General features: G+C 39.7%; 2 protein-coding genes across 4 annotated transcripts; one reads left to right on the top strand and one right to left on the bottom strand.

The window, feature by feature from the left end:
* The first annotated feature begins 11,967 nt into the window (after window positions 1-11,967).
* On the top strand, window positions 11,968-67,940 carry WASHC4 (WASH complex subunit 4). 2 transcript variants are annotated; one of them, XM_053585754.1, is made up of 33 exons: window positions 11,968-12,109; window positions 15,152-15,291; window positions 18,470-18,523; window positions 18,613-18,678; window positions 19,448-19,493; window positions 20,222-20,289; window positions 23,174-23,256; window positions 25,173-25,215; window positions 25,908-26,011; window positions 27,200-27,320; window positions 32,575-32,698; window positions 32,807-32,934; window positions 33,720-33,880; window positions 35,125-35,251; window positions 40,137-40,262; window positions 43,033-43,140; window positions 43,635-43,781; window positions 43,908-43,987; window positions 45,503-45,608; window positions 46,370-46,486; window positions 48,140-48,308; window positions 48,694-48,848; window positions 50,351-50,425; window positions 51,324-51,428; window positions 52,278-52,412; window positions 53,740-53,848; window positions 57,585-57,651; window positions 58,104-58,190; window positions 59,912-60,059; window positions 62,460-62,556; window positions 63,129-63,343; window positions 63,656-63,752; window positions 65,599-67,940. In XM_053585754.1, the coding sequence occupies exons 1-33, from the start codon at window positions 12,049-12,051 to the stop codon at window positions 65,670-65,672; spliced, it is 3,543 nt and encodes a 1,180-aa protein (XP_053441729.1). In that variant the 5' UTR covers window positions 11,968-12,048; the 3' UTR covers window positions 65,673-67,940. The 2 variants fall into 2 exon arrangements, with proteins under 2 accessions (XP_053441729.1, XP_053441730.1); XM_053585755.1 differs by having other exon boundaries at window positions 11,982-12,109; window positions 63,147-63,343.
* A 3,727-nt stretch (window positions 67,941-71,667) lies between these two features.
* Window positions 71,668-119,818, bottom strand: APPL2 (adaptor protein, phosphotyrosine interacting with PH domain and leucine zipper 2). Of its 2 annotated transcripts, XM_053585760.1 has the most exons (21): window positions 119,532-119,818; window positions 112,744-112,842; window positions 104,498-104,557; window positions 103,878-103,949; window positions 98,615-98,702; window positions 94,499-94,540; window positions 94,321-94,379; window positions 93,461-93,607; window positions 91,078-91,160; window positions 87,362-87,520; window positions 86,087-86,275; window positions 84,541-84,583; window positions 84,401-84,457; window positions 84,224-84,312; window positions 79,902-80,060; window positions 79,690-79,742; window positions 77,821-77,995; window positions 75,283-75,319; window positions 74,950-75,090; window positions 74,002-74,049; window positions 71,668-72,765 (listed from the first exon to the last, which is right to left on the bottom strand). In XM_053585760.1, exons 1-21 carry the CDS (start codon window positions 119,583-119,585, stop codon window positions 72,631-72,633), a joined length of 1,989 nt encoding a protein of 662 aa, XP_053441735.1. In that variant the 5' UTR covers window positions 119,586-119,818; the 3' UTR covers window positions 71,668-72,630. The 2 variants fall into 2 exon arrangements, with proteins under 2 accessions (XP_053441735.1, XP_053441736.1); XM_053585761.1 differs by lacking the exons at window positions 71,668-72,765; window positions 74,002-74,049; window positions 74,950-75,090; window positions 75,283-75,319; window positions 77,821-77,995 and adding an exon at window positions 78,002-78,833 and having other exon boundaries at window positions 119,532-119,799.
* Between the last annotated feature and the right edge of the window lie 5,815 nt (window positions 119,819-125,633).

Here is a 125,633-nt window from a genome sequence, read left to right as displayed (position 1 = left end):
AAATCTGAAGATCAAATAACTTCTGCAGCCTCAGAGGAGACAGAGGTGACTAGTGATCACATTCCTGCTGAAGCAACAACAGGACCTTCTGAATGGAGAACGTTCCTGGGGCTAGCAAACTGGTTGGCTAAGAGTGAATGTGAACCTTCTCATTTTTATTATTTCTCTTTACATCTCAGCTCTTTGTTTCCTTCCATGTATTAAGAATTAAGTCATTGAGACTGATAGCTTTGAGGATGGGCAGTGGTATCTGCTGCTTATTGAAGGGTTATGTTCTTAGAGTGTGAACATGTATAATTTTTGGATTAGTCGATTGGATAGCACACTGATAAAAAGGATGTATTAGAGCAACATAAATTAATTTAGTGGAAATAAATATATGTATTTCTATTTTCTAGTGTAGGACTAGAAAAGAATAAGTTTTTTTTTTTTTTTTTTTGCAGTTTTTGTGGGGGGCCGGGTTTGAACCCACCACCTCCTGTATATGGGGCCAGCGCCCTACTCCTTTGAGCCACAGGCGCTGCCCAAGAATAAGTTTTATTACGTTTATGTTTTGGCTTTCTTCAATTATACACTTCTAATATTTTGCTTATCTCACATAACCTCCATTGTGTTACTTTCTTCTTTTTCTTATTGGATTTTATAAAACAGAAGTTTAAGATCACAAATAAGTAGGCAGATCACATATTTCAAACAGATAAGAAAGAAGTAGGGCTGGTGCCCGTAGCTCAGTGGGTAGGGTGCTGAGGCTGGTGGGTTTGAGCCCAGCCTGGGTCTGCTAAACAACGACAACTGCAATCAAAAAATAGCCAGGCGTTATGGTGGGTGCCAGTAGTCCCAGCTACTTGGGAGGCAGAGGTTGCTGTGAGTTGTGACACCGTGGCACACACCCAGGGCAATGTACCAAGTCTCAAAAAAAAAAAAAAGGAAAAAGAAAGAAGCGGAGCTCTAAAAGATTTTTCTCTCTGCACTGGATCCTAGCCAAAAGGCCAAGAAGCACTGAGATTTTTTTTCTCTGTTGTTGAACTTTATTTGACCTAGACTTGTTTCATTTTATTTTTCTTGTCTTTCTTTTTTTTTGAGACAGAGCCTCAAGCCGTCGCCCTGGGTAGAGTGCCACGGCATCACAGCTCACAGCAACCTCCAACTCCTGGGCTTAAGCAATTCTCTTGCCTCTGCCTCCCAAGTAGCTGGGACTACAGGCGCCCACCACACGCCCAGCTATTTTTTTTTTTTTTTTTTTTTTGGTTGTAGTTGTCATTGTTGTTTGGCAGGCCCAGGCTGGATTCGAACCTGCCAGCTCTGATGTATGTGACTGGCACCTTAGCCACTTGAGCTACAGACGCCGAGCCTCTTGTCTTTTTCTTTTAAGGGATAAGTTCTCAAGTTCTTGCTCTGTCACCCAGGCTGGGCTGCAGTGGTCCAATCACGGCTCACTGCAATCTCGAATTCCTGGGCTCAAGTGATCCTCCTGCCTTAGTGTCCCGAGTAGCTGGGACTATAGGCATACCCGAAAATACTGGACTAATGTTTTTAAAAAAATTTTCTCAGGAAGGTCTTGAATTCCTAGGCTCAAGGGATCCTTCCCTTTTGGGTTCCCAAAGCACTGCAATTAAAGCCTTCAGCCACCGCGCCTGGTGTCATTTTTAACAATAGAATTTTTCTTGGGCTATTTGCCCAGTCCACCATATCCTCGCATGACCCTAGTGCTTACAGTGTTTTTCAGTTCTATTGTGTGAGAATATCCTTTTGTTGTTTTTGTTGACGATATAAATGAAGTGTGCATGAGCATAGACTATTGAATCCACTTCTGTGACATGTCTGTAAATACAATCATCTGTACAACTTTCTGCAAATGTCTGAATAATTTTGCACATTAAAAACCACAAAGGTGATGTGCCAAGTTGAAGCCCAAGAATTCCCACACAGAATGCTGTGTGGATGTTAGAGTACTGTGAAGAGCTTTGCACTGTGAGAATGCTTTATAGTCTGGGTTTACAGAATACTAAATTGGGATCTTTATTCAGTCTGCCATAGGCAAGGGCTTTCTTTTGTGACTAAAGTACTTGACATTCAGGGGCCTTGTGCAATGATGATGTGTAGCTTGAGGACCTGTTTTGTCCTAGACATAACATTCGTTCAGAATCTTATGAAATTGCAAGTTATATAATTTATAAACTTTTTTAAATATAGAAAATTTTTACTTGCACAGTCAGCTGCAGGGATTTTAGAATACAATTCTATACGTTTTCATTACCTCCTCTTGTCTGCTTGCTTATTTCACTCAAATGTGGCCATCTTAACTATTTGGAAATATTGCAATTTTAAAATTTTAAATGAATACTCCATTTTATAGTATAGAAGAGGGGTGTTTTCTGCATAAAAATTTTTTATGAACCACTTTTGAACCTCTGTTACTATTAATGCTTAAGCAAAAATAATTTTATGATGACCAGGAAACCGAGACAGGAATAATTGAATTCTGGTAGTTAATTTTAATGATGAGTTAAGTGAATTAAGTTTGATACAACTAGATTGCCTAATATAAATACTATATGGAATCTGTCCCTGGTAAATAATTAGGTCACCTACTTCTATAGATGCCAGTATAAGATTCATGTTCATTTCATTTTTTTCCTGTGGTTGATCTCCTTAAGTATAATATGAATTTTAATAAAGCATTAGAAGCCAAAAGTATATTTTTTCCAGTTTTTCCTCTACATTTTTCACTTGCAGAGAGCCATCCAGTTTTTGAACTGGGCATTGCTTTTGGCTCTTGTCTCCATTGGTAAAACCATATCCTGTGACCCAGAATTATAGCTGATGGCAATCTTGAGCATCTCTACTGATACATCTTCAACTGCAGGGTGCACAAGTGGCTGCTGGCTTCAGCAGCTGTGCTCTGACATTCACCTCTGCATCTACACTGAGTCTAAACTTCTCATGGTGCTCCCAGACAAGGACTGGGACTGATAGGGATGTTAAGGCAGATCATTCCTGGGAGATGCATATGACTTATGGCAGGATGACTCCCATTTGCCTGCTAACTTTATTTGACTTTCATAGCAGTCCAAGACTCTTCCCTGGCCTACTTTCCTTCACAAAAGAGATCTGCATCATGGCCTGACAGTGCCCCAGCCTTTCCTGTTTCATGCATGCCTAATCTCATCTTGGCATCTGCTTCTTAGAGAACCTATGATTACATGTGTAATACGAAGGATTAACAAGGCTCTGCACCCATAGCACAGTGGTTACGGTGCCAGCCACATGCACCGAACATGGCAGGTTCAAGCCTGGCCCAGGCCAGCTAAACAACAATGACAACTGCCACAAGAAAATAGCCAGGTCTTGTGGCAGGTGCCTGTGATCCCAGCTACTTGTGAGGCTGAGGCAAGAGAATCACTTAAGCCCAAGAGTTTGAGGTTGCTGTGAGCTGTGATTATTGTGCATATTACTGGTGGGAATATGAAAGTGGGAGTGGTTATTTCTACCCAACTTAACACTTCCCATATGACATTATTTGTTTTGGTTATTTTTCTTGGTGTCTCTGATCAATTTTGATTGAATGCAGGAGAGTGAATGAAGAATCACAGAAATTCTGGATAATGTTCTTTTTCTCCAGAGACAATTGGTCCTATTTTTTGGCAGGCAACTAGGGTAGGGCAGATCAGCTCATTCCAATCAGGCTGCGCTTGTGGTGAGGCTGGGCTACTAAGAGCCTGTGGGGTTCACTAGACTTCCTCCTTCTTCAGCTGATGCTGAGCTCTAACTTCTTAGTACTGTAAACTCTGCTTTACTTTCAGCCATTGTCTGCCTGGTTTATTGCCTCTAATCCCACACACCTTGAGAATCAGCAAGTACTTCAGACTGAAAATAGGAGTCACGAACTGAGTACATGTCTGCATCTCCCTTATTTTCAAGATCTTGGCTTCTCAATTTCTCAAACTCCAGATGTTTTCCTCTCCACTTCATTAGATTGCTGAAAACTATTGGTCTCTAGCATCTTCTCCATACCTGACTTCTCAGCTTCTCCCCTGCAAACAGGCCAAGCATTTGTAAACAGCTAAGAGGGAAGCAGAATGAAAAATACCAGATTCAATTAAATGAGCTTTTTCCTCCAGGACTTTCATACATGACGTCTTGACACCATGTCAGTTTTCTGATGCCTTCAGACACATACACTCAAATTTTATCTAGACATACTAGCTGTTCTTATTATAAATGTTAGTCTGCCACAAAGGACTCTATCATAGCTGAAAAGGAAATCTCTTTTTATGTTTTTCATGCCTGTATGATCTACACTATTGTCCACTTCTCTGTTCTTAATATTTGTTCTCTCTGCTTTCTCTATTTTGTCTTTAATTTTTTTTTTTTTTGAAACAGAGTTTCACTATGTAGCCCTCGGTAGAGTACCATGGCATCACAGCTCACAGCAACCTCAACTCTCGGGCTTAAAGCAATTCTTGCCTCAGCCTCCCAAGTAGCTGGCTATTTTTTGGTTGCAGTTGCCATTGTTGTTTAGCAGGCCTGGGCTGGGCTTGAACCGCCTGCTTTGGTGTATGTGGCTGGTGCCCTTACTCAATGAGCTACAGATGCCGAGCCATTAATCTTCATAAATAAATCAATTTTATAAGCCTTTGTGAAGAACCCACTTTTGGATTTGTTAATCCTTCTTTTTTTTTTGAGACAGAGTTTCACTATGTCACCCTCGGTAGAGTGCTACATGAGTTGTATCTCTGTTGTGAAATAAATGCAGTCAAAAGAGCAGTAAACTCACACATCTCCCCACGTGCAGTTCTATTTTTCAGAGACTCCTGTTACTCTTAAAGTGGTCAATCAGGGATTTGGACAGAGTTTCTACTCAAGTTTTGGATTTCACCATTTTGTAGGTCCATTGCTTCAGGATCCCTGCCTCCCCCCAAATTTATGGCTTCTCTTCCCTGAACTTAGATTGTTGACAGCTTGAGCCAATAAGCCTGCAGTGTTTTGTGGCTGGGCCTGAAAAGGTGAGCGACATCTTTAAGCAAAAAGCCACAAACTCACGATCCTTATCAGGTGCTGAATAAATCCTCCTGTGATTTCTGCCTGCCTTTATTCTCTTTCAGATCTTTAAAAAGTTTTATTAGCCGTATGTAAATAGATTCATTTGAACTACTTCATGCTGCCTCCATTATTAGAAGTGTCCTTGTCCATTATTTTGATACAAAGATTTTTCTAAGATACTCAATGCTTTTCAAATTAGGTTATCTTGACACACTTTTAAAAATTAGATCATTTCAACCTATTTTATGGAACTTAAGTAGAAAATCATTTTCCCCTCATTTTTTCTCTTTTGGAGTTAAAACCAGGGTCAGCAACCTTTTTCTTAAAGGACCAGATAATAAATATTTTAGGCTTATGGGCCATATGGTCACTGTTGTAACTACTCAACTCGGCCATTGTAGGGTGAAGCAGCCTTAGATAATATGCAAATGTAGGCAATATGTAAATAACAATATCTGAGCATGCACGTATCCCAATAAAATTTTATTTACAAAAGTAATAAAATTTACTTTTACTGACCTACTGACTATACTTTGCTGACCCTAAAATATTTACAATGTCTCTTACCAGACACTGAAGGGCTTTAGTCACCATGGTATATCCAACAGAGGAAGTCCTGATTAAACACTAGTTGAAGACGGTGGCACCTGTGGGCTAGGTGGCACCTGTGGCTCAAAGGAGTAGGGCGCCGGCCCCATATACCAGAGATGGTGGGTTCAAACCTGACCCCAGCCAAAAACTGCAAAACAAAATAAAACACTAGTTGAAGAAAGGAACAACTTGAAAAGTCATTTTATTAAATAATTTTTTAAAGCTTACAGATTTTTTAGCAAACAGTGCCACCTACTGGAAAACTAAGAGAAAATACCTTCTTGGGAACTGAGTATTTATTATAAAGCAATTGAAAAAAAATCACTGGTTTACTCATTCAGCAAGTGTGTTTGTCATTTGCATACCGCCACTCTGCTTGGCACTGAGGACTGATCTTGGACCTTTTTCTTCTGCCCCCAAATTCCTTTCTAAGGGGGCTTATAAGTCACACCTAAAAATGATAAAATCTCACTGAACAGGGGGTATTAACTCAATATAGCGTGGCTTACTCCCCATCCTGATTCTGGCATAGCATCACACGAGAGATAGAAGACCCTTATCTTTTTTTTTTTTTTTTTTGAGACAGAGTCTCACTTTGTCGCCCTCGGTGGAGTGCCGTGGCGTCACAGCTCATAGCAACCCCCAGCTCTTGGGCTTAGGCGATTCTCTTGCCTCAGTCTCCCAACTGAGCTATTTTTTGTTGTTGCAGTTTGGCTGGGGCCGAGTTCAAACTTGCCACCCTTGGTATATGGGGCCGGCGCCCTACTCACTGAACCACAGGCACCACCCAGAAGATCCTTATTTTGAATCAGATATTCCTCTCTCCTGACCCACAAGCTTTTAAACAAAGCCTAACTCTTCCAGCCAATTGTCATCTAAAGAATCCCCAAACCCACCTATGACTTATAAGCCCCCACTTTGGGAATGTCTTTTCAGGCTGAATCAACGTATGACCTCCATGTATTGATTTATGACTCCTTATAATTCCTGTCTCCCCAAAACGTATAAAACCAAACTGTAACCCCACCACCACAAATCCACTTGCTCAAGGCTTCTTGGGTGTAGTTCTGGGTCATGGTCCTCAAATTTAGCTCAGAATAAATTATTTCAGATTTATTCAGAATAAATTATTTCATCTACAGCACTGAACTGTATCAAAGAGATTTAGCTTGGATGTGTATAAAAGGTATAGTCTCGTGAGAAATTTTTTTTATTGCAAACACAACTGGAAGCCCCTGGGTAGCATTTCCTGCACCCTATCATATATGTCTATATCCTTTACCCATTCATTCCTTGATGGACACGTGAGATTCTCTGCCTCTTGGCAATTGTGATTAATGCTACATTGAACATGGGGGTACACATGTCTCTTTGACATACTGCTTTCAATTCTTTGGGATATGTACCCAGAAAAAGGATTACTGGATCATACTGTAATTCTATTTTTACTTTCTTGAGGAAACTCCATACTGTTTTTCATAGCAAATGCATCATCTTACATTCCTACCAGCAGTGCACAGTAATTCCAATTTTTCCACATCTTTGCCAATACTTATTACTTTTTTTTCTTTCTTTCTTTTTTTTTTTTTGTAGAGACAGAGTCTTACTGTACCGCCCTCAGGTAGAGTGCCATGATGTCACACGGCTCACAGCAACCTCTAACTTTTGGGCTTACGCGATTCTCTTGCTTCAGCCTCCCAAGCAGCTGGGACTACAAGCGCCTGCCACAACGCCCGGCTATTTTTTTGTTGCAGTTTGGAGGGGGATGGGTTTGAACCTGCCACCCTCAGCATATGGGGTTGGCGCCCTACTCACTGAGCCACAGGAGATAATGGCCAGCCTAATGGGTATGAGCTGGTATCTCATTATGGTTTTGATTTGCATTTCTCTAACGATTAGTGACACTGAACATCTTTTCATTTGCCTCTTGGCCATTTACATATATTATTTCGAGAAATATCTATTAAGGTCCTTTGCCCTTTTTAAAAATAATGTTACTTGTTTTGTTGTTGAGTTGTAGGGGTTGTTTATATATTCTGGGTATTAACCTCTTATCAGACATATGATTTACAATTACTTTCTCCCATTCCGTAAGTTGCCTTTTCACTGTGTTATTTCTTTTAATATGCAGAAGTTTTTAAGTTTTTTTTTTGTTTGTTTTTTGTGGTTTTTGGCCGGGGCTGGGCTTGAACCAACTATCCACGGCATATGGGGCCAGCGCCCTACTCCCTGAGCCACAGGCGCCACCCAGAAGTTTTAAAGTTTTATATTATACCATCTTTAGCTGGTAGCTCCAATGCCCTTATCTTTTAAAATCTTTTTCAAGGCATTGGAGATGCAGGACAGCGAGGAATTAACGAACTAAAATTCAGGAGAGAAAGTCCAAAAAGTTGAGCCTCACATTTGGCACCATCTTTCACCTCAAGGCATTTGCTGATGTTAGTGGCAGCTGAGAATCTAAGAGGCTGAGTAGCAGAAAGCACTAGCTGAGAGGTTGCAAAGCTGAGCAGAGGTTTGGCAGGCCCTGCCAAGCACCCTGCAAAGCTATGCCCTAGGATTAAAGTGATACAGAAATAGCTCAGGCCCCACAAAGACGAACCCAGCTTCAAATCAGAACAGTCCTAGATTGGGTTAAAGTAATCTGCCCCTGCTCTAGTGGCCTTTCAGAAGAAACAGTAATCCCCTCTGAAGGAAGATGTTATCATTATCTCTCCATTTTTTCATAATAAAGGCCAGGATGTACTAACAGTATTATTAGACATACCAGGAAATAAGACCAAATGATGGAAAACCAAGCGAAAAAGAAACGAAACACAACTAGACAATAGAAAACAGACCCACAGGGAATTCAGATGTTAGAATTATGTGTCTCAGAAAAGGTTCTGGATTTCCTGTATTTACCTTAAATATTTTCTGAGTGCTTAATATGTATCAGGGACTGTGCTATGTGGAAATAAATCACGGTCTCTGATATCAAAATGTTTATGGCCTGTTCTAGCCTGAACAACAGGTGCCTAAAGATGTTTCTGTCCTAATCCCTAGAATTTGTTACTTCAAGTGTTTAAAGAGCCTTTGAAGATGTGATTAAGGTAAGGATTTTGAGATAGGGAGATTATCCTGGATTATCTGGGTGAGCTTAATGTAATCACAAGGGTCCTTATAAGGGGGGGGCAGGAAAATCAGTCAATAGTGGGTGATGAAATAACAGAAGGAAGAGGTTCAAGTAATGCATGGAATCTAAAAAAGGCAAGGAAATAGATTCTCCCTTGTGTGTCCAAGAGGAACCAGCCCTGACACCTTGACTTTAGCCCAGCGAGTCTGATTTTGGAATTTTCACCTCCAGAACTACTAAAAGATAACAAATATGTGCAATATTTAGCTGCTAAATTTATGGCAGTTTCTTAGAGCAGCAATAGGAAACTAATATATAGCCTAACAGGAGAGACATATCAATAGGTAATTTCAATGTGGTAAACACACCAGAAGTATAGGATTGAAGCATTCATTCCAATCTGGGAATGAGATTCAGGGAATGAGATATGATGGTAATCTGTATGATACCACAATCACTGATTACCCAACAGTACAGTGATTAGGATCCACATTTACATGTGACAGGTCTTCTCTCTCCATTGTCTGTTTTCGTGGTGAAGTTTCTCAAAACCTATCTGATCGAGTCATTCCCCACTTTACATCTTTCCTATTGCCTTTGGCATGAAGTTTACGCTTCCCAGGATGGAACACAAAGCTTCTTCCAATCTGTCCTTTGACTTCTTGCTTGACTAATTCCCGAGAAACGGACCAGAAAGTACCAACTGTCCCTGCACTGATCTTTGGGAAATACCAGGTGGGAAAAGAAACAAAGATATATGGCCAACTAACTGCAAAGTTCTGCTTCTGTACATTGCTTGCAAACCAACCCAGATGCATCTGGGCAGCCTGCGTGCCAACCAGAATGCAGACCAAGCCTTAAAAATCTGACCCTTAAGCAGTCGGGGCTGGCCTCAGGAACCCCACATTGAGACAATGAGGCAGTCACTGGCCCGCTCTTCGATAAAGGGAATCTTTCATGAATTTGACTTGTTTGGCAGTGTAGTCTTTGGGGAACTCCTGGGCATAATAATCTACCCGGTTTCCCCGAAAATAAGACCTACTTACAGGAAAGATAAGATGTCCCCTAAAAATAAGACCTAGCGCATCTTTGGGAGCACACGGGGAAACAGGGTATTATCACAAATTTCAGATGGTACTTTTCATGTAGTGAATGTACTTTTATATTTAGTATCAGATTTGTAATTTTCTAAGAAAATTTGAAATTCCAGGCCATGGGATTGAGTTAAGGATATCAAAGTTCAAAACAGAAAATCCCTGAGATCTTTTTTAAAAGTAAGGCACGGCCAGATACACTGGTTCATGCCTGTAATCTCAGCACTTTAGGGTGCTGAGGAGCCAACCCGCATTGAGGCTGCAGTGAGCTATGATGACACCAGTGCACTTTAGCCTTGGTGACAGAGTGAGATCTTGTTTCTAAAAACTTAATTAAAAAATAAAAATTAGGCTACCTTGATTCATAATAGCAAACACTTCTAGAGTATGTGGTTGGTATTTTTCCATATATAATACCTTATACACTAATTTAACCCTCATTCAATCTTATGAGGTGCTTACTACTTTTATTCCTGTTTTATAGATGAAGAAAATGAGCCAGAGGTTAAATCATATGGTGGAAGATCATATGGCTAGTAAGTGACAGAGCCAGGATTTGGACCTAAGCAATTTAGTAGTCAAAGCTGTACTTTTGACTTTTGATTATTACATGACACCACCTCTTGCTAGTAACCTATTAACAATAGATTAGTGTATCTGCAGATTCAAATTATTCTGATGTGCATGTAACTTAAGTTTATCACAAATTAGCTGTTGGGAAATTAATTACAGTGATTATTGTAGATGGGAAGAATACAGCAAAGTCAAACTTATGATCACAAAGAAAGTAAAGGAAAAAAAGTTTGCCAGCCATTTGGTCATGACTGATAATGCCTATTATTTTCTAAACTGCCCACTATGACCCCAAGCACCATTGGGGCAGGGATCCAACTTTCTTGTCTGTTTTATAGTCTCTCCATTTAGTATAGTTCCTGGTACCCAACGGACACTCAAAAAATATTTGACATAATACAGATCCAACAGCCTCAGAAGAATCCTCTTCCAGAGACATTCTACCTGCACTGATTAGCTATTTTTTGGTACTTTCTAAGAGTACGCAAGTAAAACCTTAATGCATTCTCATTGTTAAAGATTCAAAGCACATAACTGGACACACCAAAACTGGAAAATTCAATTTCTACTCACCAAGACTCTTTCCTAGGTAACCACTGTCGTTTGAGTTCTCTTTGTATGTATATTATTACATACATATATTACATACAGTTCTTTGTATATATATTACATATATTCACATATACATGTTTATATAACTTAAAAATTTAAGTGCAACCAAAAATACACCTTATTCTGCAACTGCTTCCTGTCAGTTTTCCTCTATTATAAATCTATTTAATTTCTTTTGGCACCTCTCTAGTAACTAATAGGTATGAATGTATTGAGCCTCGTGTAATTACTCCCTTTTGATGGACATTTAGATAAGTACTGTTAGCGCTTATTAAAAGCCGCATTGCAATGGACATTCTTGTGCAAAAATCTGTATACATGGAGAATACACCAATCCCTTCTCTCCGAAAAGCCAGGCGTAGCAGGTAGGAGATTTTGCAACGCTTTCAAGCAGAGCTGTTTCGTCCCGCCCCCGCTTTTTAAAAGGCGGAGAGCCGGTGAGCGCAGGGTAAACAGTGGTAGGATCTCTGTTAGGGTGTTCGTAAAGTAACTCCTCCTCTCGCATATTCGTTTTTTCACGAAAACGATCCGCACGAGAGCCGCAGGAACTCCGACGGCGGCGACACGGTGCGAACTGGAAATGCTGGCTCCTTGGAGAAGCGCTTGGACAGCGTCGTCGGCGAGGACCGTGCCTTGCTTTTAAACCCCCACCCCGTCAACTCTACCCTTTTTAGGTTAGACTGAGGGAGCAACTCCTTCAGGTATTAAAAATCGCCTCCAGGCAGCAGGGCGAAACTGAAGGCGCCTAAATGGCATGAGAAGAGCAGTGAACCGTGGCGAAGCCAAGCCCAGTGAGGCGAGGTCAACCGGGGACGGTCACCGGCGCCATGTTGGCCGCGTTCAGCCACCGCAAAGGACTCGCTTTCCCAGCGGCCCCCGCGGCGTCAGGAGCCCGGAGCCCGGCCGCCCTCGCGGTGGAGGCGGGGCCAGGGCCGGAAGTCACGTGCCGCGGCAGCCGCTGGGGTGAGGCCACCGTCGCGGCACTGGCTGGTTGAGACTGTGGCTGTGGGAGGTGCCGGGGTGATGGCGGTGGAGACGCTGTCCCCGGACTGGGAGTTTGACCGCGTTGACGACGGCTCTCAGAGTAAGGGAGGGTTAGGGTGAGGGCTGCGGGTGGATGCTCCTGGCCCCGCTCAGCCCTGGCCGCGCTCCAGCGGGAGGGATGGCCGCGCAGCGGTCTTGTTCGGGACACTTCGTACCCCTTGGGGGGTGCGAGGGACGCGCTCTCCGGCGTTACTTTCGGGGTTGGGGTCCTATAAATGGCGGGTCAGGCTAGCTCCGTTGGGACTCGGCGTACGAGGAGGATACTCTCCCGGGAGACCTAGATTCCCCGAGGGGAGTGGCGTCCGCTTCTACTGCCCCGGGGCGCGGGCGGGGCGCGCCTGGGAACCCGGGCTGCTCCGCTCTGGGGCCTCTAGTGGGTTTTCGCCAGATCCTCCGAGCGTTCAGTTGTAGCAGAGACTGATGTCTGGGTTCCTGTTTCGGTTTCCTGTTTTTTTTCTTTTCCTCCCAAACCAACTTTTGGAAGTTTGGTTGCTTTGTTTCATCACATTCTTATAACCTTAGTAGGTAGCGAGAAAACTCTTTGAACACGGTGAAAAGGAACACGTGAATGTCATTTTCTCCCTTTCCGTGCATTTTATTTATGTGAAGTGTGTTTTTCAGTGATGTCCTGTAGTTTCCACTGCAGCTGCAAAGGTTTCAGAAATTACAGCCAATCTGCTTCATAAAATCGAATTGTCTGATTTTAACTTAGAAGTCAGCCAAAGAAAGTAACCAGTTCAGTTTCCTTCAGCAAAATATAGAGGCTCAGCAAGTTATTTTAGTGAAATTCTTCTCGGAATTAATACGAGTAGACAATCTGTTTTTTATCTTTGGTGATATCTGTGTAAGTGATTTCAGAGATTTAGGGGTATCTTATTTGTGAATTTTTTTTCTGCGACATTTTCCTAAAAACTGGAATGTCATTTAAAAACAAATTCTGGATGAATTTTGTTTGGTTTTTACAAAGAGACTAAAGTCTACAAATGTAGATGCAATTAGGTTTTATTAGCCTCTCAAAGGAGAGTAAGCTACGTCCAGGATGATGTGCAGTTTTTCACAAAACATTCCATGAGATAGTAGCTCTTATGCAGCATTAAAATTAATGTCGGAAGTAATGACAAAACCTTTACAATTTTTGTAGAGAGGATTCTGTATTTACTATTATAAAGTGAACTGTACCTTGTTACATATGAAGTTTTATGGACAAAAGTCCTCTATTCTAGTTTTTAAAAAATTGAAGGTGCGTTAATTGTTCACTTTAGAATGCTCTGATTCACTCAACAAATTCTAGACACCAAGTATTAGGGAAACAAAACAGGAATGCAGTCTGTTGGCAAGTAGAAGCATGTTAAATAGGTTTTTGGAATTTTACTTTTGAAGAATCATCATGTACTTCCATCTCAAAGTTTTGTATTTTAACTTTTGTCAGGGAACTTTGAATTTTTTTATTTTATTGAGACAGTCTCTCTTTGTTGCCCAGGATGGTCTCAAACCCCTGGGCTCAAGCAGTCCTTTTACCTCAGCCTAATAAGTAGCTGGGATTATATAGGTATGAACCACCGTTGCTGGCTTTTTCAGTAAGGAACTTTTAATGTTACTACAGGTTTTCGGTTGCCTCCTTCCTCATGAGTCCTAAACAGACTAAACGAGTAGATTTATTGGCATGTTTTTTCTAGCATTGTCTTTAAGACATCTTCTGGTCAAATGCAGCTTTAACTGCTCATTTCTCATGTAACCGAGAATAAGGCATCTACTTGAGGTTCTGAGAATCTACTCAGTTTTTAATATCTGTAAGTCTTAGGAGAAGAGAACATTTATCTCTTCTCTGTGCCTTGTTTTCATTAATTTTTTTTAAACAAAGGTACTGTTCTTGTATTCATTAATTTTTGGACTACGAATCCTATCTAGACTAATTGTTTTCCAAAATTGCCTGGATTAATGCTGTAATGAGATGGGAACCTTAATGAACTAAGACGATCCACCTGATTCAGAGCATTATGTAGTTGCAGAATGAAGTACAGGCAGCTAGGTTTTTGTACTTTAATACAACTTGAATCAGAACATACTTTATCTTAGTCACTTTGCGTTGCTAATTTGAGGAGAGAAAATTTTTACCTTGTAAAACAAAGATTGAATAAAGTTATTCGCATCAATAAAAGAAACTGAGTTTTAGTTGAGCGTCCTTACTTTGGGAATAAATAATGAATTTTTGTGTACAAGGTGAAATATTTACTTTGATCAATTTTGATGAATAGGTGTTTTTTAAGATCTAGTTTATTCCAGTGACTCCTTAAAGTCATCTCTTAATGTGTAAATTCTGTAAATATCAGTACATTATGTATTTGACCAGTGTTTTTACTGATGTTTACTGCTCATTTATGACAGTTAAATAATTTAACAAAATACCTTTGTTAAATTTTAGATATTACAGGAATAATATTTATGAAACTGAAGCAGGTCTAAAACTTCCATTTTAAAGATTTTATGTGTATTTAAACATTAGTTTACTGTATATAGAATTACAAATCACACTTTTTTTTTTTTTAATTTTAGAGACAGGTCCTTGTTCTGTCACCCAGGCTGGAAGTGCAGTGGTATTATCACAGTTCACTGCAACCTTGAACTCCTGCGTTTAAGAAGTCGTCCTGCCTCAGCCTTACATTACCACACCTGGCTAATTTTTTTTTTTTTTTTTTAATTTATATTTTTGTGGAGAGAGGAGTCTTAACTGTGTTGCCATGGCTGGCCTTGAACTCCTGGCCTCAAGCAGTTCTCCCACCTTGGCCTCCCAGAGTGCTGGGATTATAGGTGTGAGCCACCTTGCCCAGTTAAAATTATACTTTTAAATATTGCTCCTGTGATACAGACTTTTGCACCTACTTCAGGTTGTGAGTATTTCTTTTTGTTGGAGTTGTTTATCACTAAAACATAGATTTAGGACGTTGAGTTGTCTAAGATATCGTTCACGCATTCCAAAGTAATGATTAACAATGCTTTGCTGTGCCTTTGAGGTTATTTGAAGTAAAAGCCCTGTAATTCATTACTTATACTTACCACATATTCTTTTAAAATTTAAACTTAGAAATTCATGCTGAAGTTCAACTTAAGAATTATGGGAAATTTCTTGAGGAGTATACATCTCAGTTGAGAAGAATTGAGGATGCGCTGGACGACTCTATTGGAGATGTTTGGGATTTCAATCTTGATCCTATAGCATTGAAGGTTTGATTTTATTTTATTTTTAAATTTATGTATTTATTTTCAGAATATACTGTATCTTTAAAACATAATTTTTTAAAGTGGAAAATATATTTTTATTTAAAATCTAAGAATGAAATGTGGATAAAATTGTTGAATTCTTTCTCTAAGCTATGCAGGTGTTTCTTAAATATTAAATGTTTATTTATTTATTGTTTGTAGAGACAGGATATTCTTTTGCCTAGGCTGGTCTCTTTTTCTTTCTTTCTTTTTTTTTTTTTTTTGAGACAGAGTCTCACTATGTCGCCCCTGAGTAGAGTGCTGTGGTGTCACAGCTCACAGCAACCTCAAACTCTTGGGCCTAAGAGATTCTCTTGCCTCAGCCTCCCAAGTAGCTGGGACTACAGGTGCCCACCACAACGCTCAGCTATTTTTTGGTTGTAGTTGTCATTGTTGTTTGGCAGGCCCAGGCTGGATTTGAACCTGCCAGCTCCACCGCTGAGCTATAGGTGCTAAGCCTTAAATGTTACAAACACAAAACCTTTAGTGTCAAGGAGTAGTACAAACCTCAACTCTTTGAGCTAGCCTTTGTTTTTCATCATCAAGAAAATGAAGAGGGCTGGGTAGAATATTTAAGCTTTATTTGTTTCTTCTTGTTGAGGTTATTTTATATATGGTGACATGTACAGGTTTTAAGAAGATAGTCAAGGCTCAGGGCCTGTAGCTCAAGTGGCTCGAGAGCCAGCCACATACAACAGAGCTGGTGGGTTCGACTACCAGCTCTGGCCTGCCAAACAACAGTGACAACTACAACCAAAAAATAGCTGGGCATTGTGGTGAGCGCCTGTAGTCCCAGCTACTTTGTGAGGCGGAGGCAAGAGAATCGCTTAAGCCCCAAGACTTGGAAGTTACTGTGAACTGTGACGCCATGGCACTCTACCCAAGATGACAGCTTGAAATATTGTCTCAAAAAAAAAAAGAGAATGAATTTTGCCAAATGTTTAACTCCCATCCTAATGAAGATATATTTTCATCATTTCCAAAAACTTGGCTCATGTTATATAGGATCTTAATGTGGGAATGATTTTTAATGTATAAAATAGACTCACACCGTGTTCCATTTTGAAATAGTTCTATCTTGTTTTATCTTTATAACTAGTTTTACCACTTAACTAATATTTATTGAGTGCTTACTACTATATACTAGATACTGTCCTTGGTTACAGAGACTTTTTTATTATAACTTTCTTGAGATAATAGTCATAGATTATACAATTCACCCACTTAAATCGTATAATTCAGTGGTTTTTAAAAATATGTTCATACAATTGTGTAATCATTACCTGAGTCAAAATAATTTTAGAACATTTTCACCATCACAAAAAATCCCGTACCCATTAATAGTCAATACCCCTCCCCCGATGCCATGCCACACCATCACGTACCAGCCCTAGGTAACCACCAATCAATATGTTTTCTTTGCCTCTTTTGTGCATTTCATATAAATGGAACCAAGCAATATGTTGTTCTTTGTGGTTGGCTTCTTTCACTTAGCATGATGTTTTCAAGGCTTATCTATGTTTTTCCCAAATGTCAGTACTTTATTTATTTTTATCACTGAATAATATGTTGTATGGAATAGATACACATAGTACCACATTTTATTTATACATGCATCAATTGATCACTTTTTGGCTGTTATGAACACTGCTATCAGCATTTGTGTATAAGTTTTTATTTCTATGTTAGTGTATACAGAAGATGCCAAAAAATGTATACACATTTTAAGAAAGGAAAAACCTGTATTGTAATACTCAATGTATACCAGTAATGTTTGTTATCTGGTATCTTGTATCTCTTGCAATTGCAGAAATCAAACTTGGCTGAAGTATTACAATTTTAATACAGTTTTTTTTTTCTTTTTCAAATGTATATACTTTTTGGCACCTTGTGTGTGTGCATACACACACAAAAAACATATGTACACATAGACACACACTCCCTAGGAATGGAATTGCAGTGTCATAATGGTAACTATGTTTAACTTCTTAAGGAACTGCCAGATTGTTTTCCCGTGTGGCTGGGCCATTCTGTATTCCCACCAGCACTGTATGAGGGTTCCAGTTTCATTGCATTTTTGCCAACACTTATCTTTTTGATTATATCCTTCTTAGTGGATGTGATCCTTTGTGGTCTTGATTTGCTTTTCTCTGATGGCTAATGATGTTGAGCATCTGTTCATTTGCTTACTACCCATCTGTAGGTCTGAAGAAGCAGTACTTTATTTTTTTCAAACTTGCACTTGGGCTTTTAAGTCCTCTTCTAGCTATCATAACAATATGCTTGTCTCAACTCTCAGATTTTATAAAAGATGAAATCATCTCTTAGCTATATCTTCCGCTACAAAAGACTTCTAATCTTTAAAATTTTATCATCTTGTGGAACCTCCCCCCTTCCCAGTAGCTTTCTTTGGAACCTTGTTTGAGTTCCGTTATTAGGCCATTTACTATACTAGGTTCTTTGCTTAGTATTTTGGGAAAATCATAAACTCAGACAAAATCTCTAAAACAGAAATTACAACCTAATGAGAAAGGGTATATATAACTTCTCCTACATAAATATTTGTTAGTATATAACCAAAGGGAGGCCTAAGATTTTACTTAATAATGAGATCACTTGTAGATAGATGGCCAGAAAAAGGTGGCTCCCTTACAAGATAAGTGAACTGCGTACGGTATGTTAAGTGTTTCTGAGCCATGGGTTTAAGAAAAGATTCTCTCTTCTATCTTGTTTTATTCTTTATGTCAACTTATTTGACCCTTTTAAAAGTATCTTATTAAATTTGAGCCTCCATAGCAAATTCCGAAATGATAAGAGGTCTTTGCACATGGTCTTAACTAATGGAGTTTAATAATGCTGGTATTATCTTACTGTCTTGTATTTTCTTGCATTGCACTCATATTCAGAGGGCAGCCAGAGTCATTGCAGCAGGATTATGTCATGTTGGGCCGTTTCTTCTTGAGCTTGTTTACTTTCTTTATGTGTTGTCTGATGAGATTGTTTCGAATAAAATTGTTGGTACTTTTGCTGCACACACATTTCTTAAGACAAAGTAGAATAGAATTAGTCTCATTTTGTTGTATTTAAAATTTCAGTGAATTTTCTAATTAAAAAGAAATGTTCTTTTCCTTCGTTTCTATAGCTTTTGCCTTATGAGCAGTCTTCCCTTTTGGAACTCATAAAGACTGAAAACAAGGTACAGAATTCTAAACTTAGAACTTATTTTTAATAATGCTTAAGTCATCTATTATAATTTACTTTTCATGTTTTTACTCATGAAACTAGGTCTTGAACAAAGTCATCACTGTTTATGCTGCACTTTGTTGTGAAATCAAGAAATTAAAATATGAGGTAAGTATTTGTATTCTTGGCTTAAAACTTTAAAAATAGGTTATTTCAAAGCAAATATGTGCTTAATATGTATAGTGTGCAATAAATATTGTGTGTTGCATTAATCATTTACTTAAAGTAATAGTGATACTTAAGGCTATGATTCGTTGAGAACTTACTGTGTATAAACTACTGAATCCTTATAACAACCTAGGGAGGTGGGTAAGGAATAGATAAGGAAACCGAAGTTTATAAAGGATGTTACTTACCTGACATCTTGGTTTTAACAGTTTGAATCTAGGTTTGGAAACTTTTGAAATCCATGGTATCTGCCATATATATATATATATATACTGATTATCTAGGTAAAACTGATTTTTTAAAAAAGCTTTGAATTTTTAATTTTCACTTGATTTTGTGTTTCCTTACCCAAGAAAAAAACTTCTATAAAACTTTGGTAGAGGTTGGTAAACTCCCCCACCCCCCTTCTGATGCTATGTTGTTGCTCTTTTATCTCTCATAATTGGAGGATACAGAACAATGAGAGGGTTCACGTAAGATAAAGTAAAGCCTAAAGGAACAAGATACTGCTTTGAGTGTTGGCACTATTTTATTTTTTTGTTACTCTAAAAATGAATTTAATTGTATTGTAAGCAGTTTTTTAATTTAAATGGGTTTATATATAAGTGATATAGTTCTCTGTTCATTATAAAATACAGAGAACTAAAAGAGCCTAAGAATTTGAAAACAAAATAACCTTTAACACTTTAATTTTCGTTTTTTATAATAGGCTGAAACCAAATTTTACAATGGTCTCTTGTTTTATGGAGAAGGAGGTAAGTTTTAAAATTCAAAACTGGTGATATCTTTTTTAAGATTGAAATGAACAAAAAATCAATAATTTTTGGAATACCGTGATTCTGTAGTGTATTAGCATGGGAAAATAAACATGAAAATGTTTTGTTGATTTATTTTATAAACAGGTAAAAAAAAAACCTAAGTAATTAAGCAATAGCAATTCTCCAAAATCAATTTGTGATATTTATATAAGTTACAAAGTACTGAAAGTAGATGAAAATTTTCCTTGGAACTCACTTAATAGCGAAGCAGATGATTACTTTAATTATGGGGTTAATGGTTGTTTCATTTTTATCTTCAGTGTAAAAATTCTGTGTTTTCAACACTATGCAGATTAAAAGATGTTCTTTTTTTTTTTTTGGAGACAGAGTCTCACTGTGTTGCCCTCGGTAGAGTGCTACGGCATCACAGCTCACAGCAACCTCAAACTCTTGGGCTTAAGTGATTCTCTTGCCTCAGCCTCCTAAGTAACTGGGACTACAGGCACCCGCCACAGTGCCTGACTATTTTTTGTTGCAGTTGTCATTGTTGTTCAGCTGGCCTGGGCTGGGTTCAAACCCGCCACCCTCAGTGTGTGTGGCTGGTGCCGTAACCACTGTGCTACGGGCACCGAGCCTAAAAGATGTTCTAATAAAAAAATCACTTCTCTTTTCTTTTTGGGTGTTGATTGAGTTTAAAATATGGTTCTTCACATTGCCTTTTAAAGCTACAGATTCCAGCATGGTGGAAGGCGATTGCCAAATTCAAATGGGGAGATTTATTTCATTCTTACAGGTAAACTGATTTTTACTTTCTACTGAGCTTTTTTGGGGAGAAAGTTTGAATCAATTTAAAATTTAAAAAGTTCTGAATCCTTCAAATACCAAAGATGTATAATCTGAGAGTAAGATAATTAATGTTGGACAGGGGTATCCAACTTTTTTTCTGCTGCACTTTGGAAGAATAAGGGTTGTTTCGGGTCACACAAACACAAAAGTTGATGAGCAAAAGAAGAGGTCTGTGTACACTTTTCATGACACTGCAGATAAGCAAAACCGTCCTCAAATAATCTGCATGTGGCCTGTGGTCCTCAGATTGGGTACTCCCTGGTAGGTGATCATAACTCCCGAAAGATTTCCAAGCATTTTTAGGGAAATAAGGTACCAAAATAAGTTTCTTTGTATATTTTCATTTCTGGACAGTTTGTCACCAAGATGTTTAAAAGAATTTAAACTTTGTACCCAGTGGGAAAATATAAATTATTTTAGGAAAAGTTGTTAATGGAAAGGATTAAGCTGTTACATAAGCAATGATGAAAATATTAAAAGCAGCAGCAACTGATGCTTCTAACAGCATCTTTCAATTTAGATAAAGCTTTCATTCACTGCAAAGTTTCAGCAATTCTTGATCTCTTAGTTTACATTTATCAACAGAGTGGAATAACTTCTCTTTCTTCCCCTCTCCTTTACAGTATAATAAAAATATAATAAAAGCATACATTAGAGATAAGGAAAAAATACCCATAGGCCTACCTCCTTTCTGATTGTTGGTATAAGATTTGATATATTTCATCAAATTATGCATGCTAACATATTGTTCAAATCTTCGATTCTTTACTACTTTTTTTTTTTTTCATTTGACCTCATTGGGAGGATTTTATTGATAATATGGTATTTGTTATTCAGGGTCCTGGCTAGAAAACAAATGTGCTGTTTCAAAAGATGTAGCAGATTTTTAGGGTGAATTAACCTAGAAATCTAATGTACAACATGAGAACTACGAAAAATACAATGGTACTGTCTATGGGAATTCATGGTAAATGAGTAGATTTTAGCTGCTTTTCCCACATAGATGAAAAAAGGTATAACTATGTTAATTTGCTTTACTTTAGTAACCTTTTTTATTATCTATAATTTTCCTATAACATGTTGTATGCCTTAACTATACACTGTAAGATTTATTTAAATTAAGAAAAAGGGGGGGTTTAGTATAGAAAATTGGTTGTACAGGAATTGAAAGGCTGAAAGGACAAAGAAAACAGTGAGGGAGTCTAGAGCAAGCAGATAGCACCTCTGCATCCAAGGAGTAAAAGAGAAAAGATTGGGTTTGCCAGAATCCAATCTTGAGAAGCTTGACAAGAAGCCTCAAGAAATTGGTACTTAAACTCCTGAGGAGGTGGCTCTGCCTGGCTGCTGCTGGCTTCCTGTCCAGCAAGGTGTCTGAGAAAGGTAGTTTGGATTGGGTGTGGCAATTATGCCTGCAATCTTAGCACTATGGAATGCTGAGGCAAGAGATGGCTCGAGCTCAGGAGTTCAAGATCAGCCTGAGTAAGAGCAAGACCCCATCTCTACTAAAAATACAAAAATTAGGTAGGGGTCTTGGCAGGTGCCTGTAGTCCCAGCTACTTGGGAGGCTGAAGCAGGATGATTGCTTGAACCCAAGAGTTTGAAGTTGCTGTGAGTTAGGGTGACACCATAGCACTCTAGCCTGGGCATCAGAGTGAGACTCGTCTCATAACAAACAAAAGAAATATAGTTTGGAGGGTCCCAGTAAATGTGCAATTTTGCCTTTTTTATTTTGAAGATATTTTACTCAGTTCATTAGAGTTTAGAATTGTTCATCATTTCTGATAAATTGACTCTTTTAACATTATGTAGTGACTCCTTAAAGCTATGATCATAATTTATGTATATAATTACGTAAATATACAGAGGGTGCCAAAAAATGTATACATGTTTTAAGAAAGAAAAAAATGTTAAAATTGTAATACTCAAGTCACATTTGACTGCAATTACAAAGAGGTACTCAAATATGACTTGTATTCATTTTCTGTTGTCACTATATATTGTTACAATTTTAATACAATTTTTTCTTTTCTTAAAATACGTATCTTTTTTTTTTGGCACCCTCTGTAAATGTTAGAAACTGTTCTTGGTCTTAGGAATATGGCATTGCACTAAAACAACAGAAATGCCTGCTGTCATAGAGGTTAAAATTAGAACATTAGTAGGTTTTATTAGGTTTTAAATACAGTAGATTTCAACTTTCTATAGGTTTAAATGTTGAAAGCTTCTGAATAAAAATTTTCAGAAGGTCTGGGACATACATGGAAGATGTGAGTTAATTATTATTTAATGCAGGAATATCCCTAATATAGTTGATATTTCATTTGCTGTATGCCAAGCCTGCTTATAATTATGATTATAGGTGATAAATGGTTATTTTGAAGTAACTTTTGGAAGTCTCTTCCTCACGTTATTATACTTTCTAAACTAGCTGCTTTTGAGCTTTATTCATTCAGATGTTTATTCATTTAATAGGGCAGAAATTTATTAAGGTACTGTTGAGTGTTAGCCACCATGCTGGGCAGTTGGTATTCAAAGAAAGAATGAGATGGCCCTGCCATTTAGGAGTTATGTGAAATAACTAAAATGTTGGACTTGAAATAGAAGGGTGAATGAAACGTAGTGAGAACAAAGAGATAGCTGTGACCCTGGAGTGTAGGAGGTGAGTTAAGTATTGATTGCTTGAGGGATGCTTGAAGTTGTTTGGTTGCTGGTTAACTGGACGTTTTATCCAAAAACTATTATGTTTTCGTTAAAGTTGTTACTGTGAAATTTAGTCAAAAGTGACAATTAAAAGCAACTTTGTAACATATATACTCAACTTGTCATTTCAGGAACTGTCTTGTTTTGTTACCAGGTGCTATGAAGTGGTCATGAATGTGGTCCATCAGTTGGCTGCCCTCTATATCAGTAACAAGTAATGATTTTAGAAACATTTTTTCTTTTATAATAGAGATGTAGGAAATGTTTTTCTAAAATTAACTAATTACCTGAACTAGTTTTTTGTTCACTTATTCATTTATTCATTATTCATTCAGAATTCTTTAAGCACTCAATGTTTGAAATACTAGTTGATAATATAGAAGTTAATAAAATACAATATCTGCCATGGTGAATGAACTCATCGTCTGTCTGAAGGGGATTGTTGACAGAAAAATCTAAAAGAAATTTGACGATACAGAAAAAGGCTAATATGGAATTTGTATACATACCATGTTCTCTCTCATTTTTCCTTTCCTCTCTAATGGTTCTCTGACTCACCACATGAGACTTTTCTTAAAATACAGAATCTCGAGGGATAAGCTAGAGAATCCACATTGAAAAATTTTATAATTCTAATGACCTTAAATATATACAGTGAAATATACCTGAATATACACAATAAAATTTGTTTACATTTTTAAGAATACACTTAGTACAGTGAATTGATTATACAGGAGTTGGAGAGCTGAAAGGACAAAGAGAAGAGTAGGGTGCTCCAGAGGAAGCAGATTCCACCTCTGCATCAAGGGAACAAAAGTGAACAGATTAGGGTTGCCAGAATCTGGGAACTTGGAAAGGGAGCCCCATCGCATCTGTGCTCATACCTTTGAGGAGGTGGTACTGCCTGGCTGCTGTTGGACCACTACCCTAAGTCAAGAAAATTAATCAACTTTTCATAGTGCCCTTGTTCTTACCATAAAATAGTATCGTGCGTTTGATTAAATTTTTATACTTGAGATTTTTTTTCCACATTTACTATTATATGCTCATAAAAACTGTTTAGGTATCTAAGTAGGGATTATTATTGATGAGAAATAACTGAGGCTTAGATGAATTATTTGCCAAGATTCCCTAGCAGTTTCAGTGCTATTCTTTTGACACCAGTCCATTTATTATTGTTCTTATTAAACCATGCTGCATCTTAACTCTCTTGATAAACTGAGAGACTGCTGTTTCTCATGTTTTTCCCCTCAGCCAGGTATTTGTTTATATTCTGTTTTTTCATAGAAGCTCTTTTCATGCATGGCAGGAGAGAATCAAAGCATAGTTCCCCTTCCCTCTGAAGTACCTAGTATGTAAGACTACCTGTTATCCCATTCCTGCCTTAGAGGGCATTTATTTGAATTTTGTGTTTAACTTAAAAATACATATTCTGTCTGTTTTTTTTTTTTTTTGCAGTTTTTGGCTGAGGCTGGGTTTGAACCTGCCACCTCTAGCATATGGGGCCGGCGCCCTACCCCTTTGGGCCACAGGCACCGCCCCATATTCTGTCTTATGGTATATCTGTATATACTGTGATATACAAGAGCTATTTTCAATTAATTGCTAAGTAAATTCATTATCTAGGAGGTAGAATTGAATTTTTATGTGGCTTTTGACGTTGATATAATCTTAGTAGTATGTATTGTTTTTCAGTAGGGATGAGAACTTAGAAATAAGCCTGACTAAAGAGAGGAGTAATTCCCAAAGGCCCAATTGGAATGGGATAACTAAGATTCTAGTTCATAATCAAGAAATTGTAATAGTTTAGAAAGGTACGAATATCAGTCTTATTATTTCTCTACTTCCATGGTAGATGCTTTATGTTTAATGTCTAAAGTTATTTGTAGGCTGCTTAGCATCTTACTTCTACTCATGAGTGGGATATAGGCAAGGGTAGCTCAGATTCTGTATGTATGAGATAGTTCCCTTCCTGTGAGAATGGAATACGATAGTAATTTTTTCGACTTCTGAAATTTTAGATAAATACATACTAAAATTCTAGGAGCTTCCCATGTATATTCTTCGAAATAAGAATGAAGTGTGACAGAAAAGAAAAATGTTTTTGACTGGGGTATTATTTTATTCCAGAATTGCCCCCAAAATTATAGAGACAACTGGAGTTCATTTTCAGGTAAATGTAATTTAACTTGATCCGTAAAACTCATTTTTACTGTATTTTACTTTGGAGTTTATATGATTGGGTAGTACAACAATTATAGCTAGACTCTTCTTTTTGTTTTGTTTTTTTTTTTTGCATTTGTTTTCTTTTATCTGTGCAATTGATGAGGAGTTACCGCCCCACCGTTAGTGTAACTTAGTTTTTTCCAGTAGTGGCCTAATGCCAGTTCTCTAAGTGGTCCCTTTGGGCAGTGAAACAAATTTGCAATTTCATAATTAATGATGAAACATTGGGCAAAGTATTCTTTAAGACTAGTAGGGTAATTGGTGGGACCACACCTATGGTGCATCTTACAAGGGTACATGTGAAATTTACTAAATGTAGAATATAAATGTCTTAACACAATAACTAAGAAAATGCCGTGAAGGCTATGTTAACCAGTTTGATGAAAATATTTCAAATTGTATATAAAACCAGCACATTTGTACCCCATGATTGCATTAATGTACACAGCTATGATTTAATAATATAAAAAAAAGACAAGTAGTCCCATCTAAGGATCAAACTTACAGTTTAATAAACAGATATACCCACTGCTTTCACTTATTTAGCAATTAGCACTAATGTATTTTACTTTAAAAACCCACATGAGGCTTAACTTCTAACTAGTGACTAAATGATAATCATTAAAGGTTTTTTGACAGACTATGTATGAGCACTTGGGAGAACTGCTTACAGTTTTACTCACCCTGGATGAAATTATTGATAATCATATCACACTGAAAGACCACTGGACTATGTATAAAAGGTATATCATTTAAACTATTTTTAAACATTCTATTACTTTGTATGGTTTTAATAAGAAAGCAAACAAATTAAAAAATGCAAATATTTTCACAGATCTGAGGGTCAGTATTTAGAAGACTCTCGTGTCAAATGGTTTTTTGTTTTTTTGTTTGTTTGTTTGTTTGTTTCCAGTTTTGGCCGGGGCCGGGCTTAAACCCGCTGGGGCCTACTCCTTGAGCCACAGGCGCCACCTCTCAGGTCAAATGTTTTTATGAAGACAGTGACCATCCTTTAATTTCAGATGGGTTTGTTGGAGGTTCTGATATACCCATATACAGCATCCTGATTGTTGGGGTTTGTTTGTTTGTTTGTTTGTTTGAGACTGAGTCTCACTCTGTCACCCAGTTTTGGCCGGGGCCGGGCTTGAACCCGCTGGGCCCTACTCCTTGAGCCACAGGCGCCACTTCTCAGGTCAAATGTTTTTATGACGACAGTGACCATCCTTTAATTTCAGATGGGTTTGTTGGAGGTTATGATATACCCATATACAGCATCCTGATTGTTGGGTTTTTTTGTTAATTTGTTTGAGACTGAGTCTCACTCTGTCACCCTGGGTAGAGTGCCCTGGTGTCATAGCTCACAGCACCTCAAATTCCTGAGCTCAAATTACCATCCTGCCTCTGCCTGCTCAGTAACTGGGACTACAGGTGCCTGCCATAATGCCTGGCTAATTTTTCTTTTTTTAGTGGAGACAGGACCTCACTCTTGTTCAGGCTGTTCTTGAACTCCTAAACTCCAGCCATCCACCAGCCTCAGCCTCCCAAAGTGCTGGGATTACAGGTGTGAACCACTATACCAGGCCAGCATCCTGATTCTTATAGTATAGTAGAATGTTAATTTACCTACCTTTGAACTCATATTTTTCCCCCCTTGGGTTCTATTCAAATGACAGTTGTTTTCCTGAGTTTGGTTTTATTTTATTACATACTCCATTTATTCAATTTGTAAGTATTCACCAAATGTCTGATAAGTACAAAGCACTTGGCATCTGAATTAAGATGACATAAAAAAGCATAAGAAAATTATGTATATTACAGGATTGTTCTCAAATTTTCAAATATGTAGAGCCAATTATAAAATTTTGATTTCCAGGAAAATTTTTAAGAATTCATTAAGTAGATTTAATATCTGTCTCTCAATCATTTGTAAGGTTACTGAAATCTGTCCATCATAATCCTTCAAAATTTGGAATTCAGGAAGAAAAACTAAAACCATTTGAAAAGTTCTTACTGAAGCTAGAAGGGCAGTTACTTGATGGAATGATATTCCAGGTAAGTAGGGTTTTGTATCAGGCTGTGATGATCAGTCTTTGCTTTAGGTGACACAGCTCAAAATGATGGTAGGACATTGTTACAGAATACTGTTTTTTTAAAAAAAGTACCTTGCCTTAAAATGATTGTTAATGTACTAAAATAGAATTGTTTCAGTATAGAAGCAATAAAATTAGTAGTGTATTAGTTGTATTTGGAGGGTGAGAATTTTTTTTAATTATGTAGGAGTATAAAACTAAGGATTAAGGTCTAAGGTAGTATTTTTCACACTTTTTTCTCTCATGGTATACTTGAACCTATAGTTAAACTTCCACAGCACAATTAAATTATGTTGGTCAAAAAATATATACTTACTGTGCTTTGAACTTCTTTTGAAAATAATTTAATGATTTGAAAAATTTTTGTGGCACGCCAGTTGCAAATCACTGGTCTAAAATCTAAATAATTGTGTTAAATACAGGCATACCTCATTTTATTATGCTTCGCAGATAATTCTATTTTTTATTAATTGAAAGTTTACGGCAACCCTGCTGTGAGCATGTCTAGTGCCATTTTTCCAGCAACATGTTAATTTTATGTCTCTGTTACATTTTGGTAATTCTCACAATATTTCCAACTTTTTTTTAAATCATCATTATGTCTGTTATGGTGATCAGTGATTTTTTTTTTTTTTTTTTTGAGACAGAGTCTCACTCTGTTGCCCAGCCTAGAGTGTCATGGCATTACTCTAGCTCACAGCATCCTCAAACTCCTAGGTTTGATCCTCCTGCCTCAGCTTCCTGAGTAGCTGGGACTACAGGTACCTGCCACAATGCCCGGCTAATTTTTCTTTTTCTTTTTCTTTCTTTTCTTTTTTTTTTTTTTTTTTAATTTTTCTGTTTTTGGAGAGACGGGGTCTCACTCTTGCTCAGGCCAGTCTCAAACTCCTGAGCTCAAGGCATCCTTCTGCCTCTGCCTCCCAGAAGGCTAAGATTACAGGCCTAAGTCATTGCGCCCAGCAAGTTATCTTTGATGATAATTATACTTATAATTATTTTGAGGTATGAATTGCGTACATCTAAGATGGCAACTTAATGCTTAAATGCTTAAAACTTAATGCTTGTTGTAGGTATTCTGACTGCTCTGCTAACAGGCCATTGACCTACCTCTGTGGCTTCCTTATTCCCTGAGACACAACAATATTGAAATTAGGCCAATTAATAACCCTACAATGGCCCCTAAGTGTTCAAGTAAAAGGAAGAGTTGCATGTTTTTCACTTTAAACCAGAAGTTGCTGTAGTTGATTAAACCTAGTGCAGAAGGTACGTCAAAGGCTGAGATAGGCTGAAAGGTAGGACTTTTGTACCATACAGCCAAGGTGCTATTGCAAAAGCAAAATTTTGGAGGCAATTAAAAGTGGTACTGTGGTGAACATAGAAATGATAAGAAACAATATTCTGGAGGTAATTAAAAGTGCTACTGCAGTGAACATAGAAATGATAAGAAACAAAATAGCCTTATTGCTGATAGAGGAAAAGTTTTAGAGGCCTGGGTAGGAGATGAAACTACAACATTTGCTTAGGCTAAAGCCTAATCCAGGGCAAAGCCCTAACTCTTTAATTCTAAAGACTGAAAGATGTTTAAGGAATGAAGCTGTCCCCGTAACATAAAAGTGTAAGGTAAAGTAGCAAGTGCTGATGTAGAACCTGTGGCAAGTTATTCAGGACCATCTAGTAAGACCACTGATAAAGATGACTACACTAAACAACAGTTTTCTTTTTGGCCAGGGCCAGGTTCAAACCTGCCACGTCCAGTATTTGGGGCCTGCACCCTACTCCTTGAGCCACAGGTGCCGCCCCTGAACAAATTTCTAATGTAGATAAAATAGGCTTTTAATGGAAAAAAAATGCCATCTAGGACTTTTCGTAGCTGGAGAAGAGAAGCCAATGCCTGGCTACAGCTTCAAAGGACAGGTTGACTATCTTGTTAGGGGCTAATGCAAGTGGTGAATTTTAAGTTGAAACCAGTGCCTATTTATCATTCTGAAAATGTTAGGGCCCTTAAGGATTATGTAAGTCTCCTTTGCCTGTGCTCTATACATGGAGCAACAAAGCCTGTATTGAAAGCACATCAGTTCATAGCATGGTTTACTCAATATTTTAAACTCACTCTTGAGACCTTCTGCTCAGAAGAAAAGATTCCTTTCAAAATATTACTGCTATGACAGTGCACCTGGTCCTATAAGAGCTCTTACTGAGATGTACAAAGATATTTTGTTGGGCGGCGCCTGTGGCTCAGTCGGTAAGGCGCCGGCCCCATATACCGAGGGTGGCGGGTTCAAACCCGGCCCCGGCCAAACTGCAACCAAAAAATAGCTGGGCGTTGTGGCGGGCGCCTGTAGTCCCAGCTACTTGGGAGGCTGAGGCAAGAGAATCGCTTAAGCCCAGGAGTTGGAGGTTGCTGTGAGCTGTGTGAGGCCACGGCACTCTACTGAGGGCGATAAAGTGAGACTCTGTCTCTACAAAAAAAAAAAAAAAAAAAAAAAAAAAAGATATTTTGTTTTTCATGCCTGCTGACAGAGTATCAGCTCTGTAGCCCGTGGATTGCCTCAATTCATTGAGTCATTTCACCTTTCAAGTCTTATTATTTAAGAAATGCATTTCATCTGTCCAGTTCTCCTCCTGTGCTGTCTTCTCTTCTATCCAAGCAGAATGGATGCCCAGAGACCCTTGCCTCAAGCAGTTTCTCCTCTATCCAAGTAGACTGTTTCTTTTCACAACTAAATTATTTTATTTATTAATTTGATAGAATCTAGTAAATCATTTCTTTCGCTCTGGTTATACTATCAATAAAAAGATAAAAGCAAAAAAAAAAAAAAGAAATGCATTTCATGAGGCGCAGCTCATCAAGAGCAATAGCTCCCATACACAGTGATTCCTCTTAACAGGTCTGGGCAAAGTGAATGAAAACCTTCTGGAAAGGATTCATCACTCTAGACACCATCAAAAAGATTGTGATTCATGGAGTAAGTCAGAATGTCTACATTAGTAAGAGTTAGGAAGAAGTTGATGCCAGTCCTTATCCCTGACTTTGACAGATTCGCAGTGGAGGAAGTTATTGCAGATGTGGTGGAAATAGCAAGAGATCTAGAATTAGAAGGGAAGCTTGAAGTTGTGATTGAATTTCCGTAATCTCATGATAAAACTTGACCAAATGAAGAGTTGCTGCTTAAGGATGAGCAGAGAAAGTGGTTTCTTGAGATGCATTACACTTCTGGTGAAGATGCTGTGAACATTGTTGAAATGACAAAGAAACTTAGTTGATAAAGTAGTGATAGGGTTTGAGAGGATTAATTCCAATTTTGAAAGAAATTATACTGTAGTAAAATGCTATCAAAGAGCATTGTATACTAACAGAGAAATCTTTTGTGACAAGAAGAGTCGATTGATGTGACAAAACTTTTTTAGTTTTATTTTAAGAAATTGCCGTATCTATCTTAGCTATCTTAACCACCATCCAGATCAGTCAGGAGCCATCAACATGGAAACAACACCCTCCAGCAGCAAAAAGATAGGACTTGCTGAGGCTCAGCTAGAAATTGTTAGCATTTTTTAGCAAAAAAAGTATTTTTAATTAATGTACATTTTTAAAGACATAATGCTGTTGCATACTTAATAGACTACAATATAGTGTTAACATAACTTTTATATGCCCTGAAAAACTAAAAAATTTGTGTGACTCACTTTATTCTGGTGGTCTAGAACCGAATCTATAATATCTGAGTTATGCCTGTATTGTGTTTGTTGTGAACCTGTAGAGTTATACGACCACCTTTAAAAAGTTTGTTTATTCTTCTTATGCTTGGGAAATACAATTCTGCATAATCCAGTATGGTAGCTTCTAACCACAGTGGCTTTTTAAATTAAAAATGATTAGTCACCCTAGCCATATTTCAAATGCCTAATGGCCACTTACAAGTTCATAGCTAGCCATCATATTAGATTGCATGGATGTGTAAAACATTCCTACCATCACAGAAAAGTTCTGTTGTACCACGTTACTTTGGGTAGTTTGCACCAGAAATTACATTATTATTCCATTTAAAATCTGCTTCTAGATGAACTTTATGTTTTATAGGATCATAGTTTTAACAGATTAATCCCAATTCTTGTTTACAGTTGACCGTTGAACAACGTGGATTTGAACTCTGTAGGTCCACTTAAATGCAGATTTTACTCCAATAATGTATTGGAAAATTGTTTTGAGATTTGCAACAAATTAAAAAAGCTTGCAGATGAACTACCTAGCCTGGGAATATAAAAAAATGTAAGATAAAGGCCAGACAAGGTGGCTCACGCCTGTAATCCCAGCACTTGGGAGGCTGAGGAGGGTGGATTGCCTAAGCTTACATTTTGGAGACCAGCCTGAGCCAGAGCAAGACCTCATCTCTAAAAATAGGCAGGTGTTGTGGCCCACGCCTGGAGTTCCAACTACTTGGGAGGCTGAAGCCAGAGAATCGCTAAAGCCCAGGAGTTTGAGGTTGCTGTGATGCCACAGCACTCTACCAAGGGTGACAACGTGAGACTCTGTCTCAAAAAAAAAAGAAAAGAAAAAGTTGTCATGAGTGCATAATAAAATAAATGTAGATACTAGTCCTTTATGTATTAACTTTGTTATTGGCAAAAGTTCTGGTCAGCACTATGTAGTAGACTATTAGTAGTTAAGTTTTGGGGGCATTGGTAATTATACACAGATTTTCAACTGTGTGGTGGTTGGCATTCCTAACGCCTTCATTGTTCAGGGTCAGTTGTATATCTGTTTAACTGGTAATCTGTTAGGTTTGGAAGAAAATTTTTTTGTTCTTGATTTTTCCAGGAGACATTTCTATACATACTATCATAAATTGCTAGGAAGGCCATTATAAATGGAAAACATAAACTTAAAGGTGCAAAGTAAATAAAAAACATGCTTAACAAAGCTTTATTTTTTATATATATATTTTCTATACATCTCTGAGCATTATTGTCCGTTTTCATACAGGATTATATATTTAGGGTTCACTTTATTACTTTCACATAACTGGCATTCCTTTATAGACATAAGTACATATACATTTTCCGTTCAAAAAGATTTAGATACTGGTTAGACTAAAGTTAAGAGCTTCAGTTTTAGTAAAATTAAAATGTTTAATATAGAAGTTTATCATGCACTATATCTTAAATGTTTAATAGTTTATTATTGAGAGTACATTTCTTTTTAAATGTTTTCTGTCTAGGCTTGTATAGAACAGCAGTTTGATTCTCTCAATGGAGGAGTATCTGTGTCAAAAAATAGCACTTTTGCTGAGGAATTTGCACATAGTATTCGCTCGATTTTTGCAAATGTAGAAGCCAAACTTGGTAATGTAAATTGCATTTTTTGGTTTTTGTTTATAAAGGTTGCATTTCCTTAAAAGCTTAATTGAAGTATATTTGTTTTGCTGTTTTGTCCTGTTGCTATTTTATAAGGAGAACCTTCTGAAATCGACCAGAGAGACAAATATGTTGGAATTTGTGGACTCTTTGTATTGCACTTTCAAATTTTTCGAACTGTTGATAAAAAGTTTTATAAGTCTTTGTTGGATATTTGTAAGAAGGTAAGAACTTGGAACTTTTATTTTTGAAATTGAGTGAAGAGTTTTCATAAAATTATTATTTTAAACTGCATTTTATTCCTGTTTACAAAAATAATAATTCAATAGTGTTCATTTTTTAAATTCAAGCATTCCAGATACAAGTAACATCATAAATGAAAATGCTTCTTAATTCCATATCATATGAATACACATTGGAATGTGTGTTTTGTCTGTGTACATTACCTTTCTGTTAGTGCTGCTGCTACTACTTTTTTCCCTTTTCGTCCTTTTTGTTTTTTTCTCTTCCTCTTGCCACTCATTTCCATTACTGAAGTAGAAAAAATACAAAATAATTTTTTTTCTACATTTTTGCTATTTCTGTGATGTGGCACCTGATTTCAAAGTTGAAAATTTAGTTTGCGTGTTGCATCAAGTAATAAGTGACCATGAGAACCCGATTATCATTGGCATTCTTTTTTTTTTTTAACACTAATATATACAGTGAAAGTACAGGACATGACAATTCATGTTTCTGTTTGCTTGTTGAATATTTTTATTCGTCTAAAAATTCACAAGAGTGTATGTTTGGTGTGTGCATGTTTTTCATATTTGGGCAGAATAAAATTTTCATGCTCAACAACAAGTGTAGAAAGGCAGTAAGGTATTTGTTTTCTCACACATTAATGAGTATTTTTCGTGTGGATATTTTTTCTTGAAATGAATTGTTTTTCTGTGTATTTTATTACTATTAAACAGCTTATTATTTGGCCAGCATTTTATGATTTTTCCCCTCCTGCCTTTTTCAGGTACCAGCCATCACTCTAACTGCTAATATTATTTGGTTTCCTGATAATTTTCTGATCCAGAAAATACCAGCAGCTGCCAAACTTCTAGACAGAAAAAGTCTTCAAGCCATTAAGATACACAGGGATACTTTCCTACAACAGAAAGCTCAATCACTTACCAAGTAGGTTTTACAAACAGCCATAATGAAATATTTAGATAGTTCATATTTTCATTTCTTATACTGACTCTGAATATATGGAAAGCATTTGACTTTTAAGATTGAATATACTTAGTCATGAGTAAAGAAGGTTCAGGCATTCTCCAGGAGATTTATTTTTTAGACACTGTTTTTGTTTTTGTAAAAAAATATTTTGGGCTTAAAGTCAATTTAAGATACAGTCCAATTATACTTTATGAGTATATACATGGACATACATTTTATAATCCGTGTTAAATATTTTTGTCTTTAAGTGAAGTGAAGGCAGTGATTCAGTTGCAGGAGGCGTTATTTGATGTCATTAAAAGCAGCATGTCTGTGATGATTTTTGGTAAAGTTGACTTTAATTTGATGTGCTTCTTTCCCCCCACCCCCTTTTATTTTCATGACAATACTATATGCATTATTACAATCGCTTCCTGGGTGGTTTTCCATTGTCCCCTCAGTAGTTTATTTTTAATTCATCAGATCCTTGCTCTGCCCACACACTCTAGTGTCTTTGCATCTCCCTACAAGGCCTTCCATAGATGCTTTCCTCTCTCCCTATCTTTTCTTCTCTCCTTTTTTTGTTCTCATCCCTGCTCACTGTGCTCCAGTCATACTGACTTTTTTGTTATTACCCGAACATGCCCAATACATTTCCACATTCTTAGGGTATTTGCATTTGTCATTCACTTTCCTACAATTCTCTTATACGTTTGCATGGATTACTCATTCATCTCCTTCAAATCCTCGCTCAAAATCACCTACTCAATGAGCCTCCTCAATTACTCTAAAATTGTACCCACACCCCAGTCCTTAACCCTTTTAGCTGCTTTATTTTCTGCCATGGCATGTATCATCTGACATCTTTTAATGATTTTAGCATTTTAATTATTGATTTCTTTTTTGTACAGCTTTCTAGACTATAAGCTTCATGGAGACAAGGATTTGTGTCTGCTTTGTTACTGCTGATTTTACTGTTTTTTTCTCAGAGAACAGAAACAGTGAAATCTGTTTTGCATGTGAGAAACAAGTGTGTGGCCTGTATAGGTACTCAGTAAATATTTGTTGAATGGGTAAATTACATACATATCTACGATGGCTATCCTCGCAAACCAGAAAGATGAAGTGATACCGTAAGGAAATATTTTATTCCAGTCAGTATGAAGAAATAGAAGTTTAGTTTCTTTCTTGTACTGAGTAACCCCAATATTTTCCATTGTTAGAGATGTACAGTCTTACTACGTCTTTGTGAGCTCATGGATGATGAAAATGGAATCTATTTTATCTAAGGAACAGAGAATGGATAAATTTGCTGAAGACCTAACCAATAGATGTAATGTTTTTATACAGGTAGCTACATTCTTCTTATAATATTTGGGGAATTACTTTCTTGTTCACCCACTGTAGAGACGTTACACTTAGGAAACAGGGAAAAGATAGGATATGTTTTTGTTTCTAAAACAAATTGATTTGGTTGCGTTTGTATCTGTTGACATTTAGATTTTCTAAAACACCCATTCAGAGCACTGCATTTCCTTCAAAACATGACTACCATATCCCATAAATTTTGCTGTTGTATATTATCATTTAGTTCAAAATATTTAAAATTTTTATTGTAACTTACTTGATCTGTGGGTGTTTTTGAAAGATGTTTCTTAATTTCCAAATATATGAGGACTTCTAGTTAACTTTTTATTATTGATTTGTAGCAGTAATCTTAGTATTTTGAAATTTGCTTTCTAGTTTGTCTGTAATAGCTTTCATAAACATTTCATAAGCGTTTGAACAGAAGTGTGTAATTTGCGTTTGTCAGTTGTACTGTTTTGTGTCTGACAAATGGGTCACATTTGTAAAGTCTGCATCCATCAGTTACTGAGAAAGTTGTGTTAGGGTCTACTACTGTGGGTTTGTCTCTCCTTTTAGTTCCATCAGTTTATGTCTTGTATATTAGGAGGCTATGTGTGTAACATTGAGAATTGTTAGATCTTCCTAGTGAATTGAACCTTTTATCATTAAGAAATGTTCGTTATCTCTAGTAATGCTTTTTCTCGTAGGTCCCTTTTTTCTAATATTAACTATGAACAGTTCTCTTTTAGTTATTGTCTGCATGATAATATCTTTTTTGATATACTTGTAGTCTTTCTGGGTTTAATGTGTTTTTTACTTATGTTTAATGTGTCTCCTAAATAGTTAATGTGGGTGCATATATGTGTGCACCTAATAGTTAATGTGGGTGCATATTCCCCAATATGACAATCTGTATTTTTCCATTTAATGTGTCTCCTAAATAGTTAATGTGGGTGCATATTCCCCAATATGATAATCTGTATTTTTCCATTGTACAGTTTTTTGTTTATGTCGTTACTGGTATATTCGATGTAAAAGTACCACCTAACTAGTTGTTTTCTATTTGTTTCACTTGTTCTGTGTCCCCTTTTGGATTATTTTTTATGCTTTTCTCCCCCCCTTCTGTTAGTTTATTAGTTCTGTATTACTTTGCTGTTCTTTCAATGGTTAGTCTAGCTATTTTAAGAGGCATCATTTACTCATTCAACTCTAACATAAATTAGTAATTTCACCACTTTCCAGACAGTATAAAGATCTTAAATCACTTTAATTATATTTATTCCTTCTCACTTTTTGCATGGATAATGTGTACTTTTGAGTCTGTATATTTGAAACCTCACAAGGCATTATTGGTGTCATTTTTACAGTCAGCGTTTATTTAAATTTATTTACATGTTTACCCATCTGTTGATTGTTATCCTTCCTGTATCTCTCAACTTTCATTCTTCTATTTGTGGATTACTTACTAGTATTTCATTTAATATGAGTTTCTATTGGTGAATTATGAGAGGTTTTGGTCTGGATATGTCTTTTAAATGATTTTGCTGTGTAAGAATTCTAGATGAGGGTGGCGCCTGTGGCTCAAGGAGTAAGGGCGCCGGTCCCATATGCCAGAGGTGGCGGGTTCAAACCCAGCCCCGGCCAAAAAAAAAAAAAAAGAATTCTAGATGAGCATTAGCAGGGCTTTTTCCCCCTTCTAGCTCTGAAAGGATTTATTTATCTATCTGTCATGTAGCTATTTATTTATTTATTGAGACACAGTCTCACTCTGATGCCCTGGGTAGTGTGCTGTGGCGTCGTATCTCACAGCAGTCTCAAGTTCTTGGGCTCAAACAGTCCTCTTGCCTCAGCCTCCCGAGTAGCTGAGACAACAGGTGCTCCCCATAATGCTTGGCTAGTTTTTCTATTTTTAGTAGAGATGGGTCTTGCTCTGAACTCCCAAGCTCAAGCAGTCCTTCTACCTCAGCCTCCCAGAGTACTGGGAAAGGTGTCATTTTACTGTCTCTGGTTTCCTTTGTTTTCATTAAGACGTTAGCTTTAGGTCTTCCCTTTAATGATAAAATTTGCTTTTTGGTTTGTAGGAGTATTAGTACTGTTCTTCTAGGTGTGGTTTTCCTTGTGCTATTTAGATTTGTAGAGCTTCTTGAATTTGTGAAAAAATCCTAGCCATTAGGTCTTTAAGCATTGCTTCTATTCTCTTTTTGTTCTAATTCTCTATCTAGTCTGCCATTAAACCCAATTGAGTTCATAACTTGTTTTATTTTTGAGGGTTTTATTATGCTTAATGAAATACTTAATTTTGTGTTTTATTTTCTTCAACATATTTGGCATAATTATTTTGAAGCACATGTCCAGTAATTTCATTATCTGGATATTTCTCTTATCTATTGGCTTCTCTTATTTTTGGATATGTCTTATCTTTTTGTATGCCTGATTATTTTTTAATAGATTTTTTTTGTGTGTGTATATATATATATATATATATATTTTTTTTTTAAGAGACAGAGTCTCACTGTGTCACCCTGGATAGAGTGCTATGGTGTCACAGCTTACAGCAACCTCTGGCTCCAGGACTTAGGCGATTCTCTTGCCTCAGCCTCCCGTGTAGCTGGGACTACAGGCACCCCCCACAACGCCTGGCTACTTTTTTGTTGCAGTTTGGCTGGGGTGGGTTTGAACCTGCCACCTTAGGTATATGGGGCCAGCGCCCTACTCACTGAGCTACAGGCGCTGCCTGAGCTACAGGCGCTGCCTGATCTATAGCTTTCTAGATGTTATTTATCTTTTCATATATAGGATCTGGATATTGTTTTTCTTCTTACAGAGACTATTATACTTGCTTTTGGTATACAGACAGTTAGCAACCCACATCGCATGAGCCTAGTCATAGGGATGATTTGAAGCAGGACTTCAGTCCTGTGATGGCTGCCTTTTTGGGGAGTAAATCTTTCTGACAATCTCAACCCAGAGCCAAGATGTTTACTGGAACTACCTCCTTGATGGGGCATGAACTCCTGTTTCAATCCCACTTCTCTGTGAGATATTTTTGAAAGGATTGTTTGGCTTCTCTCTTTAACAGAAGACCCTAATGCGGATGTTCTAAGAGAACACAACCCCAAATGACAGGCTCGCTTATCTGGGTTTCTGTTTTCTCTCTGTCCTTGGCTTTGTATTTCCTTATTTTCTCAATTGCTCTTTGATGCATTCCAAGTATTTTAAAACTGCCCAGATTTTCTAGTTCTTAGTGAGAAGGTTGGTTCAAAAATTATATATTCTCACATTAACAGATAACAGACCCTGGCTCTCCTTTCCTTCTATTTTGAATTTTAAAATACATCCTTCATGTACATTTTTCCCAAATTAATGATCATCTGGGAATAGGGTGAAAGTCCAGGAGTTCTGTACTTTCTCACCCCCCTTCCTGAAAAAAAAAAAGCATCCCACCTTTTACATGCCTTAGAGTTAGATTTTTGCTGTTCCTCATTTTTTGCTTTTTAACTTTTCTTAGGGCTACACTAGGGCAGAATGTGATGTAACAATTCGCAGCTGTGGAGGTGAGACTTGTGGCTCTTTCTGCATGTATGCCCCAGCCGTTAGTCTTACTGTCACTTTTCTTAGAATGTTACTATCTGTTTCACTTTCTTAGGGTGCTACTGTTTCATTTCTTCTCTTAATTTAGCATGTCTCTTAACCACAGAGAAACTGTGTATGGTTCAGAGAAACTCCCATCTCCTACCTCCCACCTCATGTTGGGTATCTTCTTTGGTGAGCTACTGTTACTGACAGTAATTTCTCTCTTATCTCCTACCTCCCACCTCATGTTGGGTATCTTTGGTGAGCTACTATTACTGACAGTAATTTCTCTCTTACTTAGGATGCAGCAGGAGAAAAAGGTTGAGGGAAACTGGCATACAGCTTCTGCTCTACCTTGCTCTCCACAGCAGCATAGTTAGGTTCCTTGCTGAACTGTACATGGATCTTTTGAGGGATGTTTGTAAACCAGAGAATCTCCATTGTTAATGCCATCATTTGTGTTTCTGGGTGTCCGTTTGGGGTTTAAATGAAAAACTACTTAAGACGTAATATCCTTTCCTCCTCTTTTCTTATTTCACCCTGTATTTAATAGCATTTAGAAAATTTTAAAGCCTCTCAAACCTGTTCCCTTCATAAATTAAAGTGAAAAGAGGGTCCATTGTCATTGGGCTACAAGGAGAGAAAGCCTGATTTGTACCAAAGTAGGCAAGAGCAAGATAGCAGGTGGACTGCAGAGATTGGTCTAGATCAGTGGTTCTTAACTTGTTGGTCACAACCCTTTTGGACGGTATTAAAGGTTGGTGGCATTAGGAAGGTTGAGAACCACTGGTCTAGACGAAGAGGAAAGGGAAAATCAGTTGGGAACTCAGCAATTCCTTTGTGTGTCTTTATTGGGCAGAAAGTGGATCTCCCTGTTTCTCATTTTTCAGTACTTGCTCCTTAGAGTCCCTAACCCTTACCCTAAGTGCCAGCAGTCTTTCTTCTCTTCTCTGGTGGTTAAGATAAGGATGAATAGTTACTTTTCTGACATTCACATAGTTTCTCCAGTGTTTTTTTTTTTCTTTTTATGGATATGGAAAGATTACTGTGATTATACACTATAATTTCAACATAAATTTCTGGTGTAGGATTATAGGGTAGATTAACTTTTAAGGGCTGTTTTGAAACTTAATCACTGTGTATACCATTGTCTTTGTGGGGAAGAGTATTTCAGAATCTTAAAAGCCAACTTTAAAATGAACTTTAGAAACAGTTATTGGCAAATTAAGGAATGACTTATGTTACATAGAGAGTGAAATCTTGAAGAAATGAAATCTTTTCTTGTGATTATAATCAATATTTTTTTCTTTTAAAGGGCTTCTTATACGCATATGGTATTAGTACCATTATTAAAACAACAATGAATCTCTATATGTCCATGCAAAAGCCAATGACCAAGACCTCAGTTAAGGCATTGTGCAGGCTCGTTGAACTTCTCAAGGTATGTTTTAGATTATTTTACCTTGCCATCATAAGTGAGAAATGACCCAGGCTTAAATTTAGGATGGTCTTGTAAGTTTTGATCTCTTGTTTATACTGGAACAGATTATTACAAGAAAGTACTTGCCTCTCAATTGACTATAAGAACTAGCCATCGAAAGAAATTTCTGAGTAAGTGCTTATGAAAAAACCAAAACTTCTTGTGGGAGAGCTCAGTTAACCTATTATAAAAATGGAAGTTTAGATTTGTAATTTTTGCTTAATAAAGGACTTTAGAGTTGCTCAGAAAATTAAGATTTTAGGTGGATTGTAATTTAGGATTTCCAGCCTTCCTTTCTTTGAGGTACATTATTTGTTGCCAGTACATTTTTTAATGAAATATAAATACATAAGTGTGTAAGTGTGTTTATATATGTATAGATATAAGGATATTTAAAACTTAATAAAAGTTAATGAGGTAAGAAACAAGAAGCAAAATGGAAAAGTTAGCTTCAGTATTAATAAAGTTTTGTTCATGGAAGTTTTAAAAGTGTATTAGGAGTTTGAAAAACTAGTCATGAACTTACCCATTATTTTGTGAAATTCACGTGCATGTAAGGTTAGTTAACATGAGGCTATTTATTTTGTAATTTTGAGAAAATGCTGTAATCTTGTGATTTGAACAGTAGGCTACTTGTAGAGGTAGTCAAATGAATTAAGAATTAGAGTGCAAATTTTTAATGGAAACAGGATGACATGTTTCGTAGTATATTCTGTATAAACTTAAAAACAACCCCAAGCTCCTTGTTGGAAAGAGAGCTCAGTTAACCTTTTGTAAAAATGGAAGTATAGATTTGTAATTTTTGCCTAATAATGGACTTTATGTTTGTTCAGGAAATGAAGATTTTGGGGGGTGGGGTTAGGTGGGATTGTGCTTTTCGTTTTCCACCTTTCGTTCTTTAAGATAGATTATTTGTTATCACTTATATTTTTTAATGAACTATAAATACAGAATGTATGTACATATGTGTAGATATATATATATAAAACATATAAGCATAGTTTTAAAAATATACCCTTAGGTTCGGCACTCGTAGCCTAGTGGTTAGGGCCCTGGCCACATACACTGGGGCTGGTGGGTTCAATCCTGGCCCTGGTCTGCTAAACAACAATGACAACTGCAACAAAAAATAGTCAGGCATTGTGGCAGGGCACCTATAGTCCTAGCTGTTTGGGAGGCTGAGGCAAGAGGCTTGCTTAAGCCCAAGAGTTGGAGGTGGCTGAGAACTGTGACGCAATGCCACTCTACCAAGGGTGACATAATGAGACTCTGTCTCATATATATTTATCCTTAAGTATCCTCATTTCCACTTAAGAAATAGAATGTTACCAGTATTTTTAAATCCCCTCTCTGTGTCCCTCCTTGATTATATCTCAGCCTATCCCCAACAGAGGAAACTACTGTCCTCAATTTTATGCTTATCATTTCCTTGTTTTTCCTTTTAGCTTATCATATATGGGTGAATTTATAAATTATTCATTGTTATTCATGTGTTTGAAATTTATATTCATGGAGCAATACTTTATATAGTTTTTGACTTGCTTTTTTTACTAAACAATCTTGCATTTTCCCCAACATATTGTATTTGAACATATCCATGTTGGGATGAGTATCTGTAACACATTTCTTTTCAGTGTGCTATAGCTTTCCTGTAGATGGACTTTGGGCTGGTTTCCAGTTCTACTGTTATAAAGAATTCCACCATTCTCATAAATGTTTCATGGTGTACTTGAACAAGATTTTCTAAAATGTTATATACCTGCAAGTGCATTGGCTGGGTTGTATGTTATGCATGTGTTTACCTTTTTAAGATGATGCAAAATTGTTTTCAAAAAGAGTTACATACTTCCCACAACATAATAGATTTTCTATTATTCTCCAACTAACCAACACTGGTACTATGAAGATTCAGTTGCTTTTTAGTAAATTAGTGGGAATAACTGGCTTTGATTATGATTTTAATGTTCAACCCTCTAATTATTAGTGATATTAAATATACGGAGTACCCATAAAGTTTGTGTGCAATTTTACGCAAACGTTATGAACACCCTGCATTTTCAACTGTTTATTAACTGTATCTTCTTTTGTGAAAATTTGTTCATTTCTTTTATTAAAAAAAAAATTTTTTTTTTGAGACCGAGTCTCACTCCATTGCCCAAGGAGAGAATGCTGGGGTATCATAGCCCACAGCAACCCCAAACTCTGGGATTCAACAGTCTTCTTGATGCAGCCTCCTGAGGAGCTGGGACCACAGGCACCCAACACAACACCTGGCTAATTTTTCTGTTTTCAGTAGAGACAGTCTCTTGTTCTTGCTCAGGCTGGTCTCAAACTCCTGAGCTCAAGGAATACTCAATGCCTCAGCCTCCCAAAGTGCTAGGATTGCAGGTGTGAGCCACTGCACCCAGCCTTCTTTCAGTTTTCTTTTGGATTGTGTGGTTTTTAAAAAAGTCTTTCATTTTTTGGGATCTTTTTATATCCTGAACACTAATCTCTTATGTGTGTCAGATATCTTTTCTTATGTTGGCTTACCTTTTCATTTTCTTTATGTGACTTTTGATGAATATAATTAATTTTAATATAGTTGTATTAATCTTAACCTTTTCTGGTGGTGCTTTTATCATTGTATTTACAAATTCCTTCCCTAGCCTGAGGCCATAAAGCTACTCTTTTATAATTTTCCTAAATGTTTCAACTTGATTTTCCTAAAATTGCTTTTGCTTCTTTTTAGGCAATAGAGCATATGTTCTACAGAAGAAGCATGGTTGTGGCTGATTCAGTTTCACATATAACACAGCACCTGCAGCATCAGGCTCTTAATTCTATTTCTGTGGCCAAGGTATGCAAATTATTATGTCTGCAGCACAATGACGTTACTGTTTTCATTCTGTTTTTTATATGTGTTTTCTGTCTTTAGTCTGTTTCTTCCTTGAAACATAATATTCTTGATCATTTATCTCCGTGTTATTTTATGATTTTTACTTAGGATTAATAGGGTTATCTTTACTTCTAAATTATAGCATGTAGTACATTAATACCACTATTAGAAAATGACATTCTGTGCACTTTTGAAATTGATGCATCAGTTTTGGGGAAATTATTTCTATTAAATTAATATGGACATTTTAAAATATGTCTAATACATTTGTTATGATGAGATAATGTTACAGAAGTAAGTATAAATAACATTATCAGAAGTTCAGTAGGGAGAATATTTGTGTCTGCTCACTTAAATTGCATCATGGAAAAAGGTAATTGACAAGTTTTTCTTCTGAGTCTCTTTTTGCCTAATAAAACTAATGATTTCCTGTTGTTTCTTCTTTTGTCTTTAAGAAAAGAGTAATTTCTGACAAAAAATACAGTGAACAGCGTCTTGATGTGCTCTCTGCTCTAGTATTAGCTGAAAACACACTGAATGGACCAAGCACAAAGCAACGACGACTTATTGTTTCTTTGGCATTAAGCGTTGGGACACAAATGGTAGGTATCTCCCTGTTATTTATGGAAGGAGATGAGTTCTGACGTTTCGTAGTTCGTTTTATAATTGACCAAAGAAATCTATTCTTACTTTGATTGCAACTTCTCTTTTTTTCCCTTCCCTGATAGAAAACATTTAAAGATGAAGAACTCTTTCCTCTTCAAGTAGTCATGAAAAAACTGGATCTTATCAGTGAACTTAGAGAACGGTGCGTAGGTCTGGGATGTGTTGATACTGAAAAGATAGGACGAATAGAAACATTAATTTTCTTTTCTCTCTCTCTTTTTTTTTTTGTTTGAGAAAGAGTTTTACTTTGTCACCCTTGGTGTGGTGTCATAGTTCACAGCAACTTCAAACTCTTAAGCTCGAGCAGTCCTGGGTAGCCGGGAGTACAGGCACCTGCCACAATGCCCAGCAATTTTTTAGAGATGCGGTCTCTTGCTCAGGCTGGTCTCGAACTCCTGAGCTTAGCAATCCACCCATCTCAGCCTGTCAGAGTGCTAGGATTACAGGCTTGAGCCACCACACCTGGCCCTGAAACATTAATTTTCTTTTTAGCATAGCAAGAAAAGAAAGAAAATCCAGATAGTGTTAGTTCCTCCCTGTAACTTCTTTAGCATAACCAATTAAGTGAGACTGAAAGAAAAAAAAAAAACCCAGCTTACTTGTTTAAAGTGTGGTTTGCAAAGGAAAACAAAAAAATAATAAAGCGTGGCTGTGACTCAGCATCACATTTAGTTCGATTTACTTCTATAGTAAGCATGTAGCTTCTGGAGCTCACACATGGGAAAAAGCAATGCAACCTCAGAGCATTTGGCAGGCTCTGATACACATGTATTTTGATGATTATGTTGGGGTTTTCTACTGGACTTAAATTGCCTCCCTATAACAAGGCTTTTATCTATTTGTGAGAAATTTAGAGATAGCATTCTTCCTTTGAGATATGAATTTGAAGTTACATTGTCAGTAGCTGGTTACTAAGTTGAAATAGTTCTTGGAAGGCTTATTTTTATCCCAACTTGTGGCTTTTTTTTCTTTTTGATTGACTTAAGCAATACATTTTTTGAAGGGGAAAATGGGTCTCCTGAATTTTATTCTATTCCTAGCAGAATTAAGTTTACAGCACAATTTCCGTTTAATGCTTATATTTACAATTTTATGGTTTTTGTTCTGAGAAGCTGACATTTTTATAGTTAATGGCATTTAACTATCAATCCTTGGGAGAAATACTGAACTCTCTTCCTTATAAGATATTTAATGATCATTTTGTTGCCCCATAAGTAATTAAATAGTCATTTAGCAAAGATTATGGACAAGTAATGTGTCACTGATTTTTACTGGTTAGTTTTTTAAAAAGGTTTTGCTTTCCAACTTGGAGTCCGGTAAAATGGTACATGTGATGCAAGTATGTAAGTCATAGCACATAATACTGAAAATGCATTTATTTCAGATGCCTCTATCTGTATTGTTTTTCAAGTATTTTTTTAAAACTAAAACATAAATGCAGAATTCTGACAGTGTCAGGTACTGGAGTGTTTTGTACCTTTGTTCAATTTCAATAATAATTGTTTCGTGACTTTTCTGTACTGATAATGGTGTTAAGTGATACAGGGAATACAAAATGAGCAAGACAGAATTCTTTCCCTTATATAATAATCATTTCTTTTATACTGTTTTGGGGTTCTTCAGTTTTGGCTTGACTAATTACTACTTTGTGTTATAGAGTCCAAACACAATGTGATTGTTGTTTTTTATACTGGCATCGAGCTGTCTTCCCAATTTACTTAGATGATGTGTATGAAAATGCTGTCGATGCAGCCAGATTACATGTAAGTAAGGAATAATATAAATAATAAACTTACCATTTTTTTAGTCACTGCATAAACCATTTTAGTTTTAAAATAGATCGCTTGATTTAATAAACTTTAAAAATTGACTGCTAATACTGTTTTGTAAAATGCTATGCATATCCAATAAGCATTTACAGTCTGTGTTTTAAATTTTATGTTATTAATGTGGTTAATGTTAATATAACTTCTCTCTTCATATTCATAATTCTCTTTTTGCTTCATTTTAGTTTATGTCATAGTTTGACATTTACTCATCAGGAAAGTATGTTGTTGTAGTCTTTGTGTTTCTTAATAGAAATGGTGTGTTTGAGTGCATAGATAGGAAAGCATTAGTTAATGTGAATGTTTTATGTATTTAAAGTATATGCTTTAGGCTCTTTTATTTAAGAAAGTAGGCTGGGCACGGTGGCTCACGCCTGTAATCCTAGCACTCTGGGACGCCAAGTGGGTGGATTGATTGAGCTCACCAAGTTCGAGACCAGCCTGAGCAAAAGCGAGACCCTTATCTCTACTAAAGAGAAACTGAGGCAAGAGGCTTGCTTGAGCCCAAGAGCTGGAGGTTTCACCATGGCACTCTACCCAGGGTGATAGTTTGAGACTCTGTCTCAAAACAAAAAAGTAAAACAGTCATGGAAAAATCAATTTTCCTTCTGATTGAGGTTTTTTCTTTTAAGATAACCTTTGTAATGTCGTTTAGTGATGTTTTTTCTAAATTCACGTACATTTTAATTTTTTTTTAGTATATGTTCTGTGCTTTACGAGACTGTGTACCTGCTATGATGCATTCAAGGCATTTAGAGTCCTATGAGATACTTCTGGATTGCTATGACAAGGAAATTATGGAAATTTTAAATGAGGTAACTTATTTGAGATTGAAAAGTTTAAAATGTTCTTGGAATGCAGTATTTGGAAAAAATTTTTCACTGAATTAAAATTATATGTAAATCGCTATGTAGAATAAAAACTATTTTTGGTTATATTATCACTGTTATGCTAAATTGGTCTGTAATTCCTAATTTTTATTTAAAAATCAGACTAGGAATTTAGAAATTTTAAATTTCCTTTAGTATATGTTAAATTTAAGTTTCTTTATTAAAAGAATGCAAATGCAAAATGGATTTGAATGTTGAGTGCTGTTAATGGTGCAGTTAAGGTACTTACCTATTAATATTTTACTGCATTTCATTTGGAGAGCTCCTGAGAGGAAGAAGTTATATATTAAAAATACTTCTGTAACAAAGGTTATTTGAGTGCAATATAGTATGCCCCTCTCTAGTTCAGTGAAATATTATAAACAGATGATCTCTTTAAATTTCCGTTTAGTAATATTTTTGCTGGAAGAAGGTATTAAAAAGGAGTAAACTTCACAATATAAACCTACTTAGGTTTGATGAAATTCTGCAACATTTTATATAATCTAAATATTCTTACTTAGAAAACAAAATACAAGGGCAGTAATTTAGAATTCCGTGGTAGGCTCGCCACCTGTACCTCAGGGGTTAGGGCACCCGGGCTGGCGGGTTTGAACCCGCCCCGGGCCTGCTAAACAACAGTGACAACTACAACAAAAAAATAGCCGGGTGTTGTGGCAGGTCCTATCGTTCCAGCTACTTGGGAGGCTGAGGCAAGAGAATCGCTTAATCCCAAGAGTTTGAGGTTTCTGTGAGCTGTGATGCCACAGCACTCTACCGAGGGTGACATAATAAGACTCTGTCTCAAAAAAAAAAAAAAACTCTGGTAGACCAGAAAGGATGATTGATTTGATCAACTTCAACACAATGAATTTTTTGATTTTTTTTTTTAAAGATTATTACAAGAAAGCTTCCCCCTCCTTTCCTTCTCTTGCATGTTCTGTGACCTTTCCTCCTTTGTTGGTTTCCAGAATATATGATTTATGTTGCATATTCATGTTCCTTATAATGAAGCCATTAATCATTAGTTTTTGATTTTTCTTTTTATAAAGGTATTAAAGGCTTAGAATTTATGTAACTGCTCTTTAGCTAACAACAACAAAAGAAATTGGTTTAAAATGGAGAACAAAGTTATTTTCACTTTCCCAAGAAAAATAAGATTTTACCATGGAGTGTTTAGACTCCTAAAGAAATCAGTTTGAGGGCGGCACCTGTGGCTCAGTGAGTAGGGCGCTCGCCCCATATACCGAAGGTGGTGGGTTCAAACCCCACCCCGGCTGAACTGCAACAAAAAAATAGCCGGGCGTTGTGGTGGGTGCCTGTAGTCCCAGCTGCTTGGGAGGCTGAGGCAAGAGAATCGCCTGAGCCCCAGAGCTGGAGGTTGCTGTGAGTCCTGTGACGTCATGGTACTCTACCGAGGGTGGTAAAGTGAAACTCTGTCTCTACAGAAAAAAAAAAAAAAAAAAAGAAATCAGTTTGACAGTTTTTTCATCAATGCACATATTTAAAACTCTAAAGGTAAGAGCATAGACCTGCGGGGAAATATTATAATTGGAGTATCATTTTGAAAATTTAAAGTTTCAAATCTTTTGTGAATAGCATTTGCTGGACAAATTGTGCAAAGAAATAGAGAAGGATCTGCGACTTTCTGTGCATACTCATCTAAAGCTGGATGACCGAAACCCTTTCAAAGTTGGCATGAAAGACCTGGCCCTTTTTTTCTCTCTGAATCCAATTCGATTTTTCAATCGTTTTATTGACATTCGAGGTGAGTGTTCTGTTTTTCTTCTTAGAGTCATAGACTATATATATATATATATACATTTTTTTTTTTTTTTTTGGTTTTTGGCCAAGGCTGGGTTTGAACCCTCCACCTCCGGCATATGGGACCGGCGCCTACTCCTTGAGCCACAGGCGCCACCCATAGTCTATATATTTTTAATCCTAGCTATTAAAGAACAAAATAAAACCTTGAAGATCTTTTTTGTGTTTAGTTATTCTTTAATTCCTTTATGTTTATTTCTTCATATTTGTTTCTTAGTACCTTAAAGGAAGAAATTTGATGTTCAAAGACTAATTTTTTCCCTTTTAGATTCATTTCTCTTCCTTTCCTACTTCTCATGAATCAAAAATGTTTTGGATTCTTTTTTTAGCTTATGTAACTCACTATCTAGACAAGACTTTCTACAATCTAACAACAGTAGCTCTTCATGACTGGGCCACTTATAGTGAAATGAGAAATTTGGCTACTCAGCGTTATGGATTAGTTATGACAGAGGCACATCTTCCTAGTCAGACTTTGGAACAGGTATAGTATATTCTGACTGTTGCGTAGTAGTGGTTCTTTAGTCATTTAATATGTATTTATTTTTTAGGAAAAGATTTGCTATATAAAATATCACACTTGATAAGAGTAAAAATATTGATACTACTAATTTGCCTTGTGAAAGAATTTACCACAGGCTTCCTGTTTACATGACCTTCTCTTGAGCGTTTGAAATACATTTAGATTTATGTACAGCTTTTCAGAAACATTTTAGGATAATGAGGTGACTTCTGTAGAATTGTGAGAAGTTCAGTCAAGGTCGCAGTTAAGGATTTTCAAACTAGGCATAGTATATAAACTTTAATATCTTAGGAAAAGTGGTTAAATTTATATGGTTATAAATGTATTTGTACCTACAATGAGGAATGCAAAGAAGCATTTAGCTTTGTTAATTCAGTTAACTAATTTACTGTGTGGCAATGAGACTAAAAGTTTATGTTATCTAGTTAATGTGTGTGGAATTCTTTGTAAGATAATACTTATCAAAAAAAATTTATTCAGTTCTGAAATTTGAGACTCATAATTTTTCCTTAATCCTGCTGCATATAGGGATTATTTCTGGGATTAATTTGTATATTCTTTCATTCATTTATATATCTAATATGTAGAGCATGGTAGGCACTAAACTATGTGAAAGGATACAAAGTTAAATAGAAACAGTCCTGGCTCATGGACTTATGGTCTAGTCAGAGAAAAAAAAGTGTAAACGTATTTTTAGGTTAGAGTAAGATAAAAGTTAAAATACAAACTCACTCAAAGAAGTATTGTGATGCTACTTTGAGCCCTAATTAGAAAAGCTGTGGAATAATTTGTATGATACCATTGGGTGTTAGAATAATATCTGAAGAATGAGAGATTCTTAATAGATAACTTGTACATTAAAAGGGGTCTGGGGTGATCAAAAGAAGCATGAAAATTTGGAATTAGACTTTCTGAAATCCCAGTGCCTTTTCCTGGCTATTTGATCTCAAGTCAGTTAGCTTCATTTTCTTTATCTGTGGAATTTAAAAGAATGATACCTCACTTTTTAGGATTATGTATAAAGAACTATGCAGAATATGTAAAACATAGTGTGTATTTTATAAATATTACAATATATACTTTCTTTTAGAATCTGGCCTTTAGTTTACTTTGTAAAAAAGATGTAGAGAGGATCTGGAAGATAGATACTCTAAAGGATGGTAGGGAAATGCTTGTGAGTCATGCATCTTTGAATATTTAAACTTAGCTGTTACATGTGTACACAAAAGGGATGAAATAGTAAGCAACCAGGTTTACCCCAGGAGACCATCATCACTGTACATGTCAGAGGCTCTTTTTAACTGTTAGCCATACCTTTTATAGAGTTATTTAAAATAACCTAAAAATATGAGGAAAGCTAATATAATCAACAAGTTACTGTATCTATTTAAGTTTAATTGATTATTTGACCTAATAATAGGTCAGTGTGACCTAATAATAGGTCTGTGTGGATTGTGTTGTAGGGCCTTGATGTTTTGGAAATTATGAGAAACATTCATATATTTGTGTCTCGATACCTCTATAATCTCAACAATCAGGTGAGTGGGTTTTTAGAAATTATTTTAATGTGAATAGATATACAGTAGAACTTCCATAGTTGACCACTCCCTACATTGACCACCTCCTTAAGTTGACCTAATTTTCGTAGACCAGAAATGCCCAACATGTACGTATCAGTATAGTAGGCCCGGTTCCGTAGATTGACCAGTTTGTTACAGTCCCTTGGGTGGTCCACTTACAGAAGTTCTACTACTATTTAGTGGGAAGACTGAGGGAAGGAAATGATTTTCAAAGGTGAAAATGAGTAAAATTAATGAATTAATTGTTTAGAGATCCTTGTTTGTTCATTTGTTTTGATAATACAGATTGAATATCCCTTGTCTGAAATCTTTGGAAGTATTTTTGCATTTCAGAATTTTTTGGATTTTGGAATATTTCTATTACTTGCCAGTTAAGCATTCTGAATCTGAAAATCCAAAATCTGTAATACTCCAAAACCCCACAAAGATGTCCAACCTTCTTTTTTCTCTGCTGCATATTGGAAAAATAAGAGTTATACTGGGCCACATGTTAACTATACAAACACAAATGAAACCTGGTTAGCGAAATAAAAAAAAAAAAAGGTTTCCATGTGTATTTGTGATACCTGACACTACAGAGAAGCAAAAAAAGACCTCACAAAATCAGCATGCATCCCATGGGGTTGGACACTGCCAAACTTTGAGCGCCAACTTAATGCTCAAAGGAATGCTCAGAGGACCATTTTGGGTTTCATATTTTCAGAGTAGGGATACTCAACCTGTACTGTCTTCTTGAATGGCTTTTAAAATAAATTGTCTTTAATTAAATAGATTCTAAAGTTTTCTTCAGATGACTCTTTGACCATTATTTGCTATTAGTTGTGTTGTTATTGAGTATAAATTTGTTTTGTCACAGATTTTCATTGAACGAACAAGCAATAACAAACATTTGAATACTATTAACATTCGGCATATTGCTAATTCAATTCGAACACATGGCACAGGAATCATGAATACAACAGTAAGGAGCTTTCTTTGGTGGTTGGGTGGGTAATAGACCCTTGTTTGATTTAGTAGTTTAGAAGATGGTTTTCTCATAGACTACTCTAGTAAACATATAATACTAGTTTAAATTCTACCTAAATTTTCATTTTTTTTGGTTGGTAATAATTAAAAATATCGGGCACTAAAATTGTTTTGGATGTGGTGAGAGCTGTGATACAGAAGTCACTTTGGATATGTTACCCTCTTAGCTATTTATTATAAATAGCATTGGCTATCTGAGGCCATCAGCATACTTCTCTATGTTGACCACCTCTGTAAGTTGACCTAATTTTCATAGACCAGACATGTACCACACATACTCATTGTACAGTAGGCCTGCTTCATTATGTTGACCACCTCTGTCTGTGTGTTGACCAGTTTATTATAGTTGGTTGGGGGGGTCAACTTACAGAGGTTCTACTGTATATGTACATACATGCAGATCCGTGTTGATTTCTCTGATATTCTCTGACAGTTACTTCGAAAGTGAGTCATGATAGTTTATTTAATGTTACCTATGTCCTTTTTGTGGGGAAGGTTATTTTTTGATATCCATATATACAGGAACTAGGATCTTGGGTCTAGTTTTGTGATTCTCACCATAACACTTAGTCTTGTCAAAAGAGTCTTTTCTGTTTCTTTCTTTTAAGAAAAATATGTAAGAAGAACTTACAGGATATTTCATAAGCTTGGGCAATAAAAAAACTTTTGTTTAGGTCCTACATGAATTAGACTTTATAAATAGTACTTTCAGATAAGTTATTCAGTAAGATTTGAATAAATTTTTATATTAATTTTTTCAATTTTTTGAATTTTAATTTTATAGGTTAATTTCACCTACCAGTTTTTGAAAAAGAAGTTTTATATATTTAGTCAGTTTATGTATGATGAACATATCAAATCCAGATTGATAAAAGATATTCGGTTTTTCAGGGAAATCAAGGACCAAAATGATCATAAGGTATGCTGCCTGCTCTTTTTAAGGTAGTCTGATGGATCTGTTGAGTGTGTGTGTGTGTGTGTATATATATGGGGCACATGTCAATGCTTAAATTCATTGTTTAGTTTTCTACTGGGGTTTTAGTTTTCTTTATTGTTTTTTCACATGTCTTCTAGATCTGGACTCCAGTCTCCTCCTATTTTCTCTTTACAATTTTCCTTCACTCTGCATTCTCTGTAGGCTTAAGCATCAGTAAAAATTAAATGAATGTAGCCAGGTATTACTTCTCTCTTTTTTTAAAATTTCAGAATATTACAGGGGTACAGATATTTTGGTTCCATGAATTGGTTTTGTACAGTTTGAGTTACCCTAATAGTGGGCACTGTACCCGTTAGGTGTGAATTTATCCCTCCTTTCTTGCCCCCTCCCACCTGCTTGCTTTCCATCGAGTTTTAATACCAAATGATTCCTTTAAGAGAAATGTCTAGGAAAAAAATGTAAGTATTCTGGAACATATTTCCAGACATTACAAAAACACTACACAATTGACATTCCAATCAATAATTTTTAAAAATGATGTTTGCCATCTTCCCACAGCAAAGTGAAGAGCCTGTTAAATGGTAACAGTACAGATGCTTGTAACCATGCGGGTAGAGAACCAGCAGGCTTAGTTAGATGCATCCTTTATTTGATTGCCCACATATAGAACTATTTTAATTAGCCTTCTTAAGGTTCCCCTAGTTTTAGCACTTTTGTATAATACTAACTAGTTCTCCTCAGTGTCAGAACAGCAAAATACTACTTTCTAAATAATAAAATTAGATAAATTAGTAGTTTTTATTTAGATAAATTAAAAACTAATGATCAATAGAGAAATATCTAATTTTTTTGGAATAGAAACTAGTAGGATAAATAATTATGCTGTTGTGTGATGGTAACTAGAAATTTTAATGCAGCTAGTGTTTGTTCATTGGGAAGGAGTGTATTTATAAGTTCCCCATACCTATTCAACACACAGAAACTAGGTCATACATCTACGAACAAATGTTTCTGGGAGGAATTGGATTCTTTTTTTCTGTCTGATAGGGTAGTTGGGTGTTAGGAGACTAATAATGATAGTGGGGAGCTTATGCTTGTGGCATTAATATTCCCTTTAGCTAATGTCAGAAAGAAAAAGTAATTTATATTGATCTTGAACATTGGTAGTTTTTGTCCTACAATATTTTTTTTTAAAGTACAGTGAAATAACAAAATTAGAAAGTGGTATTGGCATGATTGTTTTGGTTGACATTTTATGCTTTACTACTTTATGTCTTTATTAAAAGTATTCTTAAATTATCTCTTCTAGTATCCTTTTGATAGAGCAGAAAAATTCAATAGAGGCATCAGAAAACTTGGAATAACACCAGAGGGACAGAGCTATCTTGATCAGTTCAGGCAACTCATTAGCCAGATTGGTAAGTTATTATACAGGTATGGGGAAATAAAGTACAAATCCAAAATACCTTGAATATCTTATACTAGCTAATGGCTTATTATGTGAATGCCTGAGCTGGACTTTATTCTACTAGGGTAATTTTCTTTTCTTACCAAAAAATTGATGCAGAAATAATTGATAGACTGGAGGCTATTTTAAGTTAAATAAAAACCTCTTCAATTAAGTTAAATGGTTATTTAGTAACTAACTCATCTCAAAGATCATATTAAAAATTCATAAGTACTTAATCGGTCACCTGCTTTGTTCAAGGCACTGTTTTGGGCCCCAAAAGGTTCTCTCAAGTCATATGTAGCCTAAATGGGAAGGTATAAAATATTTACATGAAAAGTTAATAAGTTACATATAAGTTTATTTAAAGATAAAATATTCAGTGTTATAATTTTTCTGTTACACCATTTCGCTTGTGCATGTAATTTATTGTCCTTCTGCCTTACGAGTAGAACTTTGTCTTTTGAAATATAATACACTGTGCTTTAAAAGTAAGAATTACATTTAAAAATAATTATAGATTAACAAAACTTTATACTTATTTGAGCTTTCACATATATCACCTCTGTAGCATGTTGTGAGATAGGCATGTAATTACTGTTTTAAAAAAGAAAAAATAAAGACAAAGAAATAAATGGTGGCATATAAACCAGGGGTATTTAGTTCTAAGTCCAAAGGTGTTTTATATTCTTCACAGTTAGTAAAGCAGTTATTAAAATCTTAGTGACTATATTTTGGGAAAGTTATGTCTCCTGAGATTGATTCATTCATTTATCAAATATTTACTAAGTACTAGGTGTGTTGGCTCATGCCTGTAATCCTAGCAGTTTGGGAAGCCAAGGCGGGAGAATTGCTCAAAGCCAGGAGTTCGAAACCAGCCTGGCCAACATAGCAAGAACCCGTCTCTACAAAAATTGAAAAGAAATTAGCAGTGTATGGTGGCGGGGGTCTGTACTCTCAGCTACTCAGGAAGCTGAGGCAGGAGGGTCGTTTAAACTCAGAAGTTTGAGGTTGCAGTGGGCTGTGACTGTGCCACAGCACTACAGTCTGGGTAACACAGCAAACAGATTTACTAAGCATCTGTGATTCTATTATGGCAACTTTTCTGCTGGGTGCTGGAATACAAATAGCCTTTGCTATCAAGTGGGACAGATGTTGAAAGCACTAAGTTCTATAGGAAAGTCACTGAAAGTGACTAGCTTAAGGTTTTTATAGATTGGTTTGCATATTAGACATTTCCGTTAGGACAAAACATTAGAGAATTTCATCTGTAAATTTTTTATTTTAAACCATATAATGTGAAGTAATGTCAAATAGATTGCTTTCTTCAAGGAGACATTTGATTTCACGTTAGATTGAGAACTTCTGGAGCAGTGGTTCTTAATCCTTGAGAATCTGATGAAAACTACAGGTTAATTCACTCAGAACTAGTGGTCTTGTGTGTGCACAGCTTGTAATGTTATGTATAACATTGTAGAGTGTCCAGCTGCTTAAAGCTAGTATCTGTGAACCTCAGATTAAGATCAGTCCTTTTAGAGCAGTGTTGCTTAAAACTTCATTCACACATGAGTATCTGTCTGAGTTTCGGCGTTGTGTGAATACTACCTGTACTATTGTTTGTTGCATGTTTGTGTATTTTTTGAAAGTACAATTTTGTCCTAAGAAATAATAATTGTCAAATCATGGACCTTGTATGCAAGTCATTTTCCCCAATACATACCAAAATACATGACTACCAGAATATTCTTTGTGGGCTTGCATCACTTTGATCATCACAGGATGTGTTCCACAATTGAGAAACAGTGTTTTTTTTACTTTGTTCTATCTAGCATTTTACTCTTTATTCTCTTCTCAGTGTAAATTTTGTATCTCTTCTCATAAAACACTGTAGTGTGCTTTTGACTGTTAAGTATCTTAAGAAAAGGAGTAAAGAATCTCAGACCTGAGAGGAGGAAAAAGTCTTTTTGACTAATAAGCTGCTTATTGATATAATAACTGATTTACTGAGCAGTTACCATGTAGCATGACTGTTCTAGTGTTCTACATGTTTTGACTCATGTGAACAACCCTTATGAAATAGATATTATTTCCTTTTCTTTTTTTTTGTGGTTTTTTTGGCCGGGGCTGGGTTTGAACCCGCCACCTCCGGCATATGGGATCGGCACCCTACTCCTTGAGCCACAGGCGCCGCCCAATATATATTATTTCCATTCCTTCATTTCATAGGTGTTTATTTAGGACAAGTATTTCTAGGTGCCAGTGGTATATATGACAGTAAACTAAGTCTCTGTCCTTACTGAGCTTAATTTAACAGATAAGATTGAGATACAGAGAGATAAAGTAATTTGGCTTAGGTTTTATAGCTAACAAGTGCAGAGTCCAGATTTGAACCCGGGTAGTTTGGCTTCTAACCACTCAGTTAGGCTCGGTACTGGCCTCATGTGTTAATAAGCTAAATGTTTGTCTGACAGTTTGGAGGAAAACAAAATAAGATACTTGATTTTTCTAAGATAACACATTAAAAAAAGTTTAAAATTGTCTCTCACATTGGGATAGGCCTTAAAATGGTTTCAGTGATAATGTTTTACAGGATTGTTAAAAATGTCAGGCAAGACAATGTATATAAAATGCTTGTTACTATAATAATTTTGAAGTGCTAACTGCTGCTTACCTTTTCATCTGTTCTTTCTCCCAAGTAACTTCAATTCAGTGCAGTCACATTTATATTGAATTCCTAGAGCCATTGTGTTGGCTCTAGGGATGGAGCAGTGAAAAAGACAGACAAAGGATGTACTCAGAGATCCTGCAATGAGGGGAGACAAACAAAAGATACATAATATGTTAGTGATAAGTGCTGGGTGTTGACGTCCAGTGGTGTGTGGGGAAAGTGTTCAAGTGGTGACATGAGCAGGGCCTAAAATAACGTGAGGGAATGAGCCATGTGCATATCCAGGACAGTACCAGACGGAGGCAATTGTAAATACAAAAGCTTGAGTCTGCTTAGCAGTTTTGAGGAGTAGTCAGAGGCTGGACCAGAGTTTTCAGAACACTCTTGTTTTGAGAAAGCTTTAGCTATGAAGGTGATGAAAAGTGGTTTTTCAAGGTATTTTCAAGACAGTCAACATCATTTGCCTACTCAGTTGGATATAAAGGTGAGAGGAAGGAGTCAGGATGCCTTGATGGCATTTGGCCTGAGCAACTAGAAGGATGGAAATGCCATTTTCTGAGAGGCAAAATTAGGGATAAAGATCTTGAGTTTGAGTAGGACATAATAAATTTAAAATTCTTCTTAGACATGTAGGTATGGATTGTATATAAATTTGAGAGGCATCAAATAAAGAAATTTGGTATCCCAGCTGTATGGGTGTGCGTGAGAGTGAGTGAGTGAAGAAACTACTGATGCTGCAATTTTAAAAGTTTGGTCATTTTAATGTAGTTAGCATTTAATGAATTTAGCTTATCAAATGGAAGTCACATTTATATTTAAATATTTAATATAGACACATGTGAGTATGCATGTTTATATTTTAAGTGCAGAAATAAGTAATAGTTTTACTTTTTATGGAACAAGAACAGAAGTGAAATATAGCAGAATATTTTGGTTCTTAGGAATAGAAACTTTATAACTGACTATAACTGTATTCCTGATTATTATAGTTTGTAGTTATTTATACAAATATCTGATTTTTTTGTGTGTGGTTTTTAAGGTAATGCTATGGGCTATGTACGAATGATAAGATCTGGTGGCCTTCATTGTAGCAGCAATGCCATTAGGTATGGATGCAAACATCATTTTTGCCTTGTTTATGCCATTTAAAAAATTATGTCATTTAAATCTATGTTATGAGTGATGTTGTAGAGAAAATACTGATTTTTTTATTGATAATATTTTGAGATAAAATATGGAGACTATTCTGCTAGTTAGACTTTTTCTCCTTTAATTTTAAGACTACCACATACTTTTGAAAATCTATTTCTTCTAAACTTACACTTTATGAATGAATATAAAATTGCATAATTTTAAGGATTAAAATCTGATTATTGGATTTTTCGTATCTGAAATTTACTTTGAAACTAAAGTGGTGATATGAATAATACTACTGAATTCAGAGTTCTTTTCAAGTACATAGTTGAAAATTCTAAAGTTTTGCAATACCACTTAACGTAACTGCGTCAGCTGTGCATATTTTACTTGGCCTATTAAATTCATTGTCATTCTTTTGTAGATTTGTGCCTGATCTTGAAGATATTGTAAATTTTGAAGAACTAGTAAAAGAAGAAGGTCTTGCAGAAGAAACATTAAAAGCAGCAAGGTAATTTAATTTTGGAATAATGTAAATTTGAAGATTTAAAACATATGTTTATATTATATAAAATGTTGAAGAAAATACTAAAGGTATTATTTATATGCCAGAGTTTTTATTATACAAATTGTAGTCTTAATGTGTTTTCTTAAGACTACAGTATTCTAAGACTTTTCCAACCTCACTAAGAAGCGATCTTGGAGGACGTGCTGTCCAAATGTGACAGCCGCTAGCCACATGTGGCTGTGGAGCTCTTGAAATGTGGTTGGTCCAAATTGAGATGTGCTCAAGTGATAGGCTTGAAGTTTTTAAAAATGAAAAATATACTGGAAGATGTGTATGTGTGTGTGCATTTTTATGAGAATGAGGCCCTAACTACAGAAGCTTTGCTCTGGAATATTATTTTAGATAGTTAAATTCTTTGCCAGATTGTAGAAGTCATGTGGATAGTTAATAAGTTACATGTCTGAAAATGGTTAAAATATTATTGTTTGTAGCTTGTATATCAAAAGAAGAAATTGGACCTTTATCTCTTGTTAAAGGATATCATTTACTCAAAATTGACCATTTAAAATATACAGTTGAACTTCTGTAAGTTGACCACTCCAGGGACTGTAACAAACTGGTCAGTGTCACAAGATGGTCAACATAAGGAACTAGGCCTGTTGTACTGACATGTACATGTGGTGCATGTCTGGTCTGTGAAATTAAATCAATTTAAGGTGGTGGTCAGCTATGGAGGCCTCATATACTTGTTCCATAAAAAGTAAAACTATTATTTCTGCACTTAAAATATAAACATGCATACTCATATGTATCTATATTAAATATTTAAACATATATGTATATGAGACCTAGTTGCTTATGTTGACCACCTCCATATGTTGACCAGTTAATTGCAGTCCCTTGGGTGGTCACCTTACAGAGGTTCTGTTATTTTGAAGTAGTTGAAGTGAGAGTGGGATATTGTCTTTTAGAATCTCTAGGGTAAAGCTGACTGCTAATTGTATGGTCCAGATTTGTGCAAAGGAGTGGTTGTTTGATGCTAAGTGAAGGAAGGGCCATGGCAAGTGCAGTCAAGTTGCATACATAGATTGTCCATGTAGGATAATGGAGAACTGGAACAGGCATCCTTATCCTAAGGCAGTGGTTCAAAGGTTAGTAGATGTCTGCTTCCAGAAAGGATATTGATTAATTGGGTAGTTGGGTATAGCTGTATCATGTGAATGACAAATGACAGATTTCTACCATGCAGTGGTGAAAAAATAATAATTTGAAAGTGGTAGCAGCCATATATGAGGAATGTAGGAGAGAAAGCAGCTCATGTTTTAGAAGATTTGAGAGGGAAGCTAAGTTTTTGAAAGAGGGCCAGGTTTTAAGTTGAGGTAAGGAGAATTAAGAGAAGTAGAGAAGAGATTTAAGATGAGGAATTTACTTAAATGGACACAGGGTTCTATAGGTCTCATTGTGGGAAGAAGAAATACAGAACTCTATTATTTTAAGCCTCAGATGTTCTACGTATTATATTTTATGGGCTAAATTCACTAATATTGATCAGTTTTTGTCTATAAGAAAATGAATTTATTCTGAACTCCCAAGAAAATTTATTTAGAAATGTCTTATAAGGTTTCCAGGTTTCTGAGTTCTCTGATCTAACCTAATGAAAGGTGGATTTTTAAAAAGCCACATCTTCTTTTGAGAAAGGAGCGAAGTAATTTTTTGGATTTTAGGCATTTGGATTCAGTCCTCAGTGATCACACACGAAATTCTGCAGAAGGCACAGAATATTTCAAAATGCTTGTAGATGTTTTTGCTCCAGAATTTCGAAGGCCAAAGAACATACATCTCCGAAATTTCTATATCATTGTTCCCCCTCTGGTGAGTATTTTTAGAACTTCAAATGAATTTTTTAAAAAAGCATTAATGAATAGATCTGGTTTCTTTATGGCACAGTATGCATACAAACTACATGACTGACTTTCTGGTTGTAGAGAAGCTTAATGTAAGCTGTCACAGCTCACAGCAACCTCCAGTTCCTGGATTTAGATGATTTTCTTGTCTCAGCCTCCCAAGTAGCTGTGGCTACAGGTGCCTGCCACAAACGCCCAGCTGTTTTTTTGGTTGTAGTTGTCATTGTTGATGGGCCCGCCTGGGCTGGGTTCCAACCTGCCAGCTCCAGTGTATATAGCTGGCGCCCTAGCCGCTGAGCTTTAGGCACCGAGCCTTAAGATAGATTCTTATTTGTTAATAACTGCCAGAGAAATCCCTAGTAATTTTTAAATTGCTTGACTGTGTTCCGTTGCATATATACCATAGACTCTTTGGGTGGAATTATAATCTTTTTTAGTGCCTAGTTTAGACTAATGTTAGCTGTAAAAAAATGAAGTCTTTCTGACGCATCTTTTAAAGGATATTGTTCGAGGATAACATCTCTATTTACTGGTAAATACTAACATGTAAGTTAAAGTTATATTGCTTTTTTAAGGCAGTGGTTAATTTTATAGTTGCCATCTAAAAATAGGTTGTTACCAAAAATTGCATTATATAAAGTTGTTCCTTTGGCAGAAAATGGCATGAAGAGTTTAGAGAAGTATATATTAGCAATATGAGTTATTTTTCCCTGAAGGTTTTTATAGTAAGGTTTTGGAAAAAAAATTGTTAATGGATAGCTCTAAAATCTAAATATCACCAAGTTAGATTTTTATTACATCTAACTTAGATCAAGAATAATAGCTTTCTATATTATTACTTGAATTGTTAATACATTTATTAAACCATTTTACCTATTGAAAGTATGTAATAGATTATAAACAGCATTTTCTACATGAAATTTCTGTTTTATCCATTTATTGTTAATTCTTTATTACCACTATATAATAAAGCAGCAAAGATGTCCCTACTCATCTGATAAGCATCTTTGCATCTTAAGATAATGTCAAGACTAGAGGTTAGTATCCTTATTTGGTTATATTATAGTTAACTTAGAGTGAATTCTCACCATATTTCTTTAATCTGAAGAGCAGTATTCTCAAACCATAGTAAACAGTGAAACTAGTGGTGAGCTTAGGGAAGAGGGCTAGAGTTGTACAGCACAGATGTCAGAGTTCATACAGTGATAGAGAAAACAAAGTGGACTAAGCCCACTACAGAGAAGTATGGGCTTGAGTTGATTATTTGCCAGATAAGTTTCACAAAAGGCAAAAAGGTAAACTGTGATATTTTGTTTCCAGTGTAGGCTGTTATTATACTGTATCAGAGTTTTAGACATTTCTCTCTTTACCCCTCTAGAGCTTTGCTTTCCGTGTGTAGTTACATGTAGCTACTTAAATAAATTAACATTAGCCTCATTTTAAGTGCTCATGGGCCACATGTGACTAGTGGCTTACTGTACTGAAACAGTGCAGATACACAGCATTTCTGTCCCTGCCAACAGTGTTGCTCTAGAGCAGTGGTTCTCAACCTTCCTAATGCCACGGCCCTTTAATACAGTTCCTGTGGGTCGCGACCCACAGGTTGAGAACTGTTGCTCTAGAGTGCGGACTCTGGATAGTAATTTTTTTGTGTGTGTGGTTTTTTTGGCCAGGGCTGGGTTTGAACCCACCACCTCCGGCATATGGGACCGGCGCCCTACTCCTTGAGCCACAGGCTCTGCCCCTGGATAGTAATTTTTTTCATCTTAAGTACTTAGTGATGCCTGGTATTTAGTAAACATCAGTAAAACTTGGTTGAAAAGGATATGATTAGATAAGGTATTTTGGAAGAGCTACATTTTCGAAGTAGTATTGTTTCGAGGAATTCACACTTTAGCCAAAGGATTCCTAATCCTTATTAACCGAGCACTTGATAAGAGGTAGTATGTTAGGATGAATCCGCTGGATGGAAGTAAGGACTATTTTGCAGGTGTTTAAGAGGGCTTTGAAATAACGCAGGCCCACTTTCTGACTCCAGCATTCACTGAGTATATGACTTTGGGTAAGATACTTAATCTTATGAGCCTCAGCATCCTCATTTCTAAAATGTGTGTAATGTTTAATGGCGAACCTCATACAAGGCACTCTGTTCAGGTCAGTGCTCATATCTAAAGGACTTGGAGAGAAGAGCCATTAAGAGATGATTGTACAGATTATGTCGTCTATGAGAAAGTATCTGAGGCAGATGTTTCAGATGAAAAGGACAAGAACCTAGAAGATATTCTATTTATAAATTTTGAAATGTCTGTTTTAGGAACTACATTTCTTAACATAATTGTTTCTCTGATATCTTGTTACATCTTTTTAGACCCTCAACTTTGTAGAGCATTCCATTAGTTGCAAGGAGAAATTGAATAAAAAAAATAAAATTGGGGCTGCCTTTACTGATGATGGCTTCGCCATGGGTAAGCTTAGTGGAATTGTTTTTCCATTAATTTTATGTTCACCTTCTAATGGATTCATAGGAATATTTGCTTGCAAATAGATCCATATGCTCCGTATAGATTTGTTTTTCATGAGTAGCATTAATTGTTTCTTTTAGCTAGGCCATGTGATTGCGATACTTGTTTTCCATCATTGGTGTAACCATCATTTAATGCCTTCTTGGTATTGCTTATCACCTGTCTAGTTTGACCTAATATATTTATATTGCAGAATTTCCCTGGTTTCCTTGTGGCTTTTTTTTTTTTTTTTTTTTTAAGCAGTAGAAATTTTTATCTTCACCCTTAACAGCTGTATGATTCTCCAGGTGATTTATATGGCCATGTTATGTATTTTCGTTCTTAATTGGTTTGTCTTTATATTTTTATACACCTTTTTTTTTTTTTTAAAGAGGAATTAAGCCACCTTGCTGAACTTACTCTTTGTTCACTGCATAGAATGTAATTTGAAGGAGGACTAATTTCAAAGTTAGCTTAGAACAGAGAAGTATTGGTGAAGGACTAGAAGACAACTTCTGTACTCATTGTAATTTTAGTTTTGCTAATGACTATAGGTGTGGCTTACATTCTAAAGCTTTTGGATCAGTACCAGGAGTTTGACTCACTTCACTGGTTCCAGTCTGTTAGAGAGAAATACCTGAAGGAGATAAGGGCAGTTGCTAAGCAACAGAATGTGCAGTCAACTAGTCAAGATGAGAAACTGCTGCAAACCATGAATCTCACCCAGAAGCGACTGGATGTCTATCTACAGGTGGGTAAAGCGTAAGAGTCGAGTTCACTTTGACTGACTTTGTGATACCAGTTACTTCTTAATATCTGCAAAACAGAAAGCATAAGGAAACCCCCAGTTTGACAAGATGAATAATGATAAAAAGCATACATTTTAGAATGGACAGTATTTGGAAGCCATTTCACTTAGAACTTAAAAACAAATGGGTTACTTAGTTCAATTTCTGTGTTTGTGATTTCCACTGGAATAAAAAAGAGACATTGAAACATAAATTTTTTTATATTTTTCTATAAGTACCTTCAGCTTTTATTTCAAATCTTTTTATTTATTTAGGAATTTGAATTGCTATATTTCTCACTGAGCAGTGCAAGAATTTTCTTCAGAGCAGACAAGACTGCAGCTGAAGAAAACCAAGAAAAGAAAGAGAAAGGTCAGTGACTCATTGAAAAAAAAAAAAATCTGTTCAGTAGTCCACACTAATGTTCTCTTTTATCTGGTCAGACTTGAGCTTCTTTGTTCTTTTAGAAAATAATACAGACCTAGAAATAAGTCTTTTATAAAGCTTATATAGATTTTGTGTGATATTGAGAAGAAATTTACATGTTTTATGTACTTCACTCTGTGGCAGTCCTTTAAACTCTTACGTGGTTTCATCGTCTCTAAATTTAAATAAAATTTAACAAGCTTAGTTTTTCTTCTTTCCTGACTCCACCTGTATCGTGTTAGAAGGGATAAATTAGAGTAGAATGGTTAGATACTGCTGAAGGCTGAGCTGCTGAGGACTGGATGTTGACTGAATGTGATAGGATAGCTGTTTAAAGAGGCATAAAATTGTAGGTGCTATTTTTTGTCATAGTACAGAGTGTCCTGCTATTGTCCATATTCAGGCCTTGTAGAGTCAGCACAACTTAGGTATAAAAACTGACAATTTGGTGAATTTGAGTCATTAAGGAAAAGATTCTGTACATCGTGTTCTACATGGGATGGTGAGGAAGAACTTATACATTTTAAGGCTTAAGAGCATTGCTCCGTGTTTTGTACTTATGTTCTTATGACACTTTGCTCTCAGATTTGAAGTTTAGGAATGGTCATCTTCCCTGAAGAAGAGATGTTTCCCCTTTTCTATCATAGAAATTATGTAACTTACATTTTTTTCTTTGCTTGGATGATCGAAACTAGATACCCTTACAGTTGTCATGTTTGCTCTCCTTTTTAAACTTCTATTTTATGAAATTTTCATAATATATGAAAATTTTATAAACTATTTCATTAACCCTATTTGATGTCAAATTTAAAATACAATTTTTTTAAAACATGGAGTAGATAGAGGTCATTAGTTGGGTAGAACAGTTATATGAACTACGTTATTCCTTGACAAGTTGCATAAATTACATACTACTAATATTAGTTAGGAGTATATCCAGGCATATACTTGAAAAATGGTTTCAGGCTGTTAACTGGAGGATATTCAGCATTTATTAAATAGAAATTTGCACATATTACATTTGGGTTCATTATCAAGACTAAGATAAATTAGCGAAGCTATTTGGAAGAATTTAAGGCAACTCAATTATTACCTACATTCTGCTCAGGCATTTCATATTCCCAGAACCTGTCTCTAGCCCAGGTACTGGGAATACTCTGCAAGTGGATTGCACATTTCCTTCAAGGCCTAAAGCACTGAAACAAAACAACCCTTCAGTGTCATGGCAGTGGGACTCCTTGCTTTGGTCTGTTCATCTGAAGGAACTCTCTAGGATTTGGATTGATGTATATCACTCACATGTCTGGGTCACTCTTAATTTTAAGACACTTTCAGTTCAAGATTGCTTGGAGATACATAATCAGAGTTGCTGAATACATCAAATAGTCTTTGTTAATGAAATATGTGCATGTGACATTTTGCACAAAAAGCTAAGAACTCATTCTGTCACAAACATAATAAAGAGTTGCTTTAAAAATATTTTAAAAATACATTATTTTAAAAAATATATACATGCACTGTAATTTATTGTGATAAGTTATAAATACAAAATGGAAAGTTGTTCATTCTGGACAATTTTGATAGTGAATTTGAAGCCATGTTGCTGTCAGTAAGGGCCATGAATTATAACAGTCAAGTCTTGGCCTAGCTGGAGGAACTGGCATGGGGCAGGCAGCAGGCCTCTTCATTTGACATTCATTTATTAATATAGTTCTCAAATTTTATTTATTTCTTAATTCATTTTTTAAAAATGAACATAAGCGTCCATTGTTATTTTCACTCATGCTTCCAGAAGAAACTAAAACAAGCAATGGAGACCTGTCTGACAGCACTGCATCTGCTGATCCTGTTGTGAAATGGTGCTGATGGTATGCTGTGCCTACATGAAATCATCAGAATTGTGATTAAAACTTTTGTCAATGAAATGGATTTCATAAGCTGTTGATGAATTCTTTCCTGGGTCACATCTCTGGAATATATGTATGTACTTAGATATTTCAACTCTTCAAGGCAGTGCTCTAAAGTTAAGTCCATTCTGTTTCCAAAGGCTCTACTTTTCAACAGTTGAGAATGAGATTTTAAATTCAGTTTTTGCCTGGACTTTAGGCTAGGGGACATTTCTATGAACAGTTATTTGAAAGGAAGTTACAGAAGGGGAAATCCAGATTCGTAAACTATCACCTCAGGTCTCTTGTAATTTACATGAGTGGTGGTAAGTTTTATTTGCGTAGGTCTTTGACTCCTGTTTATCTCAAGTCTTTGGACTTTGAGATAAAGTCCTGTTTGATTCCTGTTTATCTCAAGTGCATATACCATATACAGCCAGTAAATATGTGCTTAAGAAAGGAATTGAGCCTGAGGTTTATGAAGCATACTTATCAATATTCTCACAAAAAGACTATATGAAGATGGCTTTGATACTACATGTGAGACACGGGTGTGTTGTACCCTTTGTGTACAGTATAACTGATGATCATTTACTCACTGTTAATTTCATGTGACTCACAAGAGCTGCTGATGTCTTTGATAAGACATTTTATAACTAGTTTACATTGCTTTGAGAACATTTAACCTCCAACAACTGCTTTAAATTTAAGATTACTTAATACTCAAAGAAAATTCAGATAAAGCCATAGAGTCCTGTTTGAAACTCCATTTCTTTTCTGGTTGGTTGAAGGGACTGTACATGATACCAGGAAAAAAAAAAAAAAATTATTCCCACATCCAAACTCAGGTTTCTTCTACATTGGGTTGAACTGAAATCTTGGAGATGGTTTGGGCAGACTTTTTCTTTATATCAAGTATAATTTAAGACATCAGATTAAATAATAATTGTACTATTCAGGCTTTAAAAAAAATTACCACTGTGAGAATAAAGCTCTTATAATATGAATCACTTACTGATTTAAAAAGTACAGAAAGATTTTGAGTAAATTTAGCTCCTAGCAAGCTATTAGCTTTATTTTTGTAAAGGTATGTCAGTTATTAGTTAAATAATTAATCTTTTAAAAAATATAATGATACCTTTACAATGAATACAAGAGTTTACAACTTGAACTCTAATACAAACATCATTTTGGGAAATGCTTGATTTTTCTATTGCACTTCCCCACTAAACATTTCTTTGGATAAATCCTACGAGTAATTCTAACATCGTTCTTCCATTCTGCTTTTGGAATGGGTATATGATACCCTGTCTCTCCTTGTTGGTTAGAGTCAGGGTAACCTTCCCAGCCTGTGATAAACACTTTCACTGTTAAAAGTCAGAAGAAGCAGAATATGTAGGAAATGTTTTTTGTTTATTATGTAAACATGGCTTACAGGCTTACAGACTTACGGGCAATGAATGGATTAAAGGCAATTAATATTTGTAATTCATACTAACTGTAGAAATGGCCCTAAAGCATGCTGCATAATTAATAATTTATATTTTCATTATTGTAAATGTTTATATTAATGATCTTGCATTTGATTATATCAAATTAGTCACTATTTCATAGCAACAGCATTGTTTTCTCTGTTTTTCTAACTTCCCTGAAATCTGCTTTAATAGGGATAGAAATTGTGATTAAAAGAGAATCGAATGTTTTCCATTCATTGTCCCCACACATGTAAATTAATTATTTATCAGTACTAGATAGTCACATGCTGACTCTCTGGATATCTAGAATTGAGAAGAGAGTGATGGATTATTATTTTGCCATTAGTTCAAAATAATATCACTACTGTCTGGATAAGTTATAAATTCATATATTTGAAATAAGATCTTAGAAACGATTAAGTACTTAAATGGTATTAAACCACAGAGCAACAGGGCTTCAGTGTATTCCTACCTAAGTGCAGACATGCATTTGGATGATGGTTTTCCTTGCTAACATATTAATGTTAATATTTTAATTTTTTTCAAACATACTATAATTTAAAAATTGTAAGCATTTGTTAAGTTCACAGAAAATTTAATGATGTTCAAATTCTCAGGAATTAAGGACTAACCATAACATTGTCAGCTCAAATTAAATTTTGTAAAAGATGACAAGTTTGTTACCTCACTTGAGTGGGGCTTTCCCCTCCCCCCCAGTTCTGAGAGAATACAGTATGTATAATAAAATGTTAATAAATATAATTTCAAAATTTTCCTTCCCTTGGATGTGTATGTTTTAAATTGAATGTTTTAACATTAACCTTTTTGAGGTCCCCTTTAATTGAACAAAATGTATGAAATCTCTTTAAAAAGCTTGATATGTGTAGGCAAAATATTTCAAGTATAAAATTGAGATTGGCTCCTCTCTGTGTATCCCAGGTGAAAGAAAGGTGTTATCTTTACATCTTCTTGTTCCATAGCTTGCTGTTTTCAAGTTAAAAGATTTGGCATGAAGTGATTTTAAGTCATAATCCTGGAAGGGGCTCATCTGTATGCAGTGTTGACAATGTTAGAAATAACTACGGAGTGTGCTTTACCCACAGTTTAAGAAAGGATAAAACTGTATTAAAATTGTAAATACATATTGATAACAAAAGGTGAATTTCACATTGAGTACCTCTTATAACTGCAGAAGTCAAACATGACTTCAGTGATACAAATATTTTTTTTTTAAATGCGATACATTTTTTTGGCGTCCTCTATAAAGTGCTATTTACAACGTGAGTACAACTGAAACAATACAATAGTCCCCCCAATCTAATTTCACTTTCTACAATTTCACTTACCTGCAGTCAGCTGTGACCTGAAAATATTAGGTGGGAAATTCTGTAAATAATTCTGAAGTTTTGTATTACATGCCATATGGGGTAACATAATGAAATTTGAGCCGCCTGCTCCATTCTCTGTATTCATGCAGGAAATGCCACCTGCCCATCAGTCACTTAGTAGCTGAGTTTCAGATTGCTTGTGTTCAAGTCATCCTTATTTTACTTAATATTGGCCCCAGAGCCCAAGAGTAGTGATGCTAACAACTACAGTGCTTTTCCTTTTTTTTCCAGAAGTAGTAAATTTTTAAGATTCTGGAAAAGATGAAATATTGCATAAATCATCTTTCATACTGGATTTGCTAAATGTAAAGGGTAGGTAGGCATTAATGGATTTTAATAATTTTAACATAATTTTGTTTAACATTGCAAACATTTCAGACTTAACAATATTCCTTTTCTTAGAGAAGTTTTAATGCTACAGTTTTTTTAAACAAAGACTTTTAGATGGTAGGAACAATTTAATAGGTTGTCAAGAATTTGAAATACTAAAAACAGAATCCAGAAGACTTGGAAATTCTGTAGAGATTAAGTAGTTTTAGGACTATGCAGTGAACTCAGATGGTGATGGTGAAGTTTGCAGTTCACATACAAGTAAGCCCCATATGTAGTGCATAGGAAGAAAAGTTGGCAAGTAAATCGGTATTTTCCTCTTTTCAGTAGTTGGTTCTATACCACCCTAGTTTACCTGCTACCTCCAGTTCCCACTAGTGGAGATTGTCAGGAATATACCAGAGATTTAGCTTATAGTCCATGCAGTTCTGATGTCATAATTCTGGGGTCTTTAAGGACTATAAATACATTCTATAATGAATGTAAGATCTGTGTGTAGTAGTGTTCTTCTGTAGTTCTCCCCTTTTAATTAAAGGGGAGGGAATTAAAATTTTACCCAGATGCACCTATATATATCAAATTAATATTAAAGTATTTAATCTTCTCAGGATATGGACAAAAGTTAAGGCATTAAGGATACACTTCCAATTGATCCTACTACTGAATATCAACTTTTAAGTCTTCAAAGCTTAAGGTACTGAGAAACATTTGGAGGTTGCTTTGTCTCTGGTATTCTTTTGAGCTCGTGTATATAGCACATAGTGTCTAAACCACAGACTAGATCCAGACTAACTTAAATTCTGATTTGCTATTTTTAAGCAGATTATGGTCACCTTTGATATACTCCCCTTGGGAAGCTATGCACTGATGCCATTTTAAAGCAGTGTTGGAACTCCTTTTTTCTGGCATAGCAATCAGCTATTGTCATACAATGTCTGACAATTAAGTTAACAAACTCAACCTAGAAAACGTGGGAGTACTTCAAAGTGATCATAGCAGTGAGTTTTGTAGCACTTTCTCTAGGATCAGTTATAGAACTTAATTTTCTGAGCTCATATAACTGCTATATAAACTAGCTATTATATAGCTTTTTATTCTATTCTCATAGGTAGAAATATACTTGGTGTAAAATTGTTGTTACTGTTGTTACTCTCTTAGGTGGAAAGTTTGAAAATAAAGTGTTTGAGTGGGTCTCTTAACAACTATCCTTGTTAAGTGGCTGAGGTAAGAAGGCCCTGCTCTTCCCTGAAAAAGGTAATCTGACAGGTATGTGGTGGCTAAAGAACACTGGGCAGTGGGAATGGGTGAAGTTGGCTGGCTTCTAAAAAGGTCCCATTTCCTACCCTCATTGTCATTTGCATGGCGCTTGTTAATTTTCACAGTACTTTAATATACATTTCGGTAGGTTGTGGAAAAGACGTGTCACCCATTATTTCTAAAACAAAAATTTTAAAATATACAATGCATGCATGAGTTTATAATACGTATGTAATATTTAAATAATGACAGTAAAGAATTGGGAAGCTACCACATCAGTTAAGAATGAGCCTCCTCCTACTACGTTAGAAGCTCCTGCAGTTTATCTCCAAGAGGAAAGGACTTGGTGCTTTGGTGGCAGCCATTCCCTTGCTCTGCTCTAGTTTTACAGCCCATCTGTATTTTCTAAATAAAAAGGTTGTGTTTTCAGTGTTTTTAAGATAAATGGGATTTTACTGTTCTTTTATGACTTTAACTCAGTAATTTTAAATTCATCCATGTGGATATAACTGTAGTTTATTTTTACTTCTGTGGTGTCCTGTTCCGTGAATACAGCTATTTTATGTATTCTGTTGATAACATTTTGGTTATCTTCACCTTTGGGATACCGTGAACAATACTGCTGTAATTGTTATCGTACACATCGCGGGGTATGTAAGTTTCTCTAGGACAGCAGTTCTCAACTTGGTGGTAGCAACCCACAGGAACTGTATTAAAGGGCCATGGCATTAGGAAGGTTGAGAACACTGCTCTAGCGTACGTACCTACAGGTGAACTGCCAGGTGACAGGGCAGCTTCACTTTCAAGTTTTCTAGATAGAAGGCCAGATTGTTCTGTCATTCCAGCAGTGGAAGAGAGTCCCCATTGCTCCATTTCTTCCAGTAGCCAAATTTTTGTAGTGTGGTGAACATAAAATATCTGTGGTTTTTTAATTTGCATTTTCTGTTTACTGTATAATCTACTAAATGCCTTTTATGATTGTTTATATTTAATCTTTATTTGTAGGAACATTTTATATATTCTAGACACTTAATTGTTCATCTTACATGCTTGCTAGTACTTTGTGTTTTCATTCTCTGTGGTGTTTTTTGGTGAGGTTTTAATGCACTGAATTTTAGTCTGTTTTCCTCATGATGTGCATGCTTTGTGTCTTATTTAAGCCACATAGTCCCTTAACAGTGTTTTGGTTGTTAGGTATTAGTGAATACCAAAAGTAATAATGTCATGGTGTCTAATCTCATCCAGGTTTAGACCAGCTCACTGTGTCTCTGATGGTATACAAACTATAGGAGCAGATTTTTCAAAGGGACCCTATGACATTAACCTAATTTTCGGTTGCAAAAGTTGTTTCATTAATTTACTTAAAAAAATTTGGCAATGGGATCACATTATTGAACAGAGGTATCTTTCATTAGTATAGCCCCTCTGCTGAGATGTTATGCTCTAGGTTTTTAATAACTGCTAAAGCTATAGAACTGACTTCAGTTTTCTTCTAGGGATATTCTAGGAAATAACCACAACAGGCGAAAGAAACGGAATAGTTTTTATTACTAGGTTAATTTATTACAAAGATAATAAGTCTGTTGAACTTGGTTACATTTAAACATACTGTACCAATTCAAGATCTTTATTAGGTAAGAAGGATGGAAGAGTAGGCTTGGGGCACTAGAAACCAGGAAATAGGAACTTCATCCCAAGCCCTATAACCAGTTGTGCTTCAAGTGAGTTTTAAAATTAACTGGTCCCTTCTTTGAGGGTCTGGCTCAGCAGAAGAAACAGGAACTGGTAGAGCTGCACCCTGTCCCACCTCTAAAACTGCTCACATCTAGAGGACCCTCAGCTTCTGATGCTGGGCCACTGTAAGGCTCCACTGTAAACCATCTTTTGTGGTATTCATTAGTTAGGCTTTTTATTGCATGGCATCTGGAACAGTTACCAAAACTAGGCCTGCATCTCTACTAGTGCTCGGGCTTCAAAGTAGTGCTTGTCACCTAACTGCACAAAATGATGCTATTAGGTCCAATTATGAGACCTAATCATGAGCTGGATTATAAATACTTTTCAGAACGACAGGCACTTAAAGCTCATTAAGTGAAATATAAAAATAGATTAATAGGAAATATTTAGTGTTATCAAAGTGAAAATCTAGGCTTTTGCCATTTTTAAAAAATGATACTGGGAAGAAAAGAGATGACATTCAAATAAAGTGAACAATGCATTTTTCATACCCTTCTGAGTGCTGAACAATGCGATCTAAGAAAAGGACTTAACCACAAAGCACCTAAAATAACATTTGGAGATGGGTAGTAATGTTGTCAACCATTTCTTACCGTTTCCCTCCCAAGTCTCAGTATCAGGGCTTCAAAAGTACTTTCCACAAACGATTGTCAGCATTCTGTGTCAGTCCCTGTATGTCAGAGAAGTTGAAAACCGTTAGGAGGCAGCTCCCCTTCCTGCATCCTCTTCCCTCGTAGGCGCAGCAAGTGAGTTATGCTTCAGATTCTGCGCCTCTGTTTTCACTTGGACTTCCATCATTGTCCTCTGCTTCGTCGTTTAACAGTACGTATTTTCCATCATTGGTTAGTGGTATGGACAGCATTAATTGAGCCAGTGCTTCTGGATCCTGAAGTTACAAGAGTTGAAGAGGAAAAAAAGAAAAAGCTTAAGATGCACTTAAACCTCTTTGGCTTGGCTTTCAAAATATGTTCTGACTCTTGCCTGTGTGTGCCTTCAGTTGGGTCTCTGTTTCTCTGAAAAAACTCAAGCTTCTAAAACACTGCTTCTAGAATCTGGACGGAGTTGTTTCAGCCAAAATACCATCTACGTAAACAGTACATAATCATCTTCCCCAATATTCCCTACAAGAACTTTATTGACAAACTTTGTCTTGTATCTTTAAATCCCATTCTTTTCCCATCTTTTAATCTCTATGAGGAATTGGAAAACTATGGCCATTTGGTGTACCACTTGTTTTTCTAAGTTTTATGAGTTTTGAACACAGCTGTGCCCATCATTTACATATTACCCACGGCTGCAATAGATATCTCTGAGCCTAAAAGGTAAAGGCCCTTTATAAAAAAAGTTTATGTATGCCATTAAATGCCAATGTGCAGTGCTTGCCATTATTTCATATATGTTGGTCTCAGTCCTTGGTCTTCCTGACCTCAACAGATAGAATATGCGCGAATATGGTAGCCATTAGCTATATCACTTATTTAAATTAAAATTAAATTTAAAAATCCAGTTCCTCTGCCATATCAGCTACTTTCATCTGCATGTTGAATAGCCCCAGTAGAGATCACGTCCATTATTACACAAAGTTCTCCTGGACAGTGCTGAACTGGAAGTCCCCCTAGAGCAGCAACTGTCATGTATCTTGTTCACTACTGTAATTTCAGGGTTTTTCTTATACAAACTAGGCTCTCAAAACTGTGCTGATGATTGTAAGCTGCTAAAAAACAGGGCGGTTTCAGAGTCTTCACTTCTAATAAGCTCCCACATACTGTCCTGTCCATCAGTGGAGCTGGGCCTATCATACTCTGGGGAGAAGGGCTTAGAGTACCTGGTGCATACTTAAGTTTTTACCATCTTATTAAGAAGGGAAATCTAGCCAACTAGTATGCAAGCAAGAAAATGATAAGGCAAGAGCTGCAGCAATGGTATTAAAAAGCCCCCATATGTTACCAGTGAACATGGAACCACATGATAAAAAAACCTCTGGTGATTAGCATGCTTAAGAGGAAATCCCAAACTTGGCCGTACTTCCCAGTGAACATCACTTTTCTGTTTAAGAGAGATCTTAGTATGTGTACAGATGTCTTCTGAGTGGCTATTAAACCAGCACTAGAATGTTCCTTACCTTTTGAACCTCAATAATTTCTTTTCCCAAATTAATAGCGTAACATATCTACGAAAGACAAAAAAGGCAGTGTTTGGCAAAGGTAGAAAAGGATAAACATTTTATGGAAATGATACGGTAGTGCGGGGAGGCCGCTGCCCATACCGCATGGGAGCACAGGACCTGGCCACAAAAGACTTATCCACGGGCCTGACGGCATTCACATCAACTGTCCTGACCTCCTGTTGCCAACTTAGGCCATACAGGAACGTCCCAGGTAAGTGAAAACCTAAGTTATGCCAGTGTTTAAAATTTTAGTAAGATATTTTCCCCCTTAACTATATTTAGCTGCTGCATGTTTATATACACAGTGGCAGATACTTACTGAAAGAAGGGTGAATTTTCATGAATTATAAGTAGTAGACGTAGTCACAAAGATGTATTAAACAAAACCCAGCTTAGCTGTAGTTTCCTAATATTGTCTTCCTTGGTTTGCTCTTTGAGACTAGTAATTCTGCTTTGTAACTGTCACTTTTATTTTTTTTTATTTTTGTTTTTTGCAGTTTTTGGTGGGGGCTGAATTTGAACCTGCCACCTCCAGCATATGGGACCAGCACCCTACTCCTTTGAGCCACAGGCGCCATGCTTAATTTTTTTTTTTCCTAAAGAACATATTTGGGGGAAAATGCTTTCAGTTATTTCCTGGTATCTAAACAATTATGGTTTGCCAATGAAGTACTTCTCATTCATTCATTCTATTCTGGTTGGTAGATAGAATAAATCTTAATTCTGTCAGTTTTCTTTCAGATGGGTACTTCCTAGAGGTATCATCTGAATGCTCGGAGAGAGATAATGGACAGAGGCAGAATGTTCAACTAAATATCCAGGGAGACAGTGCAAAAAAAAAAAATAATAACTTTAAAAATGGACATCCTATTGTGGGATCTTAATATGAAAAAAAAACAAGACCTTTTCGCCTTCTGAGTTGCTTTCAAAAATGTATGTGCTCAGAGACTCTTCTCCTGTGGATTCGGGAACACGGGTGACAAATCCAACCAGCCTCTTGTTTTCTTGATGAGCAGCAAATTGTGTGATACTGGTAAGTTCAAACTGAAAAAAAGGGAAAAAAGGGACTAGATCATACAATAACTAGAATTAAACAACTTGACAAAATTATTCTTCATGAAAAGTCATGAGAGAAAGTATTCCATTAGTGACAGTCCCTTGGCAAATCTTTATAAAGTGTCTGTGTGTAAGGGACATACTAAGGAAGCACTAACAGTAACCTGTTGAGGTACTTACACTGGCTCTTGAAACTTGGGTCTGAGGATCTATCAACCTGAAATTGAAGAGATTCATTATGTAACAAATGTTGGAATTCTTGGAGAAGTTTGTAGACTAAAATCACACGCACATCGCAAATATAAAAAAATAAGGCCTGTGTGAGAGTCGGGTGAGATAGTTGCACATGACCATGTGCTATGGCCTCTGCCTTGGTTGAACCTGTGTAGATGAAGTCCAGGTATCTGTCACGGAAGCTCATACAGTAACTAGAGGAATTAATTTCACAGTGTTTGGTGCTTATCCACAGGGCCACATTGTAATTCTCAGTAGTTCCGCTGCAGAATACAGTTGATCATACTCTGTACAGCCTCCTCAATAGTCATTGCCTATTTTAATTCCCCAGAAGTGCTAGATCAACTTATTCTAGACATTTTTAAAAAGAAAAATATGGGATAGAGGTGAGCAATAATGTTTACTGTGTTCTGTCAGAATAAACATGGTTATTACATAAATTACTGAATTACTATAAATTTTATAGGTGAAAGCAACAACGTATTCTGTTTAAGAAATGGTTATAATTCCATTTATAAGAAATGTCTAGAATAGTAAATCTACAGAGATGGCAAGATTAGTGGTTAGCAGCTGCCCAGCGCTGGGTGGGTTTGGGGGAGGGAAAAAGACTGACTACTAATGGGTGTGAGTATTCTTTTTGAGGTGATGAAAATGTTTTAGAATTGTGTTGATGGCTGCATCACTGAGTTGTACAGTTTTTGTTTTTTAACTCTGCCCCAAGTGCAGCCTTGGAGGGCTGAGTTGTACCGTTAAAAGGGTAAACTGTATGGTACGTGAATTACATCTCATCAATAAAGTGGCTGCCTAAAAAAAGGTTACAATTTGAAAGACAAGCAGTTATACTTATTAAAGCACAGGGTTTATAATCAAAGGCTCATGACTGAGTTTTTACAAGGCTCCCCACTTACGTCACCTGGACTTCTCTCGCTGCTTCGCCCATGGAAGTGTGGTAAGAACCCTCCGGCTTCCCAGAGGCAGTTATGACAATGAGAAATGTGTATACACTTCAAGTAGACAAAGCTTAATAAATGTCATTTTATGTCTATTAATAGGCATAGATTTAATAATTTTTTGAATATATATCAAACAGTTTTGCTCAAGTTGAAATAACTTTCCTTAGGTATTCTATAAAATTTCTTCATAAGTGAAAACTTAACCATATTTTATAGTTGACTTTCAAAATTTTGCTATTTAAATCAGTTAACCTGGATTTGGCTGTTAAGATTGTCTGGTTTTCTGTGTGACCTGTAAATAGTCTCAGGACCTACTCCACTACAGGAGAGTGTCTTTTCACTGTGGTCACTGTGGTAAAACACATACGACATCACCATTATCAATCACTATCTAGTTCTAAGACATTTTCATCAACCCCAGAAGTCAGCTCCATCCCCATTGAGCCATTCTCCCTGTTTCTCCCACCCTTGGGCAACCTCTAAGTCTGCCTTCTGGTCTCCCTGGGTTTCCTACCCTGCATGCTCCACATAAATGGAACCATATAACGTGGTGTTGTGACTGGCTTTTACTTAGCAGTGTTTCTGACACGCACCCATGTTGGAGCATGTATCAGTACTCCATTCCTTTTTAAGGCTGAGTAATATTTCATTATATATAATACAGGTCAAGTATTCTGTATCCAAAATGCTTGGGACCAGAACTATTTCAAATTTCAGGTTCACATTTCAGATTTCACATTTTCTTTTTTTGTATTTATTTGCTGATGTACTTTGGATTGTTTCTGCCTTTTGGCTATTACAAAAATGACTGCTATGAACATTTGTGTATATGCAAGTTTTTTGTTTGAACTCCTGTATTTTAATTCTTTTGAGTATCTCTTCAGGAGTAGAATTCTGTAGTAATTCTGTTTTCCATAGCAGTCAAACCATTTAACTGACAACACATCTTATTCAGACTAGCAAGACTGCACGTGCTACCTGTGGCTATGCCATTGGGCAGTGCAGCTTTTCATAAAGCCTGTGCTCATCACCTTGGCTTCATGGTGACGTAGGAACTACATACACCTGAGACCCCAAATCATGTAGTTAACAATGGCCTCCCTACTTTGACCCTCCAACAAGTAAGTTAATCATAATTTCCTTGTGGCAGTCCAGTTACTCAGGCAGATTCATATTTTTTTCATGGTTTATTTTTATTAGATAAATAGCACTCTTGGAAGTGAAAGAAACCAAAAGCCTTCCATTTTTAAGCTCTAAGATGTAACGCAGAGTAAAGTCAAGAGTGGTGGGATCTTTATAAACAATAATACCACTGAATTTCTAATCATACCAGTTCTTATCTTTAAAGGGAACAACTTCTGCCCTATTTATCATATAAAATCAAAATATAAAAAATAGGGGCAGAACAGACCTCAGCAGCACCTTCCCTTAATCCAGTGGAACAAAAGCCCCAGCATTCCAGGCGGGGGAACATGGTTCAAGGGGAAATCAGATGACACCTTAAGGTAGTCTGAAAATAAACTGAAGGTACCTCAGGGTTTGACTGGTGACCACCAGGTGGGACTCCGTCATACGGAAGATGTTATGAATAGCCCGAGCAGCCAGTACTTGTCTCATTGCTTCGTAAATCACTTCAGTAGTGCTGTCTGTTCTAACAGCCATTGATCCCAAAAACCGAACTAGAAACATCTGTTGCAAAAGAGAATCTGCAAGAGAGCGGTTCTGCTCAGCATCACGTGTGCCTCCTGCCTGCTGTAGGTCCACGTACCGTGTCAGACATGCTGGTCTGAGAATCAAGCTGCATCAGGTTGTGGCTCCCTTCTGTGGAGGACTTTCTACCAAAACTTCTCAATGAACCAGTACTGCCAAAGCTCTGAATTTTCTATTGTCTACATTTTGTATCTACATTTTATTGGTTTGTTTGGAACAACTTCATTAGAGAGTCTCTTCTTTTTCATCATCTATAAAATTAGACGGTTGTACCAGATGAACATCCTTCTAGCACTTACACTCTTGGTGACAGTACATACATTTTATTTTCTGTGAAAATAAGAATGTCTTCACTAGGTAATAGAAAATTCATTACTTTGGCTCACTGATAAAGTCCTCTTATTAAAAAAAATTCATTTGCAGGAAATAAGACCTGTTGTTGGGTTTCATTAATTCATACATGATATTTACTACTAAAAGGCAGTGCTGTATTTCATAAACAAATGGACAGCAGTACTGGCTCGGCACATTTCAGATAATGGTACATTATCTGAAAAAAAATAGCAACCATAACTGGAAGATCACGAAAAGTATCTAAAAGATAATCATCCCCCCCAAAACAATAATTCACTTTCCCATTTATTTTAAACTGAGAAGCCTCCCTTTTTCTTACCATCCCCCCAAAGTAAGCAAGCATTAAAAATTCTACTAGGAACATATACCTGATATAATGTTCTGAACGGCTACTCCCATATGACCACAGTTTTGTGTTTGTGTGGACTGTCTGAAAGTGTCTTGTATGGATTATACAGGGTGGCCTGTGTGAAAGGCCAGCTAGATAGAAGTGGAGAGAGCCAGATGTGAGGCACAACCTGTATTAACATCATTAAAAACAAAAAGTTTTTACCCCCAATAAAGAATGCCAAATTTTTGAAAATGCCTACTTTTAAATCTGAATAAGTGGAATTTCATTCTGATGATATGCTCAAGCTCCAGACATGACCCTATGCAAGGTTAGTAAAGTGCCCTGGCTGGGACTCTAGTGTGCTCAGTTGGGTGGGTAGTAGATTACGGTCAGTTCCATTGGGTATGTTCTTAAGTACACAGTAAGAATATAAATCAACAAGAAAAAACTGAACAAGCTAAATGTCATTTATAACATTTCAAATTTAAAAAAGCATTACTTGTGCTTTTGGTTTTCTAAAATGAAATAGCATATTATTTGTGATTCACCAAGATTGCCATTTTAATGTGGCCATTTGATGACCTTTGAATTTGTTTTATACAAATGTCATGGCTAAATGTGTAATTTCAGCACTTTGGGAGGCTAAGCTGAGAATCTTAGATCAGCCTGGGCAACACAGCAAGATCACATCTCTATAAATAATGAAGAATGTGATACCAGATTTAGATGTGGCAACATTTTTATGCAGGAGCTACAAAAAGGGCTTGAGTATAGGGAATGGTGAAAGAGCTGCAGGAAAACCACTCCGTCAGCTATAGGAAAACTGCCCTCATTTTCATGTAAGACCTGGCCCCAGTGCATGCGTCCTACTAAATTTTCACAGAGACCTACTGAATTTTCAGAGAACAAAAAATTGTCAGTTCCTACATGATTTCACGACATATTTCAATGCCTCTTGCTATTGTGTGCAGGGGAGAGAATGAGCACACCAAGCTGGCCGCTTACCTTCCGCTTCTGGAAAGGAATCATCCTCAGTTTCACCAAAAGGGTTGATACGCCTAGGGGAATAGCCAAAGTTAGTCATGATGGTTTCAGCTAAAAGGACACTTAGTACTTAAACTCAGTACATCAGCATGGTGGTAGTCTTTGGTGGGAGGTGGAAATACAAAGATATATTTATTTTCACTTCTGCAGAGGTAACCTCCCTGAGCCCGTACCTGTTCCCTCGGTTCTGATCGAGGAATTCTGTGGCAGGAAGTACGATATCAAACTGAATAGGTGTTCCAGGTGCGATCAGTTGTTCTACTTCAGGTACACTCGCTGTGGCTTTGGGAACAATCTGGTCATGTTCCACCTCGGAATTTTCCAGGTTCTGGCTACAGTATAAGACAGGAGGAGGAAATAGCAAATTATTTTTTAACCTTCTGCTTTTATAATTAAGTGAATGCTTTTGAAAGCTAATGTGACTTTTACAAATAGAAATATAAGGGAGGTTTTAATCAGTTTCTCTATTTTACAAATAAATTTTCCTAAAACTTCATTTCTTTGGCTAAAAAACTTCACATCACCCCACTATATGCAGACCTCTCTGTTACACAGCATCCTGCACTGTGTGTTAGAATACTTGTTATGGCATCTACTAATCTTCTGTTTGTGTCTTTTCCGCTTTGAGAGTGTTTTTTGAAGGTCAAGGCTATAATTTATTACCTGGAGCATAGTAGTAACTCAAAACTGCTCAATGAATACGTTAGTTAGACTGGCACTGAATCTACCTAGGCCTGCAGATACCACCCCAAGCTGAGCCCTTGGGGTAAACCATTAGTTTCATCTCTGTTGTTAAAAGGAAACTGAGGCCTCTGGAGGAACAGGGCAATTCTGAAGGCACTCAGTCAGGTGAGCAAGATTTCCTCAGGATGTCACAGCCTCAGTAATCCCAAGTGGTGGACTCACATCTGTCTGATCTTTTAGGAGAGGCTCTGAGTGAGGAAGTGGTAAAAGCACTGGGGAAAAGTGAGAGTAGCAGCTTCAAGGAGAGAAACCAAGGTTATGGCTCCCCAGAGAGTCAAGATCAGGGAGTGCCAGCTGTGGAAATCTCAGTACCACTCTGGGAGGCCAAGGCAGCTGGGTCACTTGAGCTCAGGAGTTCAAGACCAGGAGACCAGCCTGAACAAGAGCGAGACCCCGTCTCTAAAAAAAAAAAAAAAAAAGTAAAGCCACAGGCGGGGACTGTTCTTGATTCCAGTACAGAAGCCACTAAAGACTTGAACAAAGGAGTGGTAAAATGTGAAGGATGACCTGTGGTCTCCATGTCACCAGTTTAAATGGACACCTTCCAATCACCATCTTAGCTGCCTTCTCAAAGCATGTACTGTAACTGATCTTTCCTTCAAACTCTTTCTCGGTTTCTGCTGGCACTTTTTATTTCCCCTGCCAGGAACTCTGTGCCGAGATGGCACCCCACATTTCACAGGTTTTCCTCCAGTCCTTCCCAGTGCTCCTTCTCAGGATCCTATGCAGGCTCTTTCCCTCCTGCAGCTACTGCCGTTCTGGTTCTCACAGCACCCATCACTCCCTAGCAGACCCTTCCCTGCTGTATGGTACCAACAAGTTCCCAATTCATATGCCCAGCCCAGACATCGTCTGGAGCTCCAGACTTGTACCATCAGTTGACTGCTTGACAACTCACTGGGGTGATTCACAGGCCACCTCTCACTATGTCCAAAACTGAACGCTCTTCATTTCTTTAAAAAGCACCATCTTCCCAGGCGCTCAGCCCCCACAAGGGTCACCCTTTGATCTGCCCCTTCCTGCTGCACATCCATCACAAGTCTCATTGGTCTACCTCCAAAATAGGTCCAAATCCATCTACTTTTCATCTCTGCCATGATCCTGGTCTGAACCATCATCTTCTGGACTGCTGCCAGCCTCAGATACCTACTGACCTAGCTCTGCGTTCTCCAGAGCAGCTGGAGCTGACTTCAGAAAATGTAAAGTGGATCACCCCAGCACTCCACTTACCCAGGGATATGTCCTCAGGCATTCACCAGGATTCTGCTGCTCCCTGAGCCTCCCTGCCTGCCTTTCCACTCTGTGATCTCTGAGAAACACTATCTCAGGGTGCTGGCTGCAGCTGCTCAACTGCTGCCTGAGGGCACTAGCTCTGGCCGCGTCTCATCTTTCGCTTTGCATTCTATTACCTCCGCAGCCTGGGCCTGTGCAGGTCTCCTCTCTCCTCTCCTCTCCTCTCCAGCACTGCATCAACCCCGCGGCGCTCTTCCCCTGTTCACTGAGTACTTGCTTACCCTTTGCTTGTCTTCCCTTGTAAGTCTAAGTTAAATTACCAAGGCCAGGCGGGGAGGCACAGTGAATACTCAAATTTTTTTTGAGTAGCTGGATAAATGAATGAATAGTAGATACTAACTGCAGAACAAGGGATGGCCACACCTGATGTCCTTGTTCCCAAAGACACAATTTCTCTGCTTTCCTTCACTGTCATCAAAACATTACTTAAGAATGTGATTTACTTATTCCATCTAGAACAGGAGAAAAAAATGAGATACTAAAAAGTATCTCAGGCTATAAATTATGTCTTTTTAGAAAACCACTTATACCTCCTAAGTATTAAGACGTAAGAACTCCAAACAACAGCACCCTGAAAAGATGGCATGTTAGCCCGGAAGGGCTCTGGGAGGGCATCTAGGTCTCTTCCTGTCACGGTGGAGGAGATGAAGGCCTGGGGACAGGACTGGCTTGCTCCCGGACACCCGCTGTACACAGGCAGAGCTATCCCCAGCACCCAGGTCTCCTAATTCCCAGTCTGGTATTCTCTCCACTGTGTGCAGCAAACATTTTTGTGACTTTACAAAGAGAAGACAGATAGCTTTAGCCAGGAGAAGGCTAACATAACCTCACTGACTAGATCTGTATTTCCATTTCCTTTCAACAGTGTTTAACTTAGGGTTAGATTTAATAAGCATGCTACTTGTTATCAATTGTAGAATTATATTAAGCGTGAAACCGTTAACACCGAGATGTTTCTCCAACTTGCTCTTTCCCATTTTTACGTCCTTTCTGCAGGTTCTCGTGCCACTTCAGCTAGTGCCACTGCAGACCCCTTGGGTCTTTCTCCCGCCCCTTCTCACCACCAACTCCTACCAGTTTATCCCATAGAGGGCTGCAGAACAATCTTTTTTGTTTTCTTTTTTGAGACAGAGTCTCAAACTGTCGCCCTGGATAGAGGGCGTGGCATCACACCTCACAGCAACCTCAAACTCTTGGGCTTAAGCGATTCTCTTGCCTCAGCCTCCCGAGTAGCTGGGACTACAGGCGCCCGCCACAACACCTGGCTAGTTTTGTTGTTGTAGTTGTCATTGTTTTAGCAGGCCTGGGCCAGGTTCAAACCCGCCAGGCTCGGTGTGTGTGGCCGGTGCCCTACCCACTGAGCTACGGGCACTGCCAAGAACAATCTTCTAAACCCGATTCTGACTGTCTCCTGTTTTCTGAAAACCTCAGTTCTGCTCTACTGCCCATAACGCCTGAGCGGGCACACAGCCTTTCATAATCAGACCCAGACCTGTCACCTGGTTCTGCCTTCTGCCATTCCTTCTCAGGTACCAGTGCCAGCTGCGGGAATGCTGGCTCTGCAGGGCATAGCAGGGAGACCCTGGGACATTACTCAACCACCCTGGGCTTTCTAATAACTTCCTTCTGAGGTCATTAGATAATACAGGTGAAAATTTCATGGGGTTCCTTCTACCGGGCCACCAAAATTTAGAGAGACACCAATTATAATTTTAATTTGCCCTTTAACACCTGCCTTTCATTAGCATCATAAATAATATAGCCCTCTATTATTTACTGAAATGGAAATTCCCATTAACACTAAAGATGGGACTCCTGGAATAAATAAAGCAGTAGTCCCAACAAGAAAAGCTGTGTGCATGGAAACGTTTGCTCTCAATGGTAACAGCAAACGAGGGAGGGGAGTCAACCATTCAGTAGCCAGTGATGATGCAATGTGTCTAGTTATTCAATGGAACAATTATGGAAACTGTAGAAGTAGTAAAAAATACACACGTGAAAATACGAGTACAAAACCTATGTATGAGGATAGCAGTTACGTACACAGACAAGGCCTAGCGGTAGTAGCAAAAACACGTAAAATGTGACTTTGTTCCTTATTCAAAAAATGTTTTCTTTTGATCACGTTAGTTTGTTGCCGATAGAAAATGAGGGGAGTACTCCTGACCGGAAGGACCCTCAACATAAGTCCTGATTGCTCTGAATGAAATGGCATGGGCCAGCAGGAAGGAGGGGGATGCTGACAGCAGACAGGTCTGAGTCCTCTCACACACATGTTCACATCACCTCACACGTGGTGTGAACCCGGGACAATATTTAACCTTCCCTGGCTGTAGTTACTGCTTCTAACGGGCCGAACAACATGCTTGGGTGGTTTAGGTGGATTCAGTAATTTGATTCAAATTCCCAATCCATAAATTGCTCCATAAAAGCTAGTTTTCTTTTGTCCTTTAGTTACCTGGGGCATGAGTTTTCTTGTTTTTTCCCAAAACTCGTAATAGGGGTGACTGCTTGGAGAGCTGTCTCATTCAACTTGATGGCGACTGCCTAAAAATCCACAGGAAGGCACGCTTAGTCCTGGGAGGCGGCTCTCAGCGTGCAGAGGAGAGGGCTGGGGTGCAGGAGCTACGATTACCTCTGGATTGTCGGTCAGGTAGATCTGTCTGGAGATGTTGTTTATTGCGCATATCCACTGTAGAGGACATTCAAAAAGAACACTGAATCCCACAGTCACCCACCACACCAGAAAAGAGGTGAGACAAACAAAGTCTGTACCTCTTCGTTTTCCTTTCTGCTCTCTGCCTGCAGGATTATTCCCCTGAAACAAAATACATCTAAGTAATTAGGTGCTTCCCAGATCTCAGTGACTGAGGATTATTCTCCATGAACTGAACTCAGCTGGGCTCCCAAAGGAAAGGGCCATGAAGGCAGCTTGATGGGAAAAATGGGATTCCAGGTTTGGTTCTGCTGCTAATGCACTACATTACCATGGACAGAGACTTTTTCTGGGCCTCAGATCTTCCAGCCCCTTCCAGCCTGTGATTCTACAGGGAGGACCATCTTGTTGACCTCTTAGATGATCCAAGGCCAGCTACTCCCCCAACTACACCCAAAGAAGAGCTGGCAGCAGGTTCACTCCTTTCCCAGACCTGGGCTAAGAGGTACCAGGCGCAAGATATCAGCACTGCCCTGCCTTTGTGATAGCCCCTTAACTCCTTAAATGGACTCCACATCTGCTAGTTCCTAGCTCCTAACAACTACGGTGGATGGGTAATATAGCTCTTATCCCTGAAGTGAGGGATAAGTGAGGTCCAAATTCCTAAGGAACCATGTCTAGACTCCAGGAATCTTTGTTTCTATGCCATTTCCCATCAGGAGGAAGGATCAGGTCTAAAACTGCTCTGCCAACTTGGGGAAAGAGATGACTCACCATCCCAGCACTGTCCCCCAACCCCACCCTGCTGTCTAGATAAAATCTTAACTTAGAACCCCAATGTATAAAGCAAACACAGTACAGCAGCGCTCACTAAGGGACCTCTCCTCACAGGTAGGTGACCCTGAAGCACTCCATGGGGCTCACAACTCCTCGGGGTACAGTTTGGAAGCCACCGCTCTGGAGAACAGGGGATCCTCCTGGCCTGGGATCTACTGTGAATGTCTACAAGGCTGCCATGATGGGCCACACACAGATGACATGAGGCCTGTGTTGTTTGTGGTGTCAGATACCTCGAAATGCATGAACGGATCTTTGGTTTTTGCTCGTCAGCTTTCGTTAGTGTTTGTGTATTCACTGCGTGGCATAAGACAACTCTTCTTCAAATGTGTAGAAAAGAAATTACAGTATGACCTCTTCTGGGTCCTGAGACACAGGGGTATGTGGGAACAGCATGGTAGCGTACTGTTCACGACCCTGTCCGCTGGAAATCAGTCTCCTCTGGCAGTTCTTCCTTACCCAATCGTATCCCGCCCTGCCATAGTAACTAAACACAAATGCTTGTGTGGAATAGGCTAGAAGGAGCCAGAGCCTCCTCTCCCTCTTAGAACCTGTGTGAAACTACTTCTGTCACTTTCATGTGTAGGTCATCTCTTCTCCAAAGCCACAGACAGACCTGTGAGACTCTTGAAATAAGGAAGGTCGGATCCCATGTGGGCCCCAGGGCTTCTCTGAAGAGTATACAATCCTCTGAACAGTGAGCAACACCCTCAACAGGGCTACTCCCCCCTGAAGGGCTGGCACATGGGACACACTCGGGACGCTCTAGGAAGCGTGTGGAGGGGGGAACTACACTGCTCTCCACCCAGGTAAAGCCCCCAGGCCTACGATTTCCCATTAGGAGCGGTGATCTGGAAGCAGTATCGCCGGTCTTCACAGTCCACGGCCATCACCGAGCAGTTGTCCAGGTCCTGGATCAAGCCTCCAGCCACAGCTCCCCTGGGCTGACACATGAGATTCCCGCCCTGGGTGAAGAAGTAGAGCCTCTCCCAGGTGGTGGTGACCAGCCCTGTTTTGCTGCATGAATTAAGTTATAAGGAGCCAATCAGTACAAGAAAGTGTGAGCTGCGCCTCCTAGCTCTGCTGCCTCTTGATGAGTACTGGTATTATTTTAGAAATAATGGGTTTCTTTACATTAAAGCAAAACTGCTTTGAAAATCCTTTATGTGAAAAGAACAGCAGAAGAAGCCAAGTTAGCTTGAATGATCTGGGCCGTTATGGGCTCTGCTCCCAAGGGCAAGGGCAGTCCCAGAGCTACCTCCAGATATGTGGGTGATCTGCCCCTCCCCACTGCAGCTGTACTTGGGTTTCTAGACCCACTGTCTGGACCCAGAATTAGTCCATCAGCACAAAGAACTTAAACCTGGAAATCTGTAAGATGGGGAGCTGCATGCTCTAAATGTACCAGTCAGCAGTGCCCCCACAGCCCACAGCACCCCGTCTCCTGGGAAAGATCACACAGGTTAACAGCTCAGTAGCAATGTATGCGAGGCACTGGGTTTCCTGCTATGGTCATTTCCCCAAAGTGCCAAGGCCTAACATTGTGTGCTTGCTGCCTGATAGGAATGGCCTTATTTGGTCCCTATGACAGCTTATGAAGGAGGCTCGGTCACCAGCTCAACTGACAGGTGGTGAGACCGAGGCTCAGCCCAGCTGGTGCCTGGTGACACTCAGTGGTGCTCACACCAAACCACCACAGTGGCCCCTCTGCGTCAAGGAGCCTGTACCCCCCATCAGCCGTTCTGGAGCCCCAACTGTGGCCTCAGTGAGAGGAAAAAAACTGTCAGTGGCCCAGGATGACAACAGTTAAGAGTGGTCTGTTTACAAAGGGCCATGGTGACCAGGGATAAGGGTGGCCTGCATGTCCTGGAGCCCATGGCCTTGGGTTCTTCCTTACTTGACCCCCGTGCTAGCCGCATCCCTCAGTGCAGTCTGGGATCTGGGCCCCAGGGGCTTCCTGTGTTCCAAGGGGAGGGGTGCTCTCTCCCGAGCCCACCCACCCAGGCCTTCACAGTGTAATGGGGCACCAAGAGTGGGTTGCTTTTCAGCCACTTCCTAAGGAAAACAGATTTTGGAGAATGAAGCAGACAGTGGCATTCTCACTTTCTGAGATTAAGGTAACCAGCCTTCTGGATGAGATTCCTGTTGATCTGTGGTGCAGCAACGTCAAAGTCTGGAGTATAAATGGATTCATCAACAGAAAGTAATTCCTGCTGGGACACCCGCATCTTCTCTGCTTCGGCTTCCAGTTCCACCTGAATGCTTAAGACAGAAAGGGCTGGGTCAACCACTTAGCACGGGCCAGCCCAGCACTAAGCAGCTGCTGGCAGCCCCCAGCCCACTCTGCAAGGCTTCCCGCCTCGGAGGGAGCTGCCAGCCTCCTACTCTTGTACGCGAGGCCCCTAAAACTACAGATCAGGGGACTTGGTTCTGCATTACTCAAGTGTTTATGTGACTGCTATTTTAAAACAGAACATAAGAAATACCACCAAATGCCTGAACCCAGTTGAACAGTTTTGCTGCTGACAAAGAGGCAGCCATGCTTAGCACTGCTGCTATAAATTATGCGAGGAAAGATGTAATGAGCCCATCTGTTGGGGCTGTATGTGCAGGCTACCTGTGAAAGTCCCATGAAGGAAAACATGAAATAGTCATCAGTCCTACACCCCGTTTTGGCTTAGGCAAGGGTGGTGGAGACAACCACTGGGGATAGGAAAGTGACCAGGAAGTGGTACTAAGGCGCAACAGAAAAGCCAAGGGCAATGCTTTTCCTTTTTGACAGCCATTTGCCTGCACCCAGGCTGCACAGGCTAGCTGTGCATGCTGGCCAAGGGCTGACCGCAACAGGGTAAGTGGCCCAAGGTCCAGGCTCTGGTACTTAGATCCTAGAGAGCCTAGAAGCTTTAGCTTGAAACAGCAGCTGCCCTCTTTCTCCACCAAGTGAGGCCTCAATGGGCCACCCAGCCAGTGGTGACAGTCTTGGTTATAAAGCCCTAAACAAAATCTGCCCAACAGGGCCCATCCATCTGAAGCAGACTTCAGAGGCCATGTCCACTTCTCCACTGTGTTAAACAACAGAATTACAAATGTTAAAATCAGAAGGAACTAGGGCCCCGTGGGGCTGGTGTTTCTCTGAGCGAATTCTTCATCCTTAGGATTTCCCCTCTTCTGCGGTTAAGATGCTTCCGGCTTTTGTGTACCCACACTCCCCTCTTCTTTAAGGCGGCTCAGTACAAGCAGTTAATCTAAGCTAATTTTGGCTTTTCTGACTTTGAAGTGGATAACTAGAAACTCTACCTGGTGACCCTGGACAGGAAAGAAGGAGAACAAACCTCATTAACTCAACCCGCTGTCCCTGCCCAGACTGAGGGACGGACTAAGGGGAGGAAAAGAGATGGGGTGAGGTGAAGGAGCCGAGGGCAGCGAGCCCGCGTAGGATCCTGTGCTTCTGTGGGTGAGAAGCCTTTTGGAGATATGACAGAAGATCCTCTCCCCACAAAAATGCTCCTGTGCACCAAAAGGACATCATGCATCGGACCTCAGAAGGTTTATAACGCCCTGCCCGCCCTCCCCACCACAGGCAGACGCAGGCTGCAACAACCAAGACTCTCAGGAACAGCGTCAAGAAGTATCTGCTTAAAAATAACAAAGGCGTGTTTCCTCTCCCTAAAACACAGTACAATCTCCATGGGTGACCACTTCCCTACCCTGACCACCTCAAGGTGACCTAGTTTCAGACTAGACAAGCACCACATGCACGTATCAGTACAGTAGGCCTAGTCCTCATGATGAACACCTCTGTACGCTGAGCAGTTTGTTACAGTCCCCTGGGTGGTCAGCTTACGGAAGTTCTACTGCGCGCGCACACACACACAGGAGAAGCATTCAAGAAAAACATAGGAAGGTATCACTGTTGGGTTAAGGCAGAAAAAAGCTCCACGGGGGTACTGGACAGCAACCATGCTACCCCGTCTGGCTTCCCCAGCACCAGACCCCACTCCGAGGCCTCCCTGGGCTGGCCGGCTGCGAATGTGTGGCTAAGGGGCAGCAAAGCCACCTCCTGCTTTGGAGAAGAGAGGCTGTATTTATCCGCTCACCAACAAAAATGCAAGTGACAGGGAGATAAGCATTCTGAAACAGAATGACTTGGCTGTCTGAACCAGGAAGTTCACTCTGGGAACTCCACCTGCTGCCTGTTACCTCTCTGCACAGAGAAGGAAGGCCACATCCCCCAGTGCGGGCTCGGATTCTCCCACTGGGCTGTGGTCCTCTCGGGAAGGCTGGTGCTACGCTTCACGAAAATGCTGACAAGGAGGGAAGACACAGGCTCTAGATCTGCAAAAGGAGTGCACGATGGCATCTCAAAGATACGGGCACAAAGGCCCTGCCATCCATTAATAAAATAACCTAGTAGATGAAAATAAGAAGTAGGGATGGTTCTCCCAGAAACACTAAAAGCCACAGAATTCTATGGTTATAGTAGGAGGAGAAGAAACAGTGGAAGACAAGGGGGTCGGGGACTGCTATGAAGTGACGATATAACAGGCGCTCATCTTTTACTTCCTCCTAACATTCCCAGGGGCTAATAAACAAATAAATTAAAAGGTAAGAAACCACAATCAGATTTCACAAAGTGCTTTCTAGCATTATTATAAATCTAGCCAACATCACTCACTGTGCCAACTACCCAGAACAAAGCAGCTCAGCGACTCTCAGGAGGGAGGATGCACTTTTACTCTCCCCTCGAGTCTGAATGCTCAGCAATCGTTTCTCATGGGATTCATTTTTTATTTTCAGAGCATTTTATGTAGACTTCTGCCTAAATGAATTCCACTGTTTGGTCTTCACAAAGTATTTTGAAATGCACAATCTTCAGGAAAATGAGCAACTTTATCTTCACTTTTCCATGTGAAATAAAATATTCCCTATTCTTATTTCCATTTTTTTAAATGAAAATGAAATATTTTATTATAGATAGGAGGAAAGCAAAGCCTCCAGCACAGGAGGGTCCAGAGCGGGCAGCCCCTATTTCCATATCGTATATGTAGTATTTGTCAATAAATACACACAGAGATGTATTCCCATACTCCAGAAATGGTGCCAAGTGCTTAGGGAGCCCCGCGTCTGCACTTGGGGTGGGACGAGCTGAGGCTGGGCCTATGAGTGTCCTCAGCTCTCCAGGGGAACGCAGGGAGGGGCGGGGGCAGAGCACATGGCACCCAGTGAGCATGGGAAGTGCCTCCCATGAGAGGAGAGGAGAATGATGTGTTTTTAAACTAAGCCTTTGCAGTTTGTTAAGTTAATTCTATAAAGGGTTAACACCTTGCGTATCTATTACATGTCAACCCGCTGGTCAGTTTCCTGAATGGCTGTAGCACTTCTGGCTGCTACTCCCATCAGCCCACAGAGACAAAGGCAAAGAGCTCTCCCAAATCCACAGCAAACCGGAGCTGGACTCGCAGGTTATAACAGGCGGGACTGGAATAATAACGGAACGAGACCCTGAGGACTGGGAGCTTACTGGGGAAGTACCTCTGAGGACGTTTTCATCTTTTATTTTAGTCCTTCAGCCTCATGGGGAGGGCTCTGGGCTCCACCCCCGTTGGGAACTGCAGAAATCACGACTCTTCAACTATGTGCCCAAATACTCACAAACCTCAGCAAGTGTGGTGAGGGCACAGCACTGTTAGGAGAGTCCTGGGAGTGGGCAGGGGCTCTGTGAGACCCCAGCAGTCAGAGTCCTCTCCCCACCTCCCAGAGATGTCAGTTCAGCAGGAAAATACGAGGTCTCTGAGACTCAGGCCAGGGCACAGCATTACCTTTGAATCATGTCTGCAACGGAGGATAAAAAGCTGTCCATGTGTTTAGAAAACATCTCTGCTCCCTTCTTAAAGAAGTTAATCTGAAAGATACGATTATGATATGCTGAAAATCACCTGGGGAAAATGATCTGTGAGTTCAGTAAGGTAAGAAACCACAATCGGGGGGGGGGGGGCGGCTTGCCGCAGTACTGACAGCCTCTCTTTCATACTCCATGCTGGCTGGGTTACTCCCAGGTCCCAGGTGCACTTGTGACATGGGGAGGATGAAACTTAGCCATCTTGCTGAAAGGCTCTGAGTATCAGCAAGGATGGAAGTCAAGTGCTTGGTACATACCAAGTGTCTCAAAAACGACTGTTGATAATTATTTTTTATGTTAGCAACAGCAACTTTTTCTTACCTGAATTCTAGATAGTAAGTTTCCTGGGGGCCAGGGCTAAGTTTACTCAACTTGGCACCAGCAAAAAGCTGACGTGCGCCCGCTGTGGCGCAGCATGACAAGCTTACCCGTTTACCCAGAGTCCCGTGCAAGTCTGGGCACAGCTGGCTGGCTGAGGTTGCAGAGGGAAAACTGGGCTAAAGACTCTTAAAAGCCTCTTGAAAGCCTGCTACCATATTAAAAGAGGATTACATGCATAAAAGATGCAGCAGGGTCCTGGCGCCATGTGGGTGCTCAGCTCGGGCGAGGACCCTCCCTCTCCCCGATGTTCTATGACAGGTTATTTTCTCTGCCGAGGGGAGAGTGGGCCTCTAGGAGGTTTGAGGAATGTGCAGTTTGAAAATGATACTATAGTTGCTGGCTTTGGGGCACCAATGGAAGGAATTCCTTTACTTCCTGTGACACCTGTATAATATTCACTTCCCCAAAGTCTGGGTCCCCTGACAACCTTGAGGGCAGGAGTATAGGAAAGAGGAAGGAGGTTTCTGTGTGTTACCCGCACTTGCAGCCATCCCACCCTGAACAGTTCAAGTTTCCATCCTTCTTAAGGCTGTGGCCTTTACCAAACTTAGATATTTGATATGGACTGCTCCACTTTACAAGCCTAATGGTTAAGGGGTAACGGTTCCAAGCCTAGGTTATGAAAAAAAGAGAAAATACTCCGTGTGGACATGGGGATTCTCTTGAGCATGGCCCTAGCTCATCTGTTTGATCCAAAGCCCACACTGTCAGGGTGGCAGGCACTGAGGTCGACCCCTTACTCTGAGAAGCCTCGTAGATGCTATCAGCACTACTGACCGCCTCACCTGTTCCCCACACCCTGGGAAAGCATGTATACCAACACCCTTAGTTATCACAGGACAAAAACAGATGATTGGGATTAGCCTAAGACAAGACCACATAGGCAGGGGGATTCTCTGGCCTACGACCTTGGAATCATACTGAGATCAGCACAGCAAATACCATTTTAACCCCCCGAAATGTTAATATCAAAATGAATATTAACCATTAATCTATTAAATGAGGAGACTGTGTTTCTAATAGCACAACATCATGGCAACTCCTCTCCTTCGCCTCCCTGAATTCCTCTGGAATTCATATTCTACATCTATGCCTTAACTTCTCTGCTATTCTGTGAGCTCCTAAGGGACATGGCTGACATAATCCCTATAAAACTCAGATAAGCAAATGAACAGAAGGGATGGTGAGACACTGGCTTCTACAGCCACAGCATGGCCTCACCCTCAATATTGCTCTGGAGTTCATTGTTATGTTTTCAAAACCCTGCATGCAGAACACAGAACCTCAGCATTCAGGCATGAGGGCTGAATCATGATTTAATTAAAAACCTGTTTGATGGGGCCAGAGAAGGCAGACACCCTCCCTCACGGATGTGGGGCGCTGACAGCCTGGGTGCGTCTCCACCACAGGTACCTTCAGGAACAGCAGGAAGCACAGTGGTCACTTACTCATCAGCTCACAGAGGGCGATGCTCAATACACACTGACTGCCAAGGCTGGACAAGGCCGGAGGAGGGCAGCTACTTGTGAGCCACCCAATATTCCTAGTATTGGTCAGTGGACATGTCTGAAAGCAGTAACTATAGCCTGAGTTGGAGGTTGCTGTGAGCTAAGACACCACGGCACTCTACCCAGGGCAACAGCTTAGACTCTGTCTCAAAAAAAAAGGGCCACACAGTGTTCTCCCCAAGAGGTGCCAGGAGCAGGTCATCATTCCCAGACTGTGCCACCTAACTACAGGCTAACACACACCCAACTAAAGATGACTCAACCCAGCTGGAAGCTCTCTAAGTGCTGAATCCCAGCAAGTTTCCGGAGAAAGGGTACATTTATGTTTCTTTCTATGATGCTTCAGTTTCTCCTAAAAGCCATCTCCACCACAATTGGCTTAGGTTTAATTCCTCAGATGAGGGGCTCCCCTACCTGTCCATGGGCAAAGCCTATCATGGGCTCCATCATGGCCACCCGCTTTCTGTACTGCAGCGCGTTGAGGGCACAGTAGTACTGCAGGGCCGACAGGTGCTGTTTCCGCCGGGCAGCAGCCACCTCTTTTCCCACTTCAGTCTTCACCTGGGCAAAAGGTGAAAGGAGAATTTCAAGTTGTCTACTATACACGACAATTCTGAAAGAGCATGCAACTTCAAAACATGCTTGTTTTTGTGACATATATGATAAAACACAGATAAGGCTCCACTTCAATTTCTTAAAGAAAATCCAAACTGAGCATCTCATGCTCATAAGGCTACACTGAGGTGAAGCCAATGCTTTCCTGGTTGCAGGACAAAGCGCCACGATCCTTTGGGAAAACAATATGGCAGCACGCTTTGAAAGCCACGAACGTTTTGGCTCAGTCATAGCTTGTATTCCAATGAAATAGTTTAGCCCAAGGAAATCATGTATCAGAAGTACAAAGTTGTATGTATGAAGATATTCAGTATTCTCTATAGTAACAAAAAACCTAAAAAAAAAAATGGGTTAAAATGTCAACACTTGGGGTGAGGAATTCAAGATTATGATCACACAGTGATCCTTCCTAGACAAAGAACCAAGGTGAAGTTGAAATCACAGTGTGATCACAATCTTACAATGGATCCAAGTCACTATTTTAATAAGCCAGTTTGAAAAGAGAAGTGAAGGTCTCCTTCCGAGATTTGAAATAAAGTTTCAAGTCCACGTGTAGCAAAAAAACTCATCAAGACACCCTCAAATGTCACAAATTCATAGTAAGAAGCAAAAAGAGCTTAAGTAAATGAAAGAAAAATTAACATGTAACGTATTCTTACCTTCTCATTCTCCTTTTTTTTAGGAAGCCGGCTATATTTTGCCATTGAGAGGTCATGCTCTAAAAATAGAGAGACATTTGAGTACCCAGAAGGGTCAAAGAAGGCAGGAACAGTCATTCAGTGTCCCCTCACACATGTCACTACTCTCAGGCCCAAGCATGGAGAAAAAGATGCTTACCATTGCTGGCCAGTCCAAAAAGGTCCTTTAAAGTGCTTACTTCTGAAAAGGAGAAAAGGAAACATCTTAGAGTGAAGAAAAATAAAACATGCCAACCCAGAGCTCTGTGCTTTCCCAAGAAAGAACTGAAGTGCGAAGGGGAGAGCTCTGCCTGTGTTCCTGCACGTCCTCTGCTCTCATGGGCCTGGCCTGGATGCTGGGAACCCTGGTCTCCCAGAGAGCCTGGCTTCATCCACGCCCCTCGCCCAGTGACCCTGACTGTCCTCGCAGCCACTCCTCTCTGCATAGTGCTTGGGGTCTGTGAAGGAAGGGGCGCTCTGTGGACCTGGGCCAGGCAGCAAGGTGGCCAGGTACTGACCTGGAGTATAAACTTCCTAAGTTCTGATTCTTCAAGCCCCAAAGTAGTGTCTTAAGGTATCTTTCCATAGAACGTAGTCAGGACTATACCCAGAATCTAGAAGTTTCCTGCGTTGCCATTTTAACAGCTGATTTATTAGACTCACCACTGTACAAGGAATACAGGGTATGTGTAATAAGGAGGACACGACACCACCTAGCACAGTGTACTTGCAACAGCCAACGCCTAAAACCGTCACCCACACGGTGCTACACACCCATCGGGCACAGAGTCGGCTCAACAGAGTCCAAAACCAAAAGACAAGAAAAGGTCAGAGGTCACCGAGCAATGATCATCCAAGGTTAAAAACTTAAAAAACACAAAAGATTGATACTTAAAAGCAAGTGATACTCCCACAATCTAAAACATTCCATTTCCACTTTGTCAAAAAAGCAAAGCATTTCCCATCTTCCATGCTGGTTTCAATTTGCTTCCCAACTGCCTCCAGCTTTTAAATTTCTCCTCACCTTATTCTTACTCCTTTTGACAAGGGGCTGCCTTCTGCCCTTCCCCCTTCCGGTTTTTCTTTCTCTCCCACCTTGTACTTCCTTTTAGTGCTGAGTTTTAGGTGTTTTAACTTATCAGTTTTAAATCACTTCCTTATTATCTCTTTTCTTTTTCTTTTTTTTTGTTTTTTTGAAACAAAACCTCACTTTATCACCCTCAGTAGAGTGCTGGGGTGTCACAGCTCACAGTAACCTCAAACTCTTGGGCTTAAGCAATTCTCTTGCCTCAGCTTCCCAAGTAGCTGGGACTACAAGCTCCCGCCGCAATACCGGGCTATATTTAGAGACAGGGTCTCACTCTGGCTCAAGCTGGTCTCAAACCTGTGAGCTCAGGCAATCCACTGACCTTGGCCTCCAAAGTGCTGGCATTACAGGCATGTGCCACCACGCCCAGCCACTTCCTTATTATCTCTTACGTTTTCTTCATTCAGATTACGTGCTCGTATTGGTAGGTAAATAAAGAAAAGACAATGAAATGTAAGATCAAATAATACTGTCTTGGCAGAGGAGAGGCCAGGCTCTAATTTGGTTCTGATGTTGACTCAGGTATGACCCAGGCCAAACACTTCAAATTCCTATCTTGGTGGCATCAGAAAAGGATATCTGATTAACTTCTCATAGATACGAAGAAGCTTCCTTTTTTACTACTAGTAAGCAAGTTTATTCTCCTTAAAAAAAAAAAAAAAAAAAAATTCACCATCCTATGTAAATACTTCTCATCCACAAATTTCGTTGTTCTAGATTAACAAGGCCACTGCCATTAACACTGTTGGGCATTCTCAATCCAGGTCTGCCTCCCATAAACAAACAAATCTGACAAGACAGGTCTTAGGGGATGATTATTTTCTAACAGACTTGGGCTTTGTCTTTAAGATGATATTCCACAAATTTCTGATGATCTGACTTAGAGAAATCTCTTAAGATGCACCCAGTGCAGCTTTCAGGACTGGATAACCAGCAGATGGCGGCCTGACACGGGTAGCTTCTGAAGCCATTACAGACAAGCAACTGAGAAGCACGGATGTTCCCACCCTGCTCTACCACAGTCTGCCTTTACACAAGCTGGCTGATGCACTACTGGCTTCTTATTGACTAAGTTGGGTTTTTGTTTTTTTTTTTTTTTGAGACAGAGTCTCACTATGTTGTCCTTGGTAGAGCGCTGTGGCATCACAGCTCACAGCAACCTCAACTCTTGGGCTTAAGCCATTCTCTTGCCTCAGCCTCCCAAGTAGCTGGGACTATAGGCAACCGCCAAAACGCCCGGCTATTTTTTGGTTGTAGTTGTCATTGTTTGGCAGGATTCAAACCTGCCAGCTCCGGTGTATGTGGTTGGTGCCCCAGCTGCTGAGCTACAGGTGCCAAGCCTAAGTTTTTTTTGAGACAGAGTCTCACTCTGTTGCCCTGGATTGAGTGTCCTGTCATCATACCTCATAGCAACTTCAAACTCTCGGGCTCAAGAGATCCTCTCACCTTAGCCTCCTAAGTAGCCGGGACTACAGGTGCGCACCACAACCCCTGGCTAGTTTTTCCATTTTTAGTAGAGATAGGGTCTTGCTCTTGATCAAGTTGCTGTCAAATTCCTGAGCTCAAGCAATCCACCACCCTGGCCTCCCAGAGTGTTAGGATTACAGACGTGAGCCACTGTGCCCGGTCCTGTTGACAAGGTTTTAGTGCTGATAAACTGACCTTGCATAGAATTTATGCCTACTCTGCCCCCACCCAATAGCCTCAGGTGACAAGATCGCAGGGGACCCCAAAGCAAGAGGAAAAAATCTTCACCTGTAAGATTTGCCTTTAGATTTACTACAACTATTTTGCCTACAAAAAAAAAAATGTCTAAGGTAATGTATCTTTAAAGAGGAAACAGTACATGGAACAACTCTTTTAGTACTCAGGTTTGAGATTTTTTTTGTCAGTAGTTCTTTATATCAGTGTTCTAGAAAATACCAGGGGTACCAAAAAATGTATACAGTATACACATTTTAAGAGATGTTACCTATGTATTACTCTTTGAAGTTCAATCAAATTATGGTAGCAATTTGACACTTGCTCAAAAGATGGCAGTTATCAAAAGAATGCCAGCATCAGCATGACACAGGCATGAAGGGTAGAGCTTTTTCTCTTAAAATGTGTATACATTTTTGGCACCCTCTGTATAATTCTTGAATCTCTAAGTAATAAATATTTTTAATGAAATAAGAATAGGTCTAGAGGGCGGCACCTGTGGCTCAGTCGGTAAGGCGCCGGCTCCATATACCGAGGGTGGCGGGTTCAAACCTGGCCCTGGCCAAACTGCAACCAAAAAATAGCCGGGCGTTGTGGCGGGCGCCTGTAGTCCCAGCTACTCAGGAGGCTGAGGCAAGAGAATCGCCTAAGCCCAGGAGTTGGAGGTTGCTGTGAGCTGTGTAAGGACACAGCACTCTACCGAGGGCCATAAAGTAAGACTCTGTCTCTAAAAAAAAAAAAGAATAGGTCTAGAAAATTTGGATTCCCTTTCCTAACATTAAGTTGTTTCAAGATCATTCATTCTTTTTAATATTCATTTTGTGACTATCCCGATTTCTAACAAATATAAAATTATTCTGAAGTTTTATTTTAGTTTAAGAAGTAAAATTAGTCCAAAAGGCCCAGTGGTTGTCTGTGCCAGTCAGTTCCCTCCCTCATTCACCGTGAGCTCCTTGAGAACAGGGACCCTGTCTGCCTCCCCGCTGCACGGCCAGAGCCCAGCAGGGAGAAAGCATGATCTCCATTCCATCTTTCCCTCTCCAATGCACCCCCCCCCTTTACATTCCAAAACATTTGCCCACGGACAGTGTGCTTTTACAAATGTTCCTTAACCTGGAATATCACCATCTACTTGGTAAATGTCTACTCATCTCTCAAATCCCAGCTCAGAGATCAGTTTCTCCAAGAAGCCTTCCCAGATACCCTAACCCCCAACAAGGTAATCACGCCTCCGGGTGCCGCTTCTCTGTCCTGCTGCTCCCGCACACGACAGTACAATGACCTGTTTCTACATCTGTCTTTTTAGTAGCCTTTGACCTTCTTCAGGTGAGCCAGGAATACATATAATAGTGGGGAGTCAATAAAAGTTTGCTGAATTTAACTGCTCATAATGAAAGGAACTTCCCATGTACAGAAACTAATATAGGAAGAAGTGAGTGAATTAAACATTATTTTGAAGGTAACCAGCACTGAACTCAGTTACTTTACCTGTGAGATCTTTTTCTCGAAATTGTATAATAGGTAGAACCATTGTATCTGCCAGCTGCTTAGTCAGCTCTGTGTGGAGAACATTAAGCTGAAAGACAGAGAACTCTATTGAGAACATTACACGCGTTATTACTGACACAGTCTCATTTCACCAAGACATCACAGTGAACCCTTCTGTGTAGTTACAAGTAAAACCCTTCATAAACCAGCCAATGATACAGGCCTGCAGGTATGTAAAACAAAATGTTAAGGATCTAACCAACCATGGGTACCAGTGAAGCTGGCTAAAGGAGGCTCTGGGCCCACAGTTACTCTTTGTTCACTGTGGAGACTCTGGCTCTGTGACTCCACTCTGGGCCATGCCCTGCAGGAGAATCACAATGCCTGGATGTGCCTGCCAGTGCTTGACAGGGCGTAGTGCCTTGCCAGGCTGCTGTATGCTCTCACAGAGGCTCAAGTCACACCTGAAATACAGGTCTGCTGGAACCTACCAGCCCCTAAACCACAGCAGGCTAGGGGCCTGGGAGTTACTCAGGAGAAAGAACATTCTTCCCTATGTAAAAAGCTCCACCAGGCTTCTGGCTCCGCTCTTTAGAAAAGGACCTTTGTATTAATAAAAACAAGATGTTTGTACCGAAATGTGATCTTCTTCACCAGATGGATTTGAACTGATTCTTTCTCCCCTTCTACCTTAAGAACTTACTCAAATTTGTCTTGGTAAATGGTCTAGGAGAGAGAAAAATTGTCACCACCAATATACCGCTCTTAGACACTTTCCATGTGCCAGCCCTGCGTGCTGTACACCTGCTCTGTCAGATATTATTTACACCCATTTTATAGACAGGCAGGTAACTCTCCAAGTCCAGAGAGCAAATAACCATAGTGGCTTGGATCTTAATCTCAGGCCACTGGGATCCAGGATTCATGCTCTTCCACGACACAGCCTGGGATATACAGTTTGCACTTCACATTCATGAATCTGCTAGACTTTCACATGTTTGGCAGTCTGACATCAGCAAGGAACAAACACATGGAAGGGATTCTCCCACTGGGCCACAGATGGCAGATATTCTGGGATTCTGGCTGGGCAACTAAGAGGAAATCACCCAGCCATCATCTCTGGAGTCCACATGTGGCAAAGTTTCCTTCAGCAGTAACAGCAGGCAGGCACACGCACAACCCCATGGGTCTGGCCCTTCAGGGCTGTGGCTGCAGAGGCCGAGGTGACCTGAGGTCAATCATTTGCCAGGCACGGAGTGTTAGGACAAGCTCTTAATGTTCTCCTCGTCTCTCACTCAGGTTAAAGCACGGCCACTTTACTCTGGGGGACACATGAAGACAGCCGGGCCGGTAAATGCATGGGTAGACTGCATTGACTATTTTTCCATATTAACTTAGTAAGCAATGTACTGTTTTTCATTAACAGTTAAATGAATGAATGTTGGCAAGTACACCTACTATGTGCTTGGCTCCATGTGTAATACTTTGATACATTGTTCAATTTAATCTATGTAACAGTCCCACTGAGCCTTCCTGCCTTTGCCACTGAAGATGAAAAATTCAAAGCTCAGAGACATCAAGCAGCTTTCCACTGGGTACGTACTTCAGGGATGGAAAGGTTCCTGGCTATTCGTTTTCTTCCAAAGAATCAAGTGGTTTGTGACATTAACTTTTTGCCTTGTGGCTTTGGAGATGTCCAGGATGAGCTCTTCTAAGCACCTTCACTGAGGAGGGTGGAAAGAGCGTGGACCACCTCGTACTTTAGTGTCGCCAGACAGAAAACAGGGATAATGCCGTCAATGCCTGACACAAAGAGGCTCGGCATCCAAACAATGGGATCTGTGATGACAGCGACCTTCTGTCTCAGGTGTACACAAAAGACATGATACAAAAATTCTGCTTTTGGGGAAATCACCACGCATGGAAATCTCTGTATGACTTACAATGTGGACAATCTCATTCCAAGGCATCTATTAAATTTAAGTCACAAAAATCCCCACTTTCGGTTGTATTTTTCTTCTATTTCTGATTAAAAGAATTTGTATTAAAAATGTTTCAACCTGGGTGGCGCCTGTGGCTCAAGGAGTAGGGCGCCGGTCCCATATGCCAGAGGTGGCGGGTTCAAACCCAGCCCTGGCCAAAAACCAAAAAAAAAAAAAAAAAAAATGTTTCAACCTGGTTTAGGCCCAGATACAGAAAAAAGCTACTGTCCCCCTCCCAGATCTAGAGGCCACCTGAGCTAACTGCTTTCACTCACTAAGGTCTCCACATCACAAGGCTTGTCTGAAAACTCTGCAGGCTATTGCCTTCCAGGAAGCCACGATACCACTTGTAAAACTCTGCAGGCCACTGCCTTCCAGGAAGCCATGATACCACCTGTAAAACTGCTCCTCCACCCTCTGGGAATGATTCACTCCCCACTGACAGAATCATTATTCCTGCCCATGAAAACATGGTTGTAAGTAAATATTTTAAACTGAAAATCTTGGTTCTGGGGTTTTGACAGTTAACCACACTTCCTTGACAATTTTCTTCGACTCAGGGCAACACATGATTTTAGTGGCTTCTCCTCATGGGTTATTTATCTACCATTAAGAAAAATTTTCCACTCCATCTTCCTGCTATAATTACATTTTTTATCTATCTCCCATTCATTTCGATGCATATTTTATTTTCTTTTATTTTTTTTTATTTTCTGCAGTTTTGGCTGAGGCTAGGTTTGAACCTGCTACCTCCAGTATATGGAGCCAGCACCCCACTCCCTTGAGCCACAGGTGTTGCCCTTATTTTATTTATTTTTGAGACAGAGTCTTACTCTGTCCCCTGGGTAGAGTGCTGTGACTTCATAGCTCACAACAACCTCAAACTGTTAGACTCAAGAGAGCCTCTTGCCTTAGCCTCCCAAGTAGGTGAAACTATAGGCACCCACCACTACACCTGGCTAGTTTTTCTACTCTTAGTATATAAGGGGTCTCGCTCTTGCTTAGGCTGGTCTCGAACTCCTGAGCTCAAGTGATCCACCTACTTAGCCTCCCAGAGTGCTAGGATTACAGATGTGAGCCACCACACCTGGCCCTCAACACATATTTCAGAAAGAGCCATAGTAGTGGGTGTGAAATTGTGATATAACAAAAAATACATATTTGGTCTCTGTCCTTGGTTCCTGACATAGAGTCCCTAGAACTCTTGTAATTTCTTGAGTGACAGGGGTGCTAGGAACACCTCTTATGCTAACAAGTGGTCTTTGACACCTGCTCCTAACACAGAGCTTCTAATCCCTTGCAATATCCTGGGTGATGGAAGTGTCTTTTGTTTTAATGAAGTGACTCTTGGTGGGCTTCAGGATGGGGGCTGATCATCCAAAAGACCAAGCCATACCCCTTTCAGGAAGTGGGGAGAATCTGGAGATTGATCATGCCTACATAAGGCCTCCAGAAAAATCCCTGACTACAGGGTTTGGAGAGCTTCCAGGCAGGACCAGGAGGGTGAGGCGCCCAGAGAGAGCACTGAAACTCCACTTCCCTTCCCCCATACCTCACCCTAAGTATCCCTCCGTCTGGTTGTTTACCTGTGTCTCTTATCACATCCTTTAACATACAATAAATCAGTAAATATAAGAGTTTTCCTAAATTCTGTGAGCCATCTTAGCAGATGCCCAAATTTATAGCCATATGAAGTAGAGATGGCCATCTAGGCCATGCGACTGGCATCTGAAGGCGGCCCGGGTCTGCGGGACAAGCCCTTCACTTGTGAGGTCTGTGTTGACTCTGGTGAGTGTCAAACTGAACTGTAGAACACCCAGCTGCTATCAGAGAATCGCCTGATGTGGGGAAACCTGTCCTCTGGTAACAGAATTGTGTTGAGGGCTCAGCGCCCGTAGCTCAGTGAGTAGGGCTCCGGTCACATACAGTGGGGCTATGGGTTCAAACCTGGCCAGGGCCTACTAAACAACAATGACAACAACAACAACAACAAAATAGCCAGGAGTTGTGGCAGATACCTGGAGTCCCAGCTACTTGGGAGGCTGAGGCAAGAGGATTGCTTAAGTCCAAGAGTTTGAGGTTGCTGTGTGCTGTGATGCCACAGCACTCTACCCAGGGTGACATAGTGAGATTCTATCTCAAAAAAAAGAAGTGTGTTGAGAGTTGAAAGTATAGTAGGGAAAAAAGAGTTTGTCTTTTTCCTACTACTAAGTGGGGTAAAGGACACAGCTCAACAAGAACAGGCTGACCTGTTTACTCTTAAATCCCTAGTGCCTAAGACAGCGTCTGCTAGATAGTTGAGGGTCAATAACTGCTTGTGAACAAGTAACAGCTTGTTGAATGAATGAGAATGAAACCAGTTAGTTTCCTATGAATGTCAGTTTCTCACTTTGTAAGCTATAGTATCTAATGCACGTCAGTAATTAGCCAGTTAAGTGGCATCTACACACTTTTTTGTTTACTCTTTATCAAGATTTTCCATTACAAGTACTGCAAACTCCCTAAACGATGGAACTGCTTATACCTACCTAATCGTGCAGAGTTCTGCCTAGCAGTAGTATTTGAACTGCTGCATTTTACACACTTTCAAAAATAACACCAGTTTTTAACGAATATTCCAAATGTATCACACAACATGGCTGCAATGAGAGAGCTATATGAAGCCCTTTGTGGGGGGGCTGAATTGTGCCCCTCCCCCAACACATGTCCACCAAAAACATTTGGAGAGAAGGTCTTTGAAGGTCTGATGAAGGATCGTGAAATGAGATCATCTCAGATTATCCAATGACAAGCGTCTTTATAGGAAGGAAAGACACAGAAGACGACAGACACGGGTAGTGTCTAAAGTTAGAGTCGGCAACTCCAGTTATGCTACAAGCCAAGGACACCCGGAGCCACCAAATGCTGAAGGACGGATTCTCTGCTCGAGCCTCTGGAGAGAGTGTGGCCCTGCCAACACCTGGATTCCAGTCTCTTGGCCTCCAGAGTGGTGACAGAATAAATTTCTGTTGTTTGAAGCCACCTTGTTGTGATAATTTGTTATGACAGGGGGGAAACTAGTATACTCTCCTTATAATAAATTCTTAGAAATCCTTTCCCCTCAAACAAGAAACAAACCTAACAGTAAACAGCCTCTCTCATGAAACAAACCTTGGAAGATCACAAGTTGAGGCATCGTCTCAGAGATGGACGTGGATATTTAGAAATGGAAAGTAGGCCAACAGAAGATGAAAGAAAGTTCACAAAAGAATCAATACAAATTTCTCACGTTGTTATCTTACCTCATCCACCACTTTGGAAAAATAATGCAGTGTTGAAATTACTTCTTCATCCCCTTTGCCAAGAGCAAAATTCTAAGACCAAAACATAAAAGAGCCAGGTGTTAGTTGAACGCTAAGGAACTCGGCACTACAGCTTAATCCACACACTACCCTCCCCGTGGACCTCCTTTCTCTCCCAAGAGCACCCCCTGTCAGAGATATAAATGGCTCCACCCTAGCCACTCCTTCATAGGTCATCACCTTTCTATCAAACAGAATGACCCCCCGAGTGCTTATCTCCCGGAACTGTTAGTGTTGATTCACTTGTAGTTCCTTCCAAGTCTAAACCCTCAAGGGGAGTCTGGTGGCTAACTGAAATACTTCAAAATGACTTTGGGATAATCTCCCATTAGAATTTATCAGTGGAAGGGGCAGGGGGGACTATGAAAAACACCCTGAAAGTCTCTGCAGACTGCCTTTGGCGAATTCCTTGAAGACAGCAGTTCCCAACCTGTGGGTTGCCACCCACAGGAACTGTATTAAAGGGCCGCAACATTTAGAAGGTTGAGAACCACTGCTTTAAGAGAACACTTACAAGAGCCCTGCCCATGGCATCACATGCCACAGGCACACCAAGTTACCTGTTTTTCATATGCCAGCAGCTGCCTAGAAAGCTGCTGAGTGGCCAGGCACATCTCATTCTGCAGGGAAAAGAGAAAAGCAAATAAGTCTCGTCCACTGCATACATAGTCACTGAAAAACGCCCCTCAGAGAACTGCTTACAAAGTAGTGTGTGCGAACCTGTAAAATAAGAAGATACTTTACCCAGACATGTGGAAAACAAGACCAAACCAAATCAAAAGCTTAACACTTACATTTTTTAACCCTTTGCAAGTCCCTGGTCGTTCTGGTCAGGTGAGCAATTATAATGTGCCAAATATTCAACAAAGACACAGTCCCTGTCCTCATGGGGCATTTCAGGGAAGCAGACATCAAAAAAATAGTTTCAAGCGTGATGAGAACTACAAAGGCTAAATACTGAATATGCTGGGAGGCCCTGACAGAAGGACCAGACAGTCTCTAAGGAAGAGGTGTTTTAAGCAGAACCCTGAAGAAAGACTAGCAGTTAGCCATGGGGACGAACCTTCCAGAAGAGGGAACACACGGAAGAAGCACACTGCTGGGTAAAGAGCTCTGAAGGGGAGCAGATGTGGACTTGCGGGGAGAAGGTGCAACGGCCCCAGAGCCCAGGCTGAGACACTCTGCAAGTGCCACAGGAACCGAAGCAGCACCGGGACAGGGCCAGATCCTACTGGACCTACAGCCAAACCCGGTGTCCCGAAGACCCAAGGACATCCCTGCTCTTCAAAGGCCATGATGCCCAGGAGGCCGTTCTGTGCGGTTTTCCCCAGGCCCAAGCTGGTAGCCGTCCTCTCCCGTTCAGTCCTCTAATGAACCTCTGGCTACACAGTGGTTTTCTGCTGCTGTCCTCCCACCACCACTGCAGCCAGCCTGGAAAATGCATCTTATGTTCCTAAAGCTCAGTTAAAACCTTTCTTCAGACTCAGGGCTTATTCCTAAGAGGGGCAGAGCTGTCGGATCTCACCTGGCGCAGATGAGGGGAGGACACTGGCCTTCCTTCCTGGCCGAGGCCTCCACCTAGTATCTGCTGTTCCCTGAAGGGTAAGGACTTGTTGGTTTTTCTTGGCCCTACTTTGCAGGACCCAGAAGAGCCTAATCCCACCTGTTTATGGTCCTCTTTGGGGACAGCTGGCCAACCTAGTCCCTGACTTCCCCCATGTCCCTGAGGAACAGGCATTAACAGACCATGAAGCAAGGTGTGCGCTGTTTCTCCAGAATAAAATCAGGCAAACACAATGGAAGTTACTAGTTTTGCCACTGGCGGGCTACTTCTTTCAAAACTAACCAGAACTTCCAGCCGCACAGCCAAGAGGTGGCAAACAAATAAATCCACAAGCTCTGTCCTTTGTTAGGCAGGAACCGTCAACAGTTCTTGGCAAACAGCAGGCACTCAATAAATGTTTAATGAATGAATAAAAATGTTAGAGGATTCATCAAAATTCCAAGTTTTAAACAGTGCCCAGAATCATGGTGTGAGGACGAAGTACTCCTTGTACAACTGTGCAAGGAAACATCACAAATGGGGACAATCAAAGAGCAAGTCTGGGCTCCGTGTGTGTGCGTGTGTGTGTGTGAGTGTGTGTGTGTGTATTTGTATCTGATGAAACAGTCAACCAGGAAATACTGCCTGCTGCCCTGTCGCACACAGCACACTGCATACAAACACAGGCCTCATCCCACTCGCGGGGTGATGCTCCTGAAATCCCTCGCCTCTCCTCTCTGAATTAGCAGCAGCAGGTTAAAGATGGCTCCGTCCAACTACCTTGGCATCTGTCTGAGGGTAGCGCCACGTGGAACAGGATTGCAGACCCACAGAGTCAGTATAAACACAGCAGCTAACATTTATAGAGCACTTAATCCATGCCAGACACTACACGAAATTCTTCTGTGCCACCTCATCTAATTCTGATAACCTTGTTAGGCAGGTTCTAATTGTGAACTCAATTTTACACAAGAAACTGAGGCACTGAGAGGTTAAGCCACCTGTCCAAGGTCAGATCCATTCCCTTTGCCATACCCTCCTCTGGAGGCTCTCTATTAAGCTGCAATATTTCAGACCTATTGGAGTTAGTAGCAGGGCTAGGATAGAATCTGGAGCATCTGATTCAAAAATCCACAGAGAAAAGATAAGGAGGCTTATGTTTTAGACTAGAGTGGGCCAGTTTTGCTGCAAAGAGCCTGAATCTGGCTTGTGGGCCATATGGTGTCTGTCACAGCTTCTCAACTCTGCTACTGTACCCCAAAAGAAGCCATATACAGCACATAAACAAGTGTGGTTTCATTCCAATAAAAGCTACTTTCAAAATTAAGAGGCCAACCCCAGAGCCATCAGATGCTGATCCTGTCTTAGACACTGAATGTCTCAAAAGACCCAATCCTTTTGCCACGCCCTCCTCCGGAGGCTCGATTAAGCCTCAATATTTCAGACCCAAGGCACATTTTCCATTCTTCCTATTTTCTTGATTTTAGCTAAAAATTTCTTCATTTTAGGTCACTCTGAAAGTTACACCCCCATTATCTCTGCATCATCTTTCAGAGACTGGTCAACAAATATGGTAAGTATCCTCCAGGCCTCCAAAACAAGCAAGGAACACAGGCTGCCTGGACTCTTCCTTGGATCTTATAGGCAATCACTTGGAATGTAACTGAAAACACTTCCAGGGAATGGCCAGCAGCAGACTGTACCAAATAAATGGGAGGGCGCTCGTGTGCCATCACACAACTCCACCGCAGCTCAGCGAGGAAGGAGCACGGCACACAACACACAACAGCTGCTTTCCAAAGCTACTTGGTATGTACAGCTGGACCTTACCAGGTCTCTCCTAGAAATACTGCAGAGAAACTGTATAGTTCCATACATGTGATATTCTAGGCTGCAAGGCCAACCATGATTCTGTTCTACCTACCAGGATGATTTCACTGGAAACCCACCTCACTTACAACGTGGCCTGTCCCCTGCCCTAAACACAGCACACTACATGGAAAGTCTTTTAAACTAGACCAAGTTTAATCTTACTCATACTTAATCTATTGTACACACAAGTTTTATGAAATGCTTTACCAACATCAGCTAATTAACCCACACCCTGTGCCCTGTGCAGTAAGCCTGTGCAATTATCTTTGCAACAGGACTTGCAAAACTGGAGCTGAGGTGACCAGTAAATACTAGTAATAATATCAGCACAGCCAGCTGCTAACATTTACTGAGTCTTTTCCAAGAACTTGACATTGCTATCAAGTTTTTTTCATATACTAATGCACTTAATCCTTCCTGTGCACCTGTAGATACTATTATGCCCAATTTACAAACGAAGAGACTAAGGTTCAGAAAGGATAAACAACTTTCTAAAGTCACACGACTGTTAACGGGCCAAGCAAAGACTCAACGCAGGCCTCCTGGACTCTTAAATCAAAAATCCACGTTCCTGATACTACAATATTCCCATCAAAGGTCTAAAACTGTATCTAGTGAACACTCAGGTGGGCAGCCCTTGCAGGGCCTATAGGTATGATGAATACCAGTCTTCTAGCTATAGACCAGGAAGGGAGAGGTGCTAAGATTTAAATTCTAAATGGAGTTTAAGAGTTTAGAATGAGTAACATTCTTTTCGACACTCTGGAGAGGCTCTCGGGCTACTATCTACACTATTTGCTGCTTCTTAAGAATCCTTTGAAAAGCCAACCTGAGGGAGGGCTTATCGACAGTACCTTCGATGTTAAACAGAACCTCCCAAGGCTGGTGCCAAGGCAAAGACAGTGGCTAGCAAGCCCGAAAGGAAAACCGAGCTTTTGGCAAAGAATGTTTATCTTACTATGGCACAGAGAGCTTACTGACTGCACCTGTCACCTGAAACCACCCAGAGGCCTCTGTGGGCAGCACCGTCCGCGGTGGCTAGGAACGGAGAGGCTGGGGCGGAGGAAACCCACTGTGAGTCAGTCACAACGTGGGCATCTGCTTACAGCTACACCAAACAGGGAACCAGAGATGCTGCCTAAAGCCAGGAGGGTGCAAGTCCCACATGACACAGCTCACCACACAGCTGGGGGCCACGGTCACACTGCTTCAGGAGCCCCCCTACCCTGGGAGGATGCAGCAAGACGGGGGCTGGACACCACCCGGGGCAAGCCAGGGTGACGCCTGGGGAAGCAGCGAGGAACTCGGGCAGGAAGATGACAAGATCAGACAGGAGCGGAGGAAAGCGCAGGCGTGGCTGCCGTGGGCAGGAAATGCTGAAGTAGGAGAGAGGACAGAGAAGGGTGCTGGTCAGGAGGCTAACTGAAGAAGTTAGTGACAGACAAGAAAGGGTCTGAGCCCAAGCCAGGAAGCACAGAGGGTGGCATAAAGCGTTCCTGAGGGAAAAACACCACAGTGTAGTGAGTGAAGGGGAAGAAAGGGTCAAGGAAACTGGGCTTCCAGTGGGGATGGCCAGATGGATGACGGTGCCCACAGCTAAGGGTCTGAGGTGGGGCACAGATTTGGGAGTGACAGTGGAGTGGACAGCCCCAAACTCAGCCTTTCATTCACCACCTAAGCACTGATGGTGCAGGGCATTGGAGACAAAGACAATCTGTTTTCTGGGAGTCCAGAGCCCACTAAGGGACAAGAAAACCCCACTTGCCAAGTCGTACATGCTCCAGCCAGCAAGTGTACGAAGCATCTAGTCACACAGGTGAAGCCCTTGGGCCAAGAATGGAGAGCAAAAAGAAAGGTGTCTTAAGACGCTTTTTCAGACTTGAGATCTTGAAGGTCAGGAAGGACATTTGCCAGGGGATGAAGGGATTCCTGGCAGCAGGCATGGCATAGCCAAGTTGAGGGGCGAGTAAAGGGTCTGGCACCTTCTGGAATAGCCATAGACAATGCTGGAGGAGCAGGCTGGTACTTAGTTCGGCAAGATTATAGTGTGCCCTGCTGAGGAGTTACGCCTTTGCCTGAGGAAGGCATCTGCCTGGAGACAGGGATGCAACCGCCCAGGGCAGAGCTAAAAGCTAGCTCTGCAGGTGACAACAGGCAATAGTTGTTTGAACAAAGACCTGGAGTTCAGAGAGCAACAAGGCTAAAATCAGATTCATAAATGGCCAGACTATCACTAAAGCCATCTTGCCCAGGGAGTGAGCAGAGACTGACCAAAGAAGGATTCCAGTGGAATTTTGGAGACCACCAAGACTTAAGGGGCAGGCAGCAAACAAGCACCAAGAACAGTGTGCAGAGAGACAGGGAGAAGCCAGGAGAGCCTGTCCCCGACCCAGGAAGGCAGCTTCAGGGTGGTGCTGCCCAGAGGCTGAGCATGAGAAAGGCTGGACATGAGCCAGCACTCAGCAGTCCCAACGAGGTGGCTTGAGGAGCAAACATCAAGTATCCAGTGAGGAAGCGAGGAAAGCAAGCATAGCTGCTCCTTCAACAAAGTCAGGATCAGCAACCACACTTCCATTTAACAACAGTCCCAGTGTTGGGTGCCATGGTAACTATTATCGTTATTCTAAGACTGAAAGATCAATGCCAGGGACTGAGCTGAGCATTTTACAGATGTTAACTCTAGAAGCTCACAACCACCCTGAGGGGGTGATTAATGTATCGTTAGTAGACATTTATTATTTATCATCAACATAAGCTTCATTTTGAAAATAAAAACTACATCTTGCTGAGTGTTTTTAAAAAAGAAATTACAAAACTCTCGCTCGAAATCTACACCTCTATGTTTAAAGTATGTTATGAGCCCAAGAGTCTGAGGTTGCTGTGAGTTATGACACCACGGCACTCTACCAAGGCAACAAAGTAAGATTCTATCTCAAAATAAATACATAAATAAATAATAAAGTATGTTACGAATAATGTGAAATAAAACCAAGAACACATAACTTTGAGGAAAAAACTTGAATGAAGGCAGTGGGAAGTATTACTAACTTAAAAATACATGTATCAAAGCAAAATCATCAAAAAAGGAATCCAAAAAGTTTTCTGTTTTCAATTACAGAGAAACAAAACACCCAAACTTTCAAATAAACCTGAAAAACCACCTGCCCCAACTTAGGCAATCTGAGCACAGCTGACCACTGTCCGGCTCTGTCTTTGAGTCTGGCAGCACTGACCAGCCATTTTTACCAGCTTCTGCTGTAGGAAACGCCAGACAAGAGGAAAGGTTCCCAGCCAGTAGGAGAAACCACGTGATAATCATGTGCTATGAATTAAAAACTGGGTTACAGCCTCTAGGAATGCAAGACCCACTTAATTTTGGCAAAATGTAGTTTGCTGCCTCAAAAGGAAAAATGTGCAGGAAAGTGTTTGGACATCTCCAAGTAAATGATTCTGACAGACACAGAAACTCCAAGGAGTGACAGACAGAAACACAGTCTCGTAAGTCTTGTGACTTTTAAGCCTTAAATAAGAGATAAATCGTTTAATGACAAATATAAAGTACTGAATAGCAGGCAAGGTATAAACCCAGTAAAAAACATGGTTTTCTTAAATTTAGAATATTTATGGAAAAGGCCACATCAAATGTACTGAACGCAAAATTTGAGCAGAATTAACTCAACACATATATGTGTGTATATAAGAAAGGTGTCTGAGACACTTTTTCAGACTTGAGGTCTTAAAGGCCAGGAAGGACATTTGCCAGGGGATGGAGGGATTTCTGGCAGCAGGCATGGCGAAGCCAAGTTGAAGGGCAAGCAAAGGGTCTGGCACCTTCTGGAAAAGCCAGAGACAAGGCTGAAGGAGCAGGCCGGTACTTAGTTCACCAAGAGCATAGTGTGCCCTGCTGAGGAAAGTTAGGCCTTTGCCGTGTGTGTGTGTGTGTGTGTGTGTGTGTGTGTGTGTATGTGTGTGTGTGTGTGTGTGTATGTATGTGTGTGTGTCTCTGTCTCTAGGCCACAGTCCCCATGCTTAGGAGTGAAAAGTTTTGAGAAGTTTGAGCTTTGGTTCCAGGTTGATTTGCTCTACCATGGCCTCACTGAGTGCACTCAGGCAAGTTACTCAGAATCCTTAAGTCTCCTGACCTATAAAATGAGTTTAATAGTAGCAACACCCAGCTCACAGAGTTGATGGGGAATTTAAATGAAATCGTCCATGTAAAACGTCACCATCCTTTTGAGTGTCCAGCATAACTCCTCTGGGTTAGGTGACCCTCTTCTCCCAGCACTTCTACCATCCTCTGGTGGGATGGTTCTATCTCCCAACCCAATTATAAGCTCCCTATTAACAAGGATTGAGTTTTTTCCCACAGGTGAATAAGTAATAAAATGAGCAGTAATATGAGTATCAGGAGCTATGTAATAATAAAAGACTATTCATAATCAGGAAGAGCTATATACTCAGACTGAAGGTGGTACCGGCTGAGTATCCCTCATCTGAAATGCTTGGGACCAGAAGTGTTTCAGATTTCCAATTCTTTCAACTGTTGAAATACTTGCAGTATGTCAGTTAAAGATCCCAAGTCTGAGAGCCAAAATGTTCCAGTGAGAAATTCCTTTGAATGTCACGTCACCTCTCAAAAAGTTGCATTTTGGAGTTTGGATTTTCAGAGTTGGGATGCTCAACCTGTATTTCTTGAGGGATCATGAATAGGGAAAAGAAACATTAACACATGTAGTTTTAAGTTAGCAAGGAATCAATATGGGAAATTATCAGTTGCCATCACATTTTGATGTGTAACATGAAGAATTTTATTTTTAAGTAACTTATAAACCTTCTTAGAAAGTAATATACAGGGGCACTTCTTGCCCCCGTCAAAAGATTCACTTTTGCTACTCAGCAACTTATTTTCCACAGTTTTGCAAGCCAGAGATATTTGTTCCTCAAAACAAAGAAGCGACCCAATAGTTTCAGGACTGTGACTCAGGTCTTTTCAGAGAAAGCACTTGAAAAAAACATCTCTACCCTCCCACAGTGACATCTAAGACTGTCCCATTTATGAGAAAGACAAAGAGTATGTCTCAAAATACTGTACCCACTCATTCACAGCAGGAAGAGGAGATTCAAATGTTTCCCTTTGGCATTGAATTTTTGAAAAAACTAAAAGCAGTTATGTGGTCCCTCTCTGCTGGTTCTACTTACAGGGAAATTACTCTCTCTTCTTAAGCAAGGAAAACAGATTGTCAGTTTTTTCAAGAGAATAGAAGTGAGAAAAAAAATTCTGATTTTATTTCAAAATTTTAAATGGTGTTTTTCTGACATGCAAGAGAGGTTCAGGCTGAGGGCAGGCGGCCCACTTCTGCCGCTCTCTCCAGGCAACCAGCACCGGCCTACCTGGGCTCCATAGACGCGCTGCATGGCCTGGAGCAGCTGGTTGGTATAATCCGTGAGGGTGCCAGCATCTTCTTCAAATACACTAAGTAAAGAGCGAGTCTGGAAAAAAGAAAGAAGGCCTATTTATTTATTTTATTTAGAGACAGACCCTCAAGCTGCCACTCTGGGTAGAGTGCTATGGCATCACAGTTCACAGCAACCTCCAGCTTCTGGGCTCAAGCGATTCTCCTGCCTCCGCCTCCCAAGTTGCTGGGACTACTGGCACCCGCCACAACACCAGGCTACTTTTTGTTGCAGTCATTTTTGTTTGGTGGGCCCACGCTGGATTCGAACCTGCCAGCTCAGGTGCATGTGGCTGGCATCTTAGCCTCTTGAGCCACAGGTGCTGAGCCAAAGGCCAATTTATTTAAGTGGAAAAGTTACAAAGGAGAAAACACACACATGCAAGCACACGCACAAACAGAAGGGGAGAGAGGGTACCTGTTGGTTCTCTGGCTTTATTTTCTCACTAATAATGCCAGTGCCAGTTGACCCCTGGAGCTTTAATTTACAATTCCCTATCCAATCCTTTAGACTCCAGTGCAGGGACAATTTGGGTTTTAGGGCCAAAGAAGAGGTCTATTTTTAAAAGATTAAGACTGAAGGGTTTTTATCTGTCTTGGCTTTAGCCCCTACTTAAGCTCCAGTAAAGTTCATCCAATAAAAAAAGTGTTCAACAGAGCAGCCTCTCCTTTCAAGTTCAAAAACTAAACACAAGGTCAGGCCCATTTGTGTACCTAGGGTGTGGTCACCTGGCAATGCTGGAGTGGAATCATCCCAGCAATAGCAAGCTATCTGGTCTTTTGGTAACTGTGGCTATCTTACAGGAACGCGCCATTCTGTTCTCTTAAGACACTATGATTTTCATGTTTTTCATTATATTTTATTCAACCGATTTCAAACTCATGGCCTGGAATTTTCACATCTCCTGGCCCACTAACAGCGGCTCGGGGCACAAACCTCAAATAAGAATGTCAGCTTACTTCTTTTAAGAAAACGAACTTCTCAGGTCTCCGAAAGCAGCTGAGCAAACTCATTAGCTGAAAGGTACATTTGTACATAGTACACGGCACATACGAAGCACTAAAGATGCACTTATATATCGATGGTACATGAACAAGCGTCAAGGTGACACATAAGAGATGCGTCTACTCAAGGGACTTTCATTAATGTGCCCTGCACAGTGGAGATTTAAAATACCACACAGCAGGAACTGGACCTCTACATCAGAAAACAACCCACTGGCACAGAATGAAGAGTAAGTTACAGAAATGCCTTTAGTAAAATGCTATCATAGCATGTTACCAAGAACAATTCATTAAGGCTCATTATTTCCCTGAAAATGAATTCCGATTCCTCCTTTCTGAGGGAAGAGAAGAGTAACTAACTCCAGGGTACTCTCCAATAAATGTTCTTTCTACCCTGACTTTGTCCACAACCTCTGATCTGCTTCAGAGCAGTGCATGCTTATCTTACCTTGCCCAGATCTTCCAGACTAATAATACCTGCTCCAAGATCAATGTTCTCTGCTCAGTACCACTCTCCATCAACAGAAGAACCACAGTGCAATGAATAAGGAAACTAACATTTTCCTTAAAAAAGCTCTCTGCGAGCAAAACATCATAGGACTTAAAACAGTGTATAATTCACGTTAGAAAAGTTCTTCAAATGTTTGAAAATTCACAGTATGAAATTTACAGGACCTGAACAATTTATTCTATTCTACTTTTCTTTTCCATTCAATTCGTAAACAAAAATCATGGTTTTAACCCATTGGGTTTCATAATCCACTAATGGATGTCACCAGTAGGTAAAAAACACTGAGTTAAGAGAATGAGAAATGATGTAACTGGATTGTGGCTATTTAGTTATCTCAAAATAGAACTGATGTCCATTTAGCCAAATCCTGTTTATTGCTTTTAATACTCTCAGGAATAAATTCAGTGGAATAAGAGAGGTAGGATGAAAAGAGAGGGTCTGCCTAAATATCCTCTACAAAAAAGGCAGAAAGAAAACTGAAACTACCACTTTCTCCGAACCACCTACGTGCCGGATGCTGTGCTGGGCACTGAACACTTGTTACTTCATTTAGTGTCCTTCCAACACTTTATGAGGGGAAACCATGGTTCCATGAACCCCATTTTTCAAATAAAACTGAGACTCAGCAAGGTTAAGAAACTTGCTGGACCTCCCACTCCTGGAAAGCAATGTGAATGCAGGCTGGCCGGCAGCAATGGTCCCCAGCAGGGTGGTCTCACACCAGCCAGCAAGCCTTCTGATGCATAGCCCACTACCCGCCTGGATACAGGACAGAGGCCGACCAGAACTGGTTTGTTGTTGGTCATCCAAATGTCAGGTTCTCACCTTTGACACCTGCCCAGAGAACTATATCCTAAGTGTCTTTTTTCTTTACACTCTGAACATGTGACTGTGAAACCCATTAGAGCTGGCAGGAAACCCCAGTCTTCCCTTACTAATTTAACCTGGCAATGATCACCCCTGGGAAAAATATTCATCACACCCTATCTGCTCACACTTGGGTTTGGAACAACAGGGATATTCTGAGACCTGAAGGAAGACCAAAAAGCAGGCAGAGTACACCAGTTGCTCAAAATTCCACAAAAAATTCAGAAAGGCACTGGTGTATATCACTTATAAAGCTAATAACAGCAATCTTATTTATGGAGTTACTATACTATGACACAGAGGCACATAGACACTTTCCCTGCATTATTTAATCTTCATTAACAACTCAAGTAACTATTTTAATCCTAATTTATGTATGTCCAAACACAAGCTCAGAGGAATTACGTATGTCCAAACACAAGCTCAGAGGAATTACGTATGTCCAAACACAAGCTCAGAGGAATTGAGTAACTTTCCAGATACCCTACACTCTTTTTTTTGAGACAGAGTCTCACTATGTTGCCCTCGGAACAGTGCCGTGGCGTCACAGCTCACAGCAACCTCAAACTTTTGGGCTTAAGCAAGAGTTTGGGACTCCAGGCTACCCTACACTCTTAAAAGTATACTTGGCCAGAAAAACAAAACCAAACACCCATGGATATATAGCGTCAGCTCCACATTATTCCTTTACCTTAAAATAACTGGGTGTTAATTAATAAAATACTTCTAAATATTCTCAAGGATACCATGTAATTACATATAATGTCCCAATTTTAATAGTGCTGATGATTTTAAAAACTTTAAGGTTAAAAACAAAGTTCTTACCTTCATAGTTCAGGGAAGGGAGAGAAACGCCTTGGTAGAAATAAGCAAGTCTACAGAAAGGAAAAATGTATTGCAAGAAACAGGACAAAACCCTCCACAATGAAGACTTATCAAGCTACCCAGGTTATGTTTGAGGTATCCTGCTTGAGTAAGAAAGGCCTGGTTTGGCTGGAGGGCTGTGCCCAGCTGGGCCACTCACTGCATAACCTCACAACTAAGTCTTTCATTTCTTTCTTTGAAGTATGCCAACTGCAAAACAAACAAACAAAACACCAAAAAAAGCAAGCCGCTGTCCTCACCTTATTGGGTGAGTGAATAAGGCCCTGAAGAGCCATACAGTGCAGGAGCTCAAAGCTGCATTTGTGCTCCTATCACAGCAGTATCCACACCTTACATGAACTGTTGCCTTCCTTATCGGCCTCCAGGACAGACTGTGACCAGTCGAGGGCACGCACTTCTATTTATCATCACATCCCCAGAAGCTGGCAGTGCTAGCAAAGAGCAGGGGCTTTTAAACAGCTGTGGAGGCAACTAAATATCGTAATCTCTAAAATGTTCTGCTTCTCATACATCAGAGGGAAGGAGAAATAATGCATGTATACAGATGTAGATTACTTTGACAACACACTGCACAGCACTGCACACTAAAAAGGAGGCAAGGAATAGATGCGTCTGAGGTCAGTCAACTGTTATTCAACTCTTCCTGGGTCACCTAGTTCAAATACAAAAGCTTTTGTGTTCATTTAATTTACCCTGTGCAACCAAGTTACGGAAGCAACTCTCACAATTACCTACATAAAACTAGAAGAAACAAACAATAGGCAGTTTCCTGGCATCTTTCCCTTTGAGTAAAGCATTTTATGTTCTTGATGACAAGAAAGCCAGCTACTAGGTAGTATGGCTAACTTGAGTGGTATCCCTAGTACAGGCAGGTTGCCTGGGCTCCAACCTCAGCTTTGTCACTTTACAGTGAATAACCTTAGGTCAGTTATTTAACGTCAATGCTCCTTTGTTATTTTAATGGAGAACCTACTTCAAAAGACTATAGGGAGGATTGAATTCGAACAGTGCCTAGCACATAAAATCCATGACAGAGGCATTTGCTACTGTTCTTATGCTTTCCACAGCAAACAAAAGAGTTGGATTTGATTCCTTCTAGTCTATGACTAAGACTATGAATTTCCTTGGACTTAGGTAACGCTGCATTAGGCACATGTCACATATCAAGGAGTGCTAAATAATTATGCTCTGATGATTAAAGACCTTCTTAAAGTTCATCTCCATTCTGTACAACAACCTCATCAAGAACCCTCACAGGGTAACAGTCAAGTCTCAAAAGCAATGACAAATTCCCTCCATTAAAAGGAATATTAGGCCAGGCCTGTTTGCTCAAACCTATAATCCTAGCACCCTTGGGAGGGTGAGGCAGGAGGATCCCCTGAGCTCAGGAGTTCCTGAGCAAAAGAAAGACCCTGTCTCTTGTAAAAATAGAAAAATTAGCTGAGCGCTGTGGAGGATGCCTATAGTCCCAGTTACTTGGGAAACTGAAGCAGGAGGATCACTTGAACCCAGGAGTTTGAGGTTGCTGTGAGCACTTTAATCTGGGCAACAGAGTGAGACTCTGTCTCTAAAAATAGATAAATAAAATAAAAAGAATATTAAACAATATTAAACAGAAATGGCAATGCCCCTAAACCTCTTCTGCCACTTACAAGTCCGAAGTTACAAACCATGTAGACACGACAGAATTTTAAGTTCTAAAGCACCTTGAAGATGATCTGTTCCATGTCTCTGGTTCTGTAGATGTTGAGCAGATGAGAACACTCCGCCACCCAGAGTGGAGATTAAGAGACCCGCCCAAGGGTGGTGCCTGTGGCTCAAAGGGGTAGGGCACCAGCCCCATATGCCAGAGGTGACGGGTTCAAACCCAGCCCTGGCCAAAAACCACAAAAAAAAAAAAAAAAAAAGAGACCCGCCCAAATCACATGATAACTTAGTGTTAGAGCCAGAACTGGAACCCAGATCTCCTGACTTGGCTCTCTTCTCACAGCAGGCCAAATCCTTTAAGCCTCTCAAAAATAGTGTATATTCACTCACGTGAGAGCTGAAAATTCAGGATACTATTTGTTGAAGACAGCATGGACAATCAGTTAGTGTAACCTCTCACCTGGCTGAGGCATTACCATATGGGTTAGAAAAGCAATATATTTTTGTGCACCTGGGTTCCCACAATGGCATGGTAGAGATCCCTGTCCACAGTGATCATTTAAAAGTTCACATTATTATTTTGAGATCCCACACAATACATGTGAGTATAGACAAAATGCCTTTTACCAAGGGCTTCAGTTCAATTAAAAAGCCAGAAGTCTACAGCTAGCTAAAAGAGGGCTTGAAAAGTCAGTCAGACTAGTAGATGTAAATTTACCAAAAAAATTCACAAATCACAGCTTGCTTACAATTCCTTGTCTACACTGGTGGATCAAAAAGGAATAGGTACAAGATACCACTGCACACAGCCCTCTTGACTTATTCTGAACCACAGGGCCACAGAGAGGATGTAGGTAAGTTCACCCAAGGATCATCCTGAGAGGTATGATCCTCCTCTCTCAGTAGGAAAAGGGAAGGAACTCAAAAAGAAAGAACTGTGAAAAGAAAACAGGTTAATTTTATTCTAATTTTTCAAGAGTTGAAACACCAGGGAATAAAGATACTTATTTAAATAACCCAGGGCCACAGAAACAGGAGAGTAGATATGAAGCTGGGGAAATATTAAACAAAAGAGAACAAAAGATCCCTGGGGGAAGGTGTGCTGAATTACGAACTAATGTCATTCTGCACTCATTTGCTATATTTACACACCAGTTTTCATCTGTAAAACTCAAAGGACTTTACTCTCATTTCCAGGGTGCTAATCAAGTTCCCTTGTGAGACACATGGGGCAGGTATCGTAATTTTCTCTTTATAAATGAGAAAACAGTGACAAAATGGGGTCTGGTACTGCTGGGAAAGAGATCCGGGCTCTCTGCCTCCCATTCTAGCCCGGGTCTCATCGCATCAGTAGCCGCAGTGCCGATGAGTAGTAGTCATAATAACAAGATCGACGCCTTATCTGTACCAGACACGTCCGCAGACAACTTTACAGGCTTTCGCTCATTTAATTCTCCTAACCACCGAATAAGGCACGTACAATTACCTCCATTGCACAGATGACAAAACTAAGGTACAAAAAGGTTATTTGCACGGGACACTCAGCTAACAAGTGACGGAGTCTGAGTTTGGATCCAGCAGCTTCCGTTCCAGCTGAGTTCGGAAGAGTCAGACCGTCCCGGGCTCCCCAGCTCTGCCTAAGCTCAGGACTCAGGGCCCGGCCGCCCCCTCTTCAGCCCCCGAGAAGCCCGGGAAGGCCACCCGGGGATGCCAGGCTACTCCCGCAGCTGCCCGGGCGGCCTCCACCCGGGGCTGGGGGTCCTCCTCGGTGTCGCTGCTGCAGCGACCGGGACCGCGGCGGCGAGAGGTACCTGGGGGCTGTCCTGCAACGCCTCCTCCAGCAGGAGCTTGTCCACGGCAGGCATGGTGCGGCGCGCCTGGGCCGAGGGCCGGACTGGAAGGACGGAGGGCGGGAGATACGGCCGCCGAGGCTGCTCCGGGCTCAGGCGACGCGTCGGACACTCTGTGCCCGCGGTGGCCCCGTGCCCGCCCACGCCTGGCCAGTGGCCGCCGCCGCCACCACCCGCTCACGGGCCCTCCTCCTCCCGGCCCAGCCCCCGGCCAGGCCGGATCAACAGGAAGTGTGGCTCGGGCCCGGCCTGAACACCGGAAGTGTGGCGAGCTCGGGCCCTGGCGGACACCGGAAGTGTGGCGACCCCGGCCCCTGCGCCGTCAGTATGGCGGCTGCCTCTCTGTCCGAGCCCTGCCGGTCGCTGGGGTCGGCTGACCTCTGGCAGTAGATGTTAGTGGCCTGCGGTGAAGGCCCCAATATGGCGGTGGCCGTGGTTATGCCAGTCCGGACATGTCAAGTCCAAGAAGGGGAACCCGAGGGTGGAAGATACGGTTTTATCTGCTTGTGGCTACCCACAGCCACAAGTCTTTGAGGCTAAAGAATTAAGAGCAAACAGATTTTTTTTTTTTAAACCGAAGGAAAATCCTACACTTTACCAAAGCACTTTTTTCTAGATAATTCCAAACAGCTGAGAGCAAAGAGTTCGCATTTTTCTGCGGGGGCGAGAGGGCCGGGAAAGCTGAATGACTGAAATGTCTGTGATCTTTAGAAATGACCATTTTGGAAACCATTTGATTTGGACACTATAATTAGGTCTTGTACTCCTAGTTTATGTTTTGTCATATTGGAGAATTTAATAATCTAATTTTTAGAATTGGAAGAGGTAGATAATCTTGTTCTGTGTTATTTAGAGATAAGGAAATGAGACCCAGGAAATGAAGGGATTGGGTCCGGGTCCATTAGTGAAAGCTGGAGGAAGAAGAGGAGGGGAGAGGGAAAGACTGGCGATTGGAACCTGACATTTTTATATCAAAGCCAAGAGTTTCTGAAGTTCCTTTAGAAATCAGCAAGACTCACGTGTCATTAAAATCAACAGGAAAGGTATGGTAATGTACAAGTTCTACAGGATCCAGAAACTGCCTAGGAGGCATATCGAGACACAATCTGCATTGCAAACACCTCCCAGAATCTGGTCCAGCGAACACTCCAATGCCATTACTCCCCTGGTCTGGCCAGTGCCAGCCTGATCGCAGACATTTTATGGAATCACGCTCACATCTTGTTGCTTCCTTTTCCTCTATTTTCTGCCAAATATCATTCAGTTCATTTCACCTCATGTAATCTCCCAGACTTTTCTGACTGAAATTCTCTTCAAGACCAAACTCACACTCTTCTACGCGATTGTACAATAAGGATAGTACAAGGCCATGATTATGCCAAGGGAAAGAAATGCACACATTTTAATTTGAAAATAATAAGGAGGCCGTACCCCCCGCAACACTGGAAAGGGCTCAGACATCCCCCTGGGAGTCACCATATTTTTGCATACCCCCTCATCTACTAATTAAAGTTACTTTTCCACAAACACCAGTATTCAAATATGTTTAAGTTGTGTTCTTACACAATGACATTACGTCTCTGCATTTCATTGCTACATTATGGGCCACACAGCCTTGGTAGGATTTCTTGCCATTTGGGAACTGTTTATAACATTATGTCTATGGAAAAATGTATCCCAAATTCAAAACCAACTAAATTATAAAACCAAATCTGGGAATAAAATACAGTTGTAAATTGTGTTAATTTATTTCATTTATTAATCCATTCGTGTAATAAATACAGACTGCTCGGTGTTAAGCACTGTCTCCACTTATTTTGCTGCCACTATTATTCTCATTTAAATTCTAAGGCCAAATCTCCTCCTCTTCAATAATCTGTGAGAATTATGTAGGAGGAATTTTTATGTCAACATGAAAATTTTCAAATGTTTTATTTAAAAGTATCTGTCCCTATTAAACTAATATGAAGGTGTATTTCAAACATCCACACAACTGTATCTGATATCCCTGGACAGCTGCAAGATTGGAGTCAATAAGTACAAAGACAGACAGTTTGGAGCTGCCATGACCTCTGGAGAGAGAGAGGATGAACTTGATGGAGCTGTAACCTTTGACTATTGGAGGCCAATGAGGAAAAGGAGAAAGTGAGATACAAAAAGATCCCCCAAGGCCCAGGTCAGAGAAATCCTGAGGCTTTAGGAGTTGAGAGAGAAAGGCCTGAGTGAGGAAGGCACCTATTTTGAGGGGCTGCTTAGCAATCTGCCCGGTAGGGCACACATGTTGAGATTCTTTGCTTGTAAAAGCCCTGTCTGCTTCTCTGTCTGGCAAATCCAACCACAACCTTCAAATCCCAGCCTCATGAGACCTTTTTTGTGAAGTTTTTGTTTACTTCTGTCCCCCCAAGCAAAATACACCTTCCTCTCCTTTGTATGTTTCAGTAGCACTTGACTAGATAATTCTAGAATAATGCTTCTATTTGTTCCTACCCCAGTCTTCCAGCTAGAGTGAGCAGGAACTTTGTCTTACTTATTTCTATAATTATAGTCCCTAGTACATTACCTAGCACAAAAGCAGTTGCTTGATAAGTGCTTGTTGAAATAATATGTATAACTGAAACATGATTATTGCATCAGAGTTTAAAAAGTGTTTCATGAATCTAATTTCATTTAATACCACAATGCTGTGAGTTTTTTCAGTTATTCATTCACTATTTAGTGCCTACTATGTGTTGAATTCTAGGAGCTAGGATAAAGCCTGAAGCAAACAGAGAATATCCCTGCCCTAATAGAGTATATGTTCTAATGGAGAAGATAATAAATACAAACCGGTAAGCATATAATAATACTTAGCACAGGAATAGGGGATTATGGGGAGTGGGGTAAGTGGGAAGGAGTCTTTGAGGTGGACAGACAACACTGAGGTTGAGCATTGAATCAGGTAAGCCAAGCCAGAAAGGAATTAGAAAGCCCCCAAGGCAGACTCACCACTCTGAGGACAAGCAGCAAGGCCAGTGTGGCTGAGTAAAGTGAGGCAGGAGATTTAGAGGTCCAGGCCAAGGTCTAGGGTAGTGGTGGAAATAGTGAGACGTGTTGAATTGGAACATATATTTTCTTTTAATTGTTGGGGATTCATTGAGTGTACAAAGAACCAGGTTACACTGCTTGCATTTGTTAGGTAAAGTCCCTCTTATAATTGTATCCCATCCCCAAGAGGAGTGTTACACACCGTAACCCCCCACCACCCCTTCCTCCTTCCCTCTCTCTGCTCCCTGCTTCCCCCACCCCCACCCAAACATATTTTTAAAATAGACCTGAGAGAATATGGGGGATGTAGGATATGAGAGAAAGGGAAAAAGTGATTGGGTAAATGGTTTTTTGATTTATTGAGATGGAAAACACCAGGGAGGAGCAGGATGGTTCTCTTTGGGCCCTTACCTTGAGATGCCTTTTAGATATCCAAGTGGAGCTGTCAAGTGGGTACTTGGATACACCACTTTGGAATTTGAGGGAGAGAATGGGACTGGAAGTGTAAATCTGGGAATTCACCAGCATGCAGGTAGTTTTTAAACCAGAAGCGTGGATAAGATTTCTTTGGAATTTAGTACAGAGAGGAAAGAGAAGAGGTTGGTAGACGGTGCCACAAGCAAGATCCAGCAGCTAAGGAAGTAGGAGGAAAATCAGGAGCCTAATGTACCACCCCAGAAGCGCCATGAATAGTAAACTTGGAGGCCATGCCATCCTAAAAGCCAAGCAAGAGAAGGGGTTCAGGATTGATCCGCAGTGTCCAACACGGCTAAGAGATCAAATAAGAACAGGGACTGGTAATGATTTTAAAATCATTTAGATTTCAAATTTTAAAAAATTTAAGATTTTGCAAATAGAAAGGTCTGGCAAACTTGGTAAGAGACCACAACAAGAGCAGGTTTATTTGAGAGCAAGATGGTGTGTGCTGAAGGGCAAGGGAGGGAAGGCAAACAAAGACAAAACTGTCAAGAGGTTTTTTGATGATGGAGGTAATGGAAGGGGAAGTAATGTTGATGTTGAACAAAAGGAAGGGGGTTTCTTAAGTTTCTTTCTTTCTTTTTCCAGTACTTACGATTAGGTTACATTGTTTGCATTTGTTAGGCAGGGGCCAAGCTGTTGTTGTGCCCCTCGCCCAGGAAGCGCGCCATATACCCTTAAGTTGTGCCTGTTAGGTGAGACCATTACACTCCCCTCCTTCTTCCCCTTTCCTGCTTCCCCCAAAACGAAGGGGTTTTGTTTGCTTGTTTTAAGTTAGAAGAAATTGCAGAGTGAGCAAGTTTAATCTTTCTTTCTTTTTTTTTTTTTATTGGAGACAGAGTCTCACTTTGTCGCTCTTGGTAGAATGCTGTGGTGTCACAGCTCATAGCAACCTCAGACTTTAGGGCTCAAGCGATTCTCTTGTCTCAGCCTCCCAAGTAGCCTCACAATGCCCAGCTATTTTTAGAGACTAGGTCTCATTCTGGCTCAGGCTGGTCTGTGAGCTCAGGCAAACCACCCGCCTTGGCCTTCCAGAGTGCTAGGTGTGAGCCACTGCACCCAGCCCTAGTTTAATCTTTCTGAGCCTCAGTTTACTGCCCTATGATGTGAGAATGACAATAACCATCACAAACTGTTTCCACAGGCACCTCTCTGTGCCAGTATTAATTAAGACCTTTTCATTTGCAAATGTCAGATAACTACAATTAGCTTACAGAAAACATAAAAGGTTGAGAGATGCTAAGGGGTGAGGAAGCTGTATTGCTTAGATTATTTGCGTGCTAACCAGAATGATCCGGTAGAGTGAGGAAAAAAATAGAGGATTCAAGAGAGGGAGATGACAGTTTCAAGTGCAAGCCTGTAATAGACCAAAAGGAGTGGGATCCAAGTCACAAGTGATAGGGACAGCCTTAGACAAGAGCAGGAACAGAACATGCTGTGATACATGTGACAGGAGGTGGACAGATTAAATGAGGAGAAGACCAGGGAGTTCTTTTCTGATTGCTTGTATTTTTCTCAGGGAGATAAGAGGCAAAGCCCTTGGCTCAAAGCAGTGATGGTCAGATGGTGAAATAGCTTGGAGCCCAGGCGTAAGTATGAGTGTCCCTGTTTTATAGATAAGCTAAGGCTCAAATAAATGAAACAGCCAAGACAAGGTTCCAAACACCACGCTGTACCCACTGCACCCCTGAGAGAAGAAGGAAGCCTGTTCAGTAGGAATCCTAGGGCTACTTGACCCTAGGACTTCGCTCCCCTTGCCTCCCAGGGGGCTCCGTAATGTCCACAGCAAATGCTTTTTAAATGGCTATTGAATGACAGACAATATTCAGTCCTGTTCTCTCCCCCTAAGCCTCTTGCGACTCAGGTTGTATGTCACTGGCTGGGCTTCCATTCCCTACAGCCCGTCCATGGAAGCTCACAGAGGAAACTGAAGGCCTCCAAAGAGGTCTGGACAGGGAAAAGAACATCATCAGTCTCGAGCATTCATGTCATGGTGGGTATTGGCCTTAGACTTTCACTCACAATACAAGTTTGATCCTGTCACTTGGCTTTTTAAAACTGGTTGGTAACAATAAGAGCACTGACATAACACTACTGAGCTATTTCTAGGTACTATGCTAATTATCTTACCTGCATTATCTCCGAAAATCTTCTAAGACCTCATTAGTTATTTGCTGTCATGCCCATTTTAAAGATGGAGAAACTGAGTCTAGGAAGCTTAAAGAGCTTGCCCTCAGTTAGCTAATTTCAGAGGTGGAATTGAAAACAGGCAGTCTGTCTCTGAGCTATGTGTTCTTACCCATCCTGTTCAGAGGCTTCCTTCAGGGGTTCCCCATTGACTACAGTACAGTGCTTGCTATTTCTTAGCAGAAATAGCACAAGGCTCCTGCACATTCTAGCCCGGATTACCTTGTGGCTGTCACCTGCCATGATCCCCACCCCCATACCTGCCAAACAAAGTTCACTGCAGTCTTTGAAAATACACACTGTTTCTCATGGCTAGTCTTTGCAGTATGTTTTCCTGAGCCCCAAAGCCTTTCTCCCATTAGTCACTTGACAAAT

Source organism: Nycticebus coucang, chromosome 3, assembly GCF_027406575.1.
Source record: "Nycticebus coucang isolate mNycCou1 chromosome 3, mNycCou1.pri, whole genome shotgun sequence".
NCBI lineage: Eukaryota > Metazoa > Chordata > Mammalia > Primates > Lorisidae > Nycticebus > Nycticebus coucang.
This window is presented reverse-complemented; position numbering and strand designations above follow the sequence as displayed.

What these genes read in the sequence shown, in the direction of transcription:
- APPL2 (XM_053585760.1), bottom strand. Translation starts at nt 119,585, where the DNA reads ATGCCTGCCGTGGACAAGCTCCTGCTGGAGGAGGCGTTGCAGGACAGC. An exon ending in CGTTGCAGGACAGCCCCCAG is followed by an intron (nt 112,843 to 119,531) that starts GTACCTCTCGCC and finishes TCTTTTTTCCAG; the next exon opens with ACTCGCTCTTTACTTAGTGT. An exon ending in TCGAGAAAAAGATCTCACAG is followed by an intron (nt 94,541 to 98,614) that starts GTAAAGTAACTG and finishes TCTCCTTTTCAG; the next exon opens with AAGTAAGCACTTTAAAGGAC.
- WASHC4 (XM_053585754.1), top strand. Translation starts at nt 12,049, where the DNA reads ATGGCGGTGGAGACGCTGTCCCCGGACTGGGAGTTTGACCGCGTTGAC. An exon ending in ATCAGTGAACTTAGAGAACG is followed by an intron (nt 43,988 to 45,502) that starts GTGCGTAGGTCT and finishes TTTGTGTTATAG; the next exon opens with AGTCCAAACACAATGTGATT. An exon ending in TTATGGAAATTTTAAATGAG is followed by an intron (nt 46,487 to 48,139) that starts GTAACTTATTTG and finishes TTTTGTGAATAG; the next exon opens with CATTTGCTGGACAAATTGTG.